Here is a 117,116-nt window from a genome sequence, read left to right as displayed (position 1 = left end):
AGAGAAGAATGTATAGTCATTCCTTTCATAAAAGATCAACAAGTATTTGCCGCTTAATACAAGCAAGATAGTTGGTGTAATAGCGCAAGGCTGACCCAAGGATCAACGTGTAAATGTGACATGATAAATTAAGTCTATATAGTTAGTCCAACTCAGTTGGTTAAGATGAGGGTCTCCTATCCTTTTTAACTCGTTTAAATCTTGAACTCAACAAAATTTGATATTTTTAAATTTGTAAAAAAAAAAAAAAAAAAATTAAAGTTACTTTTGGAAGCTGTACTATTTTTTAATTTAAAAGGTCTTATTAAAAAAACTTAAACATCTTTAAGAAAAAAAAACTTAAACATGTTAAGCCGATTGTGTAATAGCAAATCAATTTCCTCAAATTGTTATTCGTAAAAGTTAATTAGCATTTTCTATACTAAATACTCTACTTTCAAGATATTTGCATATGCTATAGTCTTTAGGATCATTATAGTTTTAGTTGTTTAAAAAAAAAAATCGTTATTATAGTTCTACTTTTTTTGACCAACAAGATCATTACAGTTCTGATAATATATGGTTAGATATACTATGTGAGTATGTGATATCATTAAGATTTATTACAGATTACTCACAAATGCAGATATCATGTGGATCGAGTTAAATGCATGAATGCACAGATCAAATATTGGTGGACAAAAATCGAAATAAAAAAGCCAGCAGATTTATGTTTCCTAATTATCATTCACAATGGATCCCCAATGTGGCGCATTATATTCTTTAATAGCCAACAGATTTGCAAAATATTGATGGGTTTATTTCAATCATGTTGGGTAGCTACAAATTTGAACTCTAAAATAAGTATAAAGCATTAAGCATATGGTTGGAGGGTGGCAAGACTCATCACATGGTGTGAATATTTGATAAGATAACTGGCAATTTTGGAAGGACCTAGCTATTATTCTTTTACATTATCTTTCTGCCAATTTGAGAATATATGTTCAAGATTCGCTTACAATTTTTTGTTTGAAACTGTTGCATACAAATCAAATTTATTACAAGAAATAGAGCTTTATTCTAATTTCGGTTTTTTGATATATTTTGGAGTGAAAATTGAATTTCTTTTTAGATTTGTTTGATAACAATCGATGTCAAAAGTGTAATACTACTTCTCATGAAAAATTTCCTCATTGTGTAAATTTATTTTACATGTGTATAGATATTTACCACCAAAAGATTTGATCTAAAGGAAATAGTCAACTTCTATAATGCAGCGAATCAAAGTTCAAATCTCGATTGTAAGAGGTATCACCTAATATGAGACACGCTAAATCACCTCCAGTGGAGTGAAACTAAAAAAATTGAGGTTCAATATCCAATCCTAGCATATTAATTAGCTTAAATTTGTCGTTAGTGTGATCTTACTCAGTATAGTTATAGCTAAAAGAGTAGTTCTCCAATAATATATCTATATCTTTCACCAAGGGTATGTTTGTCATGGTAGAACTAGTGAAGAGTGTTGACTCTAGAGCAAGAAAGAGTTTGAATATGATAAATACACTCCCCTGCTTGGTGTAAGAAAAATGGAGAAGAGGGAATCCACTGCAACCAGATCTTATATTTTCACAATTTTACTATCCTCTTAGCTCTTGTGTTTTCCCACCCCACACGTTCAAGTAAAAGTTTAAATATATAGATGAGCACACAAAAGAGAGGGGGATCACTGGATCAGGAATAGGATCATCATGGTTATTTGTTATGCATTGGTTGTGTAAACTAGATCAATCTCTAGTGTGATCTGTGTTCTATATAAACAAATGCACACCTTGTAATTCAGATCCTTGCAATTCAATTTTCTAATAATCACACTCCTCTCTCAATAGAGAAGTTTGATTTACACTCTCATCTTCACTTGTGTTAAAACATACAAACCCTTCTCTTAAAAAGTGAATAACAAGAAAATTATACTTTTGAGTCCCATCTTTTAAGATATGCTTGAATTACACTATGCCCTATAAAGAGTTAAATGTGTATTACATTTCAATCCAATTTAACATAATAAATATTTCCCCTAAAAAATAAACATAATAAATATTTGCTATGTCTACAATTGGGCCACCACTATGGACGGTGGGATTAATCTCTCATATTAATTGGTTTTTAGACCACATATCAAGTTTCAAAGGAAAAAATATAGAGAAGTATTTTTAAGACAAGAGGGGAAGAGTGCGTAATTTAAACTTTTCTAAAATGATATGGAAGAAATGTAAAGTAAGAGTTAAACATATAAATCAATTATTTAATAAATCTAAAAAGTAAACTTTTTCTTAAAATAGGAACTAGAGGGAGTATAATTATTTGTAATAAACAAGATATTCGTCTGTTTAGCTTATTTCTATCTACAGAATCTATTGGAAAATAAGACAGGTTCTCCCAACCGATTTGTTCGGTGCGCATGAATCAAGAATTGAACTTACTACCACTTGCTTAAAAGATCAAAATTACTTACTCTTTGGACCAATATTGTTGTCAAGAAACCGGGTTTAGATGAAGTTCCTAACAATGCATAAATTATTAGGATCCGGATTTGCTAATTTTAAGGCGAGAAAGTCACAATGACTTTGTGGCTATCTCTCTCCTATATTGCTCCCTCTATCTCATCTTATTTATCATTTCTCTCTCATATCTATCTATCTATCTATTTATCTCTCTCTCTCTCTATATATATATATATATATATATATATATATATATAGACACACACCCACTAAAGGTCTCTTTGATTTGCAAAATGGCAAGTAGTTGATGATAATAATAATAATACATGACAAACCTATAACGTGATGGACAACTTTTAGTTGTGTACGATGTTTGAAGGATAATGGACAATGCAAAAAAAAATAGTGAAATTTACTAGAAAACTGTAAATGAATCTATATAGTAATATGGGAGAGAAAGATTGGAGAGAGAAATTTTTTCTAGTAGAAAATAAAAGAGTGTTTTCGGTATTTTAGATGTTTGTACTTGAGATATAGATATTTGTAGAGATATGTCTATTTAAAAAAGTGGCATCATGGAGTGGTTTAATTAGATAAATAAAGTTGGGAAATGCTAACAAGTGTCCCAAGGGTATTTGATAAGAAGTTTAAAGTGGAAGGTTTATCTTGGAAGTTGTGTATTCAACCCATTGAAACGTTAAAAAGTAATTTTTTCAACATAAAATTTATCAATTATTTCTTTTTTTAAATCTTTAACTAATGTCCCAAGGGCATTTGTTAACAAGATCCGTCAAAGTTTTACACAATCAGAGTTTATAAGTTAAATCTTATTAAGATAAAAGAATATCAACCGGGATTTGGTAAGAAAGGGTTAGATCTCTCAAATAATGCGACGAACCAAAATTTAAATCTCGACTGCAATAGATATCACTTAATGTTAGGTACGCCAAATTACCTCAAATGTAGCTATAAAAAAAAATGTCTTTAGTGCAGCTCTTACAAAATAATATAGTTATAGAAAAATTTGAGACTAGAATTTGTATTTGACATAAAAAAAAATTGTCTTGTGATTTGGTGAGTAACAAAAATATGAGATTTTGTACAATCCATTACTTTCTATGTTGTCATATCCAATGAATAATTATAAAAGGGTAAATGGTCACTTTGATCCTTAATTTTGCACCTTGTTGTTGCAATGGTTCCTGATTTAGGATAAAATACAAAATAGTCACTAATGTGTACATCTGTTAGCAGTTTAGTCATTAACATTAACAACTTCCGTTGACAAATTATGGGACAATTGTTTTGGTTGACAAGGATGAATGATGTCGACCAAATTGAAACTAAATAAATCAAAATCAAGGACAAAAACATCCCTAAATCTCACATGATTCTCTCTTTTGTTGAAAATCGAAATTGTTGTTGCAAACTCCATTAAATACCAAATCTTCCATTGAATACCACCGCTATAATAATATGTATTGTCGCAACCCCAAAATCATTAAAACATGCACAAAATCAATTACTAAACCAAAACTAAAGTAACAGATGACATGAACTCAAGCAAACCCCCTAGAAAAAGCATTATATAACATCCAACACAACTAAACCAAAACATGGCCTTGTTAAATCTTCAAAACTTGGCTTTGACACCTAAACCAAAACACGGTCCTAGTACATAACATCCTCATGCTTGGTGTTAATCTTCATGGCCCTGTTAAATATATTAAGAGTTTGCTTAATACTTATATTAATTTGGGTTTGACACCTAAACCAAAATTTGATGATTGATGACGTTGTCATATGGTGTTTTTCAGTTAGTTTTTATGTGTTTTAGTTTAGTTTTTAGTAGTTTTGAACAGCCAGAAGCTGAAAAAGACAAAGGCCCTGTTTGGATTGAGCTTATGAAAAATAGCTTATGTAAATAAATAAGTTTTTATTTTAATTTATAAGCTTTCACTAACGAAAAGTGTATCTTCATAAACTATTTTTTCATAAAATACCTTAACAAACTTATAAATAATATGTAAAAGCTTATTTACTTGTACAAGCTGTTTTGTATAAGCTTTAAAATAAACTAATCCAAACGGACCCAAAATAAGGAGACCAGGGAAACCAATATTGGCCCACGATTTTGACCAGATTTTGAGAAACTTTTGAGTTGTTTTCTTTTTAATCTAGCTATTTGTGCATTAGCCACGAGTAGCTAAGTTTCAATTGATTGAGTCTGAGATGATTCTGTTCTAGTTTTTTGGCCATGTAATTTGTAAACTCTACCTCAGTTATAATTGCAAATCTAGTTTATTTAGTATAATTTGTGTTTAATGTTTTTATGTTCTAATTAAATATAAATTCAGATATTATACGCCGCTGACACAAGCTTATAACTTAGATTTAATACATTGTTCGATTTAACGAACGATTTAGGGATAGAAAGTTGTTAAGTTGTGATTTTTAAATTAACAGACATTAAAACTTTTGATGATTACAGGTTCACTAAGGGATTAGGGAATTGTAGTTAGAAAAGATGGATTTGAGTCAAAGAATTGACCTGAGTTATTTTGTTAATCATTGCAAACTATAAGAACAATTAAACAGTTTAGGTTCAAATTATCAAATCATGATGAACACATGATTCGAAAGACCAGATCATGTTTCCTATAAATTCATTACCAATTTTATAATTGTTTTGTTATTTATTTTAGCTTGCAAACCAAGCTAGTTGCCTAAGTGCATCATGTTTCCTATAAATTCATTACCGATTTTATAATTAATTTGTTGTTTATTTTAACTTGCAATTCAAACTAGTTGTCTAAGTGCATCCCTCCGTTTTACAAACATCCTTAATAATAACGACATTATTGAATAGAAGTAGAAACAATCATTTTGGATATGAATCTTATAAATTTTATTACTTCGATGATTTTTGGTATATTTGTCAAATATTTATCACTATTTTGCCAAATTCGATGAAATTTATGGAATTAGGTATGTTTTTGTCCCTCATTTTGATTTCGGTACTTTTAATTTGGTCCCTATGCCACATCATTTATCCTTGTGAGCCAAAAACAACTGTCAATTAACGAAAGTTTTTATCATGAAAGACAAACTGCTGATAGGTATACACATCTAGGGACTACTTTGTATTTTATCCCGAGTTAGAGACGATTATAATAGTGAGGTATAAAGTTAAGGTCCAAAGTGAACATTTACCCAATTATAAAATCAAACATAATACATCATCTTATCCTTATTTAAAAAATAAATTATTTTGTAAATTTATTAAATTATTGTTGTATCTAGTAATATAATAGACCAAATACATAGATTATCCAATAATTTTTTTTTTTTTTTATATATACCTTATATAAAGAAAATAACCCTTTCCAGCTTTTTGGGTTGAATTTTTCTTTTTCAAAAAATGCAATGCAAATAACACATGTGATAAATATATAAGAATAAATTTAAATATTAAAAAAATGTAACAACACGAATATACATATGTCTGATTTCATTTCTTTTATCATTATTTTTTGACAAAATTTCTTTTATCATTTAAAAAGTGTAACAAATTAGATGAGTATAATTATATTTACTTTTTCTTTATACCAATTATGCCTTTAAACAATTTTTTATATAATAAAGATTGTTGTTGTGTCATTACAAAAACTAATTTAGATTATATTTTTTTGTTATATTGTTGGTGTCATTGAAATATATAGGCTTAATTACACTTTTGGACCCCTATCTTTTCAAAGTTGCGGTTATGGCCCCCTAACTAATTTAAATACAAAACAGCCTCTTATGTTTTGATTTTTTGGCAGTTTTGGACCCCCGGTCCATTAGTGAGGTGCCACGTGGTCCCCTAAATAATACACGTGGCACCTCACTAATGGACTGGGGGGTCCAAAACTGCTAAAGAATCAAAACATAGAGGTCTGTTTTGTAATTAAATTAGTTAGGGGGCCATAACCGCAACTTTTGTAAAGATAGAAGTCCAAAAGTGCAATTAAGCCAAATATATAATCATGGTTAGTTTAATTTGTTACAACTTGAAAACAATAACATTTATATTTTTAGTTTGGATTTTTCTAACATGTGCAAATTTGCACATGTTAAGGATACTAAAGTAGTAAGTTTATATTGGAACTTGTGTATTTTACATTAAATATATATTCTTTTTTATAACAAGTGTGATTTTCAATAAAAAGTTGCTTCTTTTAGTATCCTTAACATGTGCAAATTTGCACATGTTAGAAAAATCCTTTTAGTTTTAATCAAAATCGAAATTTTATAAAAAAGAAACACTCGCTAACTCCTAATCCCTTATTTTTCTCCAAATCAAAACATCCAGCTGACCGAAGTCAGAATGACTTTCTCATCCCAAAGTCATTAAATCCAATGTTTTTAAAGGAAAACAATAAATCCAAATTACTAGCCGGAAAAAATTGTTTATTATTAACTTAATCTAATATAACTATCGTGGGATCAATCGAACGACTGATACATTTGCAGTAGAGACGGAAGTAGAGCATATCACCGCTGAGGATCCGGAACCACCGCTCTATCTATCTCTCTCTAAAAAGTGTTCGGTGTTTGAACTTTTGAACCCAAATTTCGCACTCTACTTTGCAGTTACAACCTCTGCAACTCAATTTTCACTCTCCATTTCGCTATTTTGCTTAACCTTTCACCTCATCATAGTATTCCCCAATTTCTTCAAAGGTAAGCAAAGTTTCCCCAAATCCTCAATTTAGGGTTTTTGAGAATTTCAATTTCTAGTAGTTTCTGCTCTTGATTGAATACAATTAGCCTCTTTGTTCAACTTGCATTGTTGTTTTGAATCTTCAATTTTCAATTTTGATTAATTTTCATGTTATGGGTAATGTTGAAATCCCTAATTGGCTTGAGGGGTTGCCACTGGCACCTGAATTTCGACCAACTGATACTGAATTTTCTGACCCAATTGCTTATATATCAAAGATTGAGCAGAAAGCTGGTAAATTTGGGATATGTAAGATTATCCCACCATTGCCCAAGCCTTCAAAAAAATATGTTTTTTCTAATTTGAATAAGTCCCTTTTGAAGCGGCCTGAATTGGGGCCAGATGGTAGTTCTTTAGGTGCTGGTAATTCTTGGAAAATGGGTTCCGGGGATAGTGGTAATGATGGAGAGTCGCGGGCCTTGTTTACTACAAGGCAACAGGAAGTGGGACAAAATGTCAAAAAATCTAAAGGGGTAGTTCAGAAGTCAATGGCATGTGTCCATAAGCAAGTCTGGCAAAGTGGAGAGGTTTATACAATTGAACAGTTTGAGTCTAAATCGAAGACTTTTTCCAGAAGCGTTCTGGGTACGGCGAAGGATGTTTCTCCATTGGTTGTAGAGTCCATGTTTTGGAAGGCAGCTTCAGAGAAGCCTATTTATGTGGAGTATGCTAATGACGTGCCTGGTTCGGCGTTTGGAGAATCACAGGGTCAATTTTATCGTAGTCATCGAAGGCAACGGAAAAGGACTGATTATAAGAGTAGGGTAGATAGCTCTGTTTGTAAAGAAACTGAAATGGGTGGTGTAAATGATACACACAATAATGAGTCTAACGGCATTGCTTCCCCAAGTCATGCAGAATCGTGTTTAGAGACGTCTAAATCAGCTATGACTCTGTCAACATCTACACCAAATGAGGTGTCGCAGCCTTCTAAGGAGATGATTTCAGATGCTGACAATGACATGCAAGGCACTGCTGGTTGGAAGCTTTCAAACAGTCCTTGGAATTTGCAAGTTATTCCTCGTGCTTCAGGCTCACTAACACGTTTCATGCCAGATGATATTCCTGGTGTTACTTCACCCATGATATACATTGGTATGTTGTTTAGTTGGTTTGCCTGGCATGTAGAGGATCATGAACTTCACAGCTTGAATTTTCTTCACACTGGCTCATCAAAGACTTGGTATTCCATTCCTGGAAATTATGCCTTTGCTTTTGAGGAAGTCATCCGCACAGAGGGTTATGGTGGTGATGTTGATCAATTAGGTATGTGAACTCTTTGACTATTATTTGTTTGTATATTTTTCTCTTTCCAATATATGTTTAGAAATTTTTCGCATCTATGGTTGAAGATATATTAAATAGTTTCATCAAATACTTTTATTATATTGCTTTTGGAAGTTCTTTCATGCGTATGGAAGGAATGAATTGTAACAAGACTTGATCTGTATATTTGGCATGTCAAGAAAAGTGTGTTGTGATTCTAGAGTGTCAGTTTTTCTTATATTTGCTAGCAAATGGCCAATGGGTCTCCTGTTCAGATACATGTCCTCAATATCCATCACTTTGAATAGTTATGTTTTACAAGGATGATAAAGTAATTGGCCAATTTAGTTAGTCTCTCCCAATCTATCTCGATATAGCAATTTTTGTGTCGAATATATGTTCTTCTCTAAGAATGTGTGAATTCTCTTGGTGGTTTTGGCACTAGACTTACTGGAAATGCAATGAAATCGTGTAATTTTTTTTTTTATATTTGATGTATTTTTTCTTTTCCAATTTTCAAAAATCACATGAGAGAAAAAGACCTTAATAATATGATTTATTTGATAATTGATATCATTATCTTGTTTTTGATATTTGTTCTATTGCAACTTGAATGTTAGATAGCAACACACAAGTAAATTTTAAGGAATGTGACATCACTGTGTCCACAAACCACAGGGCACAGACACTAACATGGTACTATAGTTTCTTAAAAAAAACATGGTACTGTAGAAAATATGAAATAGAAGGCTAATACTAAAAATTACGAAAGTATGGAAGGTAAATTGTGTTCAGAAAGTAGCCAACAACTGGAATGTATTTTTCACCGCACAAAAAACTAGTAATACATGTTAAGAGTCTCACATCGGATAAGAGATGGCCTGACAATGTGTATATAAGTGGGGCAATCCTCACCTCACAAGCCAATTTTGTGGGGTTGTGTTAGGCCCAACCACGATTTCTAAGAATACATATGTGTTGAAGTGTCGAGACTTGTGTCAAGAGTCTAATGTGTCAAACACAGATGAAGGTTTGTTTTTTAGTGCAGAAGAAAATTTCCATTGATACTGCCTATTTAATTCCCGTACATCCAAGACCTCCAAGGTTAAAAATAAAATCTTTTCAAAAAAAGAAGAAAAGAATTATGTTTGAATTCAGATCCTGTTCATCTTATTTGTTTTTCCCGTTTTATTCTTAGAAGATCCATTTTATTATACTGTATTTGTTAATCAAGTACATTTTCTTTTCTTGCCAGCTGCTTTGAAACTTTTGGGCGAGAAAACTACTCTTTTATCACCTGAGGTAGTTGTTGCATCTGGGATTCCTTGTTGCAGGTTAGTTGCTTGACATATTTGTTATGCTGTTATGTCATGAATGACTCATGATGTTGAACACATGCTTAGAATTATTGTTTGAGATCCTAGTTGGTGTTTTTTCTGCTGATTTTCCTATTCTCTTTGTTGAATTAGTAATAATATCCATGCCGGTGTTTCTTTCTAGGTTAGTACAGAATCCTGGTGAATTTGTTGTGACTTTTCCAAGAGCTTATCATGTAGGATTCAGCCACGGTAATTGCTTTGAAGTTTATGTACATTCATGATATTTTGCAGAATACTGATGTTGTAGGTTTTTACTCTGTAAAATGGAGTGATAATGCTGGCACTTCTGTAATGTGTGCTATTTAGAGCTGTTTGACATATGGTGCATGACGAAATTGTAGACATGTTGAATGCTTCAGTTAAAATTACATGTAGAGCTGTTAATAGTATGCTTTTGTTTTAGAATATCAGTATATTCTGTGTGATATATGATAAGATGAATGACACGACATTTTTTCAAGGGTGAAATATGTTTTTAGGCATAACCTGTGATCACAAAGTGTATATGAAACTATTTTCATCTGATAGATAAAACCGATGATGCTCCTTGGTAGTGAATTTTGGTCTGTCAAATGCCAACAGGAGTAAGCATAGCATAAATGAAAATGCTGATTGGATATACAATAAAAGATAACACTAAAAACAATATATTTGGGAGAAAGGTCGGGTAGCAACTGTTACAAAGAAGATTATAGAAACTCAAATGGTGTTTTGGTCACGACTCACAACCGACCAGAGTTGTCAAAAGAGGCAAATAGCGCCTCTATTGCGGAAGAGCGTCAACGTGAGAAGACCAATAGAGGCTCTAGTGAGAAAGTGAATAAAGTGGATGATAGCTCAATTAAAATGTTCTAGTGAGGAACCTTTAGGAGAAACCAACGGAAAAAACTTGCTCTAAATGGTTTTACTAGAAAAGGCTTTTATTTTCCCTTTGTATCTTAGAGGCTCACTATTTTTATTGAGTTATACTGTCTTGTGAGGTTTACCTCTCTTCAATCTTCGAGGTAATTCTTATGTGTACAATATGGTGAAATGAAGGTTTTAACTGTGGGGAAGCTGCTAACTTTGGGACTCCACAATGGCTTGGCATAGCTAAAGAAGCTGCAGTGCGTAGAGCTACAATGAATCATCTTCCTATGCTCTCCCATCAGCAACTGCTTTACTTGCTGACCATGTCTTTTATTTCAAGGTGAGAAAATTTTCTAACACAACCTGTATACAATCTATGGATGTTATATTCTCATTCCTATGGAATATGACTGGTTGCCACTATTTTCCTTTCAACTATTTGGTGGTGCTAGTCAATTCTAACTCTTTGTGATGCATGGATTATGTTTAATGACATGGTTGGGCTAGTTGAGTGGGTAGGAAAAACTATTTATTAATTCAGTTTTTTATGTTGTCAAAGTAGAGTTGTTTGGGGTTTATCAGCTTATATTAAACATTAGTGTAAGTCAGGTCTGAGGGATATTATAGATCGAAAGAATGATCTATATTTTGTTGTATTTGATGCTGTTAGTTCTGTCTACATTTCTTGATTTTCTGTCAAAAATGCTGTTTTTATATTCAAAGGTATTATTATAACATGCATTTTTCTTCTGGTTTTGATTTTGATAGCGTGCCCAGAACACTATTACCTGGTGTGCGCAGTTCTCGTCTGAGAGACCGTCAGAAAGAAGAAAGAGAGATTCTAGTAAAACAGGCTTTTATAGAAGATATGCTGCACGAAAACAAGCTGCTATCCATTCTTCTTGGAAAAGAAGCTACTAAAGAAGTTGTTTTATGGAATGTTGATTTACTACCAGATTCTGGCAAATATCGCCAGTTGCCTGATTTAGCTTCTACTTCTGGAACCTATATGGCGGACATGTCAAATGATAATATTAGTTCTGCTGATAAGAGTAGCCATTGTCTGCTTGATGAGATGAGTTTGTACATGGAGAATCTGACCGATTCAGATGTTGGCTATGATGATCTTCCATGTCACTTCCAAACTGATTCAGGAGCATTGGTTTGTGTGGGTTGTGGAATACTTGGTTTTCCGTTTATGACATTAATACAACCAACTGAAAAATTGATAATGGAACTTCCTGATAATCATCTAGTTGAAGATTCCTCTCTGAACTCTGTTGGCTCCTTTCATAGTGCAGTCTCAAGTAATACTTTGTCCTATAATCTATTTTTTAATCATATTTTCATGTGTTGTTTTCATTTATGCATATTGCAATGTGTAGTGAAATTGAATTTATTAGCCACTACATGTATGACAGAGTTAAATAAGTAGTGTTTTCTAGACTTGCTGTGGTGCTTTTTTTTCTTTCTAAATTCTACAATTCTAAGTTCCTGGATCCAACCAATAGGATATTAATGTTATATAGGAAATCATTGTGGCATCTCTTGCAACTCCCTCAGCACCTTATTAATGTCCTTCCTGCACTGATTCTCAGTATATTTGAATTGTGAAGTGGCTATAAATGATATATTGCATTGGTTTTTCTATGTAATATTGATCCAAAATGTCAAATTACTCCTACGAAAATATTATTTGGTGTATGCAGCTACACTATTCTTGCTAATTCGACCCCTAGCCATTTACTCTCTGCCCTGTTCATCGTGAATTCTGCAGATCCTTATCTCATGATTGAATGAAAATGAATGGAAAATAATTTTACCAGACATGTACAATTTCTGATTTGCATCTTCCGATTGTATATTCATGATATTATGGAAGCTGATATGGTGACCAAGATTTTCAAAACAGAAACATTTGTTAAAAAGTATATTGGAAGTGCTGAAATGAGTTATGTAATCTGTTTTCCAGGGGATCTTTCTGTTTCTGAACTTGCCTGTGCAAAGTATTCGCCGGATCAGTCATTGAACGAGTGCAATAAATGTTGGAACACCTCCAGTACATTTTTGAAGCCGCGGATTTTCTGCTTGGAGCATGCTGTTCAGGTTGTGGAGATGTTGCAGAGCAAAGGTGGAGCCAATGTGCTTATAATTTGCCATTCAGGTCTGTTTGAAGATTAGAAACCTGTTTGCATTATCATTCTGTTAAAGTTGGGTAAAATCATATATTAAATTACATAGATGTACAAGTTTCTAAGTTTTGAACCTTCTTTATTAATATAATATGAAAAAATCTTTAGCTAAATTTATAAAAATATCTTGTAAAATCTTTATTGAATCTTGCAATAGGTTAACGTAGTTTAGATGATCTTAGGAGTTGTTTCCATATACCATGAATCTAGTATTGTATGAATAAGGTTTAGTGCTTTGTCTTTTGTATCACATCATATCAAATTGAATCAAATTCATTTCCAGATTATTCTTTCTCAGTTTTTCTCATTTACTTCTTTCCTTGCCTAAACCCTATAATTTCAATAAGGTCTAATAGAAAGGAATCCATCTATACGTCATCTGTTGATCATATAATGTATGCTGTGTTTTTTTGGACCAATGTGTGATGTGTTGTAATCCAGTTTTTTTTTTGTAATCCAGTTTCTTTTGACCTTTACGATTCTGCTTTTTTTGTAGACTATCCGAAAATAAAGGCACATGCCAGGGCAGTTGCAGAAGAGATACAGGGTGATTTTGATTATAACGAGGTTCCAATGGATATTGCATCCCCAGAAAATTTGGCTCTGATAGATCTGGCAATTGATGGTAAAGAACTTGATGAATGTGAAGATTGGACATCTAAACTAGGTCTTAATCTGCGATTTTGTGTCAATAATATAAACAAATCTCCATGTAAACAAGTTCCTTTTACACTAGCATTAGGGATGCAGTTCTATGATAAACGTCCTGGTTTATCTTTAAATTGGCATTCACAGAAAGCTCGATCTAAAAGGTCAAATCGTTTAGCTCAGTCTAAACCTGACGACATTCAGAGAAAGAAGGATGATCAATTGCAGGAAAGAATTGATGGCTCCACTGCTGAAAAGAAACTACTTCAGTATTCAAGGAGAAAATTCAAGCCAAAGCAAAGTTGTTTCTCTGTAGCAATCACGGTCTGTGAATGTGAATCCCATGAAAAATCCAAAAATGTGTCCGCTGTTTTGAGTGCGGAGCATTATAAATGTGTTTCTAAAGATGAGCTTGACACAGATAATTTCAGGAGCGATTGTGCATTGTCTCGTGGCTCTGCTTCTGCTGCAATGTCTCCATTGCATAATGAAATCCAGAATGCTGAAGCTCCCACTAGTATGAGCTTGAATACTAGTGTCTCGGAAAAATGCAGCAAAGAGAACCAGAATTGTCAGAACAATAAATATTCTGGCTCACTTTCAAATGGAATTGACAAAAATGTTGATGTGTTTGGAAACAACCAAATTACAGAAGCAATTGCCATTGGTAGCAAGTGTGATAGCTTAGATTTAGTTGGTGAAGGGTATCAAGAACAGCAGTCTGCATGCAAAAGCAACAGTGAAGCTGTTTTATCTACTGCTTCATTGGTAAACCAAACTGCTCTCGCTACTGTGGATGGAAGTTTTGAAAGTCCAATTAATAACCAGGCCGAAGAAAGGGTTAGCAATTCTATGTCATTGAAAGAGACAATTGAGCGAGAAAGTAAGTCTTTGAATGAAATGGACAAGGAACCTCTAAATGATGATAAAGAAATAAGTGAACATGCTCCTACTGCAGACATTTGTGAAGTTCCAAGAGAGCTTTATGCTTCTGCAAACTTCCATAATACAGTAGACTTGGATGCAATGCAGCAAGAACGACAAGTTGGAGAAAGTGGCGAACAGGAGATAATTCAGTCCACTCATATTTCCGCAAAACAATTGTATGAATCTACAAGTGGGGAATATGCAGAGGGATTGCACAATGAAGTGATTTTGGAGTCTTCAAAGCAGTGTCAGATCCAAAATGAGAATATAACTATTGAGGAACATGTATCTAATTATGTTGCAAAAGGTGACAATAGAAGTATAACCATATCAGAAATAAGTTGTTCTGATGTTTCAGCAGAAACCTGTCCCGAAAAAGACTCATGTATTCAATTTGTTTCGAATACTGAAAAGGAAATGGAAATCCAACCCATTCATAGAGTTGATGAGGAACTCTCTATATCAATCCAGGAATGTTCTCAAACCGAGAAAAAGACGTGTGGCAGAGAAAATGTAAATGGAAGTGAAGTTGATTTGTCACAAGATGATGGGGAGCTGGAAAGCTGTGAGTTGACTACAGAAGTTCCCAGATCAAATGCTGGGAAGAAAAAAAGGAGGAAAATGGAAGACACGGAAAATAACCAATTTGATTGCTATGACTTTATAAGAAGTCCGTGTGAAAGGCTGAGGCCAAGAACTGGGAAGACTGCCACAGGCAAAAGTGTAGGAGACAACAGCCAAAATGACGAGGAAAATCGAGTAGCTAAAAGGACACGGAAACCTGCCGAAGCTTCAATTCCTCGCAAGGATAAAAAATCCAATGTTAAAAGGCCGCATAAGTGCGACCTTGATAATTGCCGTATGAGTTTCACCACCAAGGCAGAGTTACAGTTGCACAAACGTAACCTTTGCCCACATGAAGGGTGCGGTAAGAAATTCAGTTCCCACAAATACGCATTGATTCACCAGCGCGTTCATGAGGATGATAGGCCTTTTAAATGCACATGGAAAGGTTGTTCCATGTCATTCAAGTGGTCATGGGCAAGGACAGAGCATCTAAGGGTGCATACTGGGGAGAAGCCTTATCAATGTAAGGTTGAGGGTTGCGGTCTTTCTTTCAGGTTCATATCAGATTTTAGCAGGCACAGGCGGAAAACAGGACACTGTGTGAAATCTCCTGCTTGAAAATATTCATTCATTTTGGATTTTTTTGCCTATAACATGTGCATATGTCATATAGTAAGGCAATAGCTTTCTGACCATAAACATTCTGGTTAGGTAGCTGTAAAGTTAGGACAGAATGGTTGTAGATGCTCAATACCCAATTCATTTGGAAGTGGTTAGAATTTTGGCATTATTAGAGGGTGCTGCAGCATGTTGGTTGGTCATATCTCTACTGGTTTATTTTTTTTTTCTGCTGATTGCATGTACTTAAAGGTAGTTCTTTTAAGTTTTAAGTCTTCATTGGTAGCTGTTCATTGTTGGTGCATAACAATATTAACTTCATTTGTTGATTATAAAGGGGGACAAGAAAGATGAGAGTAAGAAACAAGGCATGTGTTCTGATTGTACTTTCTATGAATTCCTCTTACATAGTCCTGTTTATTGCGTACTGGTGTAACTCTATTCTTAAGTTTATTTGTATTTTAATTTTTTTTTTAAGAAGCCAAAATGGAATTTAAAGTATTTATACTTTGATTTTTTTTTTTATATTTTAAATTGGTGGTTTACTTTATAATATACCAAAAATTGATAGTGTTCAATTTTTCTTGAAATCTTAAATGGGTGTATTCTTGAATTTTGACTCAAGATAATAAATTTTGGTTGGATGGAGACAGAAATTAGCTGAAACATCAGCATGTGGGTTGATTGAATGAAAAATGTTGAATGTGGTGGATGCCACGTGTCATTCACCGTCATTAGTACAAATATCTAAAGTAAACTATATTAATCTTTGCATCTGAAAGTACTCTCAAAATAGTCTCGGACTCGTTTAATTAGGTCCTTTGATAAAAACATTAAAATAGAGATTTAACTGAGAAATGTTTGTTAAAGACACGGATTAGTTTAAATATTTAATAAAATCGGAAACTAATACAAAAGTGGTTTAGAAATATGATGAAGTTGATAGTTTATTCAAATATCTATTTCCCGACCAAGACGCAACTGAAGAAGAAGAATAAGACCAAACATGCTTTTTTTTGTTGTTCCCATAATAATAATAATATTATGAAGTTTCTTGTAAAAAAAACAAGAAATACCCATTTAAATGAGTCAGAAACTACTGTTAGTTCGATGTGCAAATCGAAAAAGAGCACCACCGTGGTGCAACCCACAACCAGAAACAACCCTCACCCACAACGGACCTCAACAACATCTTCATCCTCAAATCTCCCATCATCTTCAACCAGCGAAGTTCCAATCACAGAATCAAGAAGTTACATATACAACAACTCAAAGCAAAAACAATGGTCCAAAACCTCTTCATCATCTTCTTCCATTTCAACTCACTCTTCTCTCTCAAGCCTCAAACATGCTCTCCCTGAAAACCCTCACATCTACCCTTTCTCCGATATCTCATCCGCCACCAATAACTTCTCTGCCAACCGTCTCTCCTCCAACTCCTTCCGCTGTTCTCTTCACAACCGCGACGTCGTTGTTTTTCAACGGAAATTCCGTCGCCAAATTCACCTCCCTGAGCTTCGTGATCGACTTGCTCTTATCTGCCGGAGTCACCATAGTAGTCTCGTCAAACTTCTCGGAGCTTCTGTCTCCGGGAGCTACATTTATCTTGTTTATGACTTTGTTCCCGGTGCTAATCTTTCTGATTGTCTTCGTAATCGTCGGAATCCTAGCTTCACCGATCTTAATACGTGGACTTCGAGGATGCTGATTGCTTCCGATCTTGCTCACGGTCTTGATTACGTTCATAATTTTGCTGGTTCTGGTTCTGGTTTTGTTCATAATCATATCAAAAGCTCTAGCATCATCGTTGCGGAGGAGAATTTTGGTGTGAAGATTTGTCACTTCGGTACGTCGGAGCTTTGTGGCGAGTCTGTCGATGATACTGCCGGATCGGACTCCGGGAGGAAGTTGAAGAAGTCCGGTAGCAAGGGAGTGAGATTTGAGGGAACGAGAGGGTATATGGCGCCGGAGTTTCTTGTTACTGGCGTGGCGACGCAGAAGACGGATGTTTACGCATTTGGCGTGGTGGTTTTGGAGATTCTGAGCGGGGAAGAAGCGGTGAGATTTGAATTGGAGGGAAACGAAGGCGGGTATAAGAGGGTGAGTGTAGTGGAGACGGCGAAGGAAGCGTGGAAGGAGCACGGTGGTGTAAGAAAATGGGTTGATCGGAGGTTGAAGGATTCGTTTCCGATGGATGTGGCTGAGAAAATGATTCGGGTCGGGTTGGAGTGTGTTGGGGATGATCCGAATGAGAGACCGGATATGGGTCGGGTTTCGATGGAAGTGTCCAAGTTGTATTTGGAGTCGAAAGAGTGGGAGGAGAAATTGGGAACTAACATTGATTTTTCGGTTTCGTTGGCTCCTCGGTGACCCTAGTTTTTTATTTTGTTTATTCTATACTTTTTTGTTAGGTAATCTACCATCTTTTTTTTTTAGTTTTTACAATGATAGATTAACCGATCGTGTACTTGTTTTTATTATAAAATGTGTAAGATTTTGTACATTTTGATAAATGTCAATAATATAGAAGAAAATTGCATACAAGAAAATTTTGTAAGCATTTTTATTTTGAGGAGTAATATTTGTACAATCAATTTTATACAACTTTTGTGATAATTACTTTTGCTATTTTTTTATTGGTTAAAAAGAATAGAGAGAAAGAAGAAGAGAGAGAATAAAAACACATGTAAATATGAGAGAGAGAAAATTATTTCAAAAGTTGTTAAAATGTGATTGTACAAATATCATTTCTCTTTTAGTTTACATAACAAAGTTTAATGGAATGTCCCAATTGGTATATTAATCCCTCTGACGATACAAGACATTATATAAACCAAGTTATTTTGATTTAAAAAATATTTGAAGGTGGACCTTTGGGATTTAAACTTGATAAGCCTGGTTTATTTTTTTTATTTTTTTTCTCAAGTAGTTTAGTAGTTGTGAATAAAAGTGATGTATAGGTTCGAACTCTAACTCTTGCATGTATTATATTATGTTTTTATCAACTGAGTTAAATTCACGGTGACGGTTAATTCGATTTTCTAATATGTCTCTAAATAACATATTGTTTACAGGTGTTTTTGGTAAACAATCATTAGTTTTAAAATTTGTTACTTGCATGATCAAACTAGTAAATCTAGGACATATTTATGCAATATTTCTTATAAATGTTTAAATGTTCATAAATTTGATAGAAAAATATAAGTCCAGGAAACTATTTCGACTAAATCGAAATATAATGTTTGTTTAAAAGTAAAGGCAAACTGAAAGTAAATACAAAACAATTTTGAAAAGAAAAGTATTTGATTAAACGAATAACATGGTATACATAATCATACATTTATCTTCCATGACTCGTTTCACTCTTTGATGCGGATACTTTGGGTGTTTAAGGATTTTTGGAAATAATTCATGACCTCTTTTTCCTAAACAGAAACTACTATATATACTAGTAAAAAGTAACTGAACATAACAGTCATAAACCGTGCGTTCGACGCGTGTCATGCCATGTCTCTCAGAGATTTCTGATAATCTTCCACGTGTCTTCGAAGCTAGTTATTTGATCTTATCCTTCTGCAAATGATTCTTCTGTACTCAAAGCTAATGACTCCATAATCCCAAATATGTCAAGTGCCCTCAAATCTGTCGAACCAACAACCATCTGGAATGTAACCAAATACCAATTCTAACTTGACATAATATTTTTTTTTTTGTGTCGAATTAAGTGTGTTAAAAATACAGGCTAACTTAAAGAGTATGATTAAGAGAGAGATAGAGAGCAAGGAGAGAAAAAGGTAGGAGATGATCCATTTTGCTTAATTTGAGATGTCACATTACCCATTCTTTCTGGCAGAATTCTTACTAAAGACTTAAATAAATTAAATATTAACAAATTCTCTCTATTTAAAATATAAAAGTGTTAATATCAAATCAATAACAAGTCTTGAAACGACCTAAAAATTCGAGGTTGCTTGAAAAAATAATGTAGCCGCCACCAATATTTATTAAAATCGGCTCGTGTTCTAAAGACTCAAAAGAGATGTACAAAATAGTTATAAAAAAGAACTTTTAAAATGAGATGTACATCCATTAATCATCTTTAAACAAATTGTTTTGAAAATGGGTTTGAGAAAGAGAAAATTGTTGAAAAGATATAAATACATAACCTTTATTTAATTTTTTTTAGGAGATAGCAAAACTTTTTTACCGTGACAATTAATTAATTAAATTAAACTATAAAAATAAAAATATCCAAAATATGGAATTCTTAGATATTTATTAATTTTTGAAAAATGTGGTGCGTAAAATAAAGATATATGGAGATTTTTGGGGGTATTTGGAATAGTTGGGTATCGAATACGAAAGCTGGAGTTGGGTGTTGAATAAGAAACCTCCAGAACCTGAATTTATAAATAAACCCAAAATCCCAGAAAGATTGAGTGAAGAGTACTTAGAATAGCCATGTCGGCGTTGGCGAGGTTTTTGCAGAGGCGATTCATTTCAACCCAATCATTCCATCATGATCGCCACCCCATCTTTCAAGGTATCCAATTCATCTTCGTTACTTTCTACCTTTTCCTCTTATTTCTCCAATTTTAGGGTTTCATTATTCACAATAATATTCTTTTACTTAGCAATCTGCTTTGCTAATAATCATAAGTCAATTGAAACAATTAAGGGCTGCTTTTATATTTGTAGCTTATAGCATGAGCACTTATAATTGAAAAGAAGTTGAAAAAAGCTTATGAAAACTGTCATAAGTTGTTTTTATAAATTTTCTCAAACAGCCTCACAAAATTTATGCTAGTAGATAAGCTCAAATAAGGCAATCCAAACTGAACCTAAGTAGTAAACAGCAACTAATCAGCTGGTCAACTGGTCAACTGCTTAATCAGAAAGTAAGTTACTTGTCGAACCCACCTAAGGATAAAGCTTATGTAGCAATGTTACAGTGCAAGTATGAATTTGTAACTAGTCTTTATATTTCAATTTGATTCCTCATTTCATTATTTGTTATATTTTTTACTTGAGTATGTGACACTGCACAAAAATGGTTCAATATTGCCATAAGTTCAACTGGTTAAGAGGAAATTTGGCTGAAGTAAGAGTTCAAGGCCAAAATTGTTAAAGGAGATGATGACTTTGGCCTTGTTAATAGATGAATGAATGAATAGAACAAGGCGATGTTCGCCTGCTAACTCTAACATGCTTACGACATATACGATTTGTTATCAGCCCTTAACCTAATTTGCCTTCTTACTTGCACCTTTACGATTGTCCGCCTATCACATTGTTTGATTCTAAACCTTGAATTCATTAACTGATCTGGTTCATTAACTGATCTGGTTCAAAATTATCCTCAAAAGCAAAGCAAACTTATGTGAAGCGGTTATATTATATTATTGCTTCTCCTAAATCGTGAAACAAACAGTGTTTTCTTCAGAATAATAGTGGAGAAAGTAGGTATTGTTATTAACTTAAGTTGAAACTGCTCAAAATAATCTGATGCCTTTCTATTTATTCATTCATGTAAGAGCTTGCGCTTATGCATAAAAGTAGATGGTTTTGTGCTAGCACTCCCATGTGTAAGTCTTTCTCATTAATATTCCCTTGTGTTTATGGGCAGCATCCTCTGGGCATTCTTCTATCAATGCAATATTAAACGGACGTGGAATTCTCAAAAGGGGGGTCTCGACACAGACAAATCTAAATCAAAATATCTGTGAAGATGTAAAAATCAGTGAAGCTGACACCTTGAAGTCTGGTGTGAATAACGTCCCTACATCCATGAGCATTACCGAGGACTCTGCCATCAAGGGTTCTGCTGGTTTTAGTGTGAAAGTATCCTCAAGACATGATCTTGCTATGGTTTTCACCTGCAAGGTCTGTGAAACAAGGTCGGTAAAGACGTTTTGTCGCGAATCTTATGAGAAAGGAGTTGTAATAGCAAGGTGCGGGGGATGTAATAATCTTCACTTGATTGCAGATCACCGTGGATGGTTTGGTGAAAAAGGAACTGTTGAGGACTTCCTGGCTGCTCATGGAGAAAAAGTTAAAAGAGGGTCAATTGATACACTGAATGCGACATTTGAAGATATAACTGGAAAACAATCTTCGAAGGGTACAATTTCACCAAATATATAAGTTGCATTAGGGTAGCACTGAGATATTGGAAGGGTAAGGGGATGTAATAATTTTTGCTATTTGTTTTTGAGGAAACAATTGTTGGTGTTTGTAAACTCGTATTTTTATTACTGTCTCTTGATTATTCCGATATTAAAAAGTGTCATTCAGTGTGATGTTATCTTATATCTTTAAGGTTTTGTTAACAAGTGCCTCCGGGGCACTCTTTAAGCATGCTAAATTAAGTAATTATTCTTTTAAAATGTTAAGGTTTTCAATTTTCAATGCACTGATTATACAAACTTCAATAAAAAGTTACCATTTTCCTAAAGTTAACATTTTCCTATCTTTAATTGTTTTGGTGCATCCTGAAATATTTGTCATTGTCATTTAATTATATAGGCTGGTGGAAGGAATGCTCTTGATAAGAACTTATATTGTTTATCATGTCTGCCCTGGTATTATGGGATTGTTTTTTGAATCATTATATCATATTCCCATTGTGTAGATGCTCTTTGGCACAAGGGAGAATGCTGATCCCAGATCAGATTCTACCATCATGGAAGTTTAGTGTATTGAGCTCCCAATGTTATCTGAAATCTGACCATAAGGAATCGATGCAAAACAAGAATCTTAACCCCGCTGATATACGAATAGACCATCTTGAAGGAGCTAAATCCTGGAAAAACAACAATCAAAAGCAAATTTTGTATTACATCAATTTAAATAAATGACAGTAAACTCAAACAGATAAAGTGGAGGAAGAAAGGAAAAAAGTGAAGGCGTTTGAAAATGAAAATATTGCAGAGTTTATGAATAAGTTTACAATTGAATTGAACTTGTGTAATGTAGAATCACCGTTTGGGGGTGCATAATAATCCTGTTGGGTCTGCCGTCGTCATTATTTTCTAATATGGATAATGATTGTTTTTACGAATCACAAACCCACGAAAGCAAAGAATAGAGAAGGTTTTGCTTGCTCATTTTTGTTATTCCACTTGCTCCATGTATTCCGCTTCTGCCTTTTATTTTGACTTTGTTATTTTTCATAGGGGAATTCTTGCATTTCTTGCCAAAATGATCTGTACAAAATAGCACCACTCTTGACACAATGAATTGTTAAGATTGATTTTTATTTTTATATTTTTAGAGGAAAATGTTAACATTGATGAAATAAAATCTTGGGATGAAGCCTCCCTATTTGTAGAAAATTGTTGTTGACACATATGCAAAGACTGAGAAACACCAGCAATTTACCTAAATACCCCTCGACAGTTAACTGTCGAATTTTGAAGAAACCGGCTGCAGTTAACTGTCGAGGTTTTCCTCGGTAGTTAACTGCCGAGGATCTTCTGCTACAAATCTGGCAGAAGCTCTCTCATCCATTATTCATCTCATCTTCCATTTTCTTTTTCCAAATCTCTCTAAAAAAACCCAACCAAATTCAACAAAACTACAAATAAGTAATTATAATGCTTTTAACTTACATTTTAGTTGTTATAAATGTTTTTATTTTTTAGTTTTTGAGTAGATTTATTTTATTTTAGTTTTTGAGTAGATTTACATAGTATAATTCATTTTTAGAGTAAATGTTAGTTGCTTAATTTAGTTAAAATGTTTGTATGATGTTTATGTTATAGTTTAAAATTTTAGAGTTATATTTTAATTTGGTGTTTTATATTTATTTTTTTATTTTAGTAAGAGTATATGATTTATTTTAAAAGTAAATATAAGTTGAATAATTTTGTTATATTTTACGTTATAACAAAAAAATTTATGTTAAACATAAGTTAAATGATTTATGTTAGAGTATATGATTAATTTTTTTATTTTAGCAAGAGTATATGATTTATAATTTTAGGATTATTTTTATGATTTTTAGAGTCTATGTATAATTTGCACATTTAGTGCTTGATGAAATGTTTGAATGAGTTTTTCATTGATTATTTTTAATTTCTTATTGCGTAGATTTGAAACAAGGGTCGGGTGGATCAAAATTCATGCACAATTCAACGGCGGAGAACCTCAGAGGTTGAAGGTTCGATGCCTTGGTGTAATGTTAAGAGGTCTCAAGGATGAACTGACTGAACTCAACCAAGGAGTCAACCTCAGAGACACAAGGAGGGTGGAACACGTTCGGTATAAACGTCCAATGCTCGACGAGGGGAGAGTATCATTCACTTGGGTGGAGTTAAAGAACGACGAAAACGTGAAGAGCATGTTTTGGGAGCACAACATGTTCCAGTGGATCGATATGCGGGTAACGTTGCTGAGATCAACTGAAGATATCATCAACAACTTGATTCCGCCAGAAGATCGTCATTACTTAAGGTAAGGTGCATTCCAACTACAACAATTGTCTTACCTCTGAAATGGGGTAATTCAAACTTGCCAAACGGCCAAGACTCAAACATTTCGCTCGACATTCATGTTTTTCATTTGAAAAGATTAAATTCTTGTTAGGCTGGTTTAGATGAAGGTATTAAGTGTCAAGGAATGAACCTCATTTCGTTGGCACTTGAATACCATCATCTAAAGCAAGCCTAACAAAAATTTATTCTTTTCAAAGGAAAACATGAATGCCGGACGAAATGTTTGAGTCATATTGTTTGGCAAGTTTGAATTTACCCAATTCAAAGGTAACACAATTGTTGTAGTTGAGAGGTACAAACGTCCAACTGCAACAATTGTCTTCCTTTGAGTGGGGTAATTCAAACTTGTTAAACGGCAGGAAACCAGCATTCGATGAGCATTTTGAATGATGATATTCAAGTGTCAAAGGAATGCACCTCATTCTTTTGACACTTGAATACCATCATTTAAAATGCTCATCGCATGCTAGAGTCCTGCTATTTAGCAAGTATGAATTTGCCCCATTCAAGGGTAAGATAATTGTTGCAGTTGAAAGGTATAATGTAATGTAATGTGATAACATATATAGTTGAATATGCATAATACATATTGTTTTAAATGGAACAATAATTATCTTATTTATTCACTTTTCGAATTTATTTATTCATTTCGCAATTTTAATTAGTTGAATTCACGTTAGATTTAATTAGTTTTTATTCAAATACACAATTATTCAAAACGCGACTTTAATCGATATTATTCCAAATGCGATTTTATTCTAAGTACCATAATGTCAAACAAAATGTGCGCGACACAAAAATAGAACATAAAAAAATCCAAAATAATTAGGCATTAAAAGTCATTACATTCATTCTTCCTCGTCACACAAGTCAATCGGGTTGCCCTCTACAGTCCCTGAGGCACCTTGTTTTGGTTGAGGACCAAAATAGCATGTCCTCCCGCTCCTCCTCAACCTCGACTGATTGTACGCCGGCACCTTCGAACTCTTTTTTTTTTTTTCGGAACCATCACAAACAATTCCGTGCCATGTCATAGGCAATTTTTCTTTGTTCTACTCATCACCCTGAACATTACCCTGATTCTGATTATTACACATATCTACATTAAAAAAAAATGACGATCAAAACCTAAACTAAATAACAATGCCATAAAATCGTAAAATCAAAAACTAAACCTAAACCTAAACTATCATCAAAACTTACACCTAAACCTAAACAATTCTAACAATTCTACAACGATTCATCAAAACCTAAACTTAACAATTCAATAAAAGTTATTTAACAATTCTAACCTAAACTATCCTAACATATCATAAAATCATAAAATCAATAAAACCTATATAATCGAACCTATAAACAAACAATTCGACCACAAAACAACAATGCAATAAGATTCAAAAAACTTACTTGTTTTTGTGATTGAAATTGACTTTGAATGACTTCAAATTGCTCAAAATCGCACCTAGGAGAATAAAAAACATAACAATGGAGTTTTGGAAACTCCAAATGTCTGTTCTGTACTTATAACAAATTTTCGACAGCTGCAGCCGATTTTTGAATTCCTCGACAGTTCTCGACAGTTAACTGTCGAGGATGTAAAATCGTGTTTTACTTGTGTGCCTCAGCCTTATGAAACGTGTCAACAACAATTTTACTTTTTGTTAGCCAATGTTATATTTTACCGTGTACTTATGATAATATAAAACTATTTTAAATCAATTTCTTCATTTTGATAATGTTATTTTTAAAATATTAATGGGAAATCTTAGTTTTTGGTATTTGTTCAAGTCTATCTTTATTTTGTGTTTTTCTTTATTTATTTGCCGTGGACGTATTTGAATCATAACAGAGTAAACTAAAAACGAAAGAAAGAAAGAAAGAAAGAAAGGATTGAAGATGAATATGGCGTGCCACTCTTCTTCTGCTTCTTCTCTCCGCATAACAAATTCAATGGCTATCAAGGGTGCTCTCTCCTTCTCTCCCACCCCATCTCCTCTCTTTCCTTTCCACAAAGCTTCCTCCTTTGTTTCTTTACGCTTTTCCACTAAACCACCCACCAAGTCTTTTCAAGGTTTTCTCTTTCTTTCAATTCAATGTTCATGTGTTTTTATTGCTTCAATCAATGAATTGTCACTACCTGATGTTGCTTTCTTATTATTAGATTGAATATTGGACTAGCTCGGTAAATGTTTTTTCTTTAATTCATTTAGTTATTGAAAATGGGTAAAGAAAGAGATATCAAATGGGATAATCAGTAAAACAAAGAGATGAGGGGTTATTGTTTCTGATTTTTCTTATCATATTTTGTGCTGGAATCTCATTTCCTTACTTTTTTTTATTTTATTTTTTTATTAAATGGGTAGGTTTGTTATGATTTTGGATAATTTGTTTAATTTGGAGCTTAATTTGGGTGATGGTTTAATTCTATCTCATATGGATGATTGATGATGGCTATGAAGCACTGACACGCCGACATCATTAATAAATTGAGAATATTAACTGTAATTTAATGTAACCACTGTTTGGGTGTTGTATTGGTGTCCGACACCGATACACCTTCAATTTGAAGTGTCAATGCTACATAAGCTAATGGGCACTTTAGCTATCGTTGTAGCTTTGCTTTAAATTTGACATTTCGTGATGTGTTAGGGTTTTCTTTGAGGTAGGATTGTCAGAAAGTGCTATGCTTTGGTCATTTGAGTTGATTGATATCTCTGTTAAGAATTTGTCAATATATTTTTATGATTATTACCGTTTTTTTGTTGTCAGTGAAATCAGTAGCTGCTCCTACAGAATCTATATCAGTGTTTGACGACATGGTTGCTGGGACTGAGAGGAAGTATTACATGCTAGGTGGGAAAGGAGGGGTAGGGAAGACAAGTTGTGCTGCTTCACTTGCTGTTAAATTTGCAAATAATGGACACCCGACTCTCGTGGTTTCCACTGATCCTGCACATTCTTTGAGCGATTCTTTTGCTCAGGTTAATTACATGATTTCTAGTTTTGATTTTACTTATGAACTAGGTGATTCAAATTCTGGTTGTATGTGTGCTCTGCATAACATAAGTTTTCCCTACTTTACAATAGGATTTGACAGGGGGAGCATTGGTACAGGTGGATGGACCTGATTATCCACTTTTCGCTCTTGAAGTAAGCTGGCATTTATGTATAATAGATCAATGTTATTCTTAATGATATGATTGTTATTTTTGTAAACTATATGTGTACCATTTAAGGTTACACTGCTTATGTTTTTATAAAATAACAGATAAACCCTGAGAAGGCTAGGGAAGATTTTCGAGATGTAGCTAAACAAAATGGTGGAAGTACTGGAGTCAAAGATTTCATGGATGGCATGGGTCTTGGAATGATAGTAGACCAGGTAAAGCTTATTGAGATGTATGGTTATGTATTTCATCCAAGGGTATATTTTATGCTGTGAATTTTCAAGGTTGACGACGAGTCCTTTAAAATTATAAGTTTTCTTTCAGAATTATAGTTCTTTTATATGTAAGCAACTTGCCATCATATAGGCAGGCACATACATACATATCATTCACAAATGATAGGTTGCATAGACATCTTTGAAATATAACTTCTTAGATATTAATTTTGAAGAATTGATTTAGAGTGCAGCTCTGTAGCATAAAAGGGGAGCACACACGTTTTGCAGAATCAATATAGTTAGGATAACATCTGTGTTTGGATTGACTTTGATTTAACATATGTGTTCAATACTTCTTTTAGAATGAGTAATAGTATTGAACAAACTCCGCTGCTGGATTGAAAGAATGCTTCATGAATATATTGTTCTTGAACAGTCACATCAACGATTTTGTTTTCTATTCCATAAATTCATGTTAAAGCTAACATATAATACGCTTTTCGAATAAATTAATTATCATATTTACCACCAGCAGCACACCTTAAGCTATTTAAATTTTGTGAGATCTCGTGAAGCAAGATTAATATTATAACTAGAAACTACCAGAAGATAACTGATTCTGCTTCATTACAAGCTTCCTTCTCTAAGACTTGTTGTTTCATTCTTTGACTGCAAAAGTTAGGAGAGCTAAAACTGGGAGAGTTACTGGATACACCTCCTCCTGGACTGGATGAAGCTATTGCGATTTCCAAGGCATGCATTTTTTATGCTTTATGGTGATTTACTTATTTGTGCAATAAAATCCGTTTTCGCTCTACTAACTGTTAAAATCTTCTTGCCAGGTTATACAATTTCTTGAATCACAGGAATATAATATGTTCACTCGAATTGTATTTGATACGGCACCTACTGTGAGTATAATGCCAGCAGTTAAATATTTCACATCTTTGTTTTTGAACATTATCTGATAGAATTTACCCATTTTCCTGAACAGGGTCATACATTACGTTTATTGTCCTTGCCTGATTTCTTGGATGCATCCATCGGGAAGATACTAAAGGTAAGATTGCTAATTTTAATTAATGAAAACCACGCACACATCCATATTCCTTAATTCAATTGATTCAAAATTTATGTTCTTGCAATGCTTCAAACAAATTTAATCTTCTACTAAGTGAACAATAAGGACAATATAAAAGAGTGATTCAGATTCTCTTTCCCTACCCTCTAATACTTTTTTTATTTCTGAGTTGAGTTCCATACTTCCATTCTTTGAGTGATCCTGTATAGCTGTTGATACCAATTATTCTGCTGCAGCTAAGACAAAAGATAGCTTCTGCTACCTCTGCAATTAAATCTGTGTTTGGGCAAGAAAATCCTCGTCAAGATGCTGTAAGATTCATATTGTCGGGACTGTTGCATTTAGTTTCATCTTAACGTGCTTAACATTTGTCACATCTTGATGGTACAGACTGACAAATTGGAGAAGCTTAGGGAGAGGATGATAAAAGTGCGCGAGCTTTTTCGTGACACTGATTCGACAGAATTTGTTATTGTTACAATCCCCACGGTATGACCTAGAAGTAATAATTGAATAGCTGATGCATATGATGATAAACTGACTTTATTTTAGTTTAGCGTCACCATCACTGCCAAGACTGATTTAAGGACTTCAGATTCCTGGTATAAATCCAAATGGGTGGTTTTTCACTGAACACGATGTCATTGTTCGTTTTATGTAGCCAATTTCACCTAGTGAGAAAAGGCTTTTCCATTTTTGTAGTTTACCAACTGAATGATATTTAACTTCATTATTTAGTTCTTAAACTTCATATTCATTGTGTTGGGAAGAGGCTAAGTAATCATTTAAATATGTCTTTATTCCCCTAGGTGATGGCAGTTAATGAGTCATCCAGATTGAGTGCCTCATTGAAGAAAGAAAGTGTTCCTGTGAAGAGACTCATTGTCAATCAACTTCTTCCACCATCTGCATCTGATTGCAAGTTTTGTGCAATGAAAAGAAAGGTGCTATTCTATTTTTCCACATGCTTGAGTTGAGTGGTGAACTATATTGTAGTTCAATTAATAAGACAATGTGACTATAGATGAGACAACTTATAGATAAACATGTATCAAACAAGAATATGCCCTAAGTTTTAAAGAGTGAAATCTTACTGCTAGCTAATTTTTTCAGGATCAAACACGTGCTCTTGATATGATTCAGAGTGATCCAGAACTCTCCAGCCTATCAATGATCCAAGCACCACTTGTTGATGTTGAGATAAGAGGTGTTCCTGCTCTCAAATTTCTGGGTGACATTATCTGGAAATGACTAATCACACAGTTATTCAAGTAAGTCTATCATTCATAGCAGTATTTGAGACTAGTTTACTCTATTAAATTTACTGGACTATGTACTATAGACTATAATAATTTCGAGGCAAAATATACTTCGAATCAAATTATATCTTATTTAGATGTAGTCAAAATTAGAATTTCTTCTTTTCTTTACTATAACTATTGGTTCAATTTAGTAATTTAGTGCATTTGACAGTTTTGTGAAGAACCCATAACAAGAGCACACAAGACATGAAGGCTTATCAGATTTATACAGTCGAGTGGTAGCTGCTGGAGGAGCCAGAAAGTTTTTTTTTTTTTTAATACATACATTTATAAAAGAAAAGAAACTAGTTATTGTATATTCCCTAATCAACTAACTTGTATATGAAACTATTTTTTCAGCTCTCATTCCCACACTTGGGCTTATCATCATAACTAAATCCAAATTCAAATCCAAATCCAAACCGCGTACATATTAATTTGAATTCCTTTCAAAAGCGCATACTTTAAACCATGCTTTACAACATATGAAAACTAGTGCCAAAATACATGAAATAAATTTCAATTCTTAAATCCACTACTTTATAAATCATAAGACATAGGTCAATCAAAAACTCAAATCCAAATGGAGTGTATAATAGTACCAAAATAATTTTCAAACCAATAACATATTTCTCAAAACCGTATTTCTCCGTATCTCAAAACTCACATCATACTATATGTAACCAAATCTCGATTGCAAAACATTTGCTCAATAAATCATAGACAAGTTCAAAACAGAGACCATAATAATTTTCATGACCTTAAACATCAATTTCAACGATAAGAAAAATGTTCAAAGGGTGTGCTTTCCATTTTGAGAAATACTTTAACTTATAAAATCACCAAAATACCAATAATAGCGATAATTAAAATAAGTGATAATAATCGTCATCAACTCGCAGAAAAATCCTAAAAAAAAAGAATCTTAAACAGATAAATGATTTCAACTTGACGAGCATGTGCTTTGATATTTTTATATGAACCATAATTTTCTTTTACTTTTGCTAAAATGACATAACATGGAACAAAGCAGTATTAAGTTAATATACATTCATTTTTGGATCGAATCCAACAGTTAATTCAAGCTGCTGAAGACCTTAAAATGACACTGTATTTAGATATGTAAACGGCAAACATTATAAATAATAAAATATAAATTGCTAACAAAATATAGCCATTTTTTAGTTTTGAAAAAATAATCGAATAATACATGAATAAGTATTTTTAATTGCATTAAATAATATTCAGAAGTATGAATCTATTTTTAATATGTATACAAGTAAAATTGTTTATTGAAATGTTAGTTTTTTTGTCTTTAACTCCCCGAATCTAAGCGCATTAACTTTTTTAATGGCAAATGTTTGTATTTTTAAAATCCTCCCAAAAAAACTCTAATAAAAATATAAGTTATTGTAAAATAATTAAGAATGAGTAGTGCTACATGGTGAGAAAGTTTTTTCGCGTGAAACACACGACCGTGTAATTGGTAATTGAAGTCCCAAATCCAACACTTGTGTGCTATTTCTTTCAGGGAAGTTGGTCTTCTAATAGTCACCTCAACGCAAGAAAAAAGTAATTCCCAATTACAATTCTTTGTGAATTAAACAAAGAATAACATAGATAAATTTATAAAGAGAAATGTTAACGAATGTCTCTGGAGAACTTTTAAATGGTAACTTTTTTTGAAAATTTGTGTTATCAAAGTATTGAAAATTGTAATATTTGATTTTTTTATGAAATAATTTTTTCTTTTGAAACCTAAAAAAATATCTTAGGACACTCGTTAACAAGACCTATTTATAAATATATCTCTATGTCGAATTATATTCCAAGATATTGCAATGAACCGCAAGGGAAGAAGAGGTGGCAAAGACGGTGGCTTACAAGAATTCATCAAAACTATGATTGATTTATCAGATTAAAGTAGTCAAAGGTTTGTTTCTTTTGTCAGCATAAAGGAAAAAAAAAACTGATAAAATTGAAACCACGTGATTTTACTCATTCGTGTGTTTCCCACGAAATTGTTGTCGCACCAAATAGCATTTTTCATTAAGAATATAACATAAACTGAAATAAAAAGCATAAAATGACAAATAAAATAATTTAAAACATACTGATATTTAAATTTGAGTCATATAATATGTCTCATATTGGTTGGGACGGGATAATCTATCTTATGCGTCTCACAAATTCTCTGATGAAGATTAATCACTGTTAAACGAGGGTAAAAACTTTGTATCAATATCATAGTAAAAAAAATGTCTCCTACGTGTGTGTCATCTTCCATGAACAATTCATCATTTGAGTCAAAAAGAAAGGAGCTTGATGAAGAAATTGGAGGTAATGAAGCATTATAACTTTCAATGACATCACAATCTATATGTGTCTATAAATAAATCAAGAATAAAATAATTAAAAAATACTCCATTGCTTAAAAATATTCCTACAAGAAGGTGAATAACATATCAAATTTATTGTAAAAAAAAATAAAATGTACCAGTATTTAAATTTGGTTGCGGAAAAATTTATTCCATTTGTGTATCATTCTCCAATAATACATCATCATCAAAGTTTACTTATACGTTCCCCTAAGTTGTTTAGAAATTAAGTCAAACATGCCAATAAATACAAGAGGCAAGCAACACAATTATTATTTCATCCTAGTAGGGGAGCATAGAAGACACACAAAGTTAAGGTTTCGAATAAACCACAAGAGAAGGTTGCACGGCAATGAGAGTCGAGGAGCAATGTGATCATAGTTATTTTAATTTTTCATGTTATTTTTCTTCTCTCTATGTCTAGCTAATTTTCCTTTGATATGTATGTTTTCATTCATTTAATAACTTGTTTGTGATGCTTTTTGTGTGTATATGGATGTTCATGACATTATCTGATTTCAATTGACTACTAACTGCAGCTTTTGCAATTTGCCTTAGCTATTATCCGTTCTAAACTATAGTAATTGTTTCAATTTAATTTTCCTTCAATTGAATATGTAACACAGGTCATCTTGCATTTAGACCATTGACAACATTCGCTTGTTCTATGTTTATTAATAGGAATTAATTATTATAGATTTGTGACACTTTTGGTACACATGCCCTATTTAGTATAATTACGTGGCCCTAATCTTGAGAGTTTTTATTACAGGGACAATTTAGGCGTGTGTGTATTCCTTAGCATGATTAATCTGACCTAGCCTGACAATCTAGGGAGTTCCAATTGTGTTAAGAGTCAGGATATTTTTCAAGTGCAAACATTTCATCAGAAAAGGATATCAGATCTACGTAGACAGACTTTACTTCTTTAATCATGTTTTGAAAACGTAATGTTAAATAGAGAATTGTAGGAAAGGAACCCACTTACTAACAAGCAATGAAAGAAAAATGAATCGAAAATAACCTAATCATTATTCTTACCTTGATTTTATTTATTTTATTTCTCTTTTTGTGCAAACAAAACTTGGGTCAAGTGCATCTCCCTAATTTATATATTTCAAGTAGAAATTTCATAATATCTATCTATCAGATCATTCATGATCTACGGCCATGAAATTCTTGTAAATTGCAACGTGATTTAGAAAAAACAAAATTAAACAAGATCATTTTTTAGTGATGTAATAGTGAATAAATTAATGATAAAATAAGTAACACATGTTTAAAATAGATACAAAGCAGACATGTAAGGATTGATATTATTGAGATTGTCGTATATAAAACTAGCATACCCTAACTTGGTTGCTGATAGAGTGAGTTAGTTTAACGCGTGCAATCGACTATGCATATATGAACGATGTAGGTTGATAGTATTTTGTGACGAAAGGACTCGTTTATTTTGTGTGATCTTTTCTCTGTTGACTGTTGACAAAGTTCGACCTCTGAACATTCTTTAATCTCTTAACTCAACCAAGTGGTCTACCCTCTAAACTCATTAATTTCAGTTTATTTCTACTTAGTTAATTGTATGTTCGAGTGAGCATGTGTCAAACATGATTTTGAGTTTATTTAATTTGTGAAATTGATTTGATTAAGAATGTAAAAACTTGCACAAATATTTGTATTATTCTATAAACACTCGATCTTATTTAAAAAAAATAGTTGCTATCTAGAATTTTTAGTTTGTTTTAGTTTCTGAAAATAATCAAAATAAATGGTTTGTCTGTGTGTTTTATCTATATTTTTACTATATATAAAGAAAATAAGAGATTTTGGGCTGACTTTTTCATTATTCCAATTATTCCCTTCAACAAATTTTTCTATAACAATGTTATATTGTTGGTTTCATTAAAAAGCATAAGAAATTATATTATACTTGTTAGATCGTTGGTGTTTTTGAAAAAAATAAACATGGTTTGTTAAGTTTGTTATAATTTAAAATCCAATTTTTAATCAAAATCAAAATTTCATAAAAAACATTGTTCATAATTTACAAGACAATAAAAAGAGTGGGAAGACGAACACGTGAGTGCCCTCATATTTCCGCTAGTATAAAGAAAAGGAGAAAACTTAGGTACAATTCCTTAGGTGCTTTTTGTATGGTTCTTAACTAAAAATACATATTTTTTGGATATAACAAACTTTGAGAAAATTATGGATATGAAGAAATCATGGTGAATTTAGTTAAGAACCATACGAAAAGCACCTAAGGAATTGTACTTAAGATTTCTCCTAAAGAAAATACAAAAGTTTGGGCTGGATTTTTCCTTTTCAATTTTATCCTTCATTTAAAATATTTTATTTACTATATTTTATCCTTTTTATAACAACATTTAAATTATTAATTAAAAAATAGATTTTTTTTGACATGTAATTAATTAAAAAATAGATAAATTTCATTATAATACTCCACTATAATAGCAACAATATTATCTTAAAAATATATAAAGGAAATGGAGATTTTGGATTGGATTTTTCATTATTCCAATTATACCCTTAAACAAATTTTTCTATAATAATGTTATATTGTTGGTGTCATTGAAAATGACAAGAGTTTATATTATATTTGCAATATTGTTGTGTAACTAAAAAAAGATAAACATAATTTGTTACAATAAGTCAAAAAATCTATACATACAATTTTAATCAAAATCTAAATTTCATAAAAATTATTTATAATTTACACCCGTGAATGCAATAAAAGGGCACAAAGTTCCCGTCAACCGTTAGTTATAATAAAAACGATTATTCTTGAGAATAAAAGGGTCTAAATATGTCCTTTTAAATTCTAGATATCTTCATTGAAGATTTCAAATTTTAATATAATTTAGACATAAAATAAGATATCATTAGGGTTTCTTTAAAAAAAATATCATTAGGGTTTATAATTTATATTTTTGTTTAGAATATATGTAGGATTTGTTTTTTAATTAAATATGTGTTTTAGAAATATGTTTTGTATTACTATATATATATATATATATATATATATATATATATATATATATATATATATATATATATATATCCATGAACAAAATTTTGAAGAGACTTCTCCACTAAAAACGAGTTGTCCACATAAAATATATATCTCATATAATTTATGTAATAAAAATGAAAAAAAACTCCATCAATGTTATCATCACAATCAAGGTTCATACTCGGACTTATGAAGAAGAAGAAGAAACCAATTAACAAACAATGATTATATTTTCATGTGTTACATGAAGATGTGGGGCTTATAAGCAACAATCAATAGCTACATCTTTATGTGTTATGCATGACTTATAGCCAACAACCAACGGTTACTTCTTCATTGCATCAAACAACTTCATGAAGATGTAGATAAAAACCAACAATCCAAAACATGCTCATGTAATACTTGAAGATGTAGATGAACAACATCAATGACTTAAAACCTACATACTTATGTGTTATATGAAACATAATATACCCATGTTTCACAAATTAGACTCTGCTGCAACAGTGACAAAGACTATAACAACTTCGTTCTTGAATTTGCAAGGACCAATCAAATATATCCTCCAATTTATCGAAATATTAAATTTGTCTCTAAAATTAACAGACGTCCATCAAATTCATCCCTCCGTCCAATCTCTCTGTTAGTGAGGCTGATGCGTCGTCCTACATGTTGTGTTGTGATGTCCACGTGTTATCCAGTCAGCCATGTGTACAAGGACCATTTTGATGGAAACGTTACAAATTTCAGTTTTAACTTTCACTTTCAATTTTTTTCTTTCTTTCTGTTTTTTCTCTTTTACACCTCTTTTATAAGGATCGATTTGATAGTAAGTATAATAATTTAGGGACTGATTTGATTGAAAATTTTAGAAGTTTAGGGACTTATTTGATCGATTTTATTGCATGGAGCAAATACAAAGAGGTATGGCATGAGAGGACCAGTTATTTCAACTAAAAGTTCTAAGCAAGCACCAATGAGGGTCCTGCTCCACCACATCTAACTGCTCTTGGAGTTATTCGAGTAACATATTCAAGTTATGGGTCATCCGATTCTACTCAACCCCAATTCATGTAGTTTATCCCAACCCCATGATTTTCAAAGAAGTAATGTTTGATGTTTGTTTAAATTATGCTTTTGAAATGTAATATTTAGACTTGTTTAAATTATGCTCCCTAGTTGGGTTTCTTTTTGGCTATGTAATATTTAAGAACATCCTTCGGTGACTTATGACTTGTTAATGCCCCATAGTTGGGTTGCTTTTTGCCTATGTAATATTCATGCACTTGTAGTGCAATGACTTAATGATGACTTATTTGATGGTATTTTCAAGGATCAAATTGTGTCTCTTTACTTTTTTACTTTTTTATGAACATATATGCATCAAGGATCACATTGACATATGTTTAAATAATTCAAGGACTTATTTAATTTAATGGTATTTTCATATAATGTAGGGATCGATTTGATACTTAATCAAATAATTCATGGACTTATTTGATGGTAATATTATGACAAAAAGGTTACATTCATTCATCTTCAACCTCTTTTCATTAGAACATTACACACACCTAGTACAATACAGTAGCATGTTAAAAAACTCAACAAGCAAATTATGACTATATCAAATACTTAATCAACCTAAGCTCACTTCCTACACAGTCAACTTTGTCCATCAACCATGCCCTCCAAACCTCTTCATTGCCACTTTCCTTAGCCTTAACCATGGACTGAACCTTCTCCATCAATCTTGCCTTTCTTCCATGACCAACACCAATTGCATTGTTTTTAAAGTATCATAGTTCTTCAGCTTCATCAACCCAGACAAAAAATTCACAATTTTCATCATCCTGTACAAAGGAGATTCAAAATCAATCACCATTAAACCAACCACTCTGACATCACATAACCATTGTTAAACAAACCTTTGGCAAAGGGCAAGCATAGAAAGGCCTTTCTCGGTTTTTGATAGTATTGGATTTTCTTGCACCACAAATTATCGGACACCAACATTCAAGCACTCTCACATCACCATTAAACATGGAGCTTGAAGATGAAGCTCAAATTTGATAACTGATTTTGCCCATACGCCCACCACCCATCATTTCAGATTCAATCTGAACAATTATGCTTGAAGAAATTTTGCGGATTTTGGATTTTGGATTCAATCAAAAGAATTAGGGTTTGAAGTTTTTAGAATTGGGAAAGAACGTCGTCATTAATTAATGGAAGAATTTTTGGAGATAGATGACAGATTGTAAAATTAGGGTTCCAATTTTCTAGATTTGGGGAAGAAAGAGTCGTTGTATAACAACTATGAACATGCCAAGGATTTTCTACAAATCAATCAATTTCGTCCTTGGCAATTTTGTCACTTTCGGCCAAATTAGTTTATGCTTGTGTGGCATTTGACATGACAAGCCTTGTGAGAGGTTAACGGTCCACATCAGCACCGTTAACACCCCAACTTGACGTAGGGACTAAATTGATTGAAATTTGACAAATTCAGAGACTAATTGAATATTTTGATAAATTGGGGAACAAATTTGATTGGTCCTTGCAAATTTAAGGACGAAGTTGATGATTCACTCTTGTTTAAACTATGCTTACTTGCTTACTTTTTGTTTTTGTTTTAGAAAATAGATAAACCATCATGAAACCTATTAAATGATCGTCATGTGACTCAGTTGCTATGCCCAATTGTGTGTATTTATGTGGGTCGTGCAATCCAAAAAAGGTGCCATGCCAAGCAATCACCCTTTCTCCACATAAAAATATATCTCATAATCCGTACCAATAGAAACACACAAAAAACTTCAATTATAAATTACTATTAAAAAAAACAATTATTATTAAATTATTATTTTTTATTTAAATTATTATTAAAAAAACACAAAGATCAAGTAATTTATAAATTATTATTTTTATTTAAGTGTGAAGGAGAAACTGATTTGTGTGTTTATAACAAACAAAAAAATGGAAAACATCTTGTTAATCTTCTCTCTGATTTACCACATATGGCAAGTGACAAACTCGAAACCTGCTGTTAAGAGAGGTAGACATATTTTACATATGTGAATAGTATGTGTTCCCTTAACCATTTTGACAAGTTCAATCTCTAGTCACATATAGAAAAACATATGTTAGGAGGATCTACCTTTCTAATGGTGCCAAACACACACTTAGTCACGTATAAATCTCACGATAGATATCAAAAAGAACATTCAACTATGACATGACTTGTGGATCATAATTAATAACCATCATAATATGATGATGTCAAAAAGAACTCACATATTCAACTCAACAACCAATATCACCCCAAAAAAATTAACCAAGCATTCTTGAGATCATGCAAATTTAGTAAAAATCCTATCAAGTTTTGATCATACTACCCTCCCCACTTTGTACAGCTCATTCTTGAAACGTAAAATTTCGGCAGCCTGAAGTTTGGCCTTACTTCTTTTTGAAGGTGACCATACAGAAAAACGCTATTGCACGACCAATAACACCCATAAGAATGAGGATGGATATGCAGAGACTCCAATCATGAAGATTATAGCCACTTTTTAAAAGTGAACCGCAACGAGTTATGAGCCACACTCCTTGGTACCTATAGTATACAAGTAAATAAAATCATGTTCAGTATTCAGATTCAAATATGATATAAACATAGTTTTACTTCAAGATATTTAAGCAGATACACAAATTTATAGCTTAAGGTCATGTTTGAATAAACAACTTAAGTAAGCGTTTATGCTATAAGCGCTTAACATTTAAGTGCCTAATGTATAAGTTATTTCTATGACAAAAGATGAAATAAAATCAAACTACTTTTATATAAGCTATAAGTTGTTTTCATAAGCTATCATGGAGAGTTTATATCAATAAACTGAAAATAACTTATGAGCATCATAAGCTGTTTTTTTTTGGAGTACAGCATAGGCTGTTTTCCATTCGCTCCCCAAACAATCTAATAAGCACTTATGCTAGTATATAAGCTCAAATAAGTCAATCTAAACAGATCGTGAATAATCTTTGACATATTACCTTTCAGCATTTGCAATGACCAATGCTTGTAAAGCCCACTTAGAGTAGCATAAATTAGCTATAGCCTTTAAAATTTTACTATCTTTTTGTTGTGTTGCAATGAGAGTCGAAACAACTGGAAGAAGTACTGACCACTGCAAGATACATAATCGTGTTAGAGGAGAAATGAAAATTGAAAATATGTGTGTGAATAAATTTCTGTTGTGGAATTGGTGATTTTTGTTTTTTGCTTCTAGGACTCACCAGCTGCGCTGCGCCAGGTTCAAAAACTATGGATAATGCATATGCTATGCCAGTTACACAGTATACAAGACAAAGCAGCACAATATAGTTATCTGTGAAAGTAGATCTTGGATTGGTTAAGAAATAGAACATAGATAGATACACCACTGGTTTGATCACTGTATTAAAATGATCCATCGTGTCTTTCGAGAGAAAATAAGCTAAGCTGCTCATGCCAGAATCACTCTCCCTCCAGTAGTGCAGTTTATCCAGAGAAAATGATCTCAAGGCCGCTATTTTGCATAGAAGAGCTGAAATTGACAACAGCGTATAAGAACAAAGAACTCCTCAAATGAATGGTGAGTAGAGTAGAGTAAACTATTTGCAATGATATTTATTTATGCAACTTACATACAGCAATCACCGTATAGGTGTAACCAGATGCACCAAATGTTTGATCACTCGATTTGGTAATTGATCCTAAGCATGCTCCAGCAAGTAGCAAAATAAGATAATCTACGGCCTGGATCCTGGCTTCTCGTAATCGCTGCTTCCCAACCCTGAAACAACATTGGTTAGGAGTGAGAGTAGCAAAAGAAAATGCAGCGATCTGGAGAGTGAATCTTCCAAGTTCGCAAAAATCCAAGATCTTTAAATGACTTACCGTATAAGAAAGTACTTATATTGCTTGAATACACCAGGAGTTTTCCGGTTGGATAAATCCTTGGATTTTAAAAAATTAAGTCTTATCTTTTCGCCTCGCAGTTCCACATTGCTTCTTACGTCATTCCATAATTCTCCGGCGAACGTCTTTCCCACTTCCCCCAAGTCATTAGCTGAATTTACACTCTGCGGTATACCAAACTGTGCTGCATGCTGTCTCATATCAAGAGGTATTGGATATTCATTGTGAAGCATCCATTTAACTGGAAGGTCTTGATAACTGAGTCCTGAGCTTCCACCAGGTGCTGCAATGCCCTCCAAAATGTCAATATAGTAATCTGGAGGGTTGATCCTCTCCGGAACATTGATCCCGAGACCTGAAAAATATTCTTCAACTTTCTTGGCAGATCCGTGATAGACCATGAGACCGCCTTTACCCAGAAGTATCAAGTCATCAAACATGTTGAACAAAGCATAGCTGAAGCAGAAAACTCAATCATTAATAAATCAAAGTGAACATAATCTTTTTGTTAACAAATCTAAATTAAAGCGTGATGTATGATATCAATCTTCAGAATGGCTTCTGTTATAGATAACAAACAAGGACCATTTGAAAACAAATGTGTACTGTAATCAGATGCATATTTTTTTTATCACCAACTTGTTCAAAGCAAAACGAAAAATAGTGTGTACTATTATAAGGTGCATGAGTCTACAACATGAAATAGAAATGAAAAATCATCTAAAACCTAAAGAGCACACAAATGCAGTCATTTAGTAATAAGTAATAATACAATATATTCACATAATATTGTCCTAAGGAAGTATGTGATTGTATTAATAATGGCATACAATTATTTTATAAATAACTGGAGTTGTTGGGTTAATTAAGTTTCATTCTTCTTATATTTTTCTTTCAGTTCATTTGGGAAATTTTTCTTAGTCTTGCTTTGTATTAGTCAGATTTTTTTTCTTCTTTTTTTGAAGGATTGTATTAGTAAGATAGACTTAGGTTTATGAATCTTAAGTAATAAATCATATTTAATCTTATTTGTGTCTTTGATAGGTTTAGGAACAGTTCTAATAAAATAGGGCCAAAGTTTGAATCCTTGAAGGGCAGGTTAGAGAATCCTTGTGAGATGCTTTGTTTCATGATAAGAATAAAATAAATTTTTAGTACAGCAAATAGTAACAGAAAAGAAAATAGCATAAAAAGCAACAGTTAAAATTTACCTTGGTTGATGAACCACCATGCAAATGTTCACTCCCTCAAGCGCTTCACGTCTTAGTGCTCTTAGAAGGAGCTGAGATGATGCACTGTCCAGGCCAGATGTTGGTTCATCTAACATCAAAAGTGAAGGTTCCATAACCATTTCTAATCCAACATTTACCCGCTTCCTTTGGCCTCCAGAGACCCCTCGCTTTTCCACGGTTCCAACCACGGAATTCCTCACAGATTGAAGCCCCAAGAATTCAATAACTCTTTCAACAACCAGAACTTTTTCTGGTTTTGACAAATCAGCTGATAGCCTTTAACAAAATTTCATTTGAATACACACATACACAAGCATACAAAAGTAAGTGTGTGAAGGCAATTAAAATGATTTAGAAAATACTGCAGGTAAAATGTCAAACATAATATACCTGCACTGTGCACTGAACCAGAGATTCTCTTCCACAGTCAAGTTTCCATGAACTACATCATCTTGTGGCACGAAGCCAATAATTTTCTTAAAGGAATGAATTGATTCATTCCTTCCATTTATCAGAATTGAACCAGTAACCAAGCATCCAAGTGCTTTTCCAGCTAGAGCTGAAAGAAATGTTGTCTTGCCAGCCCCTGACGGGCCCATGATAGCGGTGATACGGCCAGGTTTGATTTTCCCGGTTACATTTCTCAATATATGTTTGTTTTGAGCTTTCAGTGTAAGAGTCAGATCTCTGAAAGAAATCTCAATAAAAGGCCTCTTACTTTTCTCAGTATTTGTAGCCATTTTTAGTACTCCTGAGAAGGTAAGGTTCTTGTTTTCTTGTTGCTGAGCCTTTTCTTTTTCAAGCTGAGCATATGCATACTTAAAAATTTGTGTGTTAGTTTGTGGCTGTTTTTCCTTTGTAGCACTTTTATGTCTAGTTTCTTTTCCTGTGTTTGGATTATAGTTAACATGCGGGTCATTTTCAATTTCATGCATCATGTGCATTAGTCCACTTGGAGTTTTTCCCTTTTCAGTTGGCACTGCAGAGGAACTTGCAACCATGTTTGAAGGTTGTGAATGCGGCAACAATTCAACATCTGTTTCAGAAGTCTCTTGATTCAAAATTTTAACTTTTTCAAGATTTTCTTCGTCCTTTTTACGAGAGAACTTGCGTGATAATTGAGCTTGCAGCCCAGTTGCACCTTTTTTAGCAGCATCTTTTGCAACTTTCCATCTTTGGTGTGCATTTGCAGTTTTCCTTGCACTTCTAGCTGCTGATTCTCTTGATTTTGCCACTCTCCTTTCCCTAGTAGTTAGAACTTGGTCAGAACAGTTGTAAATAATGAGTAGCAAAGTACTCAAAGCAGCCTGCATAAGCAGTTAAAGAGTGTTAACTTTCTACCAACTTCATCTCTCTCCTTGCGCGTGCGTGTCAGTGTGTGCACGCGTCGACCATTAAGCATCTATGTTTCTCTATGTGACATAGTACTAAGCATAGACCGTTAATCTTAGATCATCTTTGCACATGAAGTAAAAACTATTTAAAAATTAAAAAACAAGAACCACGAGATATGATAACTTACAATGAGCATAACTCCATATGCATGCATGTTTTGGGTTGCTGTGTTAGAATTACATGAACTCAGCTTAAAACATCCTACAAGCGACAATCAGCAAACGGTCATATGCACTTTGAATATATACAGTCAAAAATTGATTTGTAAATCTGAGATCTAACGCAGATATATTGCCGCAAGTATTCATCATTAGATATCTTACTTTTCGCAGATGTGGAACCCGTCCTGCAGTAATGCCTGAAATTTCATGCGAAAATGTTAAGAAAATTTCTAAGAATGAATCAATAGAGGCACAGTAATTTATTTTAAAAATCCTCAAAAAAAAGTATAACAAGTATACTAAAAAGTTTGGTAGTTCATAAAGTGCAATCAAGTGTTGGAGCAAAATAATACCCACTACTGCACGGAAATTTTGTGGTGGTTGTTGGACAATAAGATCCAGCTGAGCAAAATGTTTCACTACTGCTACTAAAATCAGCCCAAACATTTGCTCCTCCGCATGTATGATTTGGCTGCATTGGAGGTAGTTGATAAAGATATCTGCAGAAATATATCCATAGATTAGTTCGATGCAGACAGAATGCAAGCAACATCTTGAGAAAACAAAACTTAGGGTCAGAATTATAACTCACGGTTCACATACGCCAGTTGTTTTATTGAGTGTAGCAATGGGGCAATATGAGCCTAGAGGGCATGCTTCAAGAACAATATTTCCAATTCCCAAAAGAGATAAAAGAATCAGAGACGGCTTTTGCCATACATATCGATAATCATTATTTTTTTGAAAGAATATAAAAAATCATTATTGTTATTACATACAATGTTATTATGCCTCACTACTATTGATAAAAAAATTAGCACATTATCTTATAGAAGCTTTCTTTAGTCATCGGTGATGAAGAAAGAAATCAAGAATTTTGAACATTGTTGTCATTATACTTACGTATCATGCATGTGATGCCATGAGGACAAAAGAAGCCTTCACAACATGCTCGACAGTTTGAAGTTCTAGCAGGCATCTCCTTTGAATCTTTAAGGTCAATCTTCTGGCCTGAGGGAACACTACAGGCCCATCCGGGCTCACAACCAGAAACCCATGAGGTTAAATTACAGTTCCTGTTAGGCTTTAAATAATTGGCACTTGAAGATTTCTCCATTAAACTATTTAAGTAAAACTTGACTTCTGCGGCTGTACACAAGCGGTTTGAAATATCTCCTGTCATCATAAACCAAAGCATAAGAAGAATTGTGCATGCAACACGTTTATGGTAGAGAACAGAAATTCAAATACTGCTCATTTCACTTATTTAGTCATCTTGGTTTTAGAAAAGACAAATGTTGAATCGTTCTGTAGAACCCGGGTTTGAATTATGGCTGGAACAATCCTTAGCCAAGCTTGACTTACTTCCCGGCCGAATTCCGGATGACCAAGGGCCTCTTCCCCTGGAACCGGAGGGTTACGACAAAAACTTGTTTTCGTAAGATGAAATGGAAGATGAAGTGCACTATAGTGGCATGAGAATACAAACAACGAGCTAATAGGGGCCTTCTTTGAACTGTAAACCCTATAGCCACAGCACTAGCATTTTCTTGAAGTCAATGATAGTACCAAAAGCCTACTTGAGATTAGAAAAAACTACAAACCTTATCCCTCACAACTTGAATCCATATTAGTTTCAATATTTTTCATCCTTATAGACCAATAAGCATGTACTAGTGCTACATTCTAATAATTTTTGTTTCCTCGTGTATGAACATGAGCTCCTTAAGATTCTAACAAACAATGAACATGTCTAATTTGCTTCTCAGAAACAGAATAAAAAAATCTAAAGCAAAAAAGAATGTGCCTTGTTTGTTCCGATATATTTTCTAAGAAGCAGAAAGTAAAAGGATGCATGGTTTATTTCTAAATGCCATTGTTCATACCTTTCGTCTTTTTAATGCAAGATGACAAGAAGCGCAAATCTGATGAAAAATTAAAGGCCTGATTCCAATCAGAATCCCTGAAACAATAAAATTACGTTTCACAGTTAAATCAATGTCTACATTAGTATTGTCCTATCATGTCCAAGTAATAAGTTCAAGTCACTAACAGAAAATTGAAATGCATCAGTCTGCAATTCACATAACACAATCCAACTTCCTTTTTTTCTTTTAATATTTTCATGAAACTAAATTGAAGGCCACAACTCATAAATTCAGTCATAATTAAATCTAGGGCCAACAACTAATTCAAATGCGGAATAAGTATAATCTCTCACTGATTTCTTTATCAGTTAATATCATAAAGTGTCTTTCTTTAAGCTCATCTAAATAAAACACCAAATTTGAAACACTAGAAGAATAATTTTATGCTACTCACTTCAAAATAATCAATTGCATTTTGCATTGATTAAATGCACCCCATGTACAAAGTTAATGAATTGAATCTATTTTTTGAGTTATGAATTTCCATTCCATGCATTCACAAAACATTTGATTCTAAATCTAAATATACGTTTGGATTGACTTAGTTGAGGTTATCTACCAGCATAAACACTTGTGAAGCTCTTTGAGAGAGCTTATGGAAAAAGTTAATGGCCTGTCCATAAGCTCTTCAGGATGACTTATGGAAAAAGTTTGACTTTATTTTATCTTTTATCGTAGAACTAGCTTATACATAAGCACTTGTATGATAAACACTTAATTACGCCATTTATCCAAACAGGCCTAAATCTAATTATCATGAAAAGGACCATCCAACATCCAAAAATTACAATGATTCCCGTGAGCTTAGCTCAATCGGTAGGGATATTGCATATTACATGCAGGGGCCGAGGTTTTAACCTCAGACGCCCCACTTCTCCACAATTAAATTGTGTGAGTTCTAGCCACTAGGCTGCTTGACAAAAAAAAACCCACTAGTCTGCTACATGCCTGCCCATCATTGTTATAAAGTTATCAAATAAGAATGCATCCCAGCTCAGCTAAGAAATTTACCAAAATGGCCAAACAAATTAATGGAAAAAAAAAAAAAAACAACAAAGAAAGAAAGAAAAAAAAATGGACTTACGGATCTTTGACACAAAAATTGGAGTCTTTACTAATTTGTTGGCTGAGAATTGAAGTCAAATTGGAAATTCTGGTATAAACAAGCTGAGTAATAAGGGGAAGTACAGCAGGGTTATCAAGTTGGTCATAGTCATTCATTTCTTGACAATGCATCTTCTCCCCAAACAACAACATGCTCAATGTCAAAACCAACCAAACAAGACATCTCCAACTACTACACATGTTGCAAAAATTAATGAATGAAACAACAAAGGTTGTTGTGTTGTGTTTGAACCTTAAAAACAAAAAAACAGGTTTGAAGTGTTTTGAGGTTTTGATTCATGGAAGACAGGACAGGACAATGGGAAGTGAAGTAAGGCTTGGTGGGACCGACCTAGAAGAGTATCTATCGTGACACCACGTTCGTACAAGTTTATGTGTATGCTTAATAAATAATAAATAAGTGAAATGTTAAGTTGTGCCTTTAAGGTACAAGTTAATGATTCAAATATAAAAATAAATAATTGGAATGTGTATATTTTATTTAGTCTTTAACTTTTAAATGCATTGAATGTATAAAATTTTAGAGAATATTTCTTCTTTTAGGTTTCTTAACATATGCCCTAAAGGCACAAATTAACACTACTCAATAAATAATTATAATTAATTTAATTGACAACTATTATTTTGTTGTCTGAAAAGGATATATTAGACTCCATTAATTTTGCCTTGAGTTACTATGGTCAACACTCAACAACATCATTGTTGTTGGATTTCATCAACATTTTTATTTTGGTTTGTTTTAGATTTTTGACAAATGGTTCTGCTTTAGTTTCATTTTATTTTAAATTGCCGTCTTATATAATTACATAACGTTACACCATTAAGACAAAAGTCACATGAATTTTTTGTATGACACTGCAAAAATTGATGTTTGTTAACCGAATATATACTTGAAAATTATTAGACACTAAAAAAATGAAACTTATTTCGACTTGTATAAAAAAAAAATTGTGTTTTTGTGACGTTTTTTCTTCTTCTAATTTTACCCTTTAATTAATTACTTTTTATCATTTTCTCGTTTTTCTTCTTGACGCCGGTAGTAGTAATAATAATAATATGTTTTTAGAGGGTTTGTGTAAGATTGAACCAATAAACTTGCTTTTAGAGTAGTAAAGTTGTGTGTATAAGATATAGGATTGTTTTATAAAAGAAAAAAAAAAAAAAAAAAAAAAAAAGGATGGAGCTGGCTCAAGTAGGGTCAGGTAACATTGGGTTAAATTCACAAACTATAATTTCTCAATCTCTCTTTTTCATTGGCTATTGAAAGGATTCTTCCGTTAATATATTTAGGTTGAAGAGAAATGTTATGAACCCTCTTTTTTTAACATTCTCTCTACCATAACTCTTTTATTGGTGAAATTTATGTGAATCTCACTATTTAATTGGGATCCATTTTCAAAATATGATATCCATGTGGATTTCACCAATAAAAATATAAGTGTTAGAGAGAGTTTTTCAAAGATAGTGTCTATAACACTTCTCATAGGCTGAAATACACTATAAGTAAATGTCTGATTTGGAGGGGGGTCTACGAGAATATAAGGGGTGTATAGATCAATTATCTTCTTAACTCACAAGGGAAAAAAAAAAAAAAACCAAGTGCCCGTCTAATGACTGATATCACCAAATTGCTCTTCATACTTGGAAAATTGCTCTTTAGACTTCACAAATTGCTCTCAGACACTTTTTTTTTTGTTACTCATTTATCTCCACCATGTTAATTGTCGTTTGCTTGTCTATGACAGTTAATTGTCGTTTCCCTGCTACGACAATTAACTATCATTGAAAATTTTAATTTATTTTCCCAATTGCACTTAAGTGCCATCGTTCAAACCTTAAAAATATTTAAAAGTACTTTAATAGACAAAAAATTATGATATTTAGATCATGCAATTACTCAAAAGGTACTTAAATAGTGGGGAAAAATCAAAAGTAATGATAAATTTTGTGGTTATCACCTCTACATGTTTGAGAACCTTTGTTGTTGCGACTGGTTTAAAGAGCATACAACATTTGATGACAAGGGTAAAAATGGAACATCAAAAACAAAAAAGAAATCATATTTCTCCTTTCATTGCTATTACGGTGAGAAGATAAAAAGTGGTAGGTCAAAAAGGTATATATATTATGCAATTAAAAAATTCCATAATTATTCATTTCACTGCACTTCACAATCATACAACATATCAATGTTTCGTAAAGATTGGACTGTCCATATGAAAATGGAGACCCGATTCTCATAGAAAAGATAGACCCTTAATAAAAAAACACAATTTCTTTTTAAAAGAGAAAAAAAAAGTTTATAATATTTGTTCTTAGAGATCTGTTATTTTATATAACACGTATGAGTTAAAAATTACAAGAAATGTTCTAAAAAAATTACAAGAAGTGTTCTAAAAAAAATAAGAAAAAGTTTTTTATTCTATTTTTATTTAAAAATAATAAAATGTAATAGGTTGAGGAGAGTACCGAATTTAAGAGAGAAGAGGTATTGAGGACATATAGATCTCAAATCCATGATAAATTAAACTCAATTTGAGGCCCTGTCATGCTGGAAAAAAATAATAACTATAAATTTGAAAGACTACTTCTTTATAAATTGAACCAAATACATCAAATTTAAAATATTTGCTCCCATCCCTTTTCTCTAAAACTCTCGAACCCAACAGACTCTAAAGAAAATAAAACTTAGCATGCATGGTCATAATGATGTTGAGATTAACATCAACTTTAAAATGTGGCATGCTTTGTATTTAATAATTCAATGTCGGTATCCCAAAAGATTAAAGCATTCCATGCTTTTTTTGGATAGGAAACATTCCATTCTGTATGTGGAATAACATTAACATATTTATTAAATGCATAATAGATAGTTAATTATTTTTTTAATATTTTTGTAAGAAATGGGTAAGATAGAAATGAGGTACGCGAGCAAACTTTATTTTTTATCAGATAATTTAATGGTTAAAAATTCACTATTTAAAATGAATAAGCGGAAAAATGAAGGACAAATAAAGTTTCTTCATGTACATGGAAGAAACAAAGTTTAAGCTTTATCATTCACTAATATTTTTTTTGGACAGAATTTAGTAATAAATTTAAGACTATTACTTTTCTCATCCTATGGCCTTCTCCCGCGTCCTGTAAAATTTCCAAAAATGTCCTTGTGCATTTCGGATTTTAAAATCCGGATTCATGTTTACTATTTCAGATTTATAATCCAGACAATTCTTATGTATAATCAGCCATCAGACTCTCTCACATTTCAGCAGTTGAGTTTTACTTTTAAAAGAAAAAAACTAAGAATATGAAAATAGCACAAAAAAATTTCAAAAAACAAATAAAACAAATGCAAATTTTTTCGGATTTTTCTGAGAATATGAAAAATTAAAAAAAAATGAAAAATGGGTCTAAACGATGGAATTTTGGATTTTGAGGGCGGAGTCCCGTAAGAAGTTCCTTCTAAGGGAGTCATGGTCCTTAAATTTTTTCTGATTTTCTGGGGAAGTTTCGGAGCAATCCGATCAAGTAGCCCGAAAAACCCGGTTTTTAACTAAGAACAGATAACAATGACCCAAAACAGAAGGATGAGAGTTAGAATGATTAATATTATCTCTAAAATGACTATCCATGTTACAAACATGTTTAGAATTTGTGCTGATACAGTTCGGATTATATAATCCGAACTGTTTTACCTTGAAAAAGGGTGCTTAGGGGGTTTTCGGATCATGTTATCCGGAAACATCATGTAACGCGTCCTATTTTTTGAAGTTTCCGGATTACAAAATCCGGAAAAATCCGTTATTCATTTTTCACCCTTTAACAAAAGATAACACCATTCCGGATTATATAATCTGGAATGCTCCGAGGGTAATTTTGGAAAAAAAATAGGGCGCGCGAGGAAAGGCATAGTGTGGGAAAAGGAATGCTTTAAATTTAATTCATATAATTTAGTTTAATTTTTTTATGCATGTTCAAATATTTAGTTATACTAATTTAAATAAACAAATCAAGTCAAAGAGATTCATTTAAAGGCTTGGAGTACCCTGCATTTTAAAGGCTTAGAATACCTTTGTGTGTAACTGCGGAGACTAATTTTTTGAGCCTTATGAGACTCGATTGAATGACAAATTTTCCTAAGAGTTTTAACGTTGTTCCATGGCTAAGACTGAATTTGAATCTATGCCATTTGTTAAGCTGAAAGAGATTTATGTCATCTTATCTATGCCATTGGTTAAGCTGAAAGAGATTTGTGTCATCTCATCTAAACATTTTTTGGTCTTAGAATACCTTTTTTCGAAACTACAAGAAAATTATATTTATTTTCAGGAATATTTCTTTTTCCAATTTAACAAATAAAATTAGCAAAAGTTTTAAGAAATCAAATGAACTTTTAATTTCAAATGTCTATGTAACTAAATATGATTAAATATATGCATAAAATAAATGTATGTTAATTAAGAGTTTAGTTTATGGAAATCTTGTTTTAAAAAATAATTTATGAGAACGAACGTTGGCTCCTTTAAAAACATCTTTGATGGATATCGCTCGCAAACATTGAGATTTCTTCGTGAGTTTGAGCTATGAAGTTCAACTCATCTAAAAATTTTACTTTACATACATTGACGATGTAAAATTAATTATGGAGATATTTTATGAGCTATACTAAGTAGATATTTTAGAAAGTAACTTATAAAATTGAAATCTTGATTGCTGGCGAAATGAACATCAAAAACTTCATTTTTAGAGAGACTTTCGGTACTTTTTCACATAGCAAAAGAAAGGCCATACAAATTACGCTCCCTTACTTTGGTTGATCAATAAAATTCATGGTTTGCTCTAGAGTAGAGACTCAAATGGTATAATTTGATTTGGTCCCAAAGAGACAAATCGGTGTGTGCATATGCTAGCACAATGTGGTCATACAACTCTTTTCTATATCATTTGTTTTTGGATCAAGTAGACCAATGATAAAACTTCATCTTTGGAAGGTGAATAAACAAAACAGAATAGTCATAATTCAAATCCCAACCTTTACGTACATTATTCAATATCTTTATCAACTAATTTTACGAAAATTACTTTTCATATCATTTTAATTGATTTTGCTCATCCTTATTTGCAATCTCTTTAAAACTTGGACAATAGTAGTGGTATTTTCCCCCAACCATCAAGTTAATAAAATTGGCCTCCTAAAAAAAAATGACACTATCATTCATTAATCAAACTCGTTTTTAATAAACAAACTTACAAGTAAAAAAACTCATAATTTGTTTGATATATAAAAATATGTAAAGTTTAAGTGCATTTTTTTAGATATTTTTCTTTGTAATAACAAACATTAAGAAAATCATGAATTTGAAAAAAATCATAATTAATTTAGTTAAAAGTAATACGATATAAACAAAAAGATATGATAACAAACATTCCTATATATTATCAGATTTCACTAATTTTGTGTTTTGTTGGTTACAAATTTCACTAATTTTCTATTAGCTACAAAAAATATCGTTTCCTTCATCGTACGTATCATTCAATTCAATTCAATTCAAGTAAGCTCTTCTTCTCTTCTCCTTTCCTTTCACACCTCTGTTCTTTTCATTCGCCAACCTCCATCTTTGCTATTCGCACCCTTTCTCAGCAAAGTTCGTCTATCTCTTCCTTCATCCTTCTTCTTCCTTTTCCCATTATTCCTTTTTATTCAATTTTTAACTGATTATATTGAAATTTTTATTTTTTTTGGATATTAATGTCGGTTTCAGCAAACGGGTTTAGGGTTTCGTTTATAAAAACTATTGCTTTGCATGTTGAATGTTGAAAAATCGATGCTTTTGAAGTGAAAAATCAAGGTTTTATTTACACTGTGTTTGTTTATGCAATTTAACTTTGTAGTTTTGTTAATTTGATTCTAAGTAGCATTGTATTTGGTTTATTTGATTTAGGGCATAGTTTCAGTTTTCATGATCTGATTCTTATTGATGCTTTTCAAAGTTTCCACTTTTGAATGGTTTTGTTATATAAATGGTAAGTGTGACTATCAAGTTTTGTTCTTTTTCAGAAATTGAACTCTTTTGTGGTAAATTGGTAGAGAGAGAAAGAGTTAGCTGTATTTCATAGGCTCATGATGACATCACATGACATGGATCCTGATGTTGTTAGATGGGGCCTACATCTTCTAGATGTTTGCACATTTCCACATGGTCGATCCCCTGGTGTCGTAACACGGTGTGATCGCGATTATAGTCAAGTTCAATATGTTAGGGAAGGCTTCTTTGAGTATTCAAATGTTGAACATGATGAGGCTGTTGCACGTGCTTATCAAGAAGAATTATCACATCTTGATTCCATGGAATCTTCCGGGAGGATGAACTTCGAGAATGACCAAGCGCGAGTATCCATAGATGCGCAGGACTGGTTATCTTCTTCAAACAGGAGCTATAACTTTGGTACTAGAAACTTGGCAGTAGAAGTTATTTATTAGTTATTTTCGTGTGTAAGAGGTCTTTTTTGTAACTTTTCGCGATATATAATCAACATGTAGGCGATGAATCTTACCAGAATCCCGTAGATGAGTCATGTCATATGAAACGAGCGGAGGATTGTGGTCCAAGTGAAAGGGAAAATGATGAGCATGAAGTTGGGGTATTTGGTTCGTCTTCTAGGTCAGGAGAGATGCCTATCATTACTGATGAAATGTGGCGTTCATTGGAAATATCGGATGAGTCTTCTCTTGATGGTGAAGTAGGCAAAAGATTAAACCAGATGGTTCCTATTCCTGTAAGTGTAACTTTAGTGCATCCACTTGCTCCTGTCTCTTCTTTGGACGATTTTGTAGAGTTCAGGCACAAAATTTCTATGTGCATATGTACGAGCTTTTAACCCACACATGACAAGAGCTTGATAATTCTGATTTATACACATTAGACTTAAGTAATATATCATTATAAGTATAGTTTAGATATGCAATTCTAATTTAAGTAATAATTCATGCTCTTATTTCTCTTGTCTGTGTTTTCAGCATGTTCCTAAAACCAACAAAAACATACCATCTGACGACGAAGAAGTATCAGATCATCAAAGGCTGCTGGACAGGTCTCACTTTATTTTATTTTTTATGCCTGTTGGTTTGACTAGTCTCCTAGAAGAAGTTAATTAAATACTATACCACTATAAAAAACCAGACAAGCCCCATCTCCTCAAAAAATACAGCCATTTTGTGTTTTTCTTTTTTCTTTTTCCCTTCTTGTAACAGACAATATTTTGTTACCATAACCAAGAAGAGGGGACAAATTACTGCAAAGGCTCACCTTTCATATCCTCTCCTTTAAGAAAACTATGATTTTGATATGTGTATTACAGTTATTTTAGAATAAGTATTCTCAAAGAGAAGTTAAAATGGGGCGACAAGCATAACACAGCTTGAAAAGAAGAAAAAAGGCAACAGAGGAAAGGAAAACTTAAGAATGCTGCAATCCTGCTCAATTCCTGTTGCATACTAGAGATGATTGTTCCCTTAAATCATTGGGTAGAACCACAGAGTGGAGGGGCGTACCTACCTAGTGCTCGTATCCTATTATATCCTATCTAGTACAGTTTTCATTTTTTTTAATTATACCCTATCTAGTACAGTTTTCATTTTTTTATCTAGAGAAGTGTAGGGGAATCACTTTGTGCCTCTCATTAGAAGGTCTCATGCAGTGCAATTACCTTACCAAATTAGTTTCTCAATAACTTGATACCTTAATGAGTTAGTTTCTTAATTACTTGGTGTCACGGTAGACAAGATCACGATCTGACTCGTAGAAATGCACGAGTCTACGATCTTGAGTACCATCTGTGTGCTTGAGTAGGTCCAGAATCGGAAATTGTTGGGAACAGTTGGGGTTGCCGCAAAAACGTGTGGAAGCAGTAAAATCGGCCGCGTCTCCTTGAAATTTCGGGTCGCAGGTCGGTTCACGGCCCTGTTTTCGTAAAAAATATAATAAAAGCTTCGGAAACCCCAGCAAACATGTTTTATTTACTGTTGTTGGCGTTACATGAAATGGCTCTTTTCTTACCTATTATACCAAATAATTATTAATTAATAGTTATATAGGAAACCTTTCCCATACACGACTAAGCAATAATTTATGTGATTCCCAATAACACCCATTCGGGAAACCTTCCCAATATAGTGACACACCAATATAGTTGTTTTTAGGTGTGATTTGCTACTGTTTTGAGTTTTAAAAGTGATTTGAGTGTGATTTGATTTTTTTTTTTTTATACTAAATTATGTAGTTTTATATGCATATGTATGAATCTATATGCAATACGTATGAATTTCTGAATTTGGTAGGATCTTAAGACCCGTGTTGCGATCCCCCGATTCATGATCTTGTGACCCCTCCTGATCTTGCTTGGTGTCTTCTTGACTTAGTTTCTGAAGGAAATTTCCATACCAGCTGCCAAAACAATGTATATAGAAACCAAATTTTCTACGCCAAAACCCCATCTTCTGAAGGTCTGCAGCACAAATCCCAACTAATAAGATGATATCTTTTGGATCTCCCACCCCAACCCTGACCTAGGAAGTCGTTGTAGTCTTCTCTATCCTTTGACTGGATTCTTTTTGAATTATAAAGAGCGAGATGTGTTGGATGAAAAAGATTAAATAAGATGGATACAAGATTGTTCTATGTAGTTCTACTTCTTTTTATATATTTTTTTCTACACCTCTTTGCATGCAAGTTAGAACAAATTATGTCTTGTCTTTTTCTTTTATTTCATTGAGTGTATATCTAATTTTAAGAATTTGATCTTTGTTAGACTGCAGTTATATGAACTGATTGAGTCTAAGGTTGATGGAGATGGTAACTGTCAGGTTGGTTCTTTATCTTTCTGCGTAGACATCTAAAATGCAATTCAATTCCTGTATTATAATATTTATTTTATCCTTGTTAAAACGTTCATAAATTTATTAGGAGAAACATATTTTGACTTTAATGTTATAACTTGTGAAAGTAGGATTAAGAATGAGGGGTTCTTGTTCTTCCAAACACTGCCTCAAAGCTATATTAAACACCCTACCTTCACCTACAAGTTAAATACTTGTGGAAAAAATTCCAAACTGGCGCTGCTCCCGTGAAGACTTCAGACATATATTTAATTATTTATACCAATAACATATTCATTCTCATTCCTGTCAAAGAATATCGCATTTCAAATTTCTGATTTTTGAAAATTAACTTTCCATCCAACCATCTATCCAAGAGAGACAACAATTTAAATTCATGTCTTATCTTGAAATTTTAAATTTGATCGTACAACTCTTTATACTATGAATAGAAGGTCAGGAGTTAAACCAAAAAATATATAAGTTGACCACATGGTTCATTAATAGCATAAAATACTCCATACTGGGAGTTTATCAGAAGTAAATCCTTTGGGGTGGGGTAGAGGGTTGTAACTTATTCCTTTTTTCTACAAATATTATAAATCTTATGATATAGGTTATTTCTTTTGAACATATTTTTTTCTCTCTATTGCAACTCAGTTGTTGTTATTATTGAAGTTTAGTGAACTAGAAGCTTAATTTTTAATATCATTATTATTATTCTCGGAAAAATTGACATATAACGAGAGATTGTGAATATTCTAAATTTTTTTAGCATTATTAACTTGGTGTGTGGATCACAGTGCATAAATTTGTACATGCTATTTTCTAATAATAAAGAGTGACTTGTTGGTTTCATTTTATTTCAGTTTCGTGCTTTGTCAGATCAACTCTATCGCTCTCCAAACCTCCACAAATTTGTACGGGAACAAGTTGTTCAACAGGTTTGTTGGTTTTACAATGATGTTTTTACCTGTTTGGCGGTGCTTCCTATAATCATATGTATTGATAGTGTTTTCTTATTGTTTTGCCAGCTTAAGTCCGACCCAGATCTATATGCTGGTTATGTTCCTATGGCTTATAGTGAATATTTAAAGAAGATGAGCAGGTATGCGACTATGTGCACATATGCTGTTATGTTACTTATGCCAATATGGCTTTTATCGACAGTCCTTATGGTTTGCTGATTGCTATATGTATGAATTTTTTAGGAGTGGTGAATGGGGCGATCATGTCACGTTGCAGGCTGCTGCAGATTGGGTATGAAGGGAATACATAATTTCTGTCCTTCCCTATCATAATTTTCGTCTGTTTTTCTAGCTATGCGCGCGCGCGCGCGTGTGTGTGACATGATCAATGACATGAAAACCAAAGCAATAGAGAGAGAGAAAGCAAAAACATAATGTGAGTCTGAGAGAGAAAGTTGTCACATAATGGTTGTACAAATATCATTTCTCTTATTTTAAGACCAACTCCTATACATCAATTTTAATTAATCAAACTGTCCATATTTAGACCTTGAAAAATTATAAGGGGAAACAATTAGGAAAAACTTGGAGATCAATGAGTTGGACCAAAATTTAGTTTATGATAGAACATCATTGGTGTAATTTGATCCATGTAGACGACCCCACTTAGTGGGAAAAGGCTTGGTTATTGTTGTTGTCCTTCCAAAATCTTTGCAGGCCCTCTCTTGTTTCTAAACCCCAGTTTTCCTAATAACAATTAAAACGCACAATCTTAAAAAAGAATTGGTGTCACAGAGCTTTGATTTTTCAGACGTGTTTATGTAAAAAGAATTTACACCTTCTTTGAGATCAAGTTAAGAATTTACAGCTTTAGCGACAGTCTTGAAGTCACATTAATTATTTGTCCAAATAGTTAATTGTCCCAAACAGTTCAAATGGTTTAAGCTCTATTATCAATTTAATCCTTGATATATCATAGGTTTAAATGATTGGTATTATAATCTTTCTTGGATAAAAAATTATTTGTCTTTAAATGGAACTGCTGTAAAAAGGCGAGGACCGGTGACATGATATTTACTTATAGGATATTGTAATGTAAATTTCTTTAATTATGTATAGGAATTAAGGATAAACTGAGTATTCTGTGGGTGGGTTGCATATAAAGAGCATATAGTGTGTTTTGAAGTGGTGAATGATAATCATTGCGTTTTGTTTATTCCTCATTTACTTGAATGACTGATCTGGTCATTTCTCATGTCCTTTCAGTATGGCGTCAAAATATTTGTGATTACTTCTTTCAAGGACACATGTTACATTGAGATTCTTCCACAGATACAGAAGTCCACAAGGAGTAAGATTTGATCAATATTTGTTTATGTACTTTGTATTTGAAAAATTCTTGATAAGTACATGTAGATGTGAATATGGTTTCAAAAATATTTCGATATGTAAAATGTAAAATGAGCAAGTTATGAATAGCAATATCTATGTGGTGTGTACTGTTGGTATATTAATTCCTGTTTCAGAAAAATGCTAAGTGTGTGTGACCTTTACCTGTGATTTATGCAGTAATATTTCTGAGCTTTTGGGCAGAGGTGCATTACAACTCAATTTATCCGGAAGGAGGTAACAAATTTATCCTTTATACAAATCACAGGTAACAAATTTACCTGTGATTTAAGCTAAAGAAGTTTATGATTCAATTATTTGCACATCCAATTTAAGGTTGAAAACGCTCCATGAAATCTCCTATATACAAAAATACAGCCAATGGTTATCTAGCAATAAGAACCAATACTCTCTTGAGTTGTCTTCATTAGTCTTTTGATTATTCCAGTCTCTTCCATGCTCTTGAATTCATTTGGTTGTCATCAATCATCATTGCTGTTTTATGTAACATGGCATTAACTGTTCCATTGTGCGTCTATGCACTCTTGAGAGGATCATTTGCATGAGACTCATTATGCAACCTCATAGCATATCTTTAAAATAGTTTTTATTTACTGATAGTTTGCTTTGTATGGTTATATTTTCAGAGGTAGCACTCACATTTGTTTTTATGTGATATTTATTTAATTGTATTCTGTTATTTCATATTCAGAAATGCCTTCATCTTATTTAAAGAAAAAGAAGAGATGGTGGAACTTTGGCGTTTAGGATCAGCGCACAAATGGATGCAACTATTTCACGCGTCCGTTGCAGACAATCTGACTAAATTTTTGGCTCTTAAACCATTGGTTCATTAGTATGACCGGCTTTGTAATCATTTGAGCTTTTATTGCCAGCTGCGTTATATATTTATTTATACCTTGACACTGCCAGTGCCCATAGCTAGAGTTGGTTCCTCCCTCTTCACCTCCTTCTATTCTTTTATGTATATAATAATAAAATAATAACAATAATCTTTGTTTTCCTTGTACATGAGTATATAGTTGTATATTTTGTGTCTAAGTTAGCTGCATATTATTGTTTTATTCACAACATATTCTTGAGGTTTCTTGAAGAATCTAACATATTCTTAAGTGGAACGAATATAAGTTTGTCCTTGCACGGTGTAGAACTATTGCAGTATTTTGTTATGCATACAGCCTCTGAAAAGAATGGTTCAACTATTTTTACATTAGAAAATAACAAAAGCGATACTGAAGAATTAAGAGGGACAATTACTTAAGGAAAAAGTAATCGTTCTATCTGAAAAAAATGTGGAGTGTAATGGGACCTTTTGCAAACCATAATGATGTTCAAGTGGCACCAATTGTGGCTTATGGTTTGACAAAACCTCAAACTTAAAATCATATTATAGACAAATTTTGTGTGGTTAAATGGGATACTTGTGTCTGCGACAATAATATTTCATGCTTTGGTTTTTATCTTTGTGCATTGATCAAGATATTTGTTTTGAAAAAAATATATTTCTGGATGAATTAATTTGTGCATTTAAAATAAAGTAATTTTGAATTTACAAACCAAATAAAAATCTAGTAATTTTGAATTTAGCCAATTTTTTTTTTTTTTTTGAGGAAAAATATGATTATTTCATTTCTTCAAAAATAAACATGGACTAGGCTCTAATATTGATGCTTAGCTAGGCTATGAAAAACCCTTTTAACTCCTCCTAACAAAACTGAGTTTAAAACCAACACTAAGGAATATAATTTAATGGCAATACAAAAATGTTTCCAAGTTCACTAGTTATAGGCCTTTGAATCATTGATAGCTTCCACTACAATCTTGCTACTCTCCTAGGACTCGTGAGATAGCCTTCCCATAAACTTTGATCTACCCTTCCAAATGCTCCACAAAGACATAACAAACATGTTCAGTTGTTCGGTTGTAAATTCACTGCAAGTTTAGACAAAAAAATGGAGTGGTTGAACATAATTCCATAATTTTGTTTCCTGTCAACATTTAACAATCCGCTCGCATCTAAAAAAATGTGTGCTATGAATCAACATTTCTATCACACATGACACAAATCAAAGAGCATTGAATTCCTCGAATACATATGTTAAAACGCGTCGGTAACATCTACATTTTATCCCAGTTTCCAGTAGCCTGAACTGGTTTTGTAGGCATCACTGGATCCACACAAAACTATAGTAAGCAGATTTCATGTTGTAAATAACATCGACAGTGTAAACGCGATATGATCAGTACTGTCTCGCGATTGTAGGGGAATTTTCAAAATAGTTGTGGCATCTTCCATGTTAAAAATGTCGACAACTAGATAGTGATGCAAGTATTTGAGTTTGGATCAAATAGTTGAGCAACTGTCAGGCCTTGCAAGTCTGCATAAGGTGGAGTAGTTGCCTTAACATCGAGCAACTGTCCTCATGCCAATTTTTCAGCAGTAACCGAGTGTAAGAAAGGAATAATATTCCATATACTCCTCCAAGTATAGTATGAGTTGTGGCCAATGTCTGGCTCCATGAAATCCTTCTTTGAAAGGTATTTGGATTTGAGAACTCTAATGAGTAAGGAGTTTGGTTTTTGTGAGGAGTTTCTATCCTTGCTTACCAAGTATAGCAAGATCGAAGCCGTCAAAATCTTTGAAATTGAGTGCACCATTTTTTTCCCGTAAGGTATCATGTTTCAAACATTTTCTTTTTTTAACAACAAATGTTAGTAATTAGTTGTTAGATTCGTTTTTCTTCTTCGTTTGGGTTTGAACCTAGAACCTCAAACTCCTTATCCTTTAACTCAAATTAGCTGAGTTATTCAAAGTTATGTTTTTTTTTTTGGTGTAGAGAAAGTTATGCTTGCAAAAAGAAAGTGTGCGGCGGATGGAGAATCTCTATTAATCCGAACACCATGGAGAAACCCTCTTGCTTCAAAGTTTTTTTATTTTATTTTATTTTTTATCATTGAAGAAAGCTCTTCCGAACAAAGGATATACTATAGAGGCAAGTCGATTATATTAGTTACCTTATGATCACTATAGGTACAATGATAAAAAAAAGGATAAAACAATTTTGCATATGAAAAATCATAATATGTCTCCATGCCTATCATGTCCATTGCTTCTTCACAACTGCAAAAAAGGAAAAACAAAAATTCATACAAAAGAAAAAGGTAAGAAAATTGAATACTACACTCTTACCTTTTATAGCTCCTTCGTGTGTCTTTAGTTCAACATGGGGCTACTTTTTCTAAGTTTGTTTCATCAGAAAAAATTTAAAAGGAATTTAAAAAAAATGGAATAAAGTTTATAAATAGGTAATTAAAAAAATAACGTATATGTTAACATTGTTATTTATATTTCCATGTCATATGGTAATCAATCGATTATAATAGTCTTGTATCAGGGATAGTTTGCCATTTATTGACATAGTCATGCCTTACTTTTGGCTTGATGAGTGTTGATTCAACATCTGCCATAGAATCGACAATGCTAACGTATTCTAGTTTTTTTTATAGTTATGGTAGAAAATTAGATAAAATACCGAAGTTTACACCCGTTATTGTGCAACATGCCTGTAACCTTGACGCTCTTATCATACAATGATTCTTATCTTAAGCCAAATAATTAGGAGAGTGGAATTAGAAGGTATAGCTTGAATAAGACAATTAAATAGCTCGACCAGAAAACTTGACTACATTGTCTTTTAGTATATACAACATTTTTATTAATACAGATAGATCATGTTTCTTTAAGACGAAGACTATTATATAACTTTTTTAGGCTAACAATTTACACGACAACAATGCAAAATTTTGTAAAACTTATGAAACATTCAAAATATTGACCATCCACCTCACCATTCCAAATTTTTGTCATGCTAAAGTTGATGGTTGATATTTTTGAATGTTTTAGAAGTTTTGCAAATTTGAGCATTCAACCTTTCAATAACACTCAAATTTATTGTCATGGATATTGTTTGACTAATAAATATATAACAATCATCTCTTTGAAAAAACACATTCTATTTGTTTCAATGGAAATGTGTATATATTATATACTAGGTTTAAATATGTATTTCATCTCTACAATTAGGGTCGTTTAAAAATTAGTCTCTGTATTCGTTAATCTTTGCAAACTAACTTTACAATCCATTAATCATTTAAAATTTCGTCCCACATCCCAGTTAATCACGGCCACGTCAGCTAATCAGTAAAATATGGCTTAAAAGTACAAAAATACCCCTTGCAAATGACCATTTCCTCTTATTTTTTCTCTCCTATTCTCTTCTCCCCCGTATTCTTTCCTTTCCTCCTCCTCCTCCTCCTTCTTCTTCTTCTTTTCCAAACACATAAATCACAACCCACCCTTTTCTCTAAAATCTCTCCAACAACTTTTTCTATCAAAAATTCATCATCAAGAAAATGGAAGCTTCATCCATACAGTTTCTAATGTCGCTGCTTAACCGGTTGTGGAAATCGAATCTCTCCCTCCTTTCATCGCCACGACAGCCACCAGCATCAGGGTAAGCTCCAATTGATTTCAAAAGCTTGATCGCTTCCTTAGTCTTCTCAACACCTTCAGCAGAATCACCAACAACAAGAGGAAGCTCCGGAACCGTTTCGATCCGGTGACCACGAGCGGTAACGAGTGAAGGAATAGCAGAAGCAGCTATAGCAGAATAGCATAAATGATCAAATCAGGTTTCAAAGCTTGAATAGCAGCATATGCAACAAGAGCAGAAGATATGGTGCCAACACTATCAACCCCAGAAGAAGGATCTTTTCCAGGACAAATCAAGTTCAAATTGAGACCTTTGAATTTCCCATGATAACGTACCCAAGGAACACCTTCTGGAAATCAAAGGATAAAATCATGAAGAAGAAGAAGAAGAAAAAGAGTATTAGTATAAAGAGGTAGTTAGTACCAATGACTATGTTGGAAATGGGTTTTTCCGTCGGCGGTAGTAGCATCTGATTGTTGCACAGCAGCCATTGCAATTTTCTGGTGAAAATCGTTCTTGTTGCTGAAGGGAAACATACCAGAAGGTTCTGTTGAGATTTTCGTTGTTGTTGTTGTTGATTTTTTTCGTTCTTGTTGAATCGGAAGGTTCTGTTTATGAATGCAGGAACAAAAATCATACTTTCCATTCTCTCTAAAATCATCAAAATGAACAAAAATCATAGTTTGCAATAGTTTTCATGGAGCCAAATGTTGGAGGAGAAGAATAAAGCTTCGAAGGAGGGAAGAAGATGAATGATTACAGGGTCAATTTCGTAATTTCCTATTTGTCTGATAATCTCAGGGGTATTTTTGTCCTTTCAAGCCATATTTTGTGTCACGTCAGCTAATCAGTGACGTGGCAGTAATTAACTGGGCTCAGAGACAAAATTTTAAATGATTGATGATTGCAAGGATTAACGAATACATGGACTAATTTTTAAACGACCCCTAATTGCAAGGATGAAATACATATTTAAACCTATATACTAAAACACAATGTGACCACGTTTCTTGATCGAACTGTTTATTGGTTAGTACCATATGAAAATTGCATAATAGCAATATTTTATCTAATTTTTAATTATAGCTATAAAAAATGGAAAAAAAAAAGTTTAAATAAAGAACCTCTCTCTATTTATTTTTGCTTATTATAAAATACAAATAAAAATGTAATGTGCTTAAATAGATAGAGAAAATAGAAAATTTAAGAACACTTGGATGAGATGATAATTGACCTCTTCCAACTTAATAAGAGGTTATGAGTACGAATCCAGCCTTGAGAATTATGCAATGTTAAATTCTCACGTGATAGAGATTTCTCACCCATTGCAGTACTACTCAACTCAAAATATTAGTAAATACATTGCACGCAAATGATACTTGGTTCAAAAAAAAAAGTGACTCTTACTTGCTATCCGATGGAAAATTCAAAACTTCGTAGTTGTTGAGTAGAAAATGTGCGTGCGTTGTTGATTTTAAAGAAAATGATTTTGTTGTAGGATAATGATTAAATAAAGAAGAAAAATGAAAGATATTAATAGCGAAGAAATTGATCGTTGGTTGATTCTCGTTTGAACATTTGCGTAAAAGTTAACTTTAGTTGTATAACTTGTTGTGTTCCGAGTCCGACTACATAAAGAATATTGCGTGCTAAAAACTCAAGGATTAAAAAGATATTACATCCAATTAAACATTTTAAAATGAGTTTTAAAAATATAAGGTGTCTCACAACTTGTGTCTCAATACTGAATTGATTTAGAGAGATGTGGCATCTAATTAATCCTCATAAACATATTTGTATTTTTTTTAACAAATCATAACACATTTGTTACAAATCAAAAGTTTGATAAAAAATATTTAAATTGATATTATATGTATGCTTAATGGATTAAACGAACAAGCAAAGTCCAAATAATTCAATACACAAAAAAATACAAAACAAAATGATGGCAAGCTAGATAAAACAAAAACTATTATCACTAATTTCTTGAGCAATTGGAAGAGTGAAGAATAACTTTCTTCAATCAATTATAATAAAAACGAAACAGAAGTGCACTCAAGAAAGTTGTTGCATATTATTTACATAAATGAAATGAGAGTTTAGAGCCTGATCTAGTGACTCTGGTTACTGCAATTACTTATTTGCCATTATTTTCTTTACAGACAATGGACCTCATACATACACAATAAATACACATTGTCGTGACTCTCTAATCTTGACATCCTAAGTTATATCTCACTATGGAGATTTTCTGTCAAGTAATAATAATGAAATCAAGCAAAGTGAGAAAAATAGTTTTCTCAGTCAGGTGACTGACCGTGTTTATCTCCAATGCTTAACATAAATATGGCTTGCAGAAGAAACTTGTGATATTAACATTTATGTTGACTGTACAAAAGGAATGTGGTGATTGGAAATTGGAGTCTTTGTCCTCAAGACTTTCAATTAGGATGCTTGAGGATGTAAGAATTTAGGCTAACAACCCTATACGCCTCTCTGCAAATAATAAGGGGTTTATGAGAAATCAGAACAATTCAAGGACAATAAATGGGAATTCATATATCGAAGGAGTTTGCATTCATTACCTCCGGTGGTTATCAGTTTCTCCACACGAGAAACTATGTGTTTTCCATAAGTATATCGCTTCAGGGCATTTAAGTGAACCTTGATGCGAGAAAGGATCAGCTCAAGACTCTGATCATCACAAGTCTCAAGAACCTTTTGCACAACATAATTTCCAAAAGGGTCTTTCATCATAGCCTGCATATTGCATGCCATATCATCATTCACTTGGAACCTCTGATTTGATAAATGTACAAAACAATGTAGTTGATAGTTGAACTTTTACTTGAAATATATTGAAGTGTAACCCTTAAAATCGTTTTTCTTCTTACAAGCCTTCTTTTGGCAACACAGACAAGCCCCAGAAAACAATTATTATTGTCTAGTAACATATCTATCATATCAGTATTATTATCAGTTCTCTATACTTCTCCCATTTTCCACTAAATCCCTCTTTTTTAAACAATTTAAAAAAAAATTATTGATGTAAAGCCTCTATAACTTCATGACAGCAAGCAATTTACAGAGTTCTCAAACACTTCTAATTAGCAAGGAATGTTCATATTTTAACAGCTATCCATTTTCAGTTGTTATTATGAAATATAAAATAGGATTGTCTTCATGACTTCTCTAACTCTCTTGTCTTTGCTTGTGAATATTTTGGAGGGTTTCTACTATTGATATGCAACAAGATTGGAAAGTTTCATTGTATTTATGGGGCCCTTTTAGGCTGTTATAAATATAAAAAGGCAACTGAATGCTATTAAGTATAAAGCACCTAAATGGAGCAAGCCTGAGGAAGGATCAGATCCATTGTGGATCTATTGCAGACAGTCTTATGTTGCACTAATAAGAGGCCGATTGCATGACTCAAACTCGTGACCACCTAGTGACATAGTAGCAACTACAACTGTTGTTTGCGACAATACTTCCTTTCTTTTTAGGCAATGTTTGGTGGCTACTTAAAAACAAGATAAAATTTAGGGTTCTTAAACGGAAAATTTGGGAAGGGAAACTGAACACAAATGAACGGGTTCTTGAAAAATGATTGCACGATAATTCTAGTTATAAACTAATCTCTTCAGCTGATAATAAATTGACACGAAAATATTTGAATAACAGATAATCTCCAGCCTCAGAAAAATGAAATATTTAACAATATAAGAGGTGAAAAGGGGGACATACTTGCAAGGGCTCATTCTCATCAGAGGTACCAAGCATTTCATTCACCAAAATTTGACGTTCTTCAGGAGAGCCGAAAGCCAAACACTTCTCAATGACATTAGAAGCAAACTTTTGCTGGCTCATCTTAACAATTTGTCCAGCAAGCTTGCTGATAACAATAGTCCGTTCATTTGGTTTACCATGTTCGAGGATGTGCTACAAAAGAAAAGTACAGTATGGAAGTAGCAGCAGGGTTAGTATAAAAAGTGTAGCACAAGTAATAACTAACATGACAAAACAAAAAGCGAGCAATTTCAATTCTCTAAAATTCAATATGTTGATAATTTCAGCTAAAACATCAAGGCAGTGAGATGAAACCCAAAACTTTAATCAAATTATCACAAAGGTATCAACATGTCAACCACACCCATGACCATAATACTACTCATATATAGCTCAATAATGAAACCCCTATAAATTAGCTGGAATAATAGCTGCAAGTAGCAGAATATATAATCGAAAGAAATGTCTAATCAGTTAATTCATATCATTTAGGGGTGTGGGGAAGTGATGTTGATCAACCAGTAATAGTTATGGCAGCAGATGGAGAATGTATGAACATGTAGATGATAAATTAACTGTCAATAACTAGAAGCTAGTTGAAATACTGCTAGAACATATAATTGGTTCAAATTGGAAGGTATGGAGGCGTGCTAATTCTATAACAATGGGCTAGAGGTTTGATGTCCAAAATGTTTCATTGCAAGGAGTTTATCTTATTACATAGTCTGTGCTTCATCACATTTTGTTTTCATTGATTGATGTATGAAATTTGTTCAATTCAATGTATTTAAGGTGTAAGGTGAAAGATGACATATTGTAAAGAGTGTGACTTTGAGCATCCATGTACTCTATTTTAATTTTCATAAATCTTTTGTTGATAAAAAAAAGTAACATAATGGTGTCTATTCATATAATTTTGGGAAACATGAACATGCCTGAGGTTTGGCCGAAGGCATGGGACGTTGCAACATAAAATGATATGATCCCAATGAAAACCCACATGAACAAAGTATAGACAATGTGCATTAGATCTAAAATGCTATTTTCTGGCAAATAAGGAAGGTATCATATGTCCAACAATTCTGTCAGAAGATTACTGCTCCAGATTCCAATCATTCATTCTTACCAAGGATGATCCTAAAATGGATAAGAGCCCAAGACCTAAGACAGAATGAACAGCAAGATTTCTTCTAAAATGATTCAAGATTCAAGAGATAACCAAAGTCATGAAACTATACTGCATGTTACGAGTGCAGAAATACAAGTGCACAATTGTCAAAGCATAAAAGATGATTTAAAGTGCTAAAGTACATTACTTATCAACGTCGTCTACCATGTAAAATAAACTCATACGAAAATGTTACAAACCTGAATAACATAATTTCCATATTGATCCTGTGCTAAAGTGCAGACAGATTGCATGATTTCTTCCATGATAATTTCTTGAGTTTTTAGATCATCGCAGTGTTCTAGAACCCTCTGTTAGGATCCATGTAAACTGTTAATTGTCAAATAAAATACTACAAGAAATAAAGCTCATACTGTGTCAATAAAAGGTGAATAACACGTCTAATGGTCTAACCTGAATAACTCTGCACCCATAAGGATGAGTAGAAAGTGCAACAACTTGCCCATAAAAAGACGTGATGATAAACTGAATTCTATTCTGAGGGACAGACTCTATACACTTCTGAATAACATGGTTTCCATTTTGGTCACGTACACATTTCATTATTGCACCACTGAGCTCTGACACCATTTGGCTCTGCTGATCAACATCAACCACCTCCAAGGCCTGTCAATAAATTTAGCAGAAGAGTTGAAATAATATATTCATTTTACTACTTACTAATATTACCACAATAAATAAGAACAAAATCCAATAAATCCTGATGTCTACGGACCTAAGGATGACTAAACCTTGTATGTTGCATGGATACCACTATAAAATCAAAACAAATTTCAGTACTGCAGAAAGTGTAAAGCAATACACAAAAATATCTCAAGTATTCCATTGTTTACTTAGTATTTAGTCAAGCATGCATCAGTTTATAAAAGAGCTGAGCAAAATAATCATGTTCGATATACAAAAAAGAGGTCACCTTTACCTACAAACAGGCATTGAGATTTGACAAGGAAAAACATACCATCTTATACAAAAATTGAAGATATCAGATTTTAAGAGTTAGGCATGAGTTGACGAATAGCGAGTTATCTGAGAATATAAGCTTAAAATGCACCTTCTGAATCACTCTGCAACCATACATTTGCAGACTAAGAGGTAACACATGACCTGTAAGTTGGTTGGCCAATTCCTTTCTTTGACTATCAGTACCGTGCTCAAAAAACTGTAATATTGCAATGACAAAGTGTGAAATTCTAACAATTCAAATAAAAGAGCAATATTTATGACACTACTCTCATCATAAAGGAAGAAAGAAGAAGCTAAGTATACTTTCTGTATGACATAATTGCCAAAGACATCCGTCATCAAGGCACGGGCATGAGGAAGAATCTCAGGAAATATCTTGGTCTTCTCTTCTACCGAAGCTGTTTCTAATTTCTGCTGAATAAAGCGGCTACCATACTGATCAGTACTGCATTATAGCACAGATTATCGATTCAGACTTCCAAAGACATGCCACTAGAAACAATAGTGGAGGTTCAAAATCATACCTGAACTGTACCACATGATCAATGATATCTGAAAGTTCAAAAGGTTTGGTTTTGTTGTTCTTGAACTCATCGAGCAAGGATGAAGCAAATCTACTCTCCATGTTATTGCCAATATCAGCATGCCATGAGCTGCCAGACCCTCCCAGAGAACTTCTCATCATAGAATTTATGTGTGAGATTTGTTCATTCTCAAACAGTGGATTTCCAGATCCAAGAGAAGGAAGTGAGGAATTTGATATCTGCTTTCCTGAATGTGGCATTCCAAGACCATATGGCTGACTCCCAAATAGCCCTTGATTAAGAAGCCCAGATTTGCTAAGAAGTGGAAGTTCATACTGTTGCTTTTGTTGACTAAGAAGAGTCTCGAGATATGCTTTCTGAAGTCCCTCTAAGTCTCCATGTTGTGAAGCATCAGAAAAATTTCTCATTTGAAAAGGATCTCGAGAACTGCTCATCCCATGCATGGAGTACTCCGAACTTTGCTGCAAGCATTGGATGATACGTGGGTCCAGAGTTGCAGAATTGAAGTCAGAACGTACTTGATTTCCCAGTGCATCTATATTGTGTCCATCTCTGCGACCCCTCAAAGCTGGAATTGAATAATGAACAGTTAGGTCCAACTAATAACACTAAACTTCAATGAGCTTATATTAATTCACTCAAATACATGAGAGAGAGAGAGAGAGAGAGAGGAGACCTGTCTCAAGATGATTATTGTACACATTATTCAATGTTGTGTTTGCAGGATATGCACTAGGAACTTGACCAGCAAAATCTATACTTGTTAAGTTTCCAGTAGAATGCGCATTTGATCGAAGATTAGCATAAGAAGCAGTTTTTTTCAGTAGATTAACTCTCTCGTTCAAACTAAATGTGTTAAGGTCTGTTGCAAGCTCATTATGTTTGGGCAAATTAACATTGTTTGGCGTGCTCAACATAACATTAGCATGATTATCAACTTCAACTTGCAGCTTAGATTTCAAAAGATTATCTTGTTCTGCACGTCTAGCACCTGATAAATTTAACCCAGATAAAGAGGACACCATATCGGCAAGATCGGTCATGTTGGAAGAGTGACCATTGTGGTTACCCAACCCAATATTTTCAGCAGAGAACACTTTGCTACCCATTTGAGGAACTCCAGATCCAACAGGTCTTCCAATAACATGCGATTCAGGGGTCGTTGATCTTGACAAAGAAGAACCCACAACAGATGAAAAATTGTGAGAATTTACACCGTGGTTCTGAAGTCCAACCAAACCTGGGGTAGAGGCTGATGAACGCAACCCCTCCAAGGGCTCACGATCAACAATGCCGGTCGAATCCCTTATATCAACAAATGCATTGTGACTTGCTGGACGTGACATATTGCTGGACAAAGTCGGTTGATCAAATCCATCCTGCTAAAACATTAACTTCAGATAAAAGTGTAATAAAATGCTAATTTTAGAACAATACAAGTAATTAATAGGAAATGCTCTATCATTTTTATTTGCTTTAAATTACGAAAGTGAATTTTTTTTTTCCATCTTATTGGATGGTTATGATTGGAAAAATCAAGACCACAACAAAAGCAATCAAAATAAATGAATGACCTGAAGAATGTCTGAATAACATGTCCTTCTCACACCAAGACTAGTTCCTGGCATTCTTGTCATACCATCCATATGTCTATCAAGTAATTGAGTTGAACTCTGCCTGGGAAGATTTCGTCCACTGGCTTTCCTCAATTCCATCAAATCATTTTCTGCCTGTTGCACAGAAAACCCTGGTTGCATCGAAAATAGCGATGAACTATCACCGTTCGAGGTTGCATTCTTCCTCCAGTCCCCAAATCTTTCAATTGAAGATGACCCACCACCAGCTTGAAACCTTTGTGCAACCCGCCAATCTTCTTTTGACAACAACGGTGGTGGCAATCTAGGATTAATGCTCTCATGCGAGTAATAATACGAAAGATAAGCCGGATGTGATCGAATCTCATCCTCAGTCAAAACTCCATCATTATTATTACTCCTCCCACTATTATTAGCTCTGTAGTCAAAGTTCCTCAAACTACCAAAAGCACTTAACGATCCCTCGACTGTTGGAGGTGCACTTCCACTCCTATAAATATCGTAACCACGTTCTCGATTAATAAACTGTTGATTGCGCTGCTCTTGCAATATCCTTTCCAACTCACTCTGCAACGTGTCTTCAAGCGTCCTATTCGGTAAATCCAATGTTTGCACATCCACCTTACTTCCACTGGCCATCTCCAACTCTAAAGTAGAAGTCACCTATGAATGTCACAAAAAAACAAACTACTCAATCTACTTTCTTGTTACCATAAAACCAAACAAAACATAAGGAAACAATGATTATGATTAATTCTCTTTCACTATACCATCCAAAAGCTAAAAATCTACCTAAAATTAATGGTCATAATCTCTGTAGCACATACACTTTTGATGAAAGGTGTTTGGTATCCGACCCATGTCAGTATTATATTTGGTTTCCGTGTCTGTTTCATGTCAGTACTTCATAGACCATAACTACATCAAACACAATTTCAACTATTTTATTTATTTTGTTTCAAAAACAAAAAAAAAAAAATTTATTTATTTAATTTACCCATAAATATAAAAAAAATCAACTTTATATTTTTTTGGTACAAATTAAAAAAGCCAACAACTCAAGCTACTTTCTAATTGCCACAAAACCAAACAAAACATAAGAAAAACAATGATCATGTTAATTATCTTTCACTGTATAATCTGAAAGCTGAAAATCTACTAAAAATTAAAGGCAGCATAGACATTATGGAAGGCGTGTTCGGTGTCCGACACATGTTAGTATCGTGTCTGGTATCCCCATAATTACATTCTATTTCATTAATTTATCCAATTACAATATAGAAAACAAAAATCATACCTGAGAGACTCCCTTAACATCTCAAAATGAACCTTCAAATCGATAAAAGGAAATGCGAAATCTGATCCTATCTGAAATAAAGATTGAGAATATTATGTACATTTCTACATAATTACGTAATAAACATCATGTAATAAAAAAAAATCCAGATTTTATCTTATTTGTTTTATGTACAATAAATTGTTGCAGATAGAGATTTTCAATAATGAAAAAGATCAATCAATTATAAGTTACCGTTTTGGGGGAAGCTGGAAATCGTCAGTTTTCTGTTCTGAATCCGAAATAGAAGAATTCTGTGAAAAGTGATTTTGCAGAGAGATGTTCGTGGGCTAGAAATTGGGCTTTTTTGTCTTTGGGTTTTGTTTGTTGGAATTTACTAATAACGCCTCCTTTACTTATACACTCTTGCTTTATTTAAATGTTTCTTTTACAATAAATTGAAGCTCTAATCAAAACAACATGGACTCTAAAACTAAAATTTAACTACATAATCATGGTACTTAATAGTTATCCATTGGAGGAAAAACAAAAATGGTGCTTAAAGAGAAAAAGTGGCTTTACCAAGCACTCTCCGTGGGTTCCACATGAAATGTAATTATACAAAGTTATTAATAAACGATATAGGATAAAGTTATTAGTTTAATTCATTTAATAAAAAAATTTAAGGTTGGGTTGGAGAAATAGAGTGATTATTAAGTACTATCATTTAAAAAAATACTATAAATGAATTATTTTAGGGGAAAATGAGTTGTCTGTTACTGTTATTAATAATTTTTGTAGTATTCTTTTGGAATTCACCAATACTTTTATCATATCATTGATTTAAACCAAAATATATTTCTTCATCACTTAGCCTATCAATATATGTAGGACCTAGCAATGCTCATAAGTTTGAAATCCACACAGTACATTCGACTTTCCTCGTTCATAATTTTCTCTAGTTGAGGTGTCCTTGTGAGCTAACAAATTTTTGTATTTTTATGTACTTTTTACTCCTTTCACAATCCAAGATTATTGTTGCATCCCTTCTATACAACCCATGTCTAATCTTTGAATGACAACAACATCCATTCTTCTTTCTAATAATTGAAGTTCAACTTAATGATAATGTTCACGTACTCATAACAATAATTTCTTTTCTGTTACCAACTTCATCATGAGTGCGTTATTTTTTTATGATTTAAGGTATCTCAGAAAATGCATCACTAAAATCATTCATTATGGTCTTAGTAATTGCATATGAAAATCACTTGTGCAAAACTGAGGAATACATGTGAAAAACACATACATTATCATATTCATTAATTGACGTGACAATAAATCATTAGATGCATACATAAAATAATTGTACGTTGAGAGTAAGAGTATACTAATTGAAAATTCTTTTCAGATTAGACAAAATGCCCTACTAAAAAACATGAGCTGCACTTCACAAGCCTAGCTAATGAACTGTGCTGTCTTGAATGAAAATTACTATAAAGATGTCATTCTTATCCATTGTGCATTTCTGTTTGTGCTGTATCATTTACCTTGGAACATTTTTTGTAAGTGCATATTGTTGTATTATATGGTCATGGATTGGAGATCCTTTATCAAGATATGCAATAGATATTTTCAACTAAAAGAAAATACTCTTTAACAAATTCATTTGAACGCTTCTTACAAACTCTCAAAAGTGTTTCTCTCCACAATCTATATTACCAACATTTCAAACCTGAGCAAAACTTTTTATGATATGGTAACAACAAATAACAGTAACAGAATGAGGAAGCCACAGCTTGACAAAAATTGACTCAAAATTGGGATGTGTAATACTCAAAACGACAGAACATTGAAAAGGGTAGATACTAGCAAACAACTCTCATCTTCCACACAAAACTTCATCCACTCAAACTCTTAACAATCTCCGCAAGGGCTGAGTACGTTCCAACGGAAGAACACGCAACGCCTACTACAATGATTGTAATGCAAAGTCCTGCCTGTAGAAATATGCAATGGAAGTCGAATCAAAAATAATTCATCATAACAAATATAGCTTGATGACATAACTTCTGTCATACCTGTATTCGCGTTACTTTTCCCCGCAAGATTCTTAGGTAACAAACACATGGCAATATCAAAGTCTGTAAACAAGGTTGATGTTAATTAATAAAATGCTATGGTCAATAATTCTAGGAGCAATAATATAAAAACTGAAGGAAACTTACTACAAGCATTGTAAGTAATGATCCAATCAAGGACATCACCAAACCTGCAAAGAATAATTAGACATGTTATTGCCAATTTGCCATAGCATAGTGCAACTATGTCACATTACAATGATTGATTGATTAAGAAACTAATGCAATTGGTTATCTTAATTATATCATACAACTCATTGATTAAGACTCACCAAAAAAGGGAACTGAGAGACCAATAACAAGGGTAGAAAATACAAGGCCTGTTCTGATGAAAATGGAAAATAGGTAAGACTTGGCATGGTTTGCTGGTATCAACTCTTCAAGACTCATTGCCACTGGAGATATAGTCAATGCATACGTGATTCTAGTTAAGAAAAATAATCTTTCATCATCTGCAGTGTAAGAAACTAAGAATACTATATGAAGAGAATGCAAGAGAAAATGACATGTCATAAAATCTCAGTTCAAATATTGTATGTAACTTGAAGTACTTTTTTAGTGTGGAAACAAAATTATTCTTTATGATGAATAATCTTTTCCATCTAAATGCATGCACGCATATAAAGGATATTTGGTAAATGGATTAACCACCTGCAAAAATAAAAGTAGCAGACAATAATGTTAGAAATTTATATGGTTTATATGTCATGGTATAATCTGCTAAGAAAATATCTGCAATTAAATGTAGAATCGGTATACCGTAGTCCAGACAGCAATCTTGGTTGCAACCAAGTCTTGAGGCAGGTTAAGGGTGAATTGAGAGAGTGTATCTTCTCCAAACATTTTGTATCCCATAACAGCACCACCAGCATATAGTAAGGTACAAACTCCGAAACTACGAGAGAGAGAAAAAATTATACATTGTATTAGATAGATTCAGAAAGAGAATTATTCTTCGGTAGAAAATAAAAAAACTTATGTAACATCATATATTCAAAATCTAGAGTCATTCATTCAGAACTATAAACAATGACTCAAATTGATCTTTGGTGTACCATGCTACAAGTACTGCAGGGAATTGGTTTGGTTTTGCCATTGATGTATAAATATTTGGGAACACGGCATGTCCAGAATAACAGTAACCATAAAGACCAATAGCAACAGGAAGAGTTCCAAGATTGAGTGTTGTCCCTGAGCGTTGAAAGCCGACGTCTTCTATGCCAATCCATAACAAGCACAGAACCACTAAAACTGATGCAATAACTCCACCAGCTATAACAAACATTGTAAATGTTAATAAAGCTCAATATTAATAACACACCGAAAAATTAAGTCATTACTTGGATAAAAATAAGTGTTACCTGAGATGTAACTAAGAACGCTTAAGTCGCGGAGCCAAACTGTAGGAAGAACAGCCAAGGCTGCAACCACAGCAAACAATGTTTGTGGATTCAATTCAATTCCACCTAAATTTAAGTATGCATTTGGAAACAAGGAAGCCAAGTTGTCTCCCTCCAAAATTATATATTCAATACAACAGCCCTGCATGACAACATAGTTATAATGAACAACACTAATGGTCAAAGGTATCTGAAACATTAGTCAATTCCAAATTTCACAAGGTCAAATTTAAGAGTGAAACATAGAAAGGTATCATGGATCATATTGTTAAATTATTTTCAAATGAAAATAAGTGAGACTCTAAATGGAATACAAATTGAGTGAAGACAGGTGTACTTACATATAATTCGACGTATAATACTATCTGCATCCACACAAAAAAAAAAAAAGAGGAGAAATCATAGGAAATTGAGATTAGATACCAACACAAACCACCAAACACAAGCAATAAAAAAAGGAAAAGATCACAAGTAAGAGTATTTAGATGAGCATGAAGATCGACTTACTGAAATAGCAATTCGTCCGGCAGTACCAAAAGCAGCTTGGCCAATATCAGGGTATGTTTCAAGACCAGGTTCACTGTCCAAGCAGGAACGCAAGAGCAATCCAGTATAAAAAGAAAGAATTCCAAAAATGAACAAGATGGAAAGTCCTAGCCATCCACCTTCTTTAGCAGCATAAGGGGTTGAAAGGATTCCTACTCCACAAAGGACATTTATGCCTGCAAAATCCAAAACAACAAGGCATACACAAATTTGTGGTTTTCAGTGCATTGCTTAGTTGTCAAGTATGTAATGTCAATACATAAATGCACATATTCTCAAATCAGCATATCTCAAGTTTTAACATACAGGTGTTTTTTAAATATGATAAAGTTAATCAGGAAAAATATTCAATAACTTGGTAAAAATTGAACAAAATCTGTAACAAAGAGGGGCCTTGTCTGTTTTCCCCCTCTAAGAATATGGATTGAGTCTGCTCTTATATAAACACATTTTCAGCCATATATCATACAGTATAGCAAGTAAGCGAAGGTTCAATAAATTACCATTAAGCACAGCCTGTCCGAAAGAGCAGTGGCGAGAAGGAACTTCATGAGAAACCTTGGATTCTTTCTTAAGCAAAGAAGACCTTCTAGAAAGGGGAGGAAGCAAGGTGTGAGAGCTGCGTCTTTGGTGCTTCTCCTCTTCTGTTGGTTGTATCAAAGGTTTTGTGACTGAAGGAAGTACTTCAGGAGTGTGCCTCCTTGTTAGAGATGTAGAAAGGAAGGAACTGCTTAATCTTGTAAGCGAAGAATTTCCCAGAAATCCAATACTTGGTGATGGCACACTACTGTATAGATCAATAGATTGCCTGACATTTAATAACAATAACACAACATCAGTATTTAGTTGATGCACTTCATTGATAAGACACTAACTATTGTTCACCAAATCAATTCATAGAGGTAAAAAAGCAAAGGTAATTCAAAAACAATATTTCAAACTTTTTAGCTCAACTTCTTGAGTATTGACCATGTCAAATCACAATAAGTATATTCTACGATCAAGTGATTAATTAACTTCATTTAAGATTGAATCATTCGGGAGAGCCCCGGTTTGAATCCTGTCTGGAACATTCTATGGCTAGATTTTACTCATCTCTTGGCCAAGCTTCAGATTACCTGGACCCTCGTTCCATACAATCGGGGTTTAAGACCAGAAAAGAGATATATTCTATTCTCTTTATTAGCAGAAACTAATGAATAAAGTTCATAAAGGAATTTCAGATGAATCACATCCACCAGAAAAATTAAAACTACTTTACAAGGATTATATCAGAAAGAAAAAGAATAAGAAAGAAAAAATGACAAGTAAAACCATTAATTCCAGAAATTACAAGGATTCCCTTTACATTTGCAGAAACAGAAACAAACAAAAAGGTACGTGAAGTGACACACACAGGTGCACTGAAATCTAGGGGGATTGAAAAAAGGACTTAACCTGTAACTCTGAGGCCATGATGGATTATAAGAACTTTGTTTCCTCTGTGGTGGATTTTCATTTGAGTAATTGGAAGAATCAGAATCATTTCCATCATCACCTTTGTTAAAATCCTTATCATCTTCTTCATCACTTTCAATAATAAAACTGTTCTCTGAAGCTACTGAGTTATTCATCTTCACTCTTCACCAACTATTCACCTTCACAAAAATAATCAAAATTACAAAACACAACACAAAAATTTCACATAACAGAACAAAATTTTCCAACAATTAAAAATCCGGATCTGGATTAATTGGTATCGAAAATGCAAACTGCATGGTTTGAACTTGGAATTTGAAAGCTTACATATAAAATATTTTAGCTGAGAAACTCTATGATAAAATTTCAGCTATGCATGCATAGTTTAACAAAACTTTTAAAGAAAAGAAAAAGAACACACAGAAGAAAACCAAAAAGGGAATTAATTAAGAATCAGAAGAACCATAGCATGAACGACACTTGTGCTTTTTGTTTACAAAACAAAACAAAGTGAAAATCTAGGAAAAGAGGAAGACAGAGAAAAGAAACAACTCAAGCAGGTACACGTACTTTACTTTCTCGCTCACAAGACACACACACACACACTCTCTAGTAGACACTGATGGTTTTTATACAGCAGCTTTAAGCTTTTCCACTGTCTCTCTCTATGTCTGAAGTAAATTCACAACGTGAAGATTCACGAAGACAGAACAGAAACAACTTTTTTAGCAGTTAAATTATTACCACGTTATTTGTTATGGACACTTTATTTATTTGTCTTTGATACTGCAGGTGCCTAACATAAATCTTAGCCGTACATTATATTATTATCGTGTGATTTACATTATGAGATAGTTGGATATATATCATACATTGATAACCATTGCTATTGCATATGCTGGCATGGGCCCCTATTTTTTGTTTCTAGTCATAGGGAGTGATGTAAATTAACCCTTTGCGGTTTTTTTCTTTTCTTACAACAAGTGTCTTTTTCTATTATGCACCAATACTCATCACATTAGACTTGTTTTGATGTCGAATACGTGTATTGTGTCTGATACGACACCCGACACATATAATTATATCATTTTTCCAAATATGTGTTTGTGTTTGAGTTGTGTCCATATATATAAATATGTGTTTCATAGGTCTTCTTTCAACTTTCTTTTTTTGTTTATTTAAATTATTAGGCATCACTAGTTAAACAAGTAGATTTATAATAATAATATTTGTATTTTGTTGTGTTTGTATGTGTAATACAATATATACAAATTGTCAATTTTTATTAATAGTTTCATTTGTGAAGATAAGGTTTACTTGAGAGAGTGATGAAATACGAGGACAATGTCCACTATCAAATGCTCTTTTCATAATTGTCTCATTAGTATAACCTCCCATGTCTTAACTATTATGTAACTACTTGACTATTATTTTTTACATAAGGTTGGTACGATGATTTCGAATATAAAAGTTAAGAAGTAGAGTGATAAAAAGGTATGCGTTTGATCTCTACCGGCTAACATAACATTAACATTTATCATTAAAAAATATACAACAATTAAAGTAAACGAAAATAAAAGACAATGGACACGATCGATCTTGTTCAAAAAAATTGGACACGATCAGTGGCGGAGCCAGGAATATTGTAAAGCCCGTGCAAAAAAAAATTTGCAACACATTTATAGGGCGTACATAAGAAATTGCAAGCAAATAATAAAAAATGTAAAGAAATTGCCCAATTTATAGGGGTTTGTTTATATAAGAAATTCATAGGGATTTACACAAGAAATTGCAAAAAATTTGGCCCGGAGCCCGGGCGAGTGCCCGGGGTCGCCGGGCCTTAGAACCGCCCCTGGACACGATCGATCTTTGTTAACGAAGTACGACCAATGATACATACCTCTACGACTATAGTTTCATTGGTATTCCTGTGATGAATTAGGGTTTCGGTGTTACAAACAATATATATAGTACTACTACGATTTAGATTACAACAATACCCTTGAACCATGATGAACACAACACACAATGATATGTAATGTTGACCACCCAAAACTTGAAGAGCAAATTTATGAAAATGACCAACTTGAAGTGAGCTAAGAATGACAACATAGTGGAAGCAAACACATGAGTACCTAGCTAGTCTCACATTTCTCAAAAACAATGTAATAGTCAATGACAAGGGATTTACTTTTTTCATGAAAGAATAGATGGTAGCTATAATGAGAGCACTTACGAAACATCTAACAATGCAAAAGAAATGAATCAAGAAGAAAATAGAGTTGAACAAGAAAATCAGAACGGTTCTAATCAGTGTAGCTCAATCATGTCATGTACGGTAACACATAATAACAACTTATTACAAATCATGGCAAGCATATTCTATGAATCAACTAAAATAAATGATTGATATACAAATTATTGTGATTAATTATTTGCAATAATAGAGAGGCTGATTTATGGAATAGTGATTGCTCCTTTACAGGTCAAGGGTGAGGAATGTCAGAATAATCGAGCAACAAGAAATAACAAACACCCTCTTTGACACTCATTTTCATTGCAAGACAAGTCTCAATGCCAGTGTCGAAACTACCTTGATTTCTGGCAAAAACAAAAAATTGTAAAGCTAATTCTTACCCTAAGGGCACATTTTTATGCTCTTAGAAATCAATTTTTTATGCTCTTATGAAATTGAATAGCCAATTTATAAGATGAATTTATACTTGTAAATTTTTAACACGTGTTTTTAGAGCACAAGTTAATATCTGCCACAAAGAAATCATGACCAAAATGAAGGGCAATAAGAGTAATCAACTCACCAATAACAATTTTGTAGGATACATACCATTTAGGATACTATAAAACAATGATTTTGTTGAGCTGTAAATGATTTATTGTCACCATTCTCAATAAGGTATAAGATTTCTTAGCTTTTGTTTATTTATTATGTGTCTCACTTTTTTTTTTATCCATGTCTTCGTTCTCTTGTTCTTCCTGAATCTTAAGCACTCAATCATGGATATATAATTTAGAATTTTGTAAATTAGCACCAACAATTTGAAGCAAAATATCGAAGCAAAAGGATAATTTTTTAGTTGATTCATAGAATATCCTTTCCATGCATCAATTATTGCCATGGAAAAGATAATAACACTTGCAATGTCTCCTAAAGAATATCCTATTTATGAAGATAACATAGATTGAACATTTTGTCTACTGAAGCAAACTCATCAATTAATAGAAATTATAAATTACATTACAAAATAATAAAGAGGAGTACTTAAGAATATGGTGGCTAATTCCCTCAAAAAAAAAATATGGTGGCTAATTCAAATGTAGCTTCCTTTGCAAGATAATCATTTTTTAAGAGTTTGATAGAGAGGTATGTACTATCGGTGTAAATTAATTTTACTTAAATCAACATCCAATGACAATTCACTATTATTGTCTTGTAAGTCTATTTCATAACTTTTATTAAAATATCTATTTTTTAACCGAAACTTAAAAATATTTAATTCTCTTTTTCAAAAAAAATATATTTAATTCTCATTAAATATCATTGTAAAACTAATTTTCTTTCACAATACATTTCACCTTTTCTATAAAGATTAAATAGCAATCACAGTTAATGAATTGGGTTAAGTGTTAGGGAACTTTGACTCATTTAGCAAATAATCAGTTTATGTATCCAAAAAGTTCAATTGAAAAAGAAGAACTCGATTTATGTGTCTCATAGTCTGCCGTAAATTAGTCGGTTAAACATGGTTAAAACGATAAAAAAAAAAAAAAAAACTGTATTCCTAAAGTAGATGATACTTTATTAGATTTTAGAATATTCGCTTTTGCAAAATACAAATATACAATTTGATTATTCTAAAACTAACACAAAAACTAATAGGTTGTATTATCTATCATATTATGTTTATTTTAAAATGTACTACTAGTAATTACTAGTTTACTACGAACATGTAATTGAGTGTTGATATTGAATGAGTGGATCCGAGTAAGCAGGACAATTGACATGTGGTTTTCCTGTGAACAGCGTTTCGAATTTAAGTACACGGCGTATCCTTGTCGTTTTTGATAAGATCAACGTTAAAAATTGAAATCATTCTGTGTCACAGTATTGCAAATGTCGTTTTTCTTTCAAATTTGTTAAAGAACTTTTATAATACTTAACTTTGCTGGTAATTTTAAGATTATTTGAAAATATATGTTAGGATTGTGCAAAATAAAAACAATGAACATGGTACATTTACATGTAAAAATATTGTTTCTTGATAAATCTCTTTAGAAAAATGTGTAACATACTCATAAAGAGATGTTTTAATTTGATTGTAGTAATCCTGATTTGAAAAATTGGTCGAGTATGGCGACACGCATTTAATGGTTTGAGATAAGATTGATTAAATATAGATGACATATCTGTCAGTTAATCTCATTAATCATTTTCATGTTTTGAATAAAATACGTTGTCGATTCTCCCCTTCCTCTGAAACACGTGGATTTCTGGTGTGTGTCCTATCCCTACAATAATCAATACGTAGTAGATGCAGGGGCCATTGCATGTCCATTATTATCACATGCCAATGTCAATTCTGGATGTGGATCCATATAGCATATACCCTAATGTTTTATTTTTGCTGAAATCTCATGCTTTTATTTTGTGGTCAACACTTTCATCCCATTCTCTAAATTGTTTGAGATTTTATTGTAAAAGGTTTATTTTTAGTAAGTTTAGGATAATGTTAATCGGTGCCCCCGTTAAGAAAGTAAATGTAGTAAGTATTGCATAGAAATTTGTGTTGTCAACTCCTCAAAAACATAAAAAAAATGTTTTTTTTATTTTAAAATTTTCTTTTTTAGGTTCTTTAACCAATACCCTGGGAGCACCGCTAGGGCTTGATTTTTACTATTTGCCTTAAACAAATCAGATTCATGAGTTGTGTTAGGCCGAACAAAATCTTTTAAGATGGTATCAGAATTTTCTTGAAGATTTATTTGGCCATTTCTTATCGGATCATCCAACATTTATATTCATGTATCAATCCAAGTAATGTTGGATGCAATGAGAGTGTTAGAAAGTTTCACATTGAATAAATAATGGCTTGAACATGTGTTTATATGTGAAAACAATATTCATCTCATAAACAGTTTTGTGAGACTGTGTTACGCTCAACCACAAATTCTAAGAGAAGGTTTATAGAGAATCAAATTACTTTTATTTTTAGAATTATAGTTATTGTTATAATATCAACAATTAAATGTATAAATTAAAATAAGAAAAGAGATATACTTGATAAACCACTATAAAATTAAATTTATTCCGACGATTATTTCAGTTTGCATTGCAATACTTTTTTTTAAGTTAATTTAATAAGATACAATTGATTTTGGATGAACTCAATTCAATTATCTCAGATGAGCCCTCATAGATCAATCCCTCTCAATATGCTTAGATTCGTTTAATTATATGCATGGGATTGATATATTCTACCAACAAGAAGCAAATGTTATATATTTTATGGAAAATGTTAAAAGAGTTTTATTTTTTTGCGTGACTCACCCTAAGGACATTGTCCTAAACAAGTAGACTTTTTTCCCAAAAAAAAAAAAAGTGAACTTTTATTTCATTGGACGTTGTTTTTTTAAGGGTGGAAGTTGTGTTTTTATTATGTCGAAAAAATATCTTAATTCATGTTTTGTTAAAAAAATCTAATATTTTTTGGGAGAGATTCTTATAATATGAATTCTTCATTTGAGTTTACTTTAAAGGAGAGACTAAAAGTGAAGATGAAAAAATTTTGGAAGACTAAAAGTTGAATAAATTTTTTAGAGGATCTAAAACAAAAAATTGATATATTTATAGGGACCAAAAACATATTTAACATTAATTTTTTTAACTATGTTGTTAATTTGAAGACTTAAACCATGTTTTTATAAGTCACTTGTTAGCAAGAATCATTTTATAGAAAGTCGACTTGAAATCAAAACATGGTAAGAGACTCGACTATCTACAAATGTGTGAGACTATATGGGTGCGTTTGGTTTGCAAAACAAGTACAGTACAGAACAGTACAAGAAAGAACAGCACAATACAAGGGAGAACAGCACAGGACAAATTTTTATCACATTGAATAATTTTTTGTTTTATACGATTTTTGGGGGACAAAATTCTATTTTGATATTTTAGACAATTTGTACGTAGGACAAAAAGTTGTGTTGTGGTTTGCTGAGGCACAAAAATATCAGTTTTTGTCCTGTCTCTTGCCTCCAGTTTGTCCTGTACCTGAAACAGTTTTACAAATCAAACACTGGACAACTGAAGTTGTTCTGTCCTGTCCTTTATTTTTTAGCAAATCAAACGCACCCAATATGTTTGTTAATGATTTGAGTGAAGACTATTACAAAATGACATGTTACTAAGATATGATTAAATATATGCATGTGTAAAGTTTTTTACACTTATAAATTATAATGCATACCAACGAAATATCTCGAAAACATTGTCGTAAACATATATTTGTCATTATTTTTTTTATAATTATTGATATGTTTGTTGGATCATTATAGCATCGAGCTATTAATCATTCACATGAATTGATCAAAATGATTTTAAGTATATGGACAAGACAATATGGTATCTGGATCAGAATTCAGGCTACATTAATGCAATGAACTTGGACACCCTTCTATAGTTCTATTGCAAGAAATTTCCACGATTTGAAAACTTGTGTAACTTTCCTTAAAAAAAAAAACTTGTGTATCTTATGTGGTATAAAAACATTTTACCCAAAAAAATTTGGGCTCCAACTCCTATGCTAAACTTACTCTCCGAAAATGAATATGATAACCTCTTGATCACTTTTCATTGAGAAAAGACATAATATACATATGAAATAATATTCTATAAAACTAATGGAATATTATTCTATATATATACTTGAAACCATACAAAAATTTCTAATTCAAATAATATAGTATTTCTCAAGTTTGAAATGATCGTGTCACCACCCACCCCACGGGTTTGAATATACATTGAAATATTGAAGCATGGGAAATATGAAATACTAAATTTATCAGCTTATCTGTAATTAGTTACAAAATTGTTCCATAGATCCATGTAACATGATCAAATTAACATTTTGACAGCAGAAGAAACGGCATGTGCAGCCAAACATTATAAAAAAAAAAAAAAAAACATGAAAAAGAAAACACTGAGGATGCATATGAGCATATCCCCTACCCCTCACACCACAACTCAACAGTTTGACTAGACAATACTATTTGTCTTCTGGTCTTAGGAGTAGGCCATAGAAAGATACTGTCTCTATATCAAACATTACTTTTATTCATTTTGTGGAATTTGTACGTAGTTATCCACATGTCACAAACAACCAATTAATAGACCCCTTAATCAATTAAATATATGCTACTTGGCCACATCAACTTTGCATATAAGACACTTCCGATGTAAAATGGCGCCATTAAATCTATCCCAAAAAATAAAAATAGCTATCAATGAAATTTTTGTATATTATTTGATGGAAACCTTCTTTTCACCCACTGTCACAACCTTGCAGCTGCTGGGCCTCTTCTTTATCTCCCCATATGAAATGTTTCATAACTGATTAAACATTTTATAGTAGTTGAATGTATGAGATACCGAATGCAAATGAGAGGTAATAGCTATTATATCATAATGTATGAGAGGTAATATGTATTTTGACTTTTTAGCCAAACTTGGAACAAGGTCTACGAGTGATCTGTTGATTATGCTCAATCCTTTCGGCTCCCGCTGAGCTTCGTTTATTGCTTGCAACATACAGTATAGGTGTTGCTTATCATCGTGGTGGCCCGTAGTCTCTTTTTTTTTTTTTTTTTTTTTTTTGCTTTTAGCTTTTTCTCATGTAAACAAAAAAATGTATGAGATTCTGAAGGTATCAAAAATACAAAATATTTTCTAAGTTTTTCACAGGTTTGCTTAATCAAAGGTAATTATATTCGATATATAGTATTCGTTGGAACTAAATAATTATTTAAGAATTGGACATATATGATACGATGGAATCCTTCCTTCAAAATAGAATATTTTTTGCCGGGGATTCAAATATCTTACTATTGTTTTCTATGATCCAACAATTTTTTTAAGAGAGACTATGATCCTACACTTATCATTTGGACCAACCTATAATTATTTATTTACTCTTTAATTTTATTTTTTTTGAGCAATTATTTACTCTTTAATATCATAAAGAATATTAGAGTTTTGAGAGAGGAAACGGTATGCTAGTGTATAGGGGCGTGATATTGGAATTGAAAAGTGCATATAACAAAAGCAATAGTAATATCGGGTGCGTTTGATTTGCTAAAAAATGAAGGACAGGACAGGACAACTCTAGTTGTCCAGTGTTTGATTCGTAAAACTGTTTCAGGTACAGGACAAACTGGAGACAAGGGACAGGACAAAAACTCATATTTTTGTCTCTCACCAAACCACAGCACAACTTTTTGTCCCACGTACAAGTTGTCTAAAATACCAAAATAGCATTTTGTCCCTCAAAAATCGTATAAAACAAAAAATTATTCAATGCCATAAAAAATTTGTCCTGTGCTGTTCTGCCTTGTGTTGTACTGTTCTATCTTGTACTGTTCTGTCCAGTACTTACTGTTTTGCAAATCAAACACACCCTTAAAAAAAAAAGGTTAATACCACTTTTGGTCCCTGTAATATTAGCGAATTCCGGTTTTAGTCCTTGTAAAAAAAAAAAATTTAGATTCTACCCCTATAATTTCAGATTCTTCCACTTGTATTCCCTCATTTCATCACGTCAGCAGAATCTGCATAAATTACACCCCTGTAATTTCAGATTCCTCCCACTTTTGGTCCCTGTAATTTCAGATTCCTCCACTTTTGGTCCCTCATTTCACGTGCCATGTATGCAGATTCTGCTGATGTGGTGAAATGAGGGACTAAAAGTGGAAGAATATGAAATTACAGGGACAAAATCTAAATTATTTTTTTACAGGGATTAAAACCGGAATTCGCTAATATTACAGGGATAAAAAGTAGTATTAACCCAAAAAAAAAAAGGTCAACTGCATCCAAAGGTCCTTTAAGTTTTTCGTTTTTTCTAAGTTGATCCGTTAAGTTTCAAAAATCTCAAATAAGTCCTTCTAATTTCTGAAACGTTTCAAAGTCATATAGTCAGCGTTTGAATTGCTGATTTTTTTTAGTTGATAAAAATTTTAAACTCAATTTCGTTTTAAAATAGGAACACTTAATTTTTTATGAAAATTGTCTTTTATTCATCACTATTATTTTGTTTTGCATTTAGGTTTATATGTTTTTCGAATTGTGTATTTGTGATTGCTATGAAGATGTCAAATTAAACATTAGTTGTAAAGCAAGTATAATATTAGGTACAGAGAGTAGAACACACAATAACTATAACAGTGCTTTTAAAGTTTTTCCTTATGAAATTTGTTGTGTTTCATCACATAATGAAACCGGTACTAGTCCCTTTTGCTGCAAATTAATATAAAGATGAGAGTAAAACTGTGCCATAATGATGTCAAATTAACGGCCACGTTATCTTGTTTTAAATGGAGACCGACAGACAATATGACTTTGAAACATTTTAGAAACTAAAAGGATTTATTTTGAACTTTTGAAAATTAAAGGGCTAACTTAAGAAAAACGAAAAATTTAAAGGACCTATAGATGCATTTAAAAAAAAAAAAAAAAAAAAAAAGCAATAGTAATCATAATTTATTGCCTCATCATGATGACCAAGTGTATATATAATTGAGAAACGTTAGTGTGTGTCCTATAGAACACTCTTTATATAAATACCTAAAATAATTATTTCTTCTCTCTTTAAGAAAGAAAATAGGTTGTTATGAAAAGTTGTGTTTGGTTTGGATATTTATTCATCATTCAATATTTAATTTTTTACAATTATTTTAAATTAGTTTTATTTATAGGGTATCCCGATCAAACTCTGAGTTGCCAAAAATTTCTCCTTTATAATTTATACACATGCAAGATCTGTATATAATATTTGCATAAAGGGTTTATTGACTAAACCACCGTGAATGATCTAGATGCGAGAGATTTGAGTAGTTTACACAAGGTTTTTTAGGATCTATAGTAAAAAGAAAAAGAAAAAGGATTTATTGACTTGATTGGGACCTAATTAAATTAAACACATTTTTCATTGTTCTTTTCAAAGAATCAATTTAAGATCAGTCATGGAGTGAACGTGATTTTTTTAGATAGACATAATGTGTCATTAAAAACTTATATATATATATATAAGTGTAATAGTCGAAATTCGAACCACTATCACGACATCATTGTAATTGAATTAGGACTTGTAGATTTGAAGTGAACATGTTACTGCACTGTCCCATGTTTTTCTTTAAAACCAATTAAAACAATTAATGATTTTATATAAGGAACCTTCTTCAAAATAAAATAAAATTAAGGAACTAAAAAAGTTAAGTATTTTTTTATGGTTATTTAACATTTTTGCATTCTTGTGACTGAATTCGAACTCATAACCGTTGATTAAATTGGAAGCTTGAAATAGAGTCATTACCATCTCATCCAACTCCAAGTACTTGTAAACATGTAATTTTTTTCAAGGGAATTTTGTTGCAATTTTATCGATGTTGATCTTTTTCTATCTTCAGATCAAATTCCACGACATTTAAAATTTATCACATCACATTTTTATAGTTCAAAAATATGACGGAAGGACCAAAACTGTCGAATTTTAAAATAGGGGGACCATTTCTGTAAAATGGTGAAAATAGGAGGACCAAAACTGCAATTAAACCAAATTATTATTATTATTATTATTATCTTGGACATGAGTAAATTTTTGTGGACCACAAAAATAAAATAGGCCGGACCACAAAATTTTAGTTGTCCAAAAAATAATGATCGAATTTTGGTCATTTTAGCACACATGTAAAATGTAACCTTTCCAATTAGTCATTGATTAATGATCTTGTTCACCCACAAACGACTACACATGAAGTGCAAGTATTTATAGAACATGTGAATCGGCAACATTATACATCGTACAATTAATCACTCAAATCACTTTTCTTGTTCTTCATAATTCATATCAATAATTGGTTTATAGAACATGATTGCAAGTATTTACGCCCAATTAACAGATTTCCTAAAGAATATAGTAGCACAGTCTGGATCTCTTTATCTTTATCTGCTTAAATAGTATGATTGTTTATTCGTGTACCAACAATGATTAAATAATCTTATGTTCATTAAAAGAAAATGAATTGTAAATATCAAAAACCTTGATTTCCTTTTCATTTTTACCAAAGGAAAGTCACTGCATTTCACTAAAGAGTAAGCATGACAAGAAAGTATGGACTGATCATACATATAGAGAAAAGAATTTATGTTATATATATATATATATATATATGTGTGTGTGTGTTAAAACAATTTTTTTCCATAAACAAAGTTACAATCATTACGTAAAACTCACACACACAACTGCAAAGTCTCATGTTCGAACCTCAGTAAGATTAACTCTACAATCTAATAAAATCGACATTTGTCAGTTGAGTTAGGTCTTACGAACGTCAAAACTAATATATATTAAATATAGAACCAAACAGAAATGAAAGAAGAAATGTGACACCTAGGCTACCCGTGGAAAAATAATGAATAATTAAAAAACCCGTTTATTTTATCCATGGATATCCATTAAGGTATCCGCTCCGTGTCAGTGGCAGATTTTATTCGCGGATATCCACGAGTGCGGATTTTTTGTCATCCCTAAGGCTACCCATATAAAAATAATGGGTAATTTACTCAATCAATGGACATTAGTCACATAAATACATTTTCAAGTGGCCTCCATCAATTACCATTGACCCCATTAAAAACAGATCGGTTTCTATTACTAACAAGTCATCATGAATTAACGCCGCAAAAAAGTGTCATTGGAGCTTAACTTTGTAAGCTTGAAAGACATAATTTTCCACCAAGAAAACATAGAGTAGATTGTCTCAATTGATTTTTTTTAGGGAATAGTATGGAGATCTTGTTCATTGATCTCCAAATCATCAATGCTTGAAAATTGCTCTTCTTCCATCAAGAATTGCTCACTCCTAACTGCACTTCCGAAAATGCTCCAACATGACTTAAGTCACGTTCGGCACATTTCCAACACCACCGTGAGTTAACTCACGCCGGTAACAAACCATTCCTTTTTTTAACTTTTTTGCACTATGTGCTTATGTTGGGTGGGGTGCTTCTCTTTCATAGATGTTAATACGTTTAGATCTTTGTATTATTACCACACTTTTGATGTTACCTTCTTCATTAGAAAGTCAACACTTACCACACATTCATGGGACAATTGGGGAAAACATGGTGGATGGAGTTGTTATTCAACAAGCTCATTTCCTCTTTAATGACCTCTGATATCTCTCCATTGGTGAATTCTATATGCTGATCAGCCTTGGAGACCTTTCACAAATTCTCATCAATTTTCTTGCTAAATTAAATTGGTTGGGGTATGCATGCTTGCCTTGTCTTATATATCACCATGTTAAAAAAGTGATGGACAGAAAGGGTAACCCACCCACACATAAGCACATAGTGCAAAAAAGTGGAAAAAGGAATGGTTTGTTGCCGGCGTGAGTTAACTTACGTTGGTGTTTGACACGTACTGAACATTACTTAAGTCACGTAGACGTAGGTTGTATTTCAGCGTTAAGTCACATTGGATTTAACACATGCGTGAGTTAACTCATGCAGAGGTATTTTGGGTAGTTTAGTTGGGAATGAGTGAAACTTGATGGGAGAAGAGCAATTTTCTTCTCCTCTTGTTGATAATGTTGACAGTCTTGACATGTAGAAGGTTGCTCAATAAGTACCTCAATTTTGCTTTTGATTGGGTCGTAACCTCAAATCACATTTTTTCAGTCAAGCGAGCAATTTTGAGGGTATTCATGGAGCAACCATCTAACATGTCACATGTATAGCAATAACCTGGCGAACAAAGTGTGCAACATCTGGGTCATTTTGAGGGCGTTCATGACTGCCATAAGATCACTTCGTTTGTCTCAAATGTGCCATGAAATAACTCACAGTCCTATGCACATTTCCACGTTCTTCACGCAAGGACTTAGCAACAATATGTAGATTATCCACAAACAGTTTTTCTATTGAATCAAGCCACAGACCTTGGAATGAATGTTGATGCAAATCATTCACCATATACATTACTCGAGTATGTCTAACACCTTTTCATTCTTAACAAGCACCACATCTGCCACACAAACTAGTACTCCTAACACCCTTTTTCCTGTACTTTTCTAATTTTTATCATAATAGAAAGGGAAAGGTGTTCGTATCTGAACGGATCGAAATTTAAATTGTAAACCGATCCAAAAAAATTGAAAATCGCACAAATCAAATATGTTTAGATGTCATTTTGTAAAAAACTGTTCGGATCAAATTTTAGATTTCTTCTTCAAAACCGAATCACAAGAGCTAGCATGACAGTTCGCTAACAAATGAGCAATCATGCTTCCTTTTTCTCTTAACAAACTCATCATTAAAGTTTTTACAGGAAAAATACAGACATGATAAATGTATTAGTGTACGTACTATTTATGGTGCATATAAAATATAAAATAATATATTCATATATAATCTTAACTAGGGTTGGGTCTAGAAGGAGCTAGTGCATTACTTTGCATGGAACTTTTCAGACCCTTCAATATTACTTTAGATCTACACAGATGTAAATTTGTGTTGTCCAAAAGTACACTTTCGAAAAACAACTATGATTTTTTGGATGTGGAGGTGAGGAATGTTGCTCTCCATTACTTCCCATCAAGTGGAGGAGATTTTCATGAAACTTTCATCTGTAAGATACTCCAAAACAGAAATAGGCATAATAGTAAATTTGCCCAAGTTCAGAGGGAACTCATTCTGAGAACATAGATAAAAGTCATGACACAACAAGTGGACTGATAAATTTTATACACAGAGAATCTAAAAGAGCTCATTTCTCAATAATAAGATGACCAGAAAAGATCAAGAGACTCTCCATCAAAACTATGAAAAGACCTTTCGACATAAATGCTATTATTCTAAGCCAGTGTTTAGTTACGTGTTTGATGTTTCAAACTCACGTCCAAAACATGTTGCACCACAATTTTAAAGATGCCCCAAGCCTTAACTTCTGTGTCAACGTGGAATTTCACCGTGATTTAGGTAAAAGTGCTGCAGTTCCAAACAGGTACTAAATGTGCTAAAAAAACCAATTGCCATGAATAAAATCACAGAAAAATATTCACCTGATTTACATGATCTGCAAATAAATTTTCTATTCTCAACAATCTATGATGGAGCCTAGCTGATAAAAGACCTAAAGTTACTCATTTTTGGTAGAGGGGTCTATCAAGGTATTGTGTAAGCTTACTTTTCAATGCTTGCATACAGGATCAATTGCCTTTTCTCTGTAAACTGTCGTCTGAGAATCAAATTCAGATGAAAGAGCTTTCAATTCTTCATTTCAAAACCAATAGGCATGACCTTCTGTTGACTGGGTACTTTGTCCGATACAAAAGGTTTATGAATTATCACGTAATGTAGGGAAACTAACTCCATCCTTCAGATGACCCACTGCTGTAGGACATAACCACTTCAGCATGGTTGGACCTAAAATCTGGTCAAGAAACAAATGAACAAACATCTTTAGGCAAGGCCACAATGTTTTCGCCAAAAGAAAATATCACAAAGAATAGGGACAGACCAATGTAATGTTTTTGTATGCGCCAATGTTGTATGGATGCCGGTAGCTCTGTCCAGTCTTCGTAGCCAGCCATTTTGCACGATTTCCTTCATAATACTGGAAAAAGGCACCAAATGAGATGTTTCAAGAAGCTGATTAAAAAAGGCAGATATTTTAATAGATACATCCAACTAAAACTCACCTCTATGGTTGTCATGTTATGAAGAATAAGGTAGACATGCCATCCAGTAAGAGTCAAAAGGGTTATGGTCAAGCCCACCACTATCGTTCCATACATGACCTAAACATCATCATTTGTATATCTCTTGTGTCATTATATATAAAAATTTATGAAAATTAAGGATTAAATAAAAAGAAAGTAACATGAACTTTCAGACTTCAGTATATCTTCTCAACAGAAAACCATTAACAACACAACTTTTCCCACTAAATGTGACTACAACATGGATCAAACAATGTCACAAGGTCCAGACATAAATTATATCTAACGATAAACCATTTAAATCTAAATCATTCTTTATGGTTTGACTTTGTAGTTTTTCTTAATTTTCCTCTTTCTTTAACTATTTTCTTCATTTTCACTTGGTTTACTCTCTATAGTTAGGATTCTACAAACCATGAAAAGTTTAAGCCCAAAAGCTGTTTCATTGTTAAGTTGTGAAAATAAGCGTGGATAGACAAAGGAGTCTAACAATAAAAACTTGTTTAAGAAGCCAGAGAATTTTAGTTGTAGTTTAAATGCTACTTTTTTAATCTCTTACAAACTATACATATTTTTACATGCATACATACATGTTTGAAAATAATTTTATATTTTAGGTAGAGTCTAGTGATCCATTTCCCCTTTCCTTCCGATCCTAGGAAGGATCTCAATTTTAACAACCTTGCCAAAGAGTTTGAAAGATCTACATAAGAGGCACAGCTGGCTAAAACTCCATTGGTAGGATTAAAACCTGAATATGTTTTATATTGTTAAACAAAAATTCAGCACAGTGCATTTCACATCTTTCTATTATTTTCATCTTAATGGCTATATTGTGCCCCAAAAAATTCATTCAGAAAAGTGAACTTCATGTTTCAATCAACATACTGAATTGAACATTTAGTTAACCATGCACGTTTTATTTATAAGATATGCTTATAGGATTTGGAATTTTAATAAGATTCAGAAGATAAAAGGCCAAATCAATATTGTAAAAATCAAGCTAGAATCCCCCTAAACTGCTAACTGTACCCAAAAAGAACAGATGCAATTGTTTAAACTTATTCGAATAAATCCCATTGATTAACATCTAATTTACTCGGAACACCTCAAAAGTAAACAATAAGAAAAAAGAAAGGAAACATAAAATAATTTGTGGAAAAGTATAACAAGGAGAATTGAGAACTTAGCAGAACTGCAGAACAGAGGATGTTTTAGAAGAGCAAAGTTTTGAAGCGGTAAACTAATTACAACACTTCAATGATGCAAGATGAAAAATTTGTGGAATCATTCGATTAAGAGAAGAAAGTAGAGGGTTTGAAATGTTACATAATTACCTAACATTGTTCTTTACGTGTTTAAATCAATTAGGCAACTTTCACCATTTAAGTAGTGTTTCTAACAAGAATAGGAACTTCAGTTTTGAGTTTCGTGAAACACAAAACAGGAATTCTGATTTAAGAGGTCTAACACTAGTAGCAAAGCCAGAAAATGTAAGTGCCAGATTTAGATCAATTAAGTCACGGACGAAAGATATGGAGTCATATAGAGTTTATTCTAGAAGAACAGAGAGGACACATGCGAATCAAATATAAAAGAAAGTTGTTGTGCTGAATGGGGAGTGATGATGTCACAAATGGTTTTTTATTGAGAGGTTGTTGCAGTGGAGGGGTAATCTAATACTTGGGGAATATTTTCGGCCACAGGCTTGATGTCCAAGGAATACAGGAAAGGAGGAATTCATTGTGGTCAGCAATTTGGACCTAACCACAAATGCCCAGACTTAAACTTCGTGTGGCCATATTAGGAGAGGGCAAAACCTGGAATGGTGAAGTAGAAACAGTGGTAGAATGCTAGAAGTCGATGAGGAAGTGGATTATAAAGGGTAATGATGCAGTGTGGTGAATTCTCAAAGATTGTCCATAATATGCAAGGTAGAACAAAGGAGGCATAGCTTACATGCAGACCAACAACTTCATATCAAGCATTAATCTTGAACATTCAACTTAGGCAGGACAAAAGAGGAGTCTTGGTGTAACAGTGGGAGTTACTATGATGTGACTAACAGCTCACGAGTTTGACTCGTGAAATCAGCTTCTTGCCAATGAAAGTAAGACTCCCTAACCCACAGGGGATTTGACCCTTCCCAGGGCTCTCCCTGGAGGCAATTTTATAGCACCAAGATGCCCCTTTTCCATCTTAAGTAGGACACCAATAGTACAAGTAGTGAAAGACATTGGAAATAGATGGCACCGAATCTGAAATGAAGGTGATTTCAGAATCTTGCCGAATCAATACAAAAGAAGAGTAAATTAGAATATGTTGACTCAAAACTTGCCAGTCAGCTTATATATAGCTCGAGTATTAAGACAATAAATTATAATTGCGGCATATACTAATGAATGAAAGGCAGGAGGGTTCTATATTAACCCAAGAAAATGTACCAAGCTTAAAATTGAAGATAGGCACCTTTTAAAAAAATTAAAAATTCAGATGAATGGCGGACATGATTGTCCGCCTCCGTACTTACAATTGAAAAGACTAGAAGGAGACGTGAAAAAAGAGAAATGCAAGGAATAATGACAAATTTATAGAATTAAACTATCTTAATGATTTAAAAAATAAATAGCTTTGAATGAATTGGAGAGAAAATTAAACCATTCATAATAACCATTTCCAGCTGGTTTCGATAGACAATAACCAAACTTTATCCCACTAAGTAGGGTCGGCTACATGGATTAAACGACGCTGTAATGTTCTATCATATTCCATATTTCTATCCAACTCATTAATCTATAGATCTTTCTTAATAATTTCTCTTATAGTTTTTCTAGGTTTTCCTCTACCTCTAATGATTTGACTACCCTCCATCTGAACTACTCTCCTTTCTACAGAATCCACGGGTCTCTTCTCTACATGTCCAAACCACCCAAGCCTAGTTCTGTTAGGTTCTTTTGAAGCCTTGCACATTATCGGCACTCCTAACAAGTTCCCACCATCTTTTCTACTATATGCTACCCCAACAGCCTATAGAAAGGAAATTATGTATGACCTACAATTTCTTTATATATCTTTCTCAAACAGGAGTAGGTCAATTCTATTACTACGTATTAGGAAATCCATAAATTTGCCCGCAACTTACATAAAAGAGCTTAAGAGAACTCTCTTTATTGTGTCCCCATTCCTTCTGAAGTACATAGCTTATAAACAGGACCTGCATAATACCAAAGCTTATGTCAAATAGGAAACCTGTACTGTACATTACATAACAACTAGACGCCAATACCATACTGAAAACATACCATAGAATAAATACTTGCTAAGGTGGCATAAAATATAAAATCGAAGAAAGCCTTATAATTCCAATAACCAACACAATTATTTATCCACAAGCAGTGATGATCCTGCATCAAATTCAGCAACCCAACAAAAAGGTCAAACAAATCTTTACGTTGGAAATCCAAACACAAAATGGACGCTTAAAACAACATTCATAATTGGGATGCAACTGACCTACCATTTTCAGAACACACCTTCTGCAGACTCGACAATGATGAGTCCTTGGAGGTTTGTATCCAAAGCATTTGTCACATTTCTTCTGTTCTGCATTCTGCAATGAAATTAAGTGCAACGTCCGGATCAAACAAAGTAGATCGGAATCAAATCATTAACAAATGAGAAAACCTATGAAGCACAGACACATATAGACAACAATAACATAAGTAGGGTCGGCCACATGGACCAATCAATGCCATAATGTTCTGCCATATATCATATTTAGGTACTAAAATGTAGCCACCTATAATAATTTAAAAAATGGAAGTGATAAAAGTAAGTTAATATGCCGTGTCGGTTTGATACCAGACACATCTTCAATCTAAAGTGTCATGATACATGGGAGATAACAATATCAAAAGCTAATTTTGTGTCAAAAATACATCAGCAACACCTTAATCCTAAGCTAGAAGTTCAGCACTTCTAATTATTAACCAAAATCAAACATTAATAGCTAAATTGAAATACTAGCTAGCAACAAGCATTGATCCATACATAGGAAACTAAGATTTCCATTTCAACTAAGAATTATTTATGATGAAGCAATAAGCGCACACACAACGCAAGCATTAATTAAGGGAAAACAAAGAAACCCATTAATGATTATGAAAAAAAGCTTACATCTTTGGCATTTGCGGTGGATTCAACATCATCAGGATAAAAGGAAGAAGGAACATGACCAGGATCAGTGAGAACGCAAAGAAAGAAAGAGAAAAGGGAGAGAGAAGCGAAGAGAGTGAAGAAGAAGGAATTCAATGTGCCAGGAGAAGTGCGTAAACCGACCCAATCATCAAGGAGGATGAAGATTGTTGTGTAATACACAAATAGCATCAACGACAACACTCCTAACACAGGAAGAGACACAAACCTTTTCATCCTGGAATTCTTCATGTGTGTGTTATGTTATGTTTCTTCCTTGATTTGGTGGAAATTTTCAAGGGAAGGTCTTTGAAAATAAAAAATACATTTATTTATTTATGCAATGTGAACTAAATAAATAATACTAATATGCATTTTATTAATGGCTGTAAGCTTTTTTTGATTTGACTCAAATAGGGATTGTATATTTCAAATCATTTGAATTTAATAAAAAATGTTTAAAAAGACAAAAAATAAAATATAATTCATTTTAATTTGAGTTTAATAAAAATATAATTCATTTTGCCTTATTAAAAAAATGTTTAATTTTGTACCAGAAAAAACAGATGTTTTTATTTTGGGTATTTCATTTTTTTTTTTTTTAAAGAAGGGTATTTCATTTTTAAATGTTCACACATATAGTAGAATATTACCACTATAATATTAGTAAGAAGAGAAATGTATTATATTTTTTCTTTCAAAGAAAGAAGAATATATCCATCTTTAACTAAGAAAATCTCTAATAAAGACCAAAGAGTATATAGTGGGTAGGAATTTGACTTATAACTTATAAGTGTGTACTCAAATCTCATTTTCTAATTAAGAACCTCCTTAATGAATAATGTATATAAAAATAAGTAGAATATCGTTTTTTAAGCTTTGAGACTTTTTCGAACATTAGTGAGAACATGAAATTCAACCCATATAAGATTTTATGAGTTTACTATTTTTATTTGATATTTGAATGGTGAGATTTTAACATGGAAACAAATTAATCTAATGAACAACAAATGTTATAGGATTAAATATTGAAAAATTATTATGATATTTCTTAAAACAAATCTGTTCAAGCAACGGGGTTGAACGGAAGTGGTTGGTCCATAAGCTATAGGTGTTGTAAATCTTATAATACCAAGTTTGTTTATTTTATGTCGATCTAAGTGAAAATGAACACAGTCTCTTTAAGTCTGAATTTGAACCTTATGGATGAAAAAAATATCAATTAGAGGAAAGACTTCATTAAAGATGATTTGGTTACCCAACAATGATTAATCATCAACAAAATGGTGGATACATTACACCAATAAAGTTATAAAAAAAAAAAAAAAAAAACCATTTAAATGTGAAAAAAAAGGTTTAATTAAGAAGTTTGAGAATATATCAGTTTACAAGGTGTATATAGGCTTAGAGAAATTTATGAGGTCAACCGAGGGGTAAAACAGGGTCAAGGGAGGGGTAAAAATAGGTCAATCGGCTTGGGCACAAAGAGGTCAATTGTTGGGGTAAAACTAAATTCGCTTCTTTTTACCCCAAAAATTGTTTACCGTGGATAAAAAGACTCTTTCTTGGGATATAAAAAGAACCAGGTTTAGATTTACCCCAAGATGATTGATCTCTTTTTACCCCAACCTTGATCCTCTATTATCCCAAGGTTGGTCTCTTTTTACTGCAAAGAAGCAAATTTAGTAATTTCGAATAAAATGTATCAATTTATGTAAATTTATCAATTATTAATAAAATGAGGTTTTATATGTATTATTTATGTTCTTTCTTCCTTTTTATTTATTTATATTAGCATTTATTTTATAATTTTGTCATCTAAATAATATTGCGTATTATTTGTGTTCCTTTCTTCCTTCATTGCGTATTATTAAATCAATTTAGAAAAAAAAAAGGTGCATATTACTAAACGTGAGTTAACTTACGTTGATTTTTTTGAAATTAAGAGTAGTGTGAGTTAACTCACGCTGCATGACTTAAATCTCGCAAAGTTTACACTAGCGTGAGTTAACTCACACATGGGCATTTTGATTATTTTAGTTGAGAATGAGCAAAAACCGTTGGGTAAAGAGTAGAATTCTAATTCTAAAGTTAAAATTTCTATAAATCTTTGTTCAAATATTTCTGTTTACAATTTTGGCTATCAAAACAATTTTAAAAATAAAATTGGCTCTCAAAAACTTTTTTTTAGAGAGGCTATCAAAAAACTTTACTCAAGTTTTTTGAAAATTGATTGAATTTCGAAAAACTTATACGTATAAAATTAGATTTTCTTATGGTTTGTGTGGTTAGGGTATAAATATAGGAATATCTTATTTATTAATTTTGTTAGGTCTGCAGTAATTTAACTTAATTTTTTTTCGCTCATTTATTTTATTAGGTTTGTAATTATTTAACTTAACAAATTTCATTTAAAAAATGTATCGCACCAATTTCATTATTATCCTCTTGTCTTTTTTTTTTTAAGAAAACATTTTCTACACTAATCCTTATTTATTAATTTTGATAGGTCTGCAGCAATTTAACCTAATTTTTTTCCGCTCATTTGCTTTATTAGGTTTGCAATTATTTAACCTAACAAATTTCATCTGAAAAAAAATGCATTGCACCAATTTCATTCCTATCCTCTTGCTTTTTTTTTGTGAAGAAAATATTTTCTACACTTCTCCTTATTTATTAATTTTGTTAGATCTACAACAATTTAACCTAATTTTTTCGCTCACATTTGCTTTATTAGGTTTACAATTATTTAACATAATAAATTCCATCTAAAAAAAAATCATCGCGTCAATTTCATTCATATCCTCTTGCCTTTTTTTTTTAAGAAAATATTTTCTACAATTATGCTTATTTATTAATTTTGTTAGGTCTGCAGCAATTTAACCTAATTTTTTCCCGCTCATTTGTTTTATTAGATTTGCAATTATTTAACCTAACAAATTCCATCTAAAATAAACTAGACCATTGACCCGTGCTAACGCACGTGTCATTTAAAAAAATTAATACTCACTGAAAAAATAAGACACTGTAGTTCGCTTGAATGTAAAAATTGTCGTGAATCAAAGCAAAATGACAATTACCATAGACTTTGTTATTGTTCCATAATTCTAGTACGTAGTTCCTATAACTGAAGTTCGTTGACATGCAAATACTTTCAATAAGTAAGAAAATGAATAGTACCCAAAAAAGTCCTACACATTACGGAAAACTTCTCTGTAGACCACACTTGATGCAACATCGATATCATCGCCGTCGTCGTCATTAATCAATATCTTTAAACCACCCCTCGAAGTAACCTGTGATATTGCAATGTACAACTGTCCATGTGAAAAATAACAAAGATGAATCCAAAACGACATCTAAAAATTTCAATAAATAGATAGCTACCTCAGTTGACTCAATCATGCTTTCAATTGTCATTCGGTTAGTGTTGAGCAAGTCATCTGATAAAGACGCGGAGCTGTTCGTTGAAATTTGGTTGACACTTCGGGTGAACTGTATTGATGCATTTTTCATTCTAATAAAATGGCACCAATGTTAATAGAAGAGTGGTGAGACCTCCAGACAACTTAATTATGACAAAAAAAACTTGTCTTTATTCTAAAGCATATGAAAATATAAATGGTTACCGTGTCATGTACGCAGCGACATCAGGCAAATCGCCATTAAGTATCAGCTTAGTCCCATTAAAGGCATTAACAACTCCCATAGCACCTAATTTTTTTAAAAATCAACAGCAAGTGAACATAATTTCCCATTTCATTGTTGATATCAGCAGAAAGCAAAAACTTAAAACACGACATACCTAAATACACGCGTGTCTTGCAAAACTGCAATATCAATATAGTAGGTGTGTCGTTGTCATGGTTGCCAAAAAAGGTCACAATTTTGTCGCCATGTTCACCCCAAAGAGAGCAATGCAAGCGGTTGTTTCTGTAATAAAATATTACCAAAATATCAATTCAGAAACATAAGGTATATTAAAATTATATTACAACCAGGTACAAAGAAAGAGACAAATCTTACTCAAGATCTTCTAAAGTGAGATCAATAACCCTGCTTTTCCTTCTGTCCTTTTCAGTTTCCCTTATATCACCTCTTTCAATTACATGACCAATAACATCTGAAATTACGTATACAAAAGCAAAATCAAATGTATGAAATTCATAAACGAATGCTTATATGTAGAAATAATGTACAACACACATTCAGAATTCAAGTCCTACCCGTAGATACTTCCTCGACAGTTGAAGAGAGAATTTCATTGAATGGCTTGAACTCAAAAACGTTCATAGGGATAGCAGGCAAGTGTACTTTGGTAAAAGTTGAATTGTGCATCATACTAAGCTTATGTTTGTGTGAAGTTACCTTATAAGGACTTTCATTAAAATCTACAATTGCATTTTCAAGCTGATATGTACCCCCTTCTTGAACCATGGACCTGAACTTTGCCACCAAATCTTTTCTAGCTGTGGCGTGAATACGTCCACCCTGTTGACGACAACAACAACATTAAACAGCTGGTTAAATTACATAACTAAAAAACAAAAATGACATTACTTTAATTTTAAAGTTAAGAGTGCAAACATGCAGAAACCTTTTCATCGACCAGTAACATGTTCATGAAAATGATGCTAGTGGGGACCTTCTTCTCTCGAATCAACCAAATGTGAGCAACTCGCACACACATCTTGAGATTCTTTCTTCCTCCAGAAACAGCTGAGATTGGAGTGTATTTGGCAGACATCATTGGCTTGTTTTTTCCTTTCCAAGAAAGATGATGCTTATTTAGATTGAGATGGTTTGGCTAATAGGTTATGATATATTTATAGGAAAAAGGTGGAATATGTGTGAGTAGGATATGTCGGTTGAGCAATAAAGAGTATTAGTTATCAGGATAAGCACAAAATAGTGGAACAAAATTAGGAAGTGGCCAACATTTTAGGATAAAGATTAATATGAATAAAATGAAATTAATATTGTTGATGGGGCACTTTGTTTTAATTAAGAATTTACATTTTTTTTTTACTTAAGAATTACCATAGTTGATTCGCCAAAACATATTTTAGAGATGTGGATGAAATGTGTAATAGTTACTTGAATGAGATGAATTATGATTTTTAGTTTGTTTCCACCCAAAACATATTTTAGATATGTGGATGAAATCCCCTACTTATTTGAATGAGAGAAATAAGGATTTTCGTTTGTTTCCACCAAAAAGTTACTTTAGAGATGTGGATGAAATCTCTTAGTTACTTGAATGAGAAGAATTAGGATTTTTAGTTTGTTTCCACCGAAAACATATTTTAGAGATGTGGATGAAATCCCCTACTTATTTGAATGAGAGAAATAAGGATTTTAGTTTGTTTCCACCAAAAAGTTAGATTAAAGATGTAGATGAAATCTCTTAGTTACTTGAATGAGAGAAATTAGGATTAGGATTTAAGTTTGTTTCCACCCAAAACATATTTTAGAGATGTGGATGAAATCTTTAGTAGTTACTTGAATGAGAGGAATTAGGATTTTTAGTTTGTTTCCATCCAAAACATATTTTAGAGATGTGGATGAAATCTTTAGTAGTTACTTGAATGAGAGGAATTATGATTTTTAGTTTGTTTCCACCCAAAACATATTTTAAAGATGTGGATGAAATCCCCTAATTATTTAAATGAGAGAAATAAGGATTTTAGTTTGTTTCTACCAAAAACTTAGTTTAGAGATGTGGATGAAATCTCTTAGTTACTTGAATGAGAGAAATTAGGATTAGGATTTTAGTTTGTTTCCACCCAAAACATATTTTAGAGATGTGGATGAAATTCCCTAATTATTTGAATGAGAGAAATAAGGATTTTAGTTTCTTTCCACCAAAAAGTTAGTTTAGAGATGTGGATGAAATCTCTTAGTTACTTGAATGAGAGAAATTAGGATTAGGATTTTAGTTTGTTTCCACCCAAAACATATTTTAGAGATGTGGATGAAATTCCCTAATTATTTGAATGAGAGAAATAAGGATTTTAGTTTCTTTCCACCAAAAAGTTAGTTTAGAGATGTGGATGAAATCTCTTAGTTACTTGATTGAGAGAAATTAGGATTAGGATTTTAGTTTGTTTCCACCCAAAACATATTTTATAGATTTGGATTAGTAATTGTTAGTAATAATGTTAAGAGGAGACGTTACACAACTATGCTACTAAATTGATTCTAGTAATTGTTACTAATAATGTTACTAAAAGCCATGTTACTAAAATGCTTCAGTAACACAACCATGCTACTAAATTGATTCAGCAACACAAAAACAAACACAAATATATAAATCAAAAAGCAAAGCAAGCAAGGCTAAATTATTTATGAAATTCAAGGGACATTTGCTAAATTCAAAGACAAAAAAAATAGATGCTTCCAAAACTTTAAGAAACTAAAACTTAAAATTCAAATTGAAAAGGTCTTGCACAATTTATCTAAACATGGAGTAATTGTAAATAACATCAAGGTAGATGGTATCATGTGACCCAACCATCGGAGCATCCCCTCTGATCTTCACACCTTGTTGGACTTAGGATCAGTCAATATTGCATAGCGCCCAATTTGATCTCCGAAATCACCGCCAAACATGTTTGGCAAGCATACTGCACCCTAAAAAAATAACAAACAAAAACATCACAAACATTGATAAAATAGAATGCAAATAATTAAGAATAGGTATATTTCGCAAAAAACACATACAACATCAATGTCATATTCAACGATATATGATCTGTATTTCAGTCTGAGCTTGTTGATTGCTTTGTCAAGATCGGAAAAAGAGTTTTTCACCAACGGACCTACAAAAGATTGAAAGGGATTGAAAGAATGATTTATACTTTCAAACAGCGAGGAATAAGAGCAAAAATCTATATATTTAGTTTAAACCAGAGTGGAATGAAGATATGGTTACCAGTGAGGTAGTGGTATGACAACAAAGTTTGAATGTTTCTGGAAGCCATGTTGATTAAGAAATTTCGGTTTAAGAGAAAGGTATGGTTTTAGAAATAGATTTCGGTTTAGGAGAAAGGATTTAAATATATTGGTGAGGGTTTGGAGGAGGGGAGTTAGGAGATATGGTTTATGGAAATCAATTAGATAGGTTTTAGGGGGAGTGAAGTTAGGAAATCATGGTTAGGGTTTCGAGGAGGGGAATTAGGAAATATGGTTAGGTTTTGAAGGAGGGAAAAGTTGCTAAAATATTAGGTTAAAATATTAGGTTAAAATTAGGGCAACCAAGCTTTGTTTAGGAATAAGAGATGCATCGCACCAATTTCATTCCTATCCTCTAGCCTTTTTTTTTTTGAAGAAAATATTTTCTGCACTTATCCTTATTTATTAATTTTGTTACGTCTACAGCAATTTAACCTATTTTTTTCCCGCTCATCCTTATCCTTATTTATTAATTTTGTTAGGTCTGCAGCAATTTAACCTAATTTTTTTCCGCTCATTTGCTTTATTAGGTTTGCAATTATTTAACCTAACAAATTCCATCTAAAAAAAATGCATCGCACCAATTTCATTCCTATCCTCTTGCCTGTTTTTTTTTTTTTTGAAGAAAATATTTTCTACACTTATTTAATGTTGCACGTTTGTTCTAGAAACTATGAGCATATCAATGATCACGTTTGATGCCTTCTATTTTATTTTTATTTTTTTTTTGACAATATTTTGTATTTCATGCCTTTTTTTTTACAATATTTTGCACACTTTTTTTTTGAACCAATTTTATGCCTTTATTTCATTCCTATCATGTTGCCTATTTTTTTTTGGACAATATTTTCTACACTTATTTAATACGTTTACAAACAGAATACCCTAATTTCCATGCAAACTCGACTATCCTAATTTCCATGTAAACTTGGTTACATATACCCGAATTATTGATATGATTACCGAATTTTCTTTTATAATATTTTTTCTGATTTCATACATTTTATGAAATGTTTTATTTTGTCTACTATGGATTATCACGATTTATTTTTTCATTGTTACCTATTATATATTGCATTTTATTATTCGTATGTCAATCTTTTAAAATAAACACACGAGCGGAGCACGGGTCAAAAATCTAGTAAAATAAAAAATTTGTATCTTTAATATGGAAGCTAATTTCCCACTTTTCTTAAAAATCACATCGCTTAGGGTTTACCAATCTGAACTAAAAAAATACCATTTTTTTCTTCTTGCGTCCAGATAAATAGGGAGAGAACAATAATTTTCTTGCGTGTCTAGATAAATAAATTTGGACGGAAGTGATCTTTAAGAATTATAGGGGTGGAAAAGAAGCTCCCTTTTGATTTTTCGATGAATTTTATTTTTCTTTTTACAAAAATAAACAATATTCATTCATTCAAATTGATAGAGTACATCGATACAATATAAATTCAAATTCGATAAAAAAAATGATGAATCTGTGAACAAACTCACAACATCCATGTTAATAACATAAAACGACAAAGTACCTACAAATATGACTATCGTCAAGTCTCCGGAATACTCATGTCTTCGGATCTGCAACATTGACGACGTCAACGTCATTGATCTGATCTGCACTTGCTCAAAGCTAATCTTTCAATCTGAATCAAATAAACACCGCACTAAGACGAGAAATCAAAAACACCCCGCACAAAGACGGGAAATCAAAACAAACAGAGTCGTACAGAGACGACGAAATCACAAAAACAAACGAAAGAAAACTGAAGATATGTGAAATCACTTATTCAATTAAGATAGAACGAAAAACAATTCGGAGGGGTGATTTTTAGGTCAAACTTGACCCTAAATCACCTCTCTGACAAGAAGAAGAAGAAGAAAGGGGAAACTTTTTTAACCCTCAAAATTACTATGAATGTATAAATAAATAAATAAATAAACACAGTTCTTATACGTCCAGAAACACACATTCAGAAAATTATGTTGTTCGAAAGTATACACTTAAGAATCCATGGTTAGATGAAGCACGAATATGGACACGGACATCAGATATGACACGGACACGCCGACACTGTTAATAATTGAGAAAAAATCAAATAATTCAAATTAATTATATGTGTCCGTGTCGGATACGTGTCCGACATCGATACACGCCTAATCCAAGACATGCCTGTGCTTCATAGGCTATGTTGTTCGGAAGTATACACCTTGGTGTCATGTTTGGTTTTGTAGAAATGTGGACGTTGGATCCCCGTGAGCTTAGCTCAGTTGGTAGGGATATTGCATATTATATGCAGGGGTCGGGGTTCGAACCCCGGACACCCCACTTCTCCACAATTAAATTGTGTGAACTCTAACCACTAGGCTACTCGACCATAAAAAAAAAATATGTGGACGTTGGTGGGATTAGTTACAACTTAATTTAATTGCCTTTCAAAATTACAGAGAAATATGAGAAAAATAATATATATCATTTTTAGATTTTTAATTTGTGTTTTCACTTTATGAAGAAATGTTAGGGTTATGATAGGAGAATGGGGACCCACATCTTTACCTAAAACATTAACTTTTAAGTGGATGTCGCATAATATTTAAGCGAGATGACTCATAAATCTTGCCACAACAATCCCCCTTTCAAGTGCGAGTCTAATATCCATTCATAAGTTTGCTCTTGCTCAATATCCACTTTTTCTCCTTTTCAAAAAAATAATCCACTTTTCTATCAAATGTGAAACCTAATTCACACTTGTCACAACAATCTATCACTCAAGTCTGAGTCCATCTATTTATTTGAGTATGGTTCCCATATTTTTTTTATCGAATGTGCGACTTTTAAGTCACTTGCCACATAAATCTTCATTTCTAGTGTGAGTCCACCCACTTATCTAGGTGCTCCCCCTCCTCAGGGAGCCCGAAAGATCATCACTTTGGATTAATAGCAACAATATAAAGAGAATTCGACACCATCATTTTATCCAAAACCTTAACACATTATGTAAGTAGGTCCTCTAACTTTTTTTTATATTTTTTTTTTCCTTTGATTTGTGGCATTTGGGCAGAAGTGCCCTCAATCTAATGCCATGAAGCGCAACTTGCGTTAAAAGACTAGATAGCTCACAAAATTCTGCAATTCACATTAAATATCACATTTCGCTACGCTCTTCATAATATGCTATTCACTTATATATTACTTAACATCCACTTTTTTATCCAATGGAAAACTTATAATTCACACTTACAAAGACAAGAAATTCATTAGACTCAAAAAATCTTTTTTTAGAAGAGACTAAAAAATGTTAGCATTAATCTTTGATGAACAATGATATTATGAAAATGCTTCCAGGTGCAAAATAAGCTTGGACTAAACCTTTACATTTTGGGAAATGTTAACTTGTGTCCTTGAGGCATAAATTAGGAAATCAAACGTAGAAAGTTTTTCTTGAAACTTGTGCATTCATTGTCTTAAAAGTTGCAAAAGTTATACTTTTAATATAAAATTTATTTTTAATTTCCATTTTAAACTCCTTAACTTCTGCCCTTGAACATCGACAATGGATACTTTCATATTTGAGGTCTTAAACAAGTCCCATATGGACACGTCACTTTTTTTTTTTTTTTTAATAATAGTACCTAATAGGTACTCGACCACTCCAATAGAGATCCTCTATCAAATGGTCTAAATGGGTCCACCAATAACTATTTATTAATAAAAAGCAACAAAAGCAACTCAAATAATGATTATTTTATTGAAAAGTGGTGTGGGGTTCACTTAAGATTGAGGATCTTAAGAGACTCCCAATTTTTTTCCTACAATGGGAGTACCTAATAAATATCGGGTCTTAAATGATAAAGACCTTACCAATGTGGATGCTCTTAGGGCACAAGTTAGAATAACTCTAAGGCTTTGTTTGGGAGTTTGGAGGGAAGGGGAGGGTTTTGGAAAAAAGGAATGAGCAAGTGGAAGAAATAGAAGACATTGGGAGGAGAGGGTTTTGGAGGTTAATTTTTTACTGATGATAAAAAATCTCCCTCATTTGGGGGAACTCAAAAATTGTATCGGGGGAGGGTTTTGTGGGGTTATTGAGGGTTTATATGAATTTTTCAAATTCAATCTATGTTGTTATAATATTCTTAAAATCAAAAGTATATTAATCATAAGTATTAGTTTATCATTCTCTAAAAAACTGTTCTTTCAAAAAAATGTGAATTTTTTGTCCATTTTTCTATATATTTCCAACCCCAAAGCCCTCTCATCCCTTCCCTCCAAACTCTCGAACAAAGCCTTACATTTTTGCAATTGTCCATACATTTACATGTGTCCATCTATCAAACACACACCCTAGATAATTAACCTTACCGAAAATTGGCATTACTTCAACATGTTCCATACACTAAAAATAACCAAAAGTAACACGGTGTACACCAATCTGAAAACATAAATCAATCAACCAAACCCTTTCTATAATTCTCTTGTATAGTTCAAAACCAAGACCAAATTTGAATCAAATCCATAATTTGATCAAAATCGAACCTCTCATCATACATATGTTTAATATCACAGTGGTGGATTAGACAAAATCTCTAATGATATCATAATCTTAATGAAGCTACAAGGTGTAGTTTTATAAAATCATGTTGTTTCACGGTGATTTTGCCAAACTTATGGGGTGAGTTTTGTTTATACACTTTATATGCTTTATGTTCACTTTACTTATCTTAGTTCCAGTAATACGTTGGACTTTTTATTTCCCAACAGTTTCAACTAGTTTGCATGATATTTGCGGAGACAGAACCAATGTTTTGCTGCTTTAGCAATATTTTTGTCTGTTGGTAGAGCAAACCAATCCGAAATACCGGGGCTTGTTACTCGTATTGGTTTAAATTGTCTTGTAGGGTTGCTTTAGTCTAAATTTATATGTAATAGTGGAATGCCCTACAAGACAACACTTCTTTGATCTAACAAATCCACATGTCTTAGCTCAACGGACAAATTTGTCGAAATTGTTAGAACGGACACTATGATCAGGTTCAAACCCTAACTCCTCCACTTGTGTGTGAGTGTAGGATATACCTTCTAAGTAATCTCAAAGTAACTAATATAACAAACTTCTAACTAAACATAACTAACTTGTTAGTTACTATCTTAAACAATATTCTCAGTAATAGAAGATTGTAACATGGGCAAAATAGTTGGGTCACACTGCTCTCAGTGGAGCCAAATAATTTGTACAAATGGTCCATTTTGATATCATAGAACTTTAGAGATGCAGATGTGGATCGTTAGTTCTTCAATGTGAGGATGATAGAAGTTCTTCTTTTCGTGGACCCTTAAGGTACATAATTTTATTGGTGAAAATGAGGTAGCACTAGCAACTAGCTAGGACACACTAAGAATTGGTACAATATCTGAGCACTGTCAACCAAACTTAGTGAACAATTGAAAGTTAAGGAGGTACAATAGTAGCTGGCGTAAGTGATATACAGGGACCATCAAGATCTGGAAAATCGTTTTTGATATTTGAAATATTATTATTAACATCAAATTAACCTTTATATGATTATTTATGTTATTGTTAATCACATTGATCAATCTGATTCTAGTAAACTTCAATACAAATTTAATTATAAAAAATTTCACTTGAGGACTTAGGTGATCGTAATATTGTTTTGACCTTTGGTGTAAGTGTTATACAGCACAATCAAGATGCAGTTACTTGTCATCTTGTCTACAGACATACCTTTTATATACATCTCATTTGATTGTGATGCATCATTGCATTAAGTTGTTTTTTCCTTCTGCATGTTCATATTCACAACCTTATATTTAGCCAAAATTAATTGGAAAGTGAAAGTTCATCATGGTCCCCAAACAACCATATCCTATAATATATATGATGTTTAATTTTCTAAACATAAGACACAAATTTAGGTGTCACTACCATCTCCTGGATCATATTAATTTTTCATCATCGACTATATAGGGAAGCTAAATGAAAAATAAGACAAAGCTTTCATCTTCATGGCTGATAAAGACAATGACAAACTTCATTCATGTAAATTTGCATTCCTTCCTAATTACTATTGCATTATTAAAGAGATGGCCATGCTGCTAGCCCAGGAATCTGTCATGGTCTCTTCTCTTTATCGTGTGATGGAAACCCGACGCGTACGTGATTCCTTGACTGTTGCTTTTCTGACATCCAATATGTCTTGAAAACACAAGTAAATGATTAAAAAATCCAGCGATAGTTAACTGCTGCCGGTTTTCTAGTTATAAGCCAGCAGTAGTTAACTACCGCAGGAGGTATTTTAGTATTTTACTTGTGTTTTTAGGAAAGTTTATGATGTTAAAAAAGCAAATGTCTGATTCCTTTAAGGTAGGGCATCATCCCTTCATATTGGGCCCTTGTATACCTGTTGAGGTCTAACGGAATTTGTAGTGTCACGTGAAGCATGTGACTTTGCATTTGCATGAGAAATGTTTTACTCTAGACCCCTATACTTGAGTGATTCTTGTATGATCAAAAGAGATCAATCATACTAGGACACTCACAAAGATGTAACATAAAGATGTTTTGAATTTTCACTTCTTGAATCTTAAACATTTAAAACAATTCCAAGCATAATCTTCTCACACTTAAAACTAAAAGAGCGATGCTATATAGTGTGAAAGAAAACACAACGAAAACTTCCTGAACCAAAACTAATCAATCATAGTTTGATGTTTGGCGGAATACAAGGAGGTGTTTGCTGAAAAAACAGAAATTAAGAAATAAACCTCCAATCAAAACTAACCAGCTATTGTCGTGGTCTATTCGCTTGATATTCTCTCACGAGAAAAAACATTTCCCACACTAAAATTAGCATGTCTCCGTGAGTTTAACTTATATGGTAGAGGCATTGCATAGTATATATAAGGACTGGAGTTCGAATCCCGAACACCCTACTTATTCATCATAAAATGAGAATTTCTAGCCACAAAGCTACGTAACCAAAAATTACATAAATTAGTAGAATAATGTATAAGTTGAGCAGAAAAAAAGAAGCATATGTTTTAATATTTCAAAACTTTGCATTTTTAAAGAATATGAAGTTCCTAATATTTCACATTTTAAAAATCTGGAGATTAAAAATGTTTAGATTTTTTTATTTAATAAAAAATTAGGATGAGAAGATGGCGTCCATTCCAAGAAAGACAAGACCTTTGAGTTCTAAAAACACTACCTAAACTCTCTTTTACCGCTACACTAAATCATTAGAGCTAATATTTCAATTTTTTCACCCTTAAATTTAACTAAACAAACATTGTAGAAAAAGTTTACCTATGATTACACTACAGCTAAAAATTAGCCAAATAAAGAAAAAAAATGGGAGTCGTTGATGTTCTGATTTCTTTTCCTTTTTTGGAAAATTAAGAACATATTTTTCATACCAATTGGGTTGGTTTGGTGGTGTTGGCTTGAGAGTTTGGAGTGTGCTCATCTCAACATCTCATGTTTGATTCCACACGATGCTAATTTTAGTGGTCTAGTTCATACAGAGCTTTGCTCTGGCTTTAAACAAGGCCCTTGCAAGTGGACGACGAGATTATGCTTTTGGGGTTCTTGCTAAAAGTGTACAGGTGGATGGGGCTTTGCCAGTTGAGTGGTGGAGGCGTTGACAAAGGTTTGGAAATCTAGGTGGCTCGTCGAAGGTGGTTGTTTTCTCTTGCCAACTTCTTTAGAATAAGGCTCTTACTAGGGATAATCTCCTTAGGCGTACGATGGTCACTACTAAGGTATTGGGTGTTGTTTTTGTGGTGATTGATCCTATGGTATCAGTGTCTCACCTGTTTATGTCTATGTGTGTGATGTCATCCTATTTGTATGGTACAATATTTTGTGTGCTCCCCATCGGAATGTTGGTCGTTTTTTATGTATTTCTCGAGGTTGAGTTTTAGTACGAGGGTGAAGTTAGGTTTGATATTTGTTTCACATGTTGTTTTGTGGAGTATCTGGAGTTCATATAATCTTTGTTCAGGGGTTAAATTTGACATGTTGTTGTTTTAGTACAAGGGTGAAGTTAGGTTTGATATACTTTCTTTGTTTTAATTGAATTCTATAAAAATAAAAAAAAATTGACAAACATTATTTTTTAGATCAATAGAAATTGAACTACATAACTTGAAGTTTACAACATTGTACACATTATTTTCACCATCTACTTTTTTTAAGAAGTTAAATGAGTAATATAATAAAAAAATCCGTTCCAATTAAGCACAATATGTGTCTAATAAGGAACAATATAAAGAATCAAACACACAACAACAACAACAAAAGAGTCACGACTACAAAGTGGTATACTCTGGACAAGATGATGGCAAAGACAATCAATAATGAAAATCAAAAGAAAAACTCAACTTACTCACCTTGCATCAACCACTTGCGTTAGATCCCGGTATTATAAATACATTATATTGATAGTTTTGCAACAAAGGTAGCAAAGAGAATATCTTCAAAATGTTGGGAAATGAAATAAATTTTATTAATTAAAGTGATATTAATCACCATTTTGTAACTATTTTCGAAAGATTTAAGCTTAGTATCTTGATATTACAAGGCTATATGCTTTTCTGACTAAGCTATCAACTAATTGTGTAAGGTTGCAAAGAGAATAAAGAATAATATTCACATAATTACAAATTGCATCACTTTCTTGGTTCCTTCGAGCACCCAAATTCTTATTTATGACCATTGCCGAAGGTATGTAAGACTATTTTAAATGATGAGGTCTTCATTATTTAAGATCCGGTGTTTAATAGGTATTTTCATTGGAATTTTTTTTTTTTTTATCTTCCAAGATCCAAAGTTTCACTTAGACCTTCATTCTTAAATGGATCCCACAACTTTTTATTAAAATAATCATTGTATTATTGTTTTTGTTGAAATGTAAATGATAATGAGTTATTGGTGGGACCCAGTTAGATATTTTGTTAGAGGGTCTCCATTGGAATGATTGAGTGCTTATTAGATACTGTTATTAAAAAATTATAAAATAGTGATGTATAAACATGAAATCCGGTTAAGACCTCAAAATATAGGGTCTCCATTATGGATGCTCTAAGAGTCAAATGTGTGAAATTAGTAGAAACAAAAATATACGAGCCAAGTTTGTAAAATTCAAGCAAAAATATAACACCTTAAACAAACTATTAATGTGTCATTATTTATATTATCTAAAGAATGAAAAATACTAACAAATGTCTTTAAAATATTGTTTAACTAATAAAAGTAATAACTTTTATCTTTGTGGAAATATTTTTTGTCGGACTATACTTACCTTACAATTGAATATCAGATTACTAAGGTCTTTATACCTTAGGAACCGGAGGATTAATAACAACAACAAAAAAGATACTAACTTTTATATAGAAAATTGAATATTTATTACTTTTACATATGTTTAACTTATATTTTTAAGGCTAAAATATGGTTTTGGTCCCTGCAAATATGCTTTGTTTTGGTTTTGGTTCTTGACCCCACTTTTGTGATGATTTGCACACGTGTCACATGATGACTGAACCATTTATTAGAAAAGTAGTCCCGACAAAATCTTTTGATTTTTAAAAAGGTCCCTGCAAAATATTTTGTTTTTGAAAATAGTAGGACTATTTTCAAAATATTTTGCAGGGACCAAAAACAACAATTTTTTTTTTACAGAGACTAAAACCAAAATGAGACATATTTGCAGGGACCAAAACCATATTTTAGCCTATTTTTAAACATTATTTCTTTTTACAGATGTCCGTTACGATGCTCTTAAAACATCCACATTGGAGAAATTTGTTTTTAGGTACCTAAATAAGAAATATATAGTAAGGGATCTATTTTTGGGATAGTTCAAATTGAACCAATTGGATGTCCGACTTGGATCTATATAACATGACATTCAATAATGCTTCTCAAATAAACACTCTTTTTTGTGTTTCCATATGATGATACCTAATAGGCACTTATTCTTATGGATGGATTAAGATCCCGTCATTTGAGATGGTCTTAGCATAATTTTCATTATTAGTAAGATAAATATATATAAACAGAAAAACACATGAGCAGAACTGTACCGTACAAAACTAATCATGATTATTGCAAATAGATATGATATAATGACATACTGAGTCACAACTCACAAAGTATTTTATACATAATAATTACAAACAGAAATTGTAGTACTAAAAATCATTATGATTGTTTATCTTTACTGGACAACAGCCAAAAAACTAGTAGTTGTTTTGTTGCTCTCTTTGTTTTAAATGGTGGGAAGGACAACTGGTGACACAAAAGCTGCCTAAGTACTCCATATATCATGTCTCATCAACCAGCAGTTAGTTATATCAATTTCTTCTCAAGTGCTCATTCAATCAACTTAGTATTTAGTAACTACTAATTAAGTTCCTTTTCAACTGGCTCAAATACTGCAGTATTCCCACAAAGCAGGTCTATGCATATTAAGAAAAAGTTTTTAAACTGAGTTCTGCAAATCTTTAACTAGTTAGTTATTATGTTGACATCCAATCCTATGGAGCACGGATACTGGGGATCATAGGCGTGTTCGTATCCAACAAGTGCCGGTACATGTGATTGCATTTAATCATTTCAATTTTCGTAAATTATTACTAATGTCTACATATTAGTGTTAGCGTTGTATCCGTATGCGATGTCTGTGTATGTGGTTACTGTCATTTTTTAAATGCCTTAGCTTGAGGTATAGAAATGATCTGAAGAGTATTAGAAGGCCATAATTAAAATGAAGTAATATTTATGTACTAGGACGGTGAACAAATTAATACTCTGCCCATTTAAAAGCTTTATTATACACATTACACACACACACACACATATATAGATATATTCCCTTCAACCAAAGTGTAATATTTGATCAACAAAAGAAAAAGTTCAAGGTGTAATATATATCATCCAGCTGGCTATTAGTACGGACAGACAGCAATCAGAGAGGTAGAACAAGACATAAAAGAAATCATATAATGCCTAACCTGCAAAACATCTTCAAAAAAATGAAAAATGAAAGTAAAGAAAATTATGAACACAGTTTATATATCTTCATAGAGTTCCTTTCCTTTCATCAGGGAAGACATATCTTCTTGGACATAAGAATCTATGGAGCTGGGGCACAGGTAAAGCATTTTTTGAATCATAAAGTGTAGCTATTTTTAAAATCACCAGTGATTCTGTCAAATGAAGGTAACTCATAAACAATATAGTATATATTACTTTTTCATTTCAAGAATAACATGGAACTAGCTTGCATATATGTGTGTGTGTGTTCAATTTGGGATAATATCTGAAATGGTTATATATATTATGTCAGAGAAATTAAGTATCTGAAGATGAACTTTCCAGGGAGCATAAAGCTGCCGGCCACATCATCACCATAGTTTTCTAATTTTATATTATATGAAACCAAATCTGAGGTTAACTTAGCTTTAACCCTACCTCAGAGGAAAACTAGATCATGGACTTTTTTTGGATCAGTACTAGATCATGTGCTTCATATTTTTGTTTTCTTATGAAGGTAACCATATACAAATAAATTAACTTTTACCCTTATATAAAACCCTAAGAATGGAACCAGAAAGAAAACATTTAATCAAATAATCTTTACTGTAAATGTCAGAAATATCAGGTCAATTACTTATACGAAACTTTGTTTGATGTCTTCTAACAGATTAATCAAATAAAAATGTTATGAACACAATAAATTTATAAGGACAGAATTATAATTTAGAATCTTACCACTTAGAGATTCTGACTTGAGCATGAAAGTCTATCAAGAATCATATTGAAACAGAAAATAATCAATATTTTTAAGAAAAACGGATCCAAGATCCATATATAGGAAACTGTATAAATTAAGATGGATCGGCTGAAATCATTTATTGCTGATGCAGCATCATCAAGATTCTCAATAACAAAAAAACTCCACTCGGTGTGATTAATTACACCAATTAAAGAATTTGTATGTGAATCTTGATGCTGCTGCACCTGCAAACAACGACTATATATGATGGGTTCATTCTTGCATAGCAACCTGTTGTTTTTGTGTATATATAGAGTTCTGAGTCTAATTGATTCGGTGAATGAGCAAGATAATTGGCATATCCAAACCCTCAATGACACTTTGCTATTTATAATTGTGAATAACATCTTAGGGAACCCTAACAGAATATACTCTTTCCACAACCTATGAATAAATTCTATGAGTGTGCGTTTGTGGCACGATGGATATGGATGAATCTTTGTGGTGTGTGCACCATATATTTATACTACATTTACCATAGTTTCTTTTTTTAAATTTTATAGCATTTTTTTTTTTAAAGAATAGCATATTTATTTGTAAATAAGTTAAGGAAAATGTTATTTCTCTAGAAAAATAGCATCAAGAATTTTTCAAGAGACACAGCATGCAAGTTTTAATTGCATAATTTATTTATTCATTTTCTATTTTTCAGCCACACCTCATTGAATTGTGGTAAATAATACATTGTAATTGACTGCTATTTATTCTTGAAGAATTCTTGATGTTATTTTTGTAGAGATATAACATTGCTCGTTAGTTAATTTGGTGATTTGATAATGGTGTGATATAAAGTTCAATAATTACAGCCCTATATCTTATCTCATGGGTGGTGGGACATATAAATATTTGAAAGAAAAATTCGACTACTAAAAATTGAGTTGAGTATCCCCTCAAAAAAAAATTGAGTTGAGTAATATATATATATATATATATATATATATATATATATATATATATATAAAAATATAATAATAATTGATATATTAGATGTGCATACATAATTTATTAAGAATTTGTTCTTTTTCCTCTCCAAAAAATAATAATTTGTTGATTTTATTAAAAAAATTATTAAAAAAAAGGTAGACACTACTATCATACAACAACAACAAAATATGCAATGCTAAAACTTTTGAAAAGAGAGATTTTCAGGTGGTCCTATCCAATTAAAGATTCTCGGTTTACAGACAGAAAACTTTAAGGGCACACGTTATCATTTCATTTCTTTTATAAGAAAATGGTCTTTTAATAAGTGCCTTATAAAACAAGTGTCCTTTGAGACATTTGTTAAAGATTCAAAAAAATAAACAATTGATAATTTTCATGTAAAAAAGTTATTTTTTTATGTTTTAATGAGTTGAATATACAAACCCAAGATAAAATTTTCATTTTAACCTTCTTATCAAGTACCCTTATAGGGCACTTGTTAGCATTTTTCATAAGAAAAAGATTTTCATTAAAAAGAGAACAAGGGATAGATCTCTAACCCATTACAACATACTACTCTAGTTTCAAATATAAACAAAAAAGTTGTCATATTTAAAGTCCAAAATTAAGTAAAATTTACTTAATTTGACCATATTTAATTTTATAATTCTCAAAATATGCTTCAATTAAACAAAGTTCCCATGAAAAAATTAATGAAAAGAAAGTGTAGATTGAAAAATACAATTATATATTTTTATTAAATTAAAAAAAATAAATTATCGGCTAGTTTGTTTAAGACTATACAAAAAAATATCTTTCATGTCTTAGTTATGCTAGAATGTAAGTTCTTTTAAAAGAATTATTTTGTTTAAAAATTGATTTTTATGTTGAAAATGAAAAAGCAATTTTGATTTGCTTTTGAAAGAATATATGAAAAGAATATATTAGTTTTAGGCTTATCTAACCATTTTAAACAAACACGTAATAATTTATGCTTTTCTTATAAATCTCCGAAATATAATTTCTAAATTATTTATATTAAAATCACTTTTATTTTAATTTATGATAAATGTGTCCTAAATAAAGTTAACCATTATATTAAATATGTACGAAGTTAGTTTCTTTTACTCATACCACAGAGAGGTAGGTATTAAATCTGCCTCAAACAACCCAAGGGATTAGCAACGATACAAAGCTCAAAATGGATAAAACTACCATTTCTTTGGATTTATGGGTACTTTCGTTTTTGGAATATAATTTAGGCATCCTTTAGGATAAGACTATCATCTTTATTTCATAAATGATATTTTGTCGGATAACTCATAGGGAGTATTTGTTTACCTATTTAGTTTTCTT

The 117,116-nt window shown here is 32.5% G+C and overlaps 10 protein-coding genes and 1 long non-coding RNA gene across 15 annotated transcripts; 5 read left to right on the top strand and 6 right to left on the bottom strand.

Annotated features, from left to right (window-relative positions):
* The first annotated feature begins 6,987 nt into the window (after positions 1-6,987).
* LOC11420302 (probable lysine-specific demethylase ELF6) lies at positions 6,988-16,156 on the top strand. Its single transcript, XM_003591825.4, has 7 exons — positions 6,988-8,511; positions 9,767-9,845; positions 10,012-10,079; positions 10,929-11,079; positions 11,508-12,046; positions 12,712-12,903; positions 13,428-16,156. Exons 1-7 carry the CDS (start codon positions 7,359-7,361, stop codon positions 15,689-15,691), a joined length of 4,446 nt encoding a protein of 1,481 aa, XP_003591873.2. The 5' UTR covers positions 6,988-7,358; the 3' UTR covers positions 15,692-16,156.
* Positions 16,157-16,658: 502 nt separating this feature from the next.
* On the top strand, positions 16,659-18,233 carry LOC11414164 (protein LYK5). The gene has a single exon (XM_003591824.4). The coding sequence runs from the start codon at positions 16,736-16,738 to the stop codon at positions 18,059-18,061; it is 1,326 nt and encodes a 441-aa protein (XP_003591872.1). The 5' UTR covers positions 16,659-16,735; the 3' UTR covers positions 18,062-18,233.
* Positions 18,234-20,032: 1,799 nt separating this feature from the next.
* On the top strand, positions 20,033-22,000 carry LOC11419418 (uncharacterized protein C24H6.02c). The gene is made up of 2 exons (XM_003591823.4): positions 20,033-20,234; positions 21,318-22,000. The coding sequence occupies exons 1-2, from the start codon at positions 20,153-20,155 to the stop codon at positions 21,833-21,835; spliced, it is 600 nt and encodes a 199-aa protein (XP_003591871.1). The 5' UTR covers positions 20,033-20,152; the 3' UTR covers positions 21,836-22,000.
* A 4,000-nt stretch (positions 22,001-26,000) lies between these two features.
* Positions 26,001-30,325, top strand: LOC11410513 (ATPase GET3B). The gene is made up of 12 exons (XM_003591819.4): positions 26,001-26,257; positions 26,956-27,167; positions 27,274-27,336; positions 27,455-27,568; positions 28,250-28,324; positions 28,414-28,482; positions 28,566-28,631; positions 28,889-28,963; positions 29,043-29,141; positions 29,462-29,596; positions 29,766-29,923; positions 30,126-30,325. The coding sequence occupies exons 1-11, from the start codon at positions 26,083-26,085 to the stop codon at positions 29,901-29,903; spliced, it is 1,221 nt and encodes a 406-aa protein (XP_003591867.2). The 5' UTR covers positions 26,001-26,082; the 3' UTR covers positions 29,904-29,923; positions 30,126-30,325.
* Positions 30,326-38,439: 8,114 nt separating this feature from the next.
* On the bottom strand, positions 38,440-46,497 carry LOC11417813 (ABC transporter G family member 24). Of its 2 annotated transcripts, XM_003591817.4 has the most exons (14): positions 46,126-46,493; positions 45,000-45,076; positions 44,017-44,289; positions 43,706-43,769; positions 43,467-43,613; positions 43,276-43,310; positions 43,080-43,153; positions 41,948-42,864; positions 41,537-41,833; positions 40,305-40,781; positions 40,052-40,200; positions 39,662-39,951; positions 39,419-39,552; positions 38,440-38,981 (listed from the first exon to the last, which is right to left on the bottom strand). In XM_003591817.4, the coding sequence occupies exons 1-14, from the start codon at positions 46,344-46,346 to the stop codon at positions 38,825-38,827; spliced, it is 3,312 nt and encodes a 1,103-aa protein (XP_003591865.1). In that variant the 5' UTR covers positions 46,347-46,493; the 3' UTR covers positions 38,440-38,824. The 2 variants fall into 2 exon arrangements, with proteins under 2 accessions (XP_003591865.1, XP_024641074.1); XM_024785306.2 differs by lacking the exons at positions 38,440-38,981; positions 39,419-39,552 and having other exon boundaries at positions 39,797-39,951; positions 40,056-40,200; positions 46,126-46,497.
* Positions 46,498-51,589: 5,092 nt separating this feature from the next.
* On the top strand, positions 51,590-58,492 carry LOC11418392 (OVARIAN TUMOR DOMAIN-containing deubiquitinating enzyme 12). 3 transcript variants are annotated; one of them, XM_024785296.2, is made up of 11 exons: positions 51,590-51,718; positions 52,225-52,612; positions 52,708-52,943; positions 53,185-53,258; positions 54,975-55,029; positions 55,911-55,985; positions 56,076-56,149; positions 56,253-56,301; positions 57,276-57,360; positions 57,579-57,635; positions 58,111-58,492. In XM_024785296.2, exons 2-11 carry the CDS (start codon positions 52,288-52,290, stop codon positions 58,164-58,166), a joined length of 1,086 nt encoding a protein of 361 aa, XP_024641064.1. In that variant the 5' UTR covers positions 51,590-51,718; positions 52,225-52,287; the 3' UTR covers positions 58,167-58,492. The 3 variants fall into 3 exon arrangements, with proteins under 3 accessions (XP_024641064.1, XP_039685808.1, XP_039685809.1); XM_039829874.1 differs by having other exon boundaries at positions 51,698-51,811; XM_039829875.1 differs by lacking the exon at positions 51,590-51,718 and adding an exon at positions 51,871-52,015.
* Positions 58,493-63,962: 5,470 nt separating this feature from the next.
* Positions 63,963-71,683, bottom strand: LOC11416297 (pumilio homolog 4). Its single transcript, XM_039829873.1, has 13 exons — positions 71,525-71,683; positions 71,291-71,361; positions 70,821-70,911; positions 69,973-70,656; positions 69,075-69,780; positions 68,378-68,966; positions 68,157-68,298; positions 67,942-68,049; positions 67,284-67,496; positions 67,070-67,180; positions 65,660-65,854; positions 64,498-64,672; positions 63,963-64,408 (listed from the first exon to the last, which is right to left on the bottom strand). The coding sequence occupies exons 3-13, from the start codon at positions 70,887-70,889 to the stop codon at positions 64,383-64,385; spliced, it is 3,018 nt and encodes a 1,005-aa protein (XP_039685807.1). The 5' UTR covers positions 70,890-70,911; positions 71,291-71,361; positions 71,525-71,683; the 3' UTR covers positions 63,963-64,382.
* Positions 71,684-72,901: 1,218 nt separating this feature from the next.
* LOC11422386 (amino acid transporter AVT1C) lies at positions 72,902-77,582 on the bottom strand. 2 transcript variants are annotated; one of them, XM_024785277.1, is made up of 13 exons: positions 77,559-77,582; positions 76,794-76,993; positions 75,860-76,164; positions 75,318-75,532; positions 75,152-75,175; positions 74,772-74,952; positions 74,466-74,682; positions 74,170-74,305; positions 74,042-74,061; positions 73,683-73,828; positions 73,498-73,541; positions 73,351-73,413; positions 72,902-73,269 (listed from the first exon to the last, which is right to left on the bottom strand). In XM_024785277.1, exons 2-13 carry the CDS (start codon positions 76,967-76,969, stop codon positions 73,171-73,173), a joined length of 1,626 nt encoding a protein of 541 aa, XP_024641045.1. In that variant the 5' UTR covers positions 76,970-76,993; positions 77,559-77,582; the 3' UTR covers positions 72,902-73,170. The 2 variants fall into 2 exon arrangements, with proteins under 2 accessions (XP_024641045.1, XP_024641044.1); XM_024785276.1 differs by lacking the exon at positions 77,559-77,582 and adding an exon at positions 77,385-77,552.
* Positions 77,583-91,119: 13,537 nt separating this feature from the next.
* On the bottom strand, positions 91,120-96,332 carry LOC11415204 (probable protein S-acyltransferase 15). Its single transcript, XM_003591812.4, has 7 exons — positions 96,006-96,332; positions 95,347-95,439; positions 95,132-95,233; positions 94,972-95,043; positions 91,809-91,907; positions 91,628-91,723; positions 91,120-91,540 (listed from the first exon to the last, which is right to left on the bottom strand). The coding sequence occupies exons 1-7, from the start codon at positions 96,273-96,275 to the stop codon at positions 91,445-91,447; spliced, it is 828 nt and encodes a 275-aa protein (XP_003591860.1). The 5' UTR covers positions 96,276-96,332; the 3' UTR covers positions 91,120-91,444.
* A 3,316-nt stretch (positions 96,333-99,648) lies between these two features.
* LOC120579296 (uncharacterized) lies at positions 99,649-105,198 on the bottom strand. Its single transcript, XM_039831195.1, has 6 exons — positions 105,151-105,198; positions 104,980-105,051; positions 100,250-100,514; positions 100,050-100,146; positions 99,829-99,956; positions 99,649-99,737 (listed from the first exon to the last, which is right to left on the bottom strand). The coding sequence occupies exons 1-6, from the start codon at positions 105,196-105,198 to the stop codon at positions 99,649-99,651; spliced, it is 699 nt and encodes a 232-aa protein (XP_039687129.1).
* Positions 105,199-113,760: 8,562 nt separating this feature from the next.
* On the bottom strand, positions 113,761-115,253 carry LOC112417119 (uncharacterized). The gene is made up of 2 exons (XR_003007642.2): positions 114,773-115,253; positions 113,761-114,207 (listed from the first exon to the last, which is right to left on the bottom strand). It is a non-coding gene; the product is annotated as an uncharacterized lncRNA (long non-coding RNA).
* Between the last annotated feature and the right edge of the window lie 1,863 nt (positions 115,254-117,116).

This window comes from Medicago truncatula, chromosome 1 (genome assembly GCF_003473485.1).
Source record: "Medicago truncatula cultivar Jemalong A17 chromosome 1, MtrunA17r5.0-ANR, whole genome shotgun sequence".
In the NCBI taxonomy this organism is placed as follows: Eukaryota; Viridiplantae; Streptophyta; class Magnoliopsida; order Fabales; family Fabaceae; genus Medicago; species Medicago truncatula.
The sequence above is the reverse complement of the archived record's forward strand: the minus strand, read 5'-3'. Positions and strand labels throughout refer to the sequence as shown.

What these genes read in the sequence shown, in the direction of transcription:
- LOC11420302 (XM_003591825.4), top strand. Translation starts at nt 7,359, where the DNA reads ATGGGTAATGTTGAAATCCCTAATTGGCTTGAGGGGTTGCCACTGGCA. An exon ending in TGGTGATGTTGATCAATTAG is followed by an intron (nt 8,512 to 9,766) that starts GTATGTGAACTC and finishes TTTTCTTGCCAG; the next exon opens with CTGCTTTGAAACTTTTGGGC. An exon ending in CTTTCATAGTGCAGTCTCAA is followed by an intron (nt 12,047 to 12,711) that starts GTAATACTTTGT and finishes TCTGTTTTCCAG; the next exon opens with GGGATCTTTCTGTTTCTGAA.
- LOC11414164 (XM_003591824.4), top strand. Translation starts at nt 16,736, where the DNA reads ATGAAGTTTCTTGTAAAAAAAACAAGAAATACCCATTTAAATGAGTCA.
- LOC11419418 (XM_003591823.4), top strand. Translation starts at nt 20,153, where the DNA reads ATGTCGGCGTTGGCGAGGTTTTTGCAGAGGCGATTCATTTCAACCCAA. An exon ending in TCGCCACCCCATCTTTCAAG is followed by an intron (nt 20,235 to 21,317) that starts GTATCCAATTCA and finishes GTTTATGGGCAG; the next exon opens with CATCCTCTGGGCATTCTTCT.
- LOC11410513 (XM_003591819.4), top strand. Translation starts at nt 26,083, where the DNA reads ATGAATATGGCGTGCCACTCTTCTTCTGCTTCTTCTCTCCGCATAACA. An exon ending in TATTTGATACGGCACCTACT is followed by an intron (nt 28,483 to 28,565) that starts GTGAGTATAATG and finishes TTTCCTGAACAG; the next exon opens with GGTCATACATTACGTTTATT. An exon ending in TTATTGTTACAATCCCCACG is followed by an intron (nt 29,142 to 29,461) that starts GTATGACCTAGA and finishes TTATTCCCCTAG; the next exon opens with GTGATGGCAGTTAATGAGTC.
- LOC11417813 (XM_003591817.4), bottom strand. Translation starts at nt 46,346, where the DNA reads ATGTGTAGTAGTTGGAGATGTCTTGTTTGGTTGGTTTTGACATTGAGC. An exon ending in AAATTTCCGTGCAGTAGTGG is followed by an intron (nt 43,311 to 43,466) that starts GTATTATTTTGC and finishes ATGAAATTTCAG; the next exon opens with GCATTACTGCAGGACGGGTT. An exon ending in TATAAGTACTTTCTTATACG is followed by an intron (nt 40,201 to 40,304) that starts GTAAGTCATTTA and finishes ATGTTGTTTCAG; the next exon opens with GGTTGGGAAGCAGCGATTAC.
- LOC11418392 (XM_024785296.2), top strand. Translation starts at nt 52,288, where the DNA reads ATGATGACATCACATGACATGGATCCTGATGTTGTTAGATGGGGCCTA. An exon ending in ACCAGATGGTTCCTATTCCT is followed by an intron (nt 52,944 to 53,184) that starts GTAAGTGTAACT and finishes CTGTGTTTTCAG; the next exon opens with CATGTTCCTAAAACCAACAA. An exon ending in CATCAAAGGCTGCTGGACAG is followed by an intron (nt 53,259 to 54,974) that starts GTCTCACTTTAT and finishes GATCTTTGTTAG; the next exon opens with ACTGCAGTTATATGAACTGA.
- LOC11416297 (XM_039829873.1), bottom strand. Translation starts at nt 70,889, where the DNA reads ATGAAACAGACACGGAAACCAAATATAATACTGACATGGGTCGGATAC. An exon ending in GATCATGTGGTACAGTTCAG is followed by an intron (nt 68,299 to 68,377) that starts GTATGATTTTGA and finishes GCTATAATGCAG; the next exon opens with TACTGATCAGTATGGTAGCC. An exon ending in ATGAGAATGAGCCCTTGCAA is followed by an intron (nt 64,673 to 65,659) that starts GTATGTCCCCCT and finishes TGCAATATGCAG; the next exon opens with GCTATGATGAAAGACCCTTT.
- LOC11422386 (XM_024785277.1), bottom strand. Translation starts at nt 76,969, where the DNA reads ATGAATAACTCAGTAGCTTCAGAGAACAGTTTTATTATTGAAAGTGAT. An exon ending in TATTATACGTCGAATTATAT is followed by an intron (nt 74,953 to 75,151) that starts GTAAGTACACCT and finishes GTTGTCATGCAG; the next exon opens with GGCTGTTGTATTGAATATAT. An exon ending in GAAAAGTAACGCGAATACAG is followed by an intron (nt 73,270 to 73,350) that starts GTATGACAGAAG and finishes ATATTTCTACAG; the next exon opens with GCAGGACTTTGCATTACAAT.
- LOC11415204 (XM_003591812.4), bottom strand. Translation starts at nt 96,275, where the DNA reads ATGAAGAATTCCAGGATGAAAAGGTTTGTGTCTCTTCCTGTGTTAGGA. An exon ending in ATAACATGACAACCATAGAG is followed by an intron (nt 91,724 to 91,808) that starts GTGAGTTTTAGT and finishes GCCTTTTTCCAG; the next exon opens with TATTATGAAGGAAATCGTGC. An exon ending in CATACAAAAACATTACATTG is followed by an intron (nt 91,541 to 91,627) that starts GTCTGTCCCTAT and finishes TTTCTTGACCAG; the next exon opens with ATTTTAGGTCCAACCATGCT.
- LOC120579296 (XM_039831195.1), bottom strand. Translation starts at nt 105,198, where the DNA reads ATGACACCAAGGTGTATACTTCCGAACAACATAGCCTATGAAGCACAG. An exon ending in TGTCGAGGAAGTATCTACGG is followed by an intron (nt 100,147 to 100,249) that starts GTAGGACTTGAA and finishes ACGTAATTTCAG; the next exon opens with ATGTTATTGGTCATGTAATT. An exon ending in CTCACTTTAGAAGATCTTGA is followed by an intron (nt 99,957 to 100,049) that starts GTAAGATTTGTC and finishes ATTTTATTACAG; the next exon opens with AAACAACCGCTTGCATTGCT.